The sequence below is a fragment of the Aquarana catesbeiana genome, linkage group LG04 (genome assembly GCF_042186555.1).
Source record: "Aquarana catesbeiana isolate 2022-GZ linkage group LG04, ASM4218655v1, whole genome shotgun sequence".
Taxonomy (NCBI): Eukaryota; Metazoa; Chordata; class Amphibia; order Anura; family Ranidae; genus Aquarana; species Aquarana catesbeiana.
In genome coordinates this window covers 603,069,403-603,191,298 of record NC_133327.1, presented here as the reverse complement: position 1 = coordinate 603,191,298, position 121,896 = coordinate 603,069,403, and the positions used below count along the sequence as shown (strand labels likewise).

Genomic DNA, 121,896 nt, shown 5'->3' with positions numbered 1-121,896 from the left:
ATCTGTAAGGTGAACTTACACAGGACCCCCTCCTCAACCCCTCCGCCAGTCTCGCTGACCTGGATCGCGGCAATCTCCTGCTCTGAGCCCTGGTATGGCTGCATCAGGGGTCTGGGGCTTAGAAATACCTGCAGCTGAATCTCCAAAATGTATCCCATCAGGAGGGAGGTTTCAGAGCATTATAATTCGTCTGCACCATCACATGAGCAGCGCAGACCAATCATAAGCCGCATAGCCTGTCCTGTCAGCTGGGAAGAAAGCCCTGGACCCCTGGTGCGGCTATACTGGGCTCAGAAAGAACGGTGATCGCCACGCTGCAGGTCAGTGGGACCTGGGGGGGGGGGGGGGGGGTTGAGGAGGGGATCCTGTTAAAGTTCACTTTGCAGATCTTTCTGTAAAGGTAAACGTACACTTTAAACGTGATGTATTACTGTATAAAACAATTCTCCAGCCATTTTTCACTTTTCACAAAGCTACATAAAATATGCCACCAACCTTTGCTACTTTTTTGTGACCTCTCCAGCAACACCACATTGGCTTTGAATGGACACATACACTTTATTGTAACAGTTCTTAACGTCACATTTAATCGCAGGGAACATGAGCATGATTTTACAGATGTCATTTCCAACATATGAGTTGGACAGTAAATGCACACCAAAATTCATCTTTTACTCAGGCTAAAGTAGATTTTTAAAATGTGCATGGCAAGTCAGCTTTAGTCTGCATTTTATATTATAGTATCATCAGGCTTATGCAATAAAGCAATGCATAAAGTAATGATAGCATAAAAACAGTTACTGTTTCAAGCAAACTGAAACAATCTCTTAACATGACTTCAGTATAGTGAAAGCTTGCTGTAGGCAACTGTTTAGCATTACTGAATAAGTCTATATTATAATGTCTTTGAAGAAGAACCCTGATATGATTGTCTCTAGAGTTTTGTAATTAGCATACATGATATGCTTGATCCTTAAAGCAGAACTTCCAATGTGACCCAACCTATAGAATACAAATACTTGGCTGTTAAACTTCTCCCTATCTACCATGTAGGGAGTCACTTACCAAAAACATGCATGCAGTCAGTAAAAGAAGATGTCTTGAGCTGTATGTTTAAGGTCAGTGACTCACTAAAGTTTCAAAGCCGTAAAATGGGCACCACAATCATATAAATAGCACCTTCTAAAATGGTAGATCCCATATTTTTTTCATTAGAGATCACATGAAAATTGTTTAAAGTTTAGCCAAATAACTTGTGCATCTCAAAAATATAAAAATATACACACAGGTGCATCTCAAAAAATTAGATCATCATAAAGTTAATTTATTTCAGTAATTCAATTCAAAAAGTGAAACTCATATGTTATATAGATTCATTACACACAGCGATATATTTCAAGCATGTATTTCTTTTCATTTTGATGATTATGGCTTACAGCTAGTGAAAACCCAAAATTCAGTATCTCAGAAAATTAGAATATTGTGAAAAAGTTCAATATTGTAGACTTGTGGTGTCACACTCTAATCAGCTAATTAACTCAAAACACCTGTAAATGTTTCCTGAGCCTAGAAATGGTCTCTCAGTCTGGTTCAGTAGGTTACACAATCTTAGGGAAGACTGCTGACTTGACAGTTGTCCAGAAGACAGTGATCGACAACCTCCAAAAGGAGGACAAGTCACAAAAGGTCATTGCTACAGAAGCTGGCTGTTCACAGACGGCTGTATTCAAGCATATTAATCGAAAGTTAAGTGGAAGAAAAAAGTGTGGTAGAAAAAGGTGCACAAGCAACAGGGATAACCGCAGCCTTGAGAGGATTGTGAAGCAAAGGCCATTCAAGAATTTGGGGGAGATGATTCACAAGGTGCGGACTACGGCTGGTGTCAGTGCTTCAAGAGCAACCACACACACAGATGTATCCAGGACATGGACTACAACTGTTGCATTCCTTGTGTCAAGCCACTCCTGAACCAGAGACAACATCAGAAGCGTCTTACCTGGGTTAAGGAGAAAAAGGTCTGGACTGGTCCAAATTCCTCTTTTCGGATTAAAGTAAATCTTGCATTTCATTTGGAAATCAAGGTCCCAGAGTCTGGATGAAGACAGCAGAGGCTTAGAATCCAAGTTGCATGAGGTCCAATGTGAAGTTTCCACAGTCATTGATGATTTGGGGAGCCATGTCATCTGCTGGTGTTGGTCCACTGTGTTTTATCAAGTCCAAAGTCAGTGCAGCCCTGTACCAGGAAATTCTAGAGCACTTCACGCTTCCCTCTGCTGACCAGCTTTATGGAGATGCTGATTTCATTTTTAAGCAGGGCTTGGCACCTGCCCACATTGCCAAAAGTACCAATACCTAGTTTAATGATCATGGTCTCACTGTGCTTCATTGGCCAGCAAACTCGTCTGACCTAAACCCCATAGAGAATCTGTGGGGGATTGTCAAAAGGAAGATGAGACACACCAGACCCAACAATGCAGACGAGCTGAAGGCCATTATCAAAGCAACCTGGGCTTCCATAACACCTCAGCAGTGCCACAGGCTGATTACCTCCATGCCACGCTTCATTGATGCAGTAATTCATGCAAAAGGAGCCCCAAACCAAGTATTGAGTGCATACTATACTGTACATGGATATAATTTTCAGTAAGCCCACATTTCTGTATTAAAAATCCTTTTTTTATTGTTCTTATGTAATATTCCTATTGATTTTTCACTAGCTGTAAGACATCATCCTTAAAATTAAAAGAAAGAAATGCTTGAAATATATCACTCTGTGTGTAATAATTCTATAGAATATATGAGTTTCACTTTTTGAATTGAATTACTGAAATAAAGTAACTTTTTGATGATATTCAATTTTTTTTAGATGTACCTGTATATATAAATGTATTCAAACAAGCAAATAGGTGAAGTTTGCATCTTTTTAAAGTTTGTTTGCAAATTATTCTCAAGCTTAGACATTAGAAATTAGAATGCAGTTGAGTAGCAGAGTATATTGTATCATATTTAAAAGGTCATGTTGGAGGCCCTGTAGAAAATAAATATATGCCTATTTTCCTTCAACGAGACAACAGTGCGTATAGCGAGATTTTAGATATAAAATCTTAAACAGCCTTTAAACACAACAATAAATTGTAAAGGCACAAAGTAAAAAAATATTACTCATAGTTTCCTCTTGAACATATACTAAATGAAGGCAGATCATTTAAAAAGATGTCACTGTTATGCCCCGTACACACGGTCGGATTTTCCGATGGAAAATGTGTGATAGGACCTTGTTGTCGGAAATTCCGACCGTGTGTAGGCTCCATCACACATTTTCCATAGGAATTTCCGACACACAAAGTTTGAGAGCTTGCTATAAAATTTTCCCACTACAAAATCTGTTGTCGGAAATTCCGATCTTGTGTACACAAATCCAACGCACAAAGTGCCACGCATGCTCAGAATAAATTAAGAGACGAAAGCTATTGGCTACTGCCCCATTTATAGTCCCGACGTACGTGTTTTACATCACCGCGTTCAGAACGATCGGATTTTCCGACAACTTTGTGTGACCGTGTGTATGCAAGACAAGTTTGAGCCAACATCCGTCTGAAAAAATCCATGGATTTTGATGTCGGAATGTCTGATCAATGTCCGACCGTGTGTACAGGGCATTACCCTCACAATTTACTGATAGTCAGGCTCGTAAATGAAATGATCTGAAAGAAGAACAATCTGTGTAGCCCTACAACTACATATTATTACAGCAAAAACTCATGTTTTGTAGTTAAAAAAGAAACTTCTTTGACTGAATTTTTTTGAGGTTGTCTTTTTTAACTCATTCACATAAAACTGTTCTAATTATGTCCACTTAAAATAAGTTTAATAGAACTGGTCATGCAGCATAAATATACATGAGGTACTAGTCCTGCAGCAGTATTACTTTTAACGACACACTGGTGCTAGCCAGTTCCATGTTTCTTGTGTAGACATTCATGGTGCAAAGCCAGTTCCGTGTGTCTTGCCTGGACATTCATGGTGCAAAGCCAGTTCTGTGTGTCTTGCCTGGACATTCATGGTGCAAAGCCAGTTCCGTGTGTCTTGCGTGGACATTCATGGTGCAAAGCCAGTTCCGTGTGTCTTGCGTGGACATTCATAGTGCAAAGCCAGTTCCATGTGTCTTGCGTGGACATAAATGGTGCAAAGCCAGTTCCATGTTTCTTTCGGTCATTCATAGTGCAAGACCAGTTCCACATTTCTTGTAGAATGTCCCAAAGAACACTACACCATGAATCTTACTAATACACACAGAGCTGATCCCGCACCAAGAATGTCAACACATGCATATCTTTTAGATTGTGGGCTCTAACGAGCAGGGTCCTCTGGTTCCTTGTATTGTACTGTAACTGTACTGTTTGCCCCAAAGTTGTAAAGAGCTGTGCAAATTATTGGTGCTATATAAATCCTGAATAATAATAATAATAATAATAATAATAATAATAATATCACCCTGCCCTATAAGCTAAATGAGACACATAGAACTGGTCCCGCTCAGGTTGAAAATATTACCTGATAACTGTTTGTCAATTTGCTAACTTCTTATAGTAAATTTTAAAAGATGTAGACACAAAGATCACAACGTGGGAAAGGGGGTCCTGAGAACAGGTGCCCCATCAGCTTTATAAGCCAGGGCTATACTGGAAAATCCAGCCTTTGGTTGTAGAGAAGAATGATCCCCAAATACATCCCTGGTCATGTTAGCAAACAAAGTGAAGAAGCTGTCGGCCAAGCAGTTCTTCTTTTAGATATTTTCCTTTCTGAGACTTTTTCTAGTACCTAAAATTAAAATAGGTAAAATACTAAAAGAGTGTTTTTTCTAATAGCTACCATTCAGTTATCTTGTATTCACTTTAAGCACACAATCAGGCTAAGGGATATAACAAAAAAACTGATATTCTTTTCAACTGGATTAGCTTTTTAAGGGCTTATTCAGACTGATGATGAAATTGCACATACACATGGATGCATCCCAGTAAATGGTGATGCCCATTTAAGTGTCCTTCAATGGCAACTTTGTTCATGTTGGAATTGAAAATAGGCAGTCAAACATGGACTAATACTAATAAAAATACTAATTTGTCAACTGCACTTCTCTGATATGGTTCACCAGCCATCTGAAAGAGCCCAAAAGACAACAAGTTCACTAATTTGGCAGCCCATTAACAAATCACCCTTAAATGCTCTAAATCTATGCAGCAATTACAATAAACGCACAATATTTTACAAAAATAATACATATTCTACTACACCGCTGTAAACATAACATGATAAACATATTTTCATAAAGAATAATTCAGTCATTTAAAGTATACAGATCGCCAATACAGAGTGGAGTAGGCCATTTTAAATTCACTAGGAACTAATACTGAAACACTGTAGGGAACCCCAACTTACCAGTGATGTCACTGGTGGGTTGATGAACTGAACTGTCCTCACTATTGGCTCCCAGCAACATAACTGTCTCCACTCTGTGCAAGAGACTCCATTTTAAAGTAAACAATAAACCATTGGGAATCCTCTTAGCTCCTGATATGTTATATACACTATTATGTGGCTTTAATAGGCTCATTGTGCTGGTCAGGTTGATTAGCTCATTAAAAAAATGTCCAGCTTAGATGGCTTCAATGGAACATCTCTTTATTGATCCACATCAGGCTTCGGGTCTCATTGGGTTTGCACTCATATTCAATGCTGCTGAAGCTGTTGCCCCACTGGCAATGATCTCTTTTATGGTAGTTGTAGAATTTTACTTGCCATACGGTCTCAAAACTCCCAATGTCTTCAAACTGGAAAGAGAGAAGACAAAAATTAGACTGATTAGTTATAATGTGCTTGCACCATCATCACCGGGGGAACCCAATGCCAAGCCTACCCTTAAGGTGTAATGGTTGCAACCAAGTAGGATATGTGAGTTTGTGGTAGTAAATATTCCTGAACCTTGCTTGCTATTGCTCTCTATGCAGACCAAAAACAGCCCTCTCATTGTTAATTGTTTTGGTCTTGTGACCACCCATAGAGTGCTTTCTCAAATCTCATTTAACAACCTGTTCAACTCTTCAATAAAATCCGGTATTGTTTGTTCTTTTTCAGTAAACCTTCTGGGAGGTACAAATAGCATGTAAAATAAAATACAATTTTAAAAAACAGGCATGAAGAAAGATAAATCCTGCTTAAGCAGTATGTTTCAGTATATATTTTAATTTATTATTGCAATATTTGTCTATTTTTTTTCATTATTTTCACGTTTTTTAGTTTTTGCATTTCCGTGTTTTTGTTATAGAATTACATTTACAGATTTGCAGATTAGACACAGTCACTCAGGTTGCAACTTCTCTGCCTCACTTCTAAACCACTTCAGCCCCGGAACACTTGGCTGCTTAATGACCAGGACATTCTTTGCGATACGGCACTGCGTCGCTTTAACTGACAATTGTGTGGTCGTGCAAAGCTGTACCCAAACTAAATTGACGTCCTTTTTTCCCACAAAGAGAGCTTTATTTTGGTGGTATTTGATCATCTCTGCGGTTTTTATTTTTTGCGCTATTAACAAAAAAAGAGCGAAAATTTTGAAAAAAAACCAAAACAATATTTTGTACTTTTTGCTGTAATAAATATCCCCAATTTGTTTTTAAAAAAGCTATTTTTTTCCCCAGTTTAGGCCAATATGTATTCTTCTACATATTTTTGGTAATAAAAATCACAATAAGCGTATATTGATTGGTTTGTGCAAAAGTTATAGTGTCTACAAAATAGGGGATAGATTTATGGCATTTTTATTATTATTTCTTTTTTTTTTTTTTTATTAGTAATGGCAGTGATCTGCAATTTTTATCGGGACTGTGACATTATGGCGGACACATTTGTGGGACCATTGATAATTATACAGCGATCAGTGCTATAAAAATGCACTGATTTCTGTGTAAATGTCACTGGCAGGGAAGGGGTTAACACTAGGGGGCGCTCAAGGGGTAACTGTGTTCCTTAGTGTGTGTTCTAACTGTGGGGGGAGGGGACTGACTATAGGAGACGACAGATTGCTGTTCCTAGCTAGCAGAAACTCAGGATCTGTCTCTCCTCTCCTCACAGAACAGGGATTTGTATGTTTACATACACACACGTCCCTGTTCTGGCTCTCGTGCCCACGATCGCGCGTGGCCGGTGGTCATGGTGACCATGATGGCCATGCACTTTGGCATCCCCGCAGTGCAGCGGGTGTGTGCGCGCGCCTCCGGTGGCGCGCATGCGTACCTGCTATCCCGCTTAAAGAAGCCGACGTACAGCTACGACGGCACGCGGGATCGTGCCGACCTGCCACAGTACAATGACAGCGGCTGGTCGGCAAGCGGTTAAAGCACAAATGCAATCACATTTTAAAAAAATAAAATGAAGCCCCATCAGGTTCTAAAAGTACAAAAGCAGCTCAAGTTGCAGCACTCAGCTTCAATCCACAGCTAATCCACCAATACCTTTTTTTTTTTTCTTTACATGATGTCCTCAGTCTTCTGGCCTGAATGATGTCCAGCTTGAATGTGTACCAGAACCTAAAGGTGCAGTTAAGCCGAACGTACAGTAGATGGATCAAAATTCAGCCGGTTCAGTGGGAACTGGACAAATTTCGATCCATCTATAGGCAAACTGGTTGAACTGAAGTCGATCTATCAATTGACTTCAGCACAACCGGCCTGTCTGGGGTTTTTTCGTACGATCCCAGCTGTAGCCGCCAGGGGAGATCATTGTTTTCTGATGGTGGGGAAACCTCCCACTGTCAGAATACAATAGATTGTATTCTATTGTAATGTTGAATCAAGCAATTCTCTTTCGACCTGTGGTTGAAGGATAGACCAGGGCTTGACAAATTTGCTTTGAATCTAGCAGCCAGCTAAAAAAGTTAGGAGCCATTTTTTTTAACTAACAAATCTTACGAGTGGAACATGTAAAAATCATTTTAGCCCTGAAGATTACATACCGTATATACTCGAGTATCAGCCGACCCGAATATAAGCCGAGGCACCTAATTTTACCACAAAAAACTGGGAAAACTTATTGACTCAAGTATAAGCCTAGGGTGAGAAATGCAGCAGCTACTGTAAGTGGAAAAGAGGGTCAACAATGCCCATCTGCAGCCCCACTGTGCCATCTGCATGCCCTACTGTGCCATCTGCAGCCTCATGTACCTGATCTCCAGAACACCGGCGCTGTGACATGCAGTCTAGTCGGCAGGCGTGCAGTGTAACAAAGCCCCGCCTCCTCATCCATTAAGGAAAAATTCAGTTTCCCAGCAGTAAGTCAGCGTTCCGCCTGTCACGGACGAGGACGAGGAGAAGGCGGGGCTTTGTTACACTGCACGCCCGCCGACTAGACTGCATGTCACAGCGTCGGGAGATCAGGTGCATGAGGCTGCAGATGGGCACAGTGACTCAAGTATAAGCCGAGGGGGCTTTTTTAGCATTAAAAAAATGTGCTGAAAAACTTGGCTTATACTCGAGTATATACAGTAAAACCTCCAAACATTATATATTTTCTGAAAACAGACACCCTAGAGAATAAAATAGTGGTAGTTCTAATTTTTTATGTCACACAATTTTACCGCAAAGGTATAGGAAACCCAAAATTTCAGTTAAAAAAAAAACACATTAAAAGTTAATTTTAGGGGGCACAAAAGTGCAATAAATTACCCAATTTCTAGTAAATTATAAAAGCTGAGGTTGTACCAAGTAAATAGATACATGTCAAACCTTAAACATGTCAGTACCCTATATTTTCCATAGGCAGCGCTTTAAAAGCACACTGTAAGTCATAATTTTAGTATTACAAATGAGGTCTGGTGCTTGAATTACTGCTCTCATTCCGGCGTGTGCGGTGACATGTAACGAGTATTGCAATCAACGTTTTCAGGTGTAGGTGCCTCGCCATTTGCGTTTACGTTTGTATGTGTGTATATGTGGGGGGCCTCGATTTTTTTTTTTTGGGGGGGGGGGGGTATGTGTGATGATTTTTTTTTTTTTTTGGCGATAGGTTTTCTTTAATGAGACATGCAGGGTCTAAAAGACTTTGCATGTCTCCCCTGTGCTCCACTGAATGTAATGCAATGCACATCACATTGCATTACATTCTTTCCCGGCCTTGACAGCTAGGGAAACTGTCAACTGGGATGTCACTTGAGTCCACAACTAGAATGGGGAGGAGAGCAGACGTGTGCCCACTCTCCTCCCCTTCTAGTTGTGGCCCCGGATGTGATGTGTGACTTCACTCCTAGGTCCCCATCAACAGTTTCCGTGACCATCAAGGCTGGGAAAGAATGTAATGCAGTCTGGGATACATAGCTTGGGGGTGGGTGGGCGCAGGCAGAGTGTGGGAAGTATTCAGGCGGCAGCCCAGGCGCCAGGTCCAAACTTCTGGTGACCCGGCACCTGAGAGTTGTCGAGCCCCGGGATAGACCATTGCATAATCTATGGCCAGCCATTCACTTTAATGTGAAACTGCTGTGCATATGAGCGCCACAAACCAAAAATGCTATTTAATTCATTTTTAATATTCAAAGCAAATTCCCACATCCATCCATGTCTTGATGCTTGATTTTGCTGAAAAATCATTTTGAAAAAACATCCCCTTTGATTTCTGGCTGTAGCCATCTTGAGTAAGGGCAGAAGATTCATGTAGAATTTCCTTCCTGGAATCCATCTATCCTTAGCTCAGTCATGCAGGTAGGAGGATGTGCATAGCTGACAAAACCCCTCCTCCCCTCCTGAAGACTCCTGTGATGTGTGACATCATTTGTCTAGGCCTGGAAACCAGAAAGTAACTGAAGAAATGTAATAACAAAAGGTAAATATAGTATAAATTCCTATATATTTACTAATGCTAGTAGTATGTGGATTAAAAATTGTTAATGTTGATTGATTGATGCTTTGCTTTAAAGTGGATGTAAACCCAATGTCATCCTTTCTACACTACTGCCATAGGGGTTATCTATAAGGAAATACATGCCTCCTGCATGTATCTTTACCTGTCAAATGTCTCCCCTCTGTCTGTTATGAGACCCGAAAAACTGCAGATTCTGTGGGTGGGTCTGTTGTCTGGAGCTCGGTGGGTGGAGTCATGATGTCAGTAGACTCCCCGCCCACCTCTACACTCCCCATGTCAATATGCATTTTCTCCTGTGTATTTATAACACTGAACTTCTGCTATGATCTCTAACATCCAGTGAAAAGACAGGAAAGTAACCACATGACTTCAGCATGCCAAATCATACTGAGGTGTGGAACAGCCAATCCTTGCAGAGCTGCTGAAGAAAGGAGTGGGGGAGGGAATTAAAAAATAATGCATGTCTTAGGCTAATGCACGAGATGTAAATCACTTGTCACTCACAGCAAGGGGGAGGATTTGACAACGTTTTTCTCAGTTTGTCAAGTTTTATCTCACTGAACAATAAAAGAGGATTGCTCAGAGATGGATTAACTCTGTGTGGCAAGACTGGGCTCAAATGATAGGAAATCTTCTACTCTACAGCAGGGATAAGCAATTAGCAGACCTCCAGCTGTTGCAAAACTACAAGTCCCATCATGCCTCTGCCTCTGGGTGTCATGCTTGTGGCTGTCAGAGTCTTGCTATGCCTCATGGGACTTGTAGTTCTGCAACAGCTGGAGGTCCGCTAATTGCATATCACTGCTCTACGGTATAATATATAAAAAAAATAAATACATTTTCGGGTTCACATCCACATTAAGTGGCACTGCAAAGCAGGAAGCAGAGAATGTGTATATAATGAGCGGGGGAAAAAATAAATCTTTTATATTATTACACACCCTATGACCACATGGCTCTGATCAGTTAGTCCAGTGTAAGTACACATACAGCTTATAAACAACATACCTGTCAATGTCAGTGCTGTCATACGTGTCAATGTAAGTACTGGACGTCTTAAGACCTAGATATGCTCAAAACCATTACTACTCTTTTATACGGTATGGTAATAAAAACAATGAAAAATAGCCCCATAATTACAATCTAAACACTGGTCAGGCTTTTGCTTAATGTCCATTAATTTGGGTTCCCTATAAATATAGGCATTAATTCTTGTGTCCTAAAGATAAACTTTGTTGTCCCGTGTTGTTTGCGATCAATCAAATTGCTTAGTATAAAATGTTAACGTTTACATCAACAAAACAACCTAATCTATAAGTTTTATTGTATATAAGTACTACTTGTACTTAATTATAGACCTTGTACAGATTCTGCTTTGTCTTCTTCCTGGTCTAATTTAACATTTGCTGATGTAGTAATTACTAAACATGTGAACGCAAGCAGGAAATTTGGAACTCATTTGGTAAAATAATACACACTTTCGTAGTATAACAAATCAGCGATTGCTCAAAGAAAATGTGTGTGTTGCTTATGAACGACAATGCAATGGGCTTTAAGGTCTGTCTTCCCAGCAGAACACATTCATGTTTCTTTCTCTTGCCTGCCACTAAGGGCCAGTTCACACCACATGCAATCCAGCGCGTTTTTAATCTGCATCAAAAATGCGCAGACAGTAGTGAACATAGGTGTCATTCACACCAGTGCAGTGCGTTCTAGTGCAGTCATTAACCACTTCAGCCCCAGAAGAATTGGCTGCTCAATGACCAGGCCATTTTTTTACGATACAGCACTGCATCAATTTAACTGACAATTGTGTGGTCGTGCGACGCTGTACCCAAACAAAATTTACGTCCTTTTTTCTCCACAAATAGAGCTTTCTTTTGGTGGTATTTGATCATCTCTGCGTTTTTTATTTTTTGCACTATAAACCAAAAAAGAGCCACAATTTTGAAAAAAATTTTAAAAAAACACAATATTTTGTACTTTTTGCTGTAATAAATAGCCCCAATTTGTTTTAAAAAAGCAAATTTTTTTCCTCAGTTTAGGCCGATATGTATTCTTCTAAATATTTTTGGTAATAAAAAAAAAAAAATCGCAAAAAGCGTATATTGATTGGTTTGCGCAAAAGTTATAGCGTCTACAAAATAGGGGATAGATTTATGGCATTTTTATTTATTTATTTTTTTTTACTAGTAATGGTGGTGATCTGCGATTTTTATTGAGACTGCGACATTATGGTGGACACATCGGACACATTTGACACATTTTTGGGACGAATGACAATTATACAGCGATCAGTGCTATAAAAATGCACTGATTACTGTATAAATGTCACTGGCAGGGAAGGGGTTAACACTAGGGGGTGATCAAGGGGTTAACTACGTTCCCTATGTGTGTGTTCTAACTGTTGGGGATGGGACTGACTATAGGAGATGAGAGATCATGGTTCTCAGCTATCAGGAACTAACAATCTCTCTCTGCTCTCCTCACAGAACTGGGATGTGTGTGTTTACACACACACACACACACACACACACACACACACATCCCTGTTCTTTCTCATTGCGACCACCGGTCATGAGCATCGGCACCCCTGCTGTGCGCACTTGCGGCTGCTATCCCACTTAGAGGGACTGGCGTATAGCTATGACAGTTCGGGGGATCGTGCCGACCTGCCACAGTATAATGAAGCTGGCTGGTCGACAAGTGCTTAAAAGTAGAACATGCTGTATTTTTTTATGCAAGGAACTGCACTGGAACATGGCAATATGGAACAAAAATGCAATGGAAGGTGTTTTTGCTGCAATTGCTGTTGCTTGTTAGAAGCTGGCACCCGCCAGCGTCCTAACAACCAGTGGCTAATTTCTGCTGTCAGCAGCAGGGATGAGTCATTGGTTGTTAAGAAGACAGCACCTGCCAGTGTCCTAACAACGAGTGATCTCTTCTCTCAGAGGGGATTCCCCCCGCTGACAGAAGAACGTAAACAAAAAAAACGGCTTTAAAAAAAGAAAAACTGTGCGGGGGCACCTTCAAGCCATACCAAACCCTTTGGGTCTCCGAGTGTCATCATGGGGCAGGGTCACTTAGCGGCAGGGGGAAGCGGTGCTGTCATTCCGTAAGTGTCAAGTGGCGGGAGAGCTCATGTTCGCCATGCTTTTTTTCCCCAAACGGGCCTGCGTTCATCGAGATTGACCATGTATTTACTTTGGGGGACATGGTTATTTATTTTTTAATAAAGGAGTTGTCAAAAACGATGTTTGCATTTTTCTTTACTTTTGACATTTTTGGGGTGAAAGAGTAGAGGCACAATGTACCCCATATTCATTCACATGAGGGGGGGGGCAGGATCTGGGAGCCCCCTTGCACCCACAAGCACCAGGTCAGGGTTGTGGGGAAGAGGCCCTAGGCCCTATGTATTCATCAACATGGGGACATCGGGAGAGCATGTAGACTGGTATGATTCAGAGGGGGGGGGGGGGGGGTATGGAGGTCTGGTATGGATTTGGGGGTGGACACACCATTTTTCTTTTTTTTGTCGGGTTTCCATTAAGATTAACACCAGACACATTAAAGTCCATGTATGGTGAGGCAGCACCAGTGTGAGTGCTGCCACACCAGACATTGACTTTTAGACCCCTTTCACACTGAGGCAGTTTTCAGGCGTTTTAGCGCTAAAAATAACGCCTGTAAAGCGCTTGAAAACTGCCTCTCATGCCTCCCCAGTGTGAAAGCCCAAGTGCTTTCACACTGGGGTGGTGCGCTTGCCGGACGAGAAAAAAAAAGTCCCGCAAGCAGCATCTTTGGGGCGGTGTAGGAGCGCTGTATACAGCGCTCCTACAATGCCCCTGCCAATTGGCCTATTGGAATGAAAAGGCAGCGCTTCGGAAGCGCCGCAACATGGGTGCTTTTAACCCCTCCTTAACCCCTTCTTGGGGGTTAAAAGCGCCCTGCTAGCAGCCGAAACTAAAACTAGTTGCGCTTTACCGCTAACGGACCCGCCGTCCCAGTCTGAAAGTAGCTTTTATGTGTCTGATTTAGACTACCGAATGTGAGTGGATTTTATACCTTTTATTGGAATTAAAAATCTTTTAATAGTGCATTTAGAGGCACCCCTGTATTTTCTCTCTTGCATGCTTTAAGGTAATTTCTATAATCCTCTCTACGAGTGAGCAAAATGACACTGATGTATGAGATGACAATATGTTAGATATCAAACATGCTACAATGTCCAGCAGACGAATGAGCTACATTACATCGCCCAAGGAAAACAGGCATAAGAGTCACAGCATGTTTGGTGTCTGATAAATCATAATTTCATTCCATTCGGCAATACTTTGGTTGTTGGACTGTAAAACCATGCCATCTGGAAATATAGATATAGTTGGAAAGGTGACTCTAAAAGGAGTGCCTGATGAAATATCAAATATTTTAGCACTTGGCACAGGCCAATGACCCTGTCAGAACTATACTTATGCTGCAATGAGTTAGGCTATGCTAGAACCCAAGACCACGTAAACCTGGTTAGGTGCTTTTCACCTTTTAGTCCATTTATTTTACTGTTGCTATTTTCTGTTTTGTAATATCCTTTTCTGTAAAAAAAAATTCTTGAAACGTTTTTTTCTTTTCTTTTATTAAAATGATATTTAAAAATTCTTAGATTCTCTAATGCCTGCTAGTTTAAAGAATGCTACCATATTTTAAAATCCGTTACCTTCTTGTCTGCATGGCAGTGATTATCACTAAGGCTGTGATCACATATATGCGTTTTTAAACTGCATCACCTTCGCATGACATGTGAATGCGACCAGTTCTCTGGGGTGGGCGCGATGCAGTTTCAAAAAGGGTCCTGTGCATTTTTGGGTCCGGCCCCTGGACTGCAAACCGCAGCTGCATGCATGGCTGGTGCTACTACTAGGCAAACTAGGCAGCCGCCTAGGGCGCATTGCTGCCTAGGGCGCCCGGCCACTGGCATTTCTACTCTTCCCTCTGCAGCAAGCAACTAAGTCTCAGCATCAGCAGACAGCAGCCGCTCCGTTCGCACATAGTGTCAGAAGCGCAGTGGCAGCGGAGGTGTCTGTGTCCCGACTCCTGAATGAAAGGAAGCAAGCAAACTTTTATTGATGGGCACTGGTAGGCTGCATTGATGGGCACTGGTGGGCTGCATTTGATGGGCACTGGTGAGGCTGCATTGATGGGCACTGGTGAGGCTGCATTGATGGGCACTGGTGGACTGCATTGATGGGCACTGGTGGACTGCATTGATGGGCACTGGTGGACTGCATTGATGGGCACTGGTGGACTGCATTTGATGGTTGCTGGTGAGGCTGCATTTGATGGGCACTGGTGAGGCTGCATTTGATGGGTGCTGGTGGGCTGCAGTTGATGGGCGCTTCATTAAAAAGATGGGGTATACATGGGCTGGGCAACGGGTGTAGAGTCATTGGTGGAGCCAATGGGCGGGGAATGAGGTTTCGCCTAGGGTGTCAAAAATCCTTGCACCAGCCCTGGCTGCACATATGTGAACCCGGTCTAAGGGCCAGGATTGTTACAGCAGATACATGTGCATGTTTATGTTAAAACATGTGATGGCAACTATTGTTTGTGTGTGTGTAAAGGGTTAACTGTGGAGTTAGCCGACCCTAGAGATAGATGAATCAATTCCTTTTCCACGGGTGGAAGGAAAGAAAAAAAAAAAAAATCGCTTGATGCCTCCTATTGTGTTTTGCCGGTGAGGGGGGGGAATAGGGACGGCATAAACACAATGATTACTGCTATAATCACAGGTAAAAAACGGGTGTTGTGCGTAAGTCGATCGTTGGATCAACTTGGGTAACATCAGCCTGCCTGGCTTTAGATTGTTGTTCTAAGACCCGCTAAATCTCTGTGCAGGGTGAAGCTAGGAGTGACATTTTCATACCTATCATATCTAAGAATTTGGAAGCTGCAACATATTGAAAAAGAACTGCATATGTTAAAAACTATATTTATATATAGGGCACATATAGGTAAGTTAACACTTTCCATAATGGTTATTACCAGGACAGGTTAATCTGTAATATGACACAAAAACATCAAGACCTTGAAAATGGGCAAATATTTTTTTTATAATAGCATGTGTAGCTTGATTGATATTTCACACATGACATATGGAGAACAACCACCCACACCCATTAATAATTAAATCCAGAAAAATATAACAGATGGAGGCACACCACAGAATGCTGAGAAACTGTTCCAAATTTTATTACAGCTAAAGATTATTATAGAATTTCATGATTTCAGTCAAACTACAACCATTTTATTAGTTCACATGTAAAGCATATAAGATAAATAAAATGGTCAATGGAATTGAAAAGCCCATCCAACCAAAAACAAGGTTTTTTAATAGACACCCATCCAGTGAAAATAAATCTCTTGGGGACCCTAATGAAGGGATGTCTCTATTTTTGTACACCATCTAACTGCCATGACCTTTACAAGAGCGTATTGCTCAACCTCTTGCATATTTTATTATGTTTTGCTGCCAAGTTTGCAGCATCAGAACTGACATTTTTGATGAAGCAAGAGGGAGATTTCACCACTGCTGCCCCTGAAATGTATAGCTGCTAGAGGATTCAAAACTTGAGCACCTTATCATAAATCTCTCTGGAGAAATCTTTTTTTTTTCACCGACAAGTCCCTCTCCTCCAGTAGAGGCCATCCTGCTTTTTTTCCTCTGAGTAAAAGAAATCCTCTTCTCTACTCCATGATGACATCACAGGGGTCTCAAAGGTCTCACTCTACTGGCACCCCGCACCTGGAGGAAGCAACGCATGGTGCTCCCTTGGATCCCTCCCCCCAATTTTAACAGAAAGCCAGATACTGCATTGATTGGCAAGGAGAATACACCAATAACCCTCTGGATTATGACCCTGATCAAAAAACTCTGAATCTCTATTTAAGAAAACAGCAAATGAACACATATGTTTACACTCTCCTGGGTCACCCAGGGTTATCTCAACCCTATACGGTGCAATAAACACAAAAGGCACTCTTTCCTCTCTCTCTTACGTGGGGAAATTGAAGTGGGTCCTTGGGAGTCCCGTAGAACTGGAGAATTGGAGCAAGATCTGGTTGAGAGTAGCTAAATGTTCATTCGCTACAGCCATTTTAGAATCCACATACAAAGGTCCTCTTTCAGTGGTACTGGGCCCCCGAGTAGAATAGCCTATGTGAACCCAGCTTCAGCGATAGGTGTTTGAGGGGATGTGGCCAATGTTAACGCTACACACTTGGTGGCCCTGCCCAAAACTGACTGCATTTTGGTCTAGAACTTTTAAACGTCTCCACACTCTGTTTCACCTATTAATCTCTAAAGATGCAAGGATAGGATTCCTTCGCCAATCTATACCAGGCCTCATTCCACCTCAACAGAAACTACTTATTCTTAGCTGTGAAACAGAAGATAGCCAAACCCTGGTAGAAACCTTCTGTGCCTTTTCAGGCTGTCAAAGTCTGCATGAATCCGATGTCCATCAACAAAAAATTGTCTAGTATACTCAATGAGAACAAAAATTCCTCAAAATTTGGGAACCATGGCTCAAAAAATCCTTGCCATCTTCAAATCTTTTCAGACTGACCTATCTATAGCCAATATATTTGATCCATGATCCATGTCTGTCCAGCTCTTTTCCCTTATTTCCTTTTTCCCCTACACCTTCAATCTCCCCATTCGAGTCTACCAGCTCCCGAACTGACTCAATCGATTCAGATGCTAGTTTCTTTTATGCAATTATGAGTGGGCTGACAACCCAGGAGACTGAAAATGTCTACTGTACTTTCTTTTTTCTTCCTGTAAACGTATGTATATTGTGTCAAATGTCTCGGACCATGTTGGTGTACTTGTTATTATTCCTGTTTTAACCAATAAAAAGAACTGAACAAGAAAAAATAATAGAGGTGGCCGTTCAATTGCTGCAAACTTTTACATTCTGTTTTTTTAGTGTCTGACAAAGTTTATGGGTGGGTTGAACTATATAAAGCTAAAATGGGGCAGCCTGGATTCAACCTCAGGTGATTCAGTTGGTGGATTTTGGCTTTGGCTGCATCTAAAACCCCCTAGCATTTATAATTTTGCTAAAAAAAAAAAAAAAAAAAAAGAACATGTTCAAGCATCATTAGGTCTTTACAGGTCTTGGCAGCTTTCTGTATTATTTGAACTTCTAACTTTTATAAATCCCACACAGATCACAGTTAGATGCCTGATCATTTTCTGTGTACATGGTCCCTTGTTTCTGCATTCCTCTTTCTTGGGGTCTTGTCTTCCTGTTTGTTCGGTTGAAAGTTATTGTTAACTACCTTTTTTTTTTTTCCAAAAAATGTATCCTGCTTCCTGGTTTCTGTGGCTTGTCCAAATCCTGTCTCTGGCATCTGACCCTGGCTTGCTCCTGGACTGGAGGTCAGTTACTGTCTCCCTAGGAAACCTGCTGTTCAAAGAAAGTGCTGCTATTTTTATCCTGGAACTGGAGCTTCCTCCAGTCACAACTGGACTACCTTACAATGCTTGAGGCAACATATACACTCACCTCTATAGCAATATCATATTCATGGTAATCCTTTGGCTGGGCTTAAAAACTGCAGTCCACCCAGGCCTCCCGGATACTGTTTCTCTTCTCTTTTTTTATGAACATACTTCTGTGGTAGCCATCCAGGATAGAGGGCAATGGTCTATTGATGTAGATGAGCTTTGGATTGTTCTGACAGCCCGCTTGTATGTTAACAAAATGGTCACTATAGGCAGCTATGCTCTAATCAGAATCACTTCCATCTCTGGTTTTCCAGTGAAAGAATACAGATGTGACAGCCCTTCAAGACAAATTAATAATGACCTTATGAGTTTTTCCCCTTTCCACTTACAATACACGGTCTTAAAGTTAGTACAGTGCCTTTGTAGTACTTTAGTCATAGATTTAGCTCCCATTGAGGTTTCTGCATAGAATTTGTATGTTCTTTATGTGACTGCATGGGTGTCTTCCAGGCACTCCAGTTTCCTTCAGGAATTCATAAGCCAAAATACCAGGTTAGTTAGCTACCACCCGCACAAGTTCTAGCACATGCTTGAATGATTGTGCTTATATTTTAAAGACAGATGAATATATATATAATATACATATAAATGGTTCAATAATCTCTGGAAAGCATTGAAAAATATCTTTTTACAATATAACAGGGCAAAATGGAAGGCAAGGTTGGACACAGTGGGTGGATACTAGAATGTAACCCATTGGAGGTTCTCCATTCTACAATTCTAAAGTTTTGTTTGTAATTAACTGTTAGGTATAGAATCTAACATTCACTTGTCCTGTTAAAAGGAGTTGACTTTCTTCCAGTCATATGAATCCTGAAGCTCCTTTTTGGAACGCAACTCCTTCTGAATTGAAAAGATATGTTTTGGGAAGTGAAGAAAGTGACACATGATATCAATTAAGAAGCTGCTTCCCAAACAAATTAGACAATAGAGATGTTTTTAGTTTAACAACCTAACATGATGCAAAACACAACACAGCTATTGTTCTGGGTCCGAATAAGGTGCCTTTCATTACCCATCTGTGATCAGATGAGTTCTTAAAGGGTTTCAAGGATTATCATTTAAATTAAGCATTTCATGGGAACATAGGGTTGTAAGATCTAGCATTGTGTGGTACTACTAATTTTTGGGAGCTTTCCAAAAAAATATTATTGTTATATTCTTGCCAAGAGCTATAATTACTAACCACTAATTACATACCATTTTCTCATTCATACTTACCTTACTTCAGACAAATAAAGCAATTTATTTGATGCATGTTGAAAAAAGAATTCTGATATAGATTTCCCCAAGTATTACACATCTAAAGATTCAACCAGGCAAATATTTTTTTTCCAAAACTTTAAAACAAGTAAGGTCGCATCTTATAAGCACAGCCTGGTAATGGGGCAAAACAGGATTTTGGCAAATGGTTTCAACTTGCTAAATCCATCTACAGGCATACAACTTGCAGATGAATCTTTGGCAGTACAGAATATTAAAAAAAAAAACAAAAAAAAACATGTTTTTATACTTTTTATGTGTAATGGGCCGCTTTTGACGTGACGTGGGCTAGTCTGTGTCTTGGTTTCTAAACAAGGCCTGACTCACTTCTGCGTTGTCATTTCCAGTTTCTCGACTCGCTTTCATTTCGAGGCTTGACGTGCATACCTCACTTTCAGATTGAGGCTTGACACGCACGTTCCAGCGCCATTTTGCTGACGACCCCGGAAAAGTTGGGATGATTAGAGGCTGCGTGTGATCACCTGTTTTCAGGGGTTACATGACTTTATAAATTTAGGGTGGCAGAGACATCAGGACACCCCAGATGATGTCAGATTGAGACAAAACGCTTCGGGTCTACTGACCTGTCTATGCATCTACAACTTGACTTTCTATGCTTTTGATGTTTTACTGAAATGTGAGTGATTTACCTTTTTTTTAAAAAAAATGTTGTTATCTACAGTTTTACACTATGTCAAGTGTTCTATCTTTTCTCCTTGGATTTATGTCCTAACAAAGTATTGATGAGAGGACTCCACACTCTGAAAGGTCCTATAAGTTTACATACTATTCCATTGGCTACTGTGGCTGTTGGCATTTGGTGATGATTACAGTGAAGATTCCCCATTCAGGTGTTGAGACACCAAAGCCCGTTTGACCCATTTGGTATATGTTAAATAGGGTCCCATTGTTCCGGTAAGCCTCCTTACACTTTATTTGGTGGCAGAAGGTTTTCACACAGCGATGATTTCTTTCCACTTGGGTGATTGATCACTATTATCTGAATCACGAATACATGGACTCACTTTCGAAACCTGAACTGTTTAGGAGTTCTTCTATATATACACATGTATAATTTTTTCACTTTATGATTCATTCATATTTGTATGATCTATGTTTTAGCGCTGCACTGTTTATACCTATGTTTTTATATTCACAAACAACATTGGGGTTTATTTACTAAAAGTTAGAGTGAAAAATCTGGTGCAGCTTGGCATAGAAACCAATCAGCTTCCAGTTTTTTGTCAAAGCTTAATTGAACAAGCTGATGTTAGAAGTTGATTGGCTACAGCTGCACCAGATTTTGCACTCTTCGGTTTTAGTAAATTAACGCCATTGTCTACAGAGAAAATCCAATGTTTGCAAGCAACAAATATAAGGGTAGCAGAAGATATTAAAACAATGCTCCCAGGTACAGGAAATGCTGACGTATATTGTGTACAATTGTTTGATTTTTTGGGGGAATATATATGGGAAATAAAAAGTATTCTGAAATAAAAAAGCACAAACATTATAGCCTTCTGGTTACTCGATATCCGTTGCAAGGATCATTTTACTTTTAAAAAATGTATATAAATCTTAAAGAGTTTTCATTTCTTCTGACTGTTAGGTCTCTAGGGAGCCAACATCAGCCATCCTGACACTATTGTTATTCCAAGCACTCATCAGTTATCGTCTACAACCATTAAAGTGAAAAAGGCATCAGGTGATGTAGATCTTATAAGTCTACTACCCAGGGACATCTCTAAATATTGTTTGAGAATCAAAATGAAGCTTGGGTCATTTCTTAGCTGAACATGAATATCTTAACCACTGGCTAAATGTAATTCTTTGGAGAAGCCTGAACATTGAAGAAGGTCCTAATTCTAAAAGAAACCTTAGCTGAACCATTCTAGAACCTATTCATATAATCATCACTGCAAACCACTGGGTTTCATGCTGGTCAAAAATGACCTTCTTAGATAACTAGTCTATGAAGTCAACAGAAGTTATTTAATGAATTATTAATTGGAAGAGGTTAAAATCAGTTATCATTAACTTGGATGTTTGAACTTTTTTTTTTTTTTTTTTTAAGAGAGTGAAGTTAATGTCATGGTGAACCATTTACATTACTCAGCTCAGTGTCAAAGACCTTACATAAATCATATGTTTTGAGGAACAGCACAAAAAAGTAAGGGTAGTCCAAGACAGCAGTCGCTAACCAGTGATCCGTGGACCACTTATGGTCCACAAGAACAATTTGGTGTTCCCCAGGAGTTCTGCCGCAAATCAACATTGTGGCAGATGTATACCGCCCAATGTTGTTTGCAGTGTTGTTCCCAATGCGTGACGACGGTCAATACTGTCAGCGTGTATTGATACCTGATGCCTCCTTTGTAGTTTTGGCTCCTCAGAGGGAGGCGCCAGGAGTAGCGCAGAGAGCATGAGGTAAAGAGGGAGGGGACTTCCAATGGCAGATTGTGGGAGGGAGCACGGAGCTCAAGCACGTGGCTGGATAAGGAGGTGAGATCCAATGATGAGTCTGTGTAAGGCAGCAATGTGATGCAGAGTGCGGGGGGGGGGGGGGGGGGACAGAGAGCCAGACAATTGTGTGTATAAGGCAGCAGTGGGATCCAGGGGAAGGAGGCAGAGAGCCGGAGCACCGTGTGTATGAGGCAGCAGTGGGATCCAGGGGAAGGAGGCAGAGAGCCGGAGCATTGTGTGTACAAGGCATCAGTGTGATCCAGGGGAGGGGGGCAGAGAGCCGGAGCATTGTGTGTACAAGGCATCAGTGTGATCCAGGGGAGGGGGGCAGAGAGCCGGAGCATCGTGTGTATAAGGCAACAGTATGATCCACGGGGAGGGGGGCAGACAGCCGGAGCATTGTGTCTGTGTATAAGGCATGTAAAATTCATGTTAGTGGTCCAGATGATTCAAAAGTTGTGAGTTTAGTGGTCCTTGAGGTCCGAAAGGTTGGCGACCACTGCTCTAGGGTATTGGAAAAGTTTCCAAACCGAAAGTGAAAACAAAGTTTTACTGCAAAAAAGTTCACATAAGCAATGATATATACACAACAGTATGTTTGGGCATCAGCCAAGAACCACAGCAACTCTGCCACTTGGCCCATTAAATATGCAAAGAGTGTATACAGTATGGTTGAGAGCGTACAGTGCAGCTAGATCCATTTACATTTGTACAAACATTTAGCCCGGGTTCACACTATAACGCGCTGTGGATCGCACAGGAGCGCTGTGCGTCCCTGTTCCCCGTTTCAGGGCTGAATCAGGGCCGATTCTATGCCTGAATTCGGCCCTGAAACGGAGCCAAAGACGCACAGCGTTTTTGTGCAGTGCACTCCGCAGCCGCCCCGGAGATATGTGAACCGGCTCCATAGGGAGCCAGTCACATTCTCCTGCTATGCAAATTAGATGTGCGGAAACGAGAAGAGAAAAAGAGAAGATATATCTTTTCAATAATTTTTAGAAATACAGGCAGTCCCCGAATTACGAACATCCGACTTGCGAATGACTCCTACTTACGAACGGGGCGTCTCTGCCGTTCTGCACATGCGCGGCCACTTTTCGACGGCAGGCACATCGGAAAACGCCGTCTGCGCATGCGTGGCTACTTGACAGAACTTCGGAAAACGACGTCTCTGCCATTCTGCGCATGCGCTTCCGACTTACGAACATATTCGACTTAAGATCAAACTGGCAGTCCCTAACCCATTCGTAACTCGGGAACTGCCTGTATGTGTCAAGAGATCAGTGTGATGCAAACGATGTCATAAATGTGGTCATTTTTTAAATGTTTCTATGTGTTGTGTGCAGTTTTATAGGCTTTACTGCTTGTAATTGTTATTCACTGTTTCACATAACAATACAAAATCGTAAGTCATCTCTGGCTGGCTGGTATTGTATCTCAACAGCTGTTAAGCAGCATGGCTGAGTGAGAAAAAATCCAGAGTTCCCTCTGGTGGTTAATCTAAAAATCTCTATATCTAAAGCAGTTAAAATGGTATTAAACCCAAAACCAAAAATGTAATATATTGCAGCTTACTAATCATTATATGTGGTGACTGCATTTCTTTTCTTTTTTTTAGGCTTTTTCCCCTCTGTTTTCACCTGTTGATCTGGTCAGTAAACACACCTCCTATTTTAGAGCGCCTCCCCACTCTGGATGAAGGAGGACAGGGGGCACCTTTGGACAGCAACATTGTCAGTCTGGGCGGAGGGGAGTGTTAGATGGACTAACTGATTTAGATACACTAACAAATTGAAGCCAAACACCAGCTAATACTCTATAAAGCAGTTACAACAAACAGTTTCTTAACTTTGGGGATAAAGGTGTTACTTAAACAGACTTACTGACTGGATGACCAGGTGAAAATAGAAGAAAACAAGCCTAAAAAAGGAAACTAATGCAGCCATCACAGGCTCCATTCCCACTTGGCATTTTAGGATCGCGGTGGAATCTAAAAATGCACTACAATTGTAAAATGCAGGTTCAGGTGCCACCATTTTCAATGGCACCTAAAACGCAGTGTGCGTTTTTGCCGCGATCATCGCACAATTTATCGCGCAGCAATTTGCATCATCATAAGCTTGTCCCCCAAAAGAAGCTCCTGCTCCTGTTTGAGCGACAAGCTTCACACAATGCAATTTGTCGTGATTTATTGCGTGACAATTGCGGCCAAACTGCACCGCTTTTTAGATGTCATTAAAAATAATGGCACATGAACCTGCATTTTGCGATTGTAGTGCGTTTTGTGATCACAGGCACAATCTCGCCAATTCTGCCGCAATTCCAACACGCCAAGTGTGAATGGAGCCTAAAAATTTCTAAGCTGCAATATAATAAATAGTTGCTTTCAGGTTTAATACCCCCTTAAGTGGGAATTACAGGCCTCCTCCACTAGCATGTGACTGCACAGTAAAAGTAGAAGCAGCAAATGAATGAGCTTATTTCTCGGTCACTCTCCTCTCTCATCCTATTAGCATGCTGATTGTTAGCACATTAACACTGTAGCACTAATGATTGGCTATTTGTGCTACCCCTCTCTCTTTCCCAGTTTGAGCTATACAGTACAGGGGAGTGTGAGAAGCTGATACCAGGTCAAATTTATGAATGAACAGTACTTCCCATGGGGGTACTTGTGCATGCTCGCTCCCGTGCCCTGCTGCTGTGTATATTGACACAGACAGCGGAACTCAGCCCCGCCCACCACCACTGGCTTCGATGTACAGCACTGGAAGCCAATGGCTCCTGCTGCCTCAGCAAAGCCAGCGAGACCTGGAAGTGAGGGAAGAGAAGAGCTGCAGACGTGCACAGCGCTGGGTCGAATGAGGGCTCAGGTAAGTATTAGGGGGTGAGGGAGGATGCTAATGCCTAAACATTTTTTTACCTTAATGCAAAGAATGCATTAAGGAAAAACAATGTTCAGACTTTAGAACCACTTTAAATGAAAAATTATGGATGTATATAGAGCTCCCTTAATTGGTTCCTTTTATATCTGCCTAGAAGCGTCAATATACTCAAAAAAAGGAAATTCTTCCCAATAAGTAGAAAATAGAAGAAAACAGCTGAACGGCTGCACTCCGAATAACACCTTTTATTCGTGGCAAAACAGTGTAGAAGATCCAAAATCTCTTACATCATGGTAATGAAAGGTACAGACATGCTAACACGTTTCACATCAATATAGATGCTTAATCATAGCTGGTGACCATCATCAGACTGAAAATATTTATAGTGAAATAAAACCAATTAGGGTATAGACAACCCCCAGAAACTCCTTCCATATCTAATCAGACTAAAGTGGAAACCAAATGTGCACAGGAAAAATGGCAGCACAAAAAAACAGATCTGTTTTTTCATGCTGCCCATTTAGTCTGATTGCAGGATCCTGGTGCAGTATACTTACCTTGTCCCCAGGATCCTGTGATGTCCCCCCGCTTTGTCCTCCGCCAGATCCTCCGCCCGATGCTCTGTGGGCTCCATTCCCTGCGAGTGTTGCGACACTTGGGGCGGAGCCCGGCGGCAAATTCAAAAAGTACAAAAAACATAACACATACAGTACACTGTAATCTTACAGATTACATTACTGTATCAAATTATTTCACATCCCTTTTGTCCCTAATGGTTTGTCCGGTGCCCTGCATGCAGTTTTAAATTATATATACTTTTCTTTCTGCCTGGAAACTTGAGAATGTCCATAGCAACCAAAAATTGTCCCTTTACGTCAAAAGCGGTTTTAGACCAGCTAGAAAACAGCGATAGTAAATTAGAACACTTGCAGACCTGAGCGATAGCGATTCGTGGGGAAATTAATTTTATTATTATTAGAATTACAGGCCTACAATATAAAACGCCACATTTCTATGTAAAACAATGTATCGCTTTGAGATTAAAAAATCTGACATAATCATACCGCCAGGGAGGCTACGGAAACTGCTGCCAAATATGGATTTCAGTTTGATGACCATTCTCTGGTGCAAAAATAGTGAACTAAAAAACTTTGCTCCAGTGTATGGCCAGCTGAAAGTGGTTCTAAAGGCATAAAAGAGAAGTATGGGAATTGTTTTTTCCAAGAATCATACTATTACCTAGGTGGATACAGCATCGGTCCGATGCTGCATCTGTCCCCCACCGGTTCTAAGACTGAGAACCAAGCGATTAAACATCGCCGATCGCTCGGTTTTCAGAGCTCTGTGAGCAGAGAGCTGGTAACTGTCAGTCAACAGCTCTCTGCTCTGCCCCTCCCGCACTCACTGGAGCGCTGGGCTGTGGAGAGGCAGGAGCAGCTGGCTTGCAGCGACTCGCTGAGAGGCTAACCCGGGTGCCGGTCCAGGCATGTGGGCGGTTCTTGACCATATGGTTGCGATCTTTCCCGAGTAGATCTTTCTCAGGAGTGCAGAGCAAACTACACTCATGTGACCCACAGGAAAAGTACAATCAAATGAGCCTTGCCCAAATGCTGTGCCCAAGAGCAGCTGCTCTGTCTGCTCTCTCTCTTCACAGGACAGAGAGGCAACAGTGGGAGCCATTGGCTCCTGCTGTCAATCAAATCCAAAGATGACAGTCAATCAAATCCAAAGATGAGGGAGCGGGGGCAGGGCCGAACCATGCTGTCTGTGTTGATGGATGCAGGCAGCGCAACTTGGGATCGAGCCTGAACGAGTGCCCCCATAAGAAGCAGCTTTCTATAGGGGAACTCGCGGAAGAGGAGGAGCCAGGAACACCGGCCAGAGAACCCAGAAGAGAAAGTTTGGGGCTGCTCTGTACAAAACCACAGAGCAGGCAAGTATTAAAAAATAATAAGATTTAGAATCACTTTAAGGCTGCATGTTTTGGGAGAAAAAGAAGTGTGACTGAAATGGTTGATAAAACAGATTATGAATGAAACCACTTTGTTTCGGGAATAGAAAGGTTCACTTTAGGTTAAATATTGCACAATTGGGGCATTAACAATTCTGATGGGGCAACACATAGGTGAAAATCCATGAGCTTCAGATGTGTAGAGCCCTCCTCGTCCCATTTTCCCTGCAGGACCATAGAAACCGTTAAACAAAAGGTGGTAAATACTACAACTGCATCTACCATCCTTCCTAAATGAACCATGGCAGTCATTTGTGTACCATGGCAATTATAATCTGCTTTATAGCCCCCCTTTGAAGCCATCTGTTGTGTGCCCCTTCTACACTGTGTGATTTCGTTTCAGATCACAGATTTAGAAATGGAAAATTATTTCACCTATCAGGTTCTTAAAACAGTTCTCACCCTTGTATTTCAAGTAATAAAAAAAACACACAGGAAACAAAATGCTAGCAAGTAACACTTTAGATTTCACATTTCAAGATGCCTATTAAAAAGGTGACAAAAGAACTGAAGTCAGGCTCACAAGCCAGCTGCTTTATAAATGGTGTAACCTGCAAAGCACTGAAACTGCAAAGTTAGGTGGTAAATCTGGTGAGAGATTTACCACTCTCCATGGGCAGAACACAAAGAATGTTCTAAGCTATGTGGTGAAATGAACCCGAAGACGTGGGAAATTCTCCAATTTATGTACAGTGTGTATTACTAGAGCAGCAATCACACAACAGGTTCTATTGTGAAAATTATGTGACCAATTTCAGTACTGTTTATGGTTGAGGAGGTGTTAAAGCCGAAGTTTAGTTAAAAATATTTTTTCTTTATAGCTTTAGTTACATTACTTACCTGTAAAGTATGTCCCAAGATGTTCAGGCTGGATTCTGTGGAAATCTGCATTCCATGGCTGCCCTGTCCTTTAATATGCATATACCATGACTGGTCCATGTCCCTGGAAGCTGGAAATCGTTGAAGCAGACACAGTGATCTCCACTTGCTCTTGGATCCCGGACATCGTTGCTGCTTCTCTCCACCTCATCCAATCAAAGACCACTTTGCAATTATCCAGGAAATGAAAAGTATTCTATGAATAGTGCCTGGGATGAGTGGGCAACCTCCTGTGTTCACAATGCATCAGACTCAACACGGAACCCAGAAACGGAGATCACTGGAGTAGCAGTGTCTACTTCAGTGATTTCCAGCTTCCAGGGCCATCAGCCAGGTATGGTATATACATAGTTATATTAGTTCAAGCAGAACCAATGTAACTATGTAAAATTACCCATACCTGGAATTCATCTTTAAGTATGTGCTGTGGGTAAAGCTGGCCATAGATGGATAATTTTTTTAATGGATTTCCTCAACAATTGTTAGATTGACTTCTCTGTAGTGAAAACGGTCATAAACAGATCTAAATTAGGCCAGTCTATGGCCTGCTGATAGCAGAAAAAAAAAAAAAAAAAAAAAATCGCTCCTGCGCACGAGTGGATAACCAGACAAGTAGTGCAGAGACACAAGCCTTGCTGCCCTCAAGGATGGGGAATCCTAATAGACAACAAGAAGAAAAGAAAAGAGGGTGCACCAGCCACGTGCATTATCTTTTGGATAAAAATTTATTGAAAACAGTAATAGAAAGGAACTACTCACACGCAGTTGTAGAAGATTACACAGATTCACTGCCTGTATGTGCAGGAAATCAGTGACCTTACTGTCTGTGTGTGCAGGATATTCAGGACTTCACTTTCTGTGTGTGTAGGTTAAATCAGTGACTTCACTTCCTGTGGGTGCAGGATATCAGTGACTTCACTTCCTGTGGGTGCAGGATATCAGTGACTTCACTTCCTGTGGGTGCAGGATACTGCATCAGTGACTTCAGTTGCTGTGCATGTAGAAAACTAGAGAATTCAGAAAAAATATACTATGGGTTTTTAATTTGTGCTAATAATCACCAGTTGCAAAATATTGGTATTTACAGTATCTTATTTTAAACTCTGGAACCTTGACAGACAAAAACTACACAGAATCAGAAGCTCTCATTGCTGCTTTGAGCCTCTATAATGTCAGTAAATTAGACCTCGTTCACATGACTATATTTAAGCGTACATCTTTGCAAAGGGCCATGTACAGGTATAGCCTCTGCTCTCAAAAGACACGAATAGGACTGCCTGAATACAGATGTATGAAACACCTGTGCATCCCGTGTGTGAAAACACAGCCCTTCACATGGATGTACACTTGAGTATGTCCAAGTGAACGTGGCCTAAGCCCAGGTTCACAATGCACGCAACTTTAAAGTCGGACCCCAGCGCAACATTCGGCACGACTTGTATTCAACTTCAACAGAAGTCAATGCAAGTCGTACCAAAGTCGGACCAAAAGTAATGCAGGAACCGTAAGTGCCACCTATTAGAATGGTTCCATTGCACTGAATAAAATCAGATTACTGATGCGAGAAGTGCTCCAAAATCAGGGCGATTGTCACATCAGTGTGAACCAGGCCTTATTCAACATGGTTAAAGCAGAGCAAAGCATGTATAACATTTTCTTATCAAGCCAGACATAGGTTTGGAAAATATATGCTGCTTTTTCATATTAGGGTCCTTTCACACTGGGGCGGTTTGCAGGCGCTATTGCACTAATAATAGCGCCTGCAAACCGACCCGAAAGTGCCACTGCTTTAATTCCAGTATGAAAGCCCCGAGGGCTTTCAAACTGGAGCGGTGCGCTAGCAGGACGGGAAAAAAAGTCCTGCTAGCAGCATCTTCGGAGCGGTGAAGGAGCGGAGTATATACCGCTCCTTCACCACTCCTGCCCATTGAAATCAATGAGACGGCGCAGTTATACTGCTGGCAAAGCGCCTCTGCAGAGGCGATTTGCGGTGGTTTTAACCCTTTCTCGGCCGCTAGCAGGGGGGTAAAACCCCCCTGCTAGCGGCTGCATACCAACGGTAAAGCGCCGCTTACAATAGCGGCGCCTTACCTCTGACGCTGCCCCCACCCCAGTGTGAAAGGGCCCTGAATTGCTGCAAGTTAAATAGCCCCTTTGTTTTAAAAAGGACATTTGTAAAAATAATCTATGTATTTTAACCTGCAACCTAATATAAAATAAACACAACTGCTTCCAGTTTATCTAATATTTGAATCCCTGTTATGTCCTTTGCTGTCAGTCAGCATAAGGTAGAAGAGGTGGAAGCAGATGCAAATGCAAAGTACATGATGGTGTTGTATTTGTATTTTAGGTATCTCTGTGGTATCTCCAAAAATTGAAATGGGCGAAAAAAAAACAAAAAAAAAACAGAATGCTCCGGAATGCATCTTGTTAGTCAGAGAATAGCAGCTTCCATCTTCTGAGATAAGTGATCCCTTTTAATGCTTGTGATTTCACGCTTGCGATCTTGACAGTCATAAGAGGATTTTCTGCTCAGCACTAAACTACATTGGTGATTTAATCTCATGTTACTGAGCGATTTAACCCCATGGTGTACAGTGAGCCCCACATATGCAGTACAATGATTTCATGTCAACATGCAGGTAAATTGCCCAGTAGTCGTTTTGCTCTAAGCAGGACCGTTTTTATAGCAGGGCAAAAGGGGAAGCTGCCCTGGGCCCCATCATTGTTGAGGGACCCAAAGCGGCTGCCTCATACTTGCCAACTATCCCAGTTTAAATTCCCTTATCCCTTGAAGTTTTAGTCCCGTGCTGTGTCCCAATATCTCAGTTTAAATTCTGTTGCTTCTGCTCAGCTCTGCCCTTTTGCCATGTACAGATGACTCACCGGCAGATCCTGTAAATAACCTGCATTGACATGAGAAATAGGGGAGGTAAAGGAGCATGCTTGAAAGTCCTGCCTACAACTATAGTCATTAAGCCTAACATCAGCCTGTTCTGCAACCCTTCTTCAAAATAACATGGTGCCACAGCACCCTGAATTTTGGTGCATGTGAATACGCACATCTCAGCCGATGCATGAGGGTGTCATTAACAAATAATGGCACTGCTGTGTATCTGCTAAAGGGAATCATGTTTCTGTGGTGTCGAGAAAGCGATTTTGCATGTATTCTCAACACACATAAATGTGAATGCAGGCTAAATGTCTTAGTTACATTGGTGGTCAGTGTAAATCTTTTCATTACATTGGGGCTTGGTGTACAATCCTTTCATTCACACTAGTGACCAGTGTGAAGGTCCCCCTTACATTAGTGGTCAGCGTAAATCCCTCTTTAGGCTCCATTCACACTAGCGCGTTTTTTGATGCATTTTGCATTTTGCAGAAATGCACGGGAATTTTTTAACATGGGTTCCTATGGAACATGTTCACATCAATGCTTTTTTGTTTCTCTGCATTTTTGGAAAGGGTCGGGGACTTTTTTTCATGCAAAAAGCAGCGTTTTGCATGTAATGGATTTCAATGGACAAGCATCAAAAACGCAAGTGCACCGTTTTTGCAGCGTTTTTGCAGTGTTTTTGATGCGTTTTTGCTTTTTTTTTTTTTTTTTTTTTTAATTTTTTTTAAATTTTTTTTTAGACTGTAAAAAAAAAAAACTGTAAAAAAAAAAAAAAAAAAAAAAAAAAAAAAAAAAAAACGCAAAAAAAAACCGCCGCAAAAACGCTGCTCAAAAACGTGGCAAGCATGAAAAAAAAACCTCCAAAAACGCTCAAAAGCAACATGCATAGGTGTGAATCGAGCCTTACATAGGTGGTTACTGTGAATGCTCCTATTACATTAGTGGTCAGTGTAAATCCCCATTACATTGGTGTGGAAACTCCTCTTTATTTTGGTAATCGTTAAAAAAATCCAATCCAGAAGCCCCCTTTAAATTGGTGGTGAGTGTAAATCTCCCTTACATTGGTGGCCAGTGTAGAAATCCCCCTTTATTGGCTGTTGATGTAAAATCCCCCATTACATTTGTTGTCAGTGTAAATTCTTCATAACATTGGTGATCAGTGTACATTTTCCTTTATATATTGGTGGTAAGAGCAGAATTGCCCTTACATTGGTGGTCAGTGTAAATCCCCCCTAACATTGGTGGTCAATGTAGAAGTGTCACCTTACATTGGTGGTCAGCACAAATCTCCTCAACAATGGTTGTCAGTGCAAATTACCCCTTACATGGAGGTCATTGTATATTCCCCCTTACATTGGTGGTTGGTGTAAATGCTCTAATTATAGGGGTGCACCGAATGGAAATTTTGGTGACGAAACCGAAACCAAAAATGAAGGATGCACTAGACCGAAAACCGAAACCGATATCGAAAATGACAGCTTTTAAAAAATATTTATATTTTTATATACAATTCTATTATATTTGACTTTTTAATTAATATCATCATTTTAAATTAATATGAATTTATTCTTGGCCATTATTGGCACCTTTTAGTGCAAGAAAAGCTCAAGAAAAAATGCAGTCTGCAGTCTCTAACCATCTCTTGTATCATGTCCCCAGTCTCTAACCATCTAATACAGGAGATGGCCAGAGACTGCGGATAGGATACAGGAGATGATCAGAGACTGCGGATAGGATACAGGAGATGATCAGAGACTGCGGATAGGATACAGCAGATGGTCAGAGACTGCGGATAGGATACAGGAGATGATCAGAGACTGCAGACATGGTACAGAAGACCGACAAAGACTGCAGACATGGTAGAGAAGACCTCCTTAAAAGCGGAACTTCATTATCAATCAAACACATGCAAAGAGATTTCCAAGCTTAAACTTGCTAACCTGCCAGCGACCAATCGAATTGACCTAACATAATGCGTTAAGAACAGGGTTTTAAACTGTATACATTTGTAAACACAGTGCCTTGAAAAAGGTATACATACCCCTTGAAATTTTCCACAATTTGTCATGTTACAACTTAAAAGGTAATGCTGTGTACACACGGGCGGACTTTTCGTCCGGACTGGTCCGACGGAACAAATCCGGACAATCCGAACGTGTGTGGGCTTCATCGGACCTTCAGCTGACTTTTTCTGTCGAAAATCAGACGGACTTTAGATTTGGAACATGTTCCAAATCTATCCGACGGACTCGAGTCCGGTCGAAAAATCCATTTGTCTGTATGCTAGTCCGATGGACAAAAAAGGACGCAAGGGCAGCTATTGGCTACTGGCTATGAACTTCCTTATTCTAGTCCCTTCGTATTTCATCACGTTCATACCAACGGACTTTCGAACGGACTTTAGTCTGTTCATGTGTGGGCAAGTCCGGTCATCCGAGAGTCCATCGTAACTCCGTCGAAAGTCCGTTGGAAAGACCGGACGTTTGATGCTGAAAAGTCCGCCCGTGTGTAACTGGCTTAAATGTATTTTATTGTGATTTTATGTGATAGACCAACAACACATAGTGGCACATAACTGTGAAGTGGAAGGAAGATGATAAATGGTTTCAAAAATGTATTTAGTTGTAAAAAAAAATTCAAAAAAGCGTGGTGTGCATTTGTATTCAGCCCCCCTGAGTCAATACTTTGTAGAACCACCTTTCGCTGCAATTACAGCTGCTAATCTTTTGGGGTATGTCTCTACCAGCTTTGCATATCTGGAGAGTGAAATGTTTCCCCATTCTTCTTTGCAAAATAGCCTAAGCTCTGTCAAATTGGATGGAGAGCATCTGTAAACAGCAATTTTCAAGTCTTGCCACAGATCCTCAATTGGATTTAGGTCTGGACTTTGACTGGGCAATTCTAACACATGAATATGCTTTGATCTAAACCATTCCATTGTAGCTCTGGCTGTATGTTTTGGGCATAGGTGTGCGCAGCCTCTTGCATTAGGGTGTGCACCCCAAAGCTCAAATACATATGCATGTGTTTATGTACTGATGGTGTCAGTAGGGCAGTGGACAGTGTCAGTAGTTTTATTTTTATTCTTTTTAAATTATTTTATTTTGTAACATTTTTTTTTTGGATGAAATATCAGTGGTCTAAACAGGGGGGAATATGCACCACACAAGGCGATTAGGGTGTGCCCAGGCACACCTGGCACACCCTGTGCGCACGCCTATGGTTTTGGGATGTTGTCCTGCTGGAAGGTGAACCTCTACCTCAGTCTCAAGTCTTTTGCAGACTCTAACATGTTTTCTTCTAAGATTGCCCTGTATTTGGCTCCATCCATCTTCCCATCAACTCTGACCAGCTTTCCTGTCCCTGCTGAAGAAAAGCATCTCTACAACATGATGCTGCCGCCACCATGTTTCACGGTGGAGAAGGTGTTTTTAGGGTGATGTGCAGTGTTAGTTTTCTGCCACACACAGCGTTTTGCTTTTAGGCCAAAAAGTTCAATTTTGGTCTCATCTGACCAGAGCATTTTCTTCCACACGTTTGATGTGTCCCCCACATGGCTTCTCGCAAACTGCAAACGGGACTTGTTATGGGTTTCTTCTTGCCACTCTTCCATAAAGGCCAGATTTGTGGAGCAGACAGATTCTCCCACCTGAGCTGTGGATCTCTGCAGTTTCTCCAGAGTTACCATGGACCTCGTGGCTGCTTCTCTGATTAATGCACTCCTTGCCCGGCCTGTTAGTTTAGGTGGACAACCATGTCTTGGTAGGTTTGCAGTTGTGCCATACTCTTTCCATTTTCAGGTGATGGATTCAACAGTGCTCCGTGAGATGTTCAAAGCTTGGAATGTTTTTTTATAACCTAACCCTGCTTTAAACTTCTCCACAACTTTATCCCTAACCTATCTGGTGTGTTCCTCAGACTTCATTATGCTGTTTGTTAAGGTTCCCTAACAAACCTCTGAGGGCTTCACAGCTGTATTTATACTGAGATTAAATTACACACAGGTGGACTCTATTTACTAATTAGGTGTTTTCTGAAGGTCATTGGTAACACTAGATTTTAGTTAGGGGTATCAGAGTAAAGGGGCTGAATACAAAGTCACGCCACACTTTTCAGATATTTATTTGTAAAAAAAAATTGAAAACCATTTATCATTTTCCAATTTATGTGCCACTTTGTGTTGATCTATCGCATAAAATACATTTACGTTTTTGGTTGTAACATGTCAAAATGTGGAAAATTTCAAGGCATATGAATACTTTTTCAAGGCACTGTACATGCGTAAGCTACAGGTCCCATCAAGGCAACCGGTTTTCTGTAGTCCCTAACTCTGACTTCTGAGTTTCTTTAATGAGAGCACATGCATTTTAATGGATAGGTGAGGACATGTGGACCTGGAAGAAGCCCACCCCCCTTAAAAAGGTACAGGGGCACACTGAACACCCAGCACATAGCACCATGGCAGCAAAGATATCAGTGCGTTGCCAGACTAATATAATCAAAATACTAACAAGTGGCCACTGCCCCACCTATAACTGGTCTATTGCAGCAAGGGGCTCTGGAAGGGCGATGTATGTCAAACAAATCCAGAGATTTGCAAGCATAAAACTTGCCAACCAACCACGACCAACCGAATTGACCTGTCTAGCAATATTTATTAGGACAGGAGTTTAGTCTGCATGCATTTGCAAATACATGCGTAACCCTACAAGCTCCATCAAGGCCAACCAACATTGGCTATTTTTAATCCTTATGCTGCTAGCATTAGTAAATGGATAGGAAAGTAGATCACATTTGTTTGTCTTAAGCTTTTTTTATTTTTTCATTTCTTCAGTTACTTTCTGGTTTTCAAATCTAGGCAAATGATGTCATACATCCCGGGAGTTTTCAGTATGGGAGAAGGGGCTTTCTCAGCTAAGCACACCTTCTCCTGCTTGCATGTCAGAGCTAAGGGCAGGTGGATTCCAGGAAGTAAATGCTACATGAATCATCTGCTCTAACTCAAGATGGCCATTGCCACAAATGCTAGGGAGTGATTTCTCAAACAAAAATAAAGCATGGAGGCATGGGTGGATGGGGGAGTTTGCTTTGAATATTAAAAATGAATTAAATAGCATTTTTGGTTTGTGTAGTTCCACTTTAGGATATCTCCAGATTTATCACCAGACCACCCACAGTTTCCAGATCTTGTCATTAGGTACAGCAGAAAGTACTCCTTTGCCAGATGGTGAGCTCCTCAGCTCAAAAAATAAAAAGCCATCATTGTGCTTTCCATCATAAAAAAAACGACTTTACTAAAATAATAAAATTATACTCACAAAAATAGTGTACTGTTGGACCGCTGCACAAAAGTAAAATTACTAAAAATAATAAGCATTTTGCCCCCTTAAGAGATGTGGATGGGAATCATCTCACCAAGAGGCCACTTCCAGGTTTCTGTGACGACATCACAGGCTCCGACCCAACGCTATTCGTCACTCTGTCACGTGACTCTCTCAAGGGTAACGGCTAGCTGGATAATGTTACGTTCATGTATGAAACAGTGGTAATTCTAATTTTATAGTTCACCAGTGGGATTATTTATATTTCTTTTTTTTCCATGTGTTTGTGCTGCCCTTTTACAATATATTTAATTTAAATTAAATTTTATTGATTCTGTGGGAACACAAATCAGTGTTGGAAGCAACTGGAGGATATATACATAGTTTTGTTTGGTAATAGATAAAAGGTATTAATTGCTCAGAAAATCATTTGGATAGTATTCCTTTTTGTGAGCTAGATCATTGTAATTTGCAGTTCTTATTATATTGTACACTGAAATGCAATAACAGGTTTCTTGTAGTAGGTGTGCACTCCAAAGACAAAAGGGTGGATTTACTAAGGGCAAACAGCCTGTGCATTTTGCAAGTACAGTTGCTCCAGAGCTTAGTAACGAGGTGAAGCTTCACTTTGCAAAGAATACTGTTCACATGCAGGGGAAATAAAAAACACACAGCAATTTTGCTAACACGTGGTTAGATGATGGAAGTCAGCATAGCTTCCCCTCATTTACTAAGCTCTGGAGAGTGCAACTGCACTTCTAAAGTACACAGACTATTTGCCTTTAGTAAATCCACTCCAAAATGTTGCTCCTTGAAGATAAACTCCACTCAGATCCGCCCACAGTTTCATTTGAGTCCGACATGCTAACAAAATCAGAGTGTGCTGAGATAATGCAACACTGACCTGGGGAGGAATTTGCAAACCAGTTGGTAGTGGTTAATCAACTGGACGTGCTCTGTAAATTTGAAGATGTTTCACTTCTTATAAGTAGCTTTCTTAGCTGTAGGGAAGCAGAAACATACCCCAGCAGATATGGCCAAGCGTGTAGCTCAGTAACTCCAATCCAGTCACCAAGGAATATGTCAAGTCTGATGCAGACTGTGAGAGTTTGTGAAACCACCCTCTCCTACTAGACAATCCAATCCCATGGTGCCCTGAAGTCTGGCAGATGGTAATTGTTGGAATTACATGACTGAAGATGTGAATTGTTGTCCAGTCACCAGGATAGAAATGGTATATGTGGGTGACAGGTAGTGTTGAAGACCTCCACTCCCATTTAGAGATAGTTGTTCCAGTTTGATATACAGGCAGTCCCTGAGTTACGAACACCCGAGTTACGAACGACTCCTACTTACGAACGGCCTCAAATGCCGGCCACTTGTTCTCCACGCGGGTCCTGGATACCTTTCGAGCACTTCCGAACACATCCCACACTGCCGTACTACGCCCCAGATAACATAACAAGCGCCCGGAACATCCCACATCCATGCACAGGCGGCAGTTACACTTACAAATGCAGTGTTGCGACTTACGAACAACTTCGACTTACAAACAAACCTACAGTCCCTATTGTGTTCGTAACTCGGGGACTGCCTGTAGATGGAGTTTTTCATGCCTCTAGCAAACCAGTTGTCCTCCATGTCCAAAATATACTCCCCCAAGTTACCCATGTGGCTATAAATATTGGGGTACCAGACGTTCCTGACACTCATTAAAACTAAGCAACCAGCTTCAATAAGCAGTGGAACATTTTCAACATTATAACTTTATAAGTCCAGTTGAATGTAACCAAATACTACTTGCAGTACCATGACCTGGGTGAATAAGAACCTACACAGACAGACAATCTGCAAGCTAGCGCATTCAATGAAAAAAAAAAAAAATGTAAATAGATTTGAACAAAATACAGTAAAGTTCACCTTTTGCACCAGGTTACATATTTACTCCTAATTAGGGTGTTTTTCTCCTTCACAGCCGCTTTTGATATCAGCTGTATTGTTCATTTACAGAGATCTGTGAATGAACAGAATGCAAGTCCCATCTGCTACTGCAGTAATAAGCACACTCAGTCTATTGGAACTTCCTCTAGCTCTGCACCTGAAAGCTTGTATGGGCAGAGAGTTCAAGGAGGTGTTTTCAAGAGCCTGACATTGACCGTGCAATCCAATGATTGCAGGTGCAATACTTTGCAAGCTTCTGTATAAAAAAAAAAATTATATAATATAATATATATATATATATATATATATATATATATATATATATATATATATATATATATATATATATATATATATATATATATATATAATAAGTTTTTTTTTTCCTGCAAAAATATCTGCATTCAGCCTTTAAACTGCATCCACACCTGTGTGCATATATTAACCACTTAAGGACCGGAAGATTTTCCCCCTTACAGGCCATTTTTTGAGATACGGCACTAGGTCATTTTAACTGACATTTGCACGATCATGCAACGCTGTACCCAAACAAAGTATACGTCCTTTTTTTCCCACAAATAGAGCTTTCTTTTGGTGGTATTTGATCACCTCTGCGTTTTTTATTTTTTGCGCTAAAAACAGCCCTTAAATCGGCCACCGTACAGCTATGGAGATTCGCGCAGGAGAGCCAACCTGTCGCTGTATAACGATGGCGGCTGGTCGGCAACGAGTTAAAGCGGGATTCCAGCCACTATAATTTTTTTTTAAATAAGTACACTTACCTGTCCTGGGTGCCCACGATGTCGGCCGCCCGAGGCCGACCCGTCCCTTGGCTCTTGGGTCCTGGCACCGCCATCCTAAGTAAAGGAAACAGGCAGTGGTGCCTTGCGGCTTCACTGCCAGTTTCCTACTGCGCACGAGCAAGCGGTGATCTTTGAATGGCCCCGTGGTTTTCTGGGAACACACACAGTTCCCAGAAGGCAACGGGGCCGCTCAGCTAGGAGCAGAACATGCCACGGAATAGGAAAAGGCAGATTAGGAAGACTGCCTAGCAACAAGGGTTCAGGTAAGTTTAAATTTTTTTTTTTTTTTTTCAAATTTTTTTTTTTTTTAAAGATTTTTCATGCTATTTTCTATTTTGGGTTGGCCCTCCACTTTAACTCATATTCTGTCATGTTATAATGCGCACTGACGTGTGTTTCACACACGTGTTGTGCGTGTATTTTTTGGTGCACCCATTATTTTCTTATAAACTCCAACACAAATCTAGACACCAAACAACATACATGACCCTCAAGCACTCATAGGAAATGGATGAATGCATGTACTTTAAGAGTGTTGCTGACACAGCAAGCAACATGGGTGCATAGGTGTGAATGGGTCCTAACGGGTCAGTGCGCCAAAAATCTATTTTTTTTTTATTATTTTTTTTTTTTTTACAGATTATGGCAGACAGACACCAGCTACCTCTAAAGGACAGAGGCAAGATCTCCACAACACTCTTACTCCCTGCCTTCAAAATGGCTGTTTATTGGAAAGATAAATCTTTTACCATCAGAGTCTCAGTCAAAAATAAGAAACAGATAATTTAGCACATGACCATCTAGAAAACACTGAAATATCAGGTTTGGGCTGACTTACCCTTTAATTCATTAAATAACAGACTTCTATTCAGTAATATTATTCTTATCAAGTAATAATGGATTAGTACCTGGATGATGACTTGCAGGGGCTGCCTCTCCCCACTCTTGGTGTGGGTCACTCCTTCTGTGTCATAGAAAGCTGTGTAACAGACAACCTGTGGGTCTCTGGATTTCTCCTCCAGCTGAATGATGGTTCCACCTAAGTTTAAAGTCCTGAAATAGATATCATTGTACAGATCAATAAACAGCTACACAGATTAAAATGCCTTAATCGTGAGCAACAGACATTTGATCAATAATGGATCAAGGGCTATGCTGGTGCCCTTGTTTTCTGACCTTTTTACACCAAGAACAAGATATGTGCGTGTTCTGCATTTTGCAAGGAAGTGGATTTTTTTATCTTATCAAATGGCAATTAAAACAGTTTTTTGTTTCAAACATAGAAAAATAGATAAGTGATAAAAAAAAAAAAAAAAAGAAAGAGAGGGTAGTCCATCGAGTCTGCCCGTCTTTTGTTTTTGCTTTTTTTTGCATGTTTTGTATTTTTTTTTTTTTGGTGGGGGATTTTTATTTTTTGCTACCTTTTTTGAGTATAGATCTAAGTATAAGTTTGTCCCAAGCATATTTGAAGCCATTTAATGTTGACTGGCTCACTACCTCTGTTGGAAGTTTATTCCAAACATCAACTACCCTTTCAGTAAAATAATACTTTAGATCCGTTTTTAACTTTCCTCCAGTTAGTTTGAGGTCATCTCCCAGTGTTTTTGAGTTTGGTTTCACATTGAAAAAACTGCCCTCCTGGACCTTATTCACCTCCTTCATGTATTTAACCACTTGTAATTTTTCTTCACAAATTTTGGCCAAAATTTATACGGCTTCATATCTTTGGTTAAAATAACCCAAATCAGTGTAAATTATTTAGTCTTGTGAAAGTTATAGAGTCCACAAGCTATGGTACCAATCATTGAAAACGATCACACCTGATGTACTGACGGCCGATCTCATTTCTTGAGGCCTTGAAATGTCAGGACAGTACAAATTCCCCCCAAATGACCCCTTTTTGGAAAGTACACAGTTCAAGGTATTAAGGCTCCGTTCACATCTAGGCGTTTTTCTGCTCTAAGCCTCAGATCTAAAAACACCCTACAAAACAAATCCCATTAATTTAAATGGCCCCTGTTCACATTCTGTCGCCTAAAGCAAAATGCCCGTCGCTCAAAAAAGTACATGAGCTTCTTTTTTGGCAGATTACAGGTGTTTTATTGCTATTACATGGGTGACCTTTTAACTGCTTGCCAGATATCCCTCCCCCCCCCCCCCCCCCACGTGAAATGACGGAGGGATGGTGCGGCTCTCGTTCTGGGAGGACAGTATATGACGGCGTCCCAGAACAGCCGCTATAATGGGGGCATGCAGTGCGGTGACCGTGGCCGTGCCGTGTTGCTAGGACACGGCGCAACCCCCGACTCTTTAACCATGTTATCGGCTGTGTCCAATCACAGCCGGTTACATGTAAATACGGAAGTGCCATGAATCGGCTCTCCTCGCCTCACACTGACAGAGTGGCGAGGAGTGCCGATCAGCAGCATCTCCTCGCAGAGGAGACCTGGGCAGGTAATCAGGGGACCGATCATCAGTGCCCCTGATTACAGGAAAGCCCCAGCAGTGCCATCAATCCGTGCCACTAATCAGTGCCCATAAGTGATGCCAGTCAGTGCCTGCTCATTAATGCTGCCCATCACTGCCCACCACTGCCCACCAGTGCCATCTATCAGTGCGGCATATTAGTGCCTCATCAGTACCCATAAGTGCAGCTTATCAGTGCCCATCAGTGAATCCTCATCAGCGCACATCAGTGAAGGACAAAAATTACTTACCGTATATACTCGTGTATAAGTCGAATTTTTCAGCCCCTATTTTGGGGCTGAAAGTGCCCCTTCGACTTATACACGAGTCACCGCCGTCTGTCTGCATGATCAGCGTGTCATGCAGGCAGACGGCAGCCAGCGTGTGCTGCATAGACTCGGCAGCGGCTCTCAATGTTCAAAAGCCGCGCCTCCTTGTCTGTGATAGGCTGTACACTGACTGCCTATCACAGACATTCTCTCATCCTCGTCCGTGGTATGCGGATGAGAGAATGTCCGTGATAGGCTGACCGCTGACTGCTGGGAAATGGCGTTTTTTGGACGAGGAGGAGGTGCGACTTTTGAACAGTGAATGGCTGAATACTACACGCTGATCGGTGCAAAGCAGCGCACGGAGGATGCACAGGACACAGGTAGGATGCACACACACACACAGACACATGCACACAGGTACATATACACATACACGGGACACAGGTTCATGACACAGGTACATATACACATGACACATGACACATATGCACATGACACATATGCACAGGACACATATGCACAGGACACATGATACATGCAAAGGACACAGGGAGGTATACAGCTGCAGATGGGCATTGCTGACCCTCTTTTCCACTTGCAGTAGCTGCTGCATTTCTCACCCTCGTCTTATACTCGGGTCAATAAGTTTTTCCCATTTTTTTGTGGTAAATTAGGGCCTCGACTTATACTCGTAACGACTTATACTCAAGTATATATGGTATTTACAAAATATAGTGACAAAAAATAAGAAAATAATTTTTTCAAAATGTTCAGTCTTTACAAAGATGAAGATTTTTTAAAAATTTTTTTCACAAAGTTGTCATAATAACAAGTTATTTCTCACACACAGCATAAGCATACTTGCAACTACACCCTAAAGTACATTCTGATACTCCTCCTGAGTATGACAATACCACATGTGTGAGACTTTTACACAGCCCGGCCACATACAGAGAAGCCCAACATGCAGGGAGCACTGTCAGGCATTCTAGAAGCATAAAATTACACATTTAACATGACAATGGAAATGCCCAAAAAATGACCCCATTTTGGAAAGCAAACACCCCAACGTATAATCTATGAGGCAGAATGAGTCTTTTGAACATAAGTTTTTGGAAAATGTGGAAAGAAAATGAAAAACGCATTTTTTTTTTAACACAAAGTTGTCAATTTATAAGGCATTTCTAAACGCAAAGCAAGTACTTAGCAAAAATTACACCCCAAACTATATTCTGCTTCTCGTCCTGAGTATGGGGATACCACATGTGTGAAAGTTTTCCACAGCCTGACCACATACAGAGGCCCAACATACAGGGAGCACCATCAGGTGTTCTAAGGGCATACATTTCCAATCTAATTTGACTACCTGTTACACTTTTGTGAGGCACTGTAGTGGCACTGATGGGCACTATAGTGGCATGGATGAGAACTGATGTGCCACGGATGAGTACTGATGTGGCACGAATGAGCACTGAAGAGACACAGATGAGGACTTAAGAGGCACAGATGTGGCACGGATGAGCACTGATGAGGCATGGATGAGCAATGATGTGGCATGGACATGGATGTGGCTCAGATGAGCACTGTTGTGGCACAGATGAGCACTGAAGTGGCATGGATGTGGCACAGATGAGCACTGATGTGGCACATTTGTGGCACAGATAAGGCACGGATAAGTACTGTTGTGGCATGGATGTGGCTCGGATGAGCACTGATGTGCTATGGATGTGGCACAGATAAGCACTAATGTGGCACATAAGCACTGTGCACGGATGAGCACTGAAGAGGCACGGATGTGGCACGCATGAGCACTCATGAGGCACGGATGAGCACTGATGTGGCATGGATGTGGCACGGATGTGGCCCGGATGAGCACTGATGTGGCATGGATGTGGCATGGATGTGGCTCAGATGAACGCTGATGTGGCATGGATGTGGCTCAGATAAGCGCTGATGTGGCATGGATGTGGCTCATATGAGCGCTGATGTGGCTCGGATGAGCGCTGATGGAGGCATGGATGTGGCTCGGATGAGCGCTGATGGAGGCATGGATGTGGCTCGGATGAGCACTGATGGAGGCATGGATGTGGCTCGGATGAGCACTGATGGAGGCATGGATGTGGCTCGGATGAGCACTGATGGAGGCATGGATGTGGCTCGGATGAGCACTGATGGAGGCATGGATGTGGCTCGGATGAGCACTGATGGAGGCATGGATGTGGCTCGGATGAGCACTGATGGAGGCATGGATGTGGCTCGGATGAGCACTGATGGAGGCATGGATGTGGCTCGGATGAGCACTGATGGAGGCATGGATGTGGCTCGGATGAGCACTGATGGAGGCATGGATGTGGCTCGGATGAGCACTGATGGAGGCATGGATGTGGCTCGGATGAGCAATGATGGAGGCATGGATGTGGCTCGGATGAGCACTGATGGAGGCATGGATGTGGCTCGGATGAGCACTGATGTGGCTCGGATGAGCACTGATGTGGCACGGATGAGCACTGATGTGGCACGGATGAGCACTGATGTGGCACGGATGAGCACTGATGTGGCACGGATGAGCATGAATGAGCCATGGATGGGGGTGGATGAGCCATGGATGGGCACAGATCAGCGCTGTGGGAACTTCAGATCTAGCCCACAGCGCTGCTGCACCGCCTCCCTCACCTCCACTGTCATTGGCCCTTTACCCCGATCCGCGACACGCCGGGTCTGGAAGACCTGACGGTCATGGACATTCCCGGGTTTGCGGCCGGGCGTGAGTCTGGGAGGACGTTATATGACGGCCTCCCAGAGTTATCCACCTGCGCTGTAGCAGTCATTCGGCTATGGCCCGGTCGGCAACTGGTTAAAGGTTTCAATTATGTCTTCCCTTTCCCTTCTTTCCTCCAGACTGCACATATTAAGTTCATGAAGTCTTATATTATACGTGATTTATATAGCGCCAACAGTTTACGCAGCGCTTTACAATGTATAGGAGGACAACACAATTACAGTGCAGTTCAATACAAAAGGTACAGGAGGGCCCTGCTCGTAGAGCTTACAATCTAAAGGGAGGGGGCGGTGGTACAAAAGGTAATAGCTGCAGAGAATGATTTGATGGGGTGGCTCGGGGACAGTTGTTAGGTGGGTGTGGGATAGGCTTCCCTGAATAAATGAGTTTTCAGGGATCTCCTAAAGGTGGACAGGGTAGGGGCTGATCGGACATACTGGAGCAGGGAGTTCCAGAGGATGGGAGAGGCTCTGGAGAAGTCCTGAAGGCGAGCATGGAAGGAGGTAACAAGGGAGCTAGAGAGCAGGAGGTCCTGGGAGGAGCGGAGGGGACGATTTGGGCGATATCTGCAGATGAGGTTGGTGATGTAGATGGGGGCGATGTTGTGAATGGCCTTGTATGGTATGGTTAGCATTTTGAATTTTACACGGTGGGGTAGGGGAAGCCAGTGAAGAGATTGGCAACGAGGGGCGGAACAGATATAGCTTATAGCTTATATAGCTTATAGCTTATAAAGCTTATAGCTGAACAGATAAAGTTACCAGGATTTTGATCCCCTTTTAAATGGTGAATAGGTAAAAATTTTATAGGAATGCTTTCCCTACTAAGTAATCTGATAATCCTTCTGTCATGGAGTGGTTTTCTAACTATTAGCTCCTGATTCGGTGAATGGTCTCAGCTGGGAGTATCAGTAACCCTGAATGACTGGTCTCCTACTTCACCCTTTTAGTCCTGTATAGTCAGGATCTAGATCAGCGTTTCTCAACCGGGGTTCCACCAGAGGTTGCTAGGGGTTCCTTGAGCAATGAGAAATCTCATTCTTTCAGATAAGTTCCCACTGACACCATGGATCCATTTAGCCATCTGTAAGGGGGGAGTTTGGTCAAATGACCACGAGTGTAAGGAGCATTCTTCCCACTGACCGTCAAACTAATGTATGGTTATGTATGAGTAGTTATAGTCTTTCTTGGCACCCCCCTTCCCCAGTAAGAGCCTGAACCAAGGTAAAACTTAAACATTTTTCTTTAATGACACACATATTTAGGTGTTGCTACCAAGAGCATTGCCTTTCTCTAAATTGGGGAGCAGTGGGGGCATGTGGACAAAGTTTCTATGACCAGCACAGCTATCTTCTGACCGAAGGGTACTGAGTTTGTTTGCAATCCCATATTTTAGCATGCCACCATCTGGACCTTCAGAAATAACACCTAACTGAATTTGAGATAAGAAGTCTAATGCTGGTAATTACTGGCACATTTGTTCAGTAATTAGAGTGTAACTGTACTGTTTTTGAGGAATATATGATGTGAACAGATAGATTTGGAAGGTTTTCTTTAAAAAAGCCCAGAACCCCCAATCACATCCTAATCTGGCTTCTATGATTTGTATTAAAGTTAACAAGGCATAAAATCCTCATTTGCAGTGTGTTGAACGTGGACTAAGACGAGGTGTGACGGCTCTCTATTGGGATGAACAATAACAGCAATGATTAACTATTAAAACCAACAAATATTTCTAGTGTCTGCAAATGGCTATAACTATAGACATGACAAATTTTTCTGAGAGCTTGATTGTCTCAGGAAGGAGAAGATACCCAGGTAATGGGAGAATAGCAGCAATTGTGACTTGACCCAGTTAACTTGCAGATGGAGAATGTGTTTTATTAATGCAGCTTTTTTTTTTCCTCAGGAAAAAGATAAATGACTGTTTAACTGACTATTTGTTAACATCTCATGCCAAAAATGTCACTTGCCTAGCAGTTATGTGGATCAACTTGCTTCAATACTTTGACCAAGGACAAGTATGCAGATAAGGACATCTGACTCTTTTCTTTCCCGATCTACACACTTATTCTGGGTTGGTGACTAAAGTAGGCTACTCATGGGCAGGGGCGTTGCTAGGTCTACAAAAGATCTGGGGCTAGAGCCCATAGCAGCGTGGTAAAGAAAGTAATACGCTTGGGTGGGCATACACATGTATATACAGTAATATACGTGTGTGTGTATATATATCCCCAGAGAGCCCCCCACTTACATCAGGGTCCCTAGGGAGCCCCCCTTACATCAGGGTCCCCACAGAGCACCCCCTTACATCAGGGTTCCCAGAGAGCCTCCTCCTTACATCAGAGTCTCCAGAGAGCCTCCCCCTTGCTTCAGGGTCCCCAGAGAGCCCCCCTCTTAGATTAGGGTTTCCAGAGAGCCCCCCTTACATTAGGGTCCCCAGAGAGCCTCCCCCTTAAAATCAGGGTTTCCAGAGAGCCTCCCCCTTAAAATCAGGGTTCCCAGAGAGCTCCCCCCTTAAAATCAGGGTCCCCAGAGAGCCTCCCCCTTGAATCAGGGTCCCCAGAGAGCCCCCCACTTAGTTCAGGGTCCTTCCTCTCCCTTTGGGGTCCCCTGCAGAGACTCAGGGTTATGGGCCCCAAATTCGGGGCTATAGCCCCAAAAGCCACCCCCTAGTGACGCCACTGCTCATGGGTCAAATTCCAAAATAATTTTCTTATAAAAATCATAACCAAGAATTTTTCTTTCAAATTTTGCACTATTAGTGGGCTGCAGCAAAGGATGACTTTCATGCAGCCATCGAATTTGAGTGATCGGGCATGTTGGAAATGTTTAGAAAAACAAAAATTTCCAATCAATGATAGAAGAATTGTGTGAGAAATAGAATAGAAAAAGAAATGCGCATGAGCTGTGACCTGGAAAGAAAAGAGGATTCCTAGTCACGAAAATTATTTTCTGTGGCAACAAGAGGTGAAATTGAAGGCATGGTTGGTCGAATTTCGAAATCAATGGTGGCAGCATCGGATCACAAAATGCACAAAATTTCTGATCTTCGGAAAAAAATGTGTTCAAAATTCGACCCATGTATGGCCTGCATTAGAATGTACTGAAGCCAAATGGTCAATATAATAACCAGGCACCTAGCAAAATTAGGTCAACAATGGTAATCTCCATTTTTCTCTCAGTGCAGGTTTGTTTTTAAGGATGTACTTTTTAAACTGGTATCTATTTATTACCCCTCTAGCATTCCCCCAAATTCTACACTGCCCATGCTTCTCAAACCAGTAGATGGCCTTTTTGTAGAAATAAGTGGGGATTGTGTTGCCCATGTGTAGTCCTCGTAGGAGGTGGCTGTGGGGCTTTCAGCAGATGTCCCAGTGGAGATCTACAAGGAACAGGGACAACATAGTGTAGGATTTGGGTAGAATGCTGGGGGGGGGGGGGGGGGGGGGGTGTTAAACAATAACTGTACTAAGGGCTCATTCACACCAGAATGCAGTATGGGAAACCCATGTTCTGTCTGCGTTTCCCACACTGCGTTCAAAACACACTGGGTGTGCAATCTGCTGCAAGTGTCAATGTATTCCGAACGACAACCCAAATTAAGATTGCAATTGCAGTGCCTTTGCCTGAACCAGATCTCATGGTACTGCAATACCATCCAATGCAGTTGCTGTGCATTTTTTAAAAGTAGTGTGTACACTACTTTTGATCCGATCCAGTGTGATTTCAGCTGATTCAAATAAATGGGCTGAAACTTGCACTGCACTGAATCGCACAGGAACGGGGATTGAAATCCTATGCATTTCAGGTGTGAACCAAACCTCTGTTACCAAGAGAAAAGGCCTTGGACACCCAACAATTCATTGTCTGGATGAAAGGAAACCTGTCAGAGAAAGATAGAGACTGTCGGTTGACTGTATGTCATGCTGACCCTCTGCCTTCATAGCAATTTTACTTACTTACTTTTCTCACTAGTTAAAGCCGAGCTTCAATAAAATGTAAAAGGTACCACTCATCCACCTCCCTACCACCCTACATTACACATCCCAGGAGGCTGCAGGACCAGTCTCACTGTGCCAAATGATCTCACAAATGCGCAGTAGGGAGCTGGCTGTTAATCATCAGGAAGTCACAGCCGGCTCCTAAATCCATGATGGGGGTACCCGGGACCCGCAACATTGGGAACAATCAGCTGCAGGAAGACAGCGCTGGACTCCACGGATTGGTACCGGATTTTTAAAAATCAGCAGCTACTGACTTTTAATTCTTTTTTTTTTTTTTTTTTTTTTGTTTAATAGTATGAACTTCTTTAAAAGAAATCCCTAACCTATTATACAGTACAGTACACAGTACAATATCAGTATCTTTATACCAGATTGTGGAAGTCAGTTTATTTTTACAGCCATGTTGCCTTTTGCCAGTTAATCATCAAGGGAAAAATCAGTGTAATGTCTAACACCATGCAAAACCTTTTGCTTTGTTTTGGTCAAAGCAGGAAAGTGATAAAACCTCCGCCAAGTTATTATTTGCAGTCTGCATAGTCATTGGGCAGATAACAGGTTGTATGATGTTACCCTCCTCACATAATTTTTTAGAACTCATGGTATGTCTTTGCAGCTGCTGTGTCCCAATAGACATCAGTGGGATTGCTTGCAAACCTGTGCATCCCTGTGAGGGTAATAGAGCCCTGCATGGGTGTACAGCATTTTACGCCCAGTGTGAATGAAGCCTTAAGCCTCGTACACAAGATTGGATTTTCCGCAGACAAAACCTCAGACTTTTGTCCGAAGGGCGTTGGCCAGGAACTTGTCTTCCATACAAACGGCAAGGAATTGTCGGCCAACAAACACGAACATAGTGACGTACTAGACGTACTACGAGCCGATAACGAGGAAGTTCAATTTTCATGTGCCACCCTTTGGGCACCTTCTGCTAATTTCGTGTTAGTAGAAGTTTGGTGAGTAGAAGTTTCAGTTTGTTTCCGAACGGTCGTTTGTCAACCAGACATGTTGCAGAATCCAAGGAGATAACGTGTTATTTATTATTGGCCTTGGAGTTAATGTTTTGACCCAAGTCCAGTCCAGGAACAGGAGGAGGAGGATTTCTTGGACCAAAAATCTGTTGCTTTATTAATCGTGACCAATTATGTCATATGCCTTTGCTGAGGGAGCTCCAGGAGAATAATCCAGATGATTCTCTGAATTATCTCCGGATGACGGACCCCTGCTTTTACCAACTCTTGCCATTGTTGACCCCCTATATTAAGAAGCAGGACACATGCATGAGGCTTTTATTTTATTTTTTTGGTTGAATAATAATGATTTGATTTGGTATATCTTCTATATTTTGGATGCATAGAATGCACTTTTTGGTTAAGTTCTATTGGCAGATAGCATGTCTAATTTTATTTGTTTTCTTTTTTTAACGCACAATAAAAAATTTGTGTAGAATAATTCTTGGCTATGTGTTTTACTTCAAATGACAGTTTGGGAGTAGGCAGTTACATTTAAAAAATACAATGTAAAAGTAATTAGGTACACCAACATAGTTGTATATTTGACCTTCAAAACTACGGGATATTGGTGTTGTGGTAACTTGAAACAAAAAAATAAAAATATTCTTGATATCACTATAAAAAAAAAAGGCCTTTTTAAATACATTTGGCAGAACTCCGTTAGTATCACCAGCAAAGCAGCTTCATTATCATCCCATTTATAAAGAAGAAGAGAATTGTGCGCTGCATTTGGAGATTTCATAATTTGCTGCGTCACAAATGTTAATTCTCCATTACGAACGCTAGTTTTACAAGACTGACCTCTTCTGGCTCGTCTTGCTTCCGAACCTGCGTGTTTGTACTTTGGACTTTTGTCCGACGGACTTGTGTACACACGATCGGAAAATCCGACAACAGACATTTGTCCGTGGAAAATTTTAAAGTCTGCCATCCAACATTTGTCCGTGGAAAAACCGACAACAATTGTCCGATGGAGCGCACAAACGGTCGGATTTTTTGTCAACAGCCTGTCATCACACAATTCCTGTCGGAAAATCCCATCGTGTGTACGAGGCTTAAGGCTCCATTCACACTTTGTGATTTGAAATTGTCAGGCAATGTGCATTTGCATGCCATTATCCTTCAATGGTACCCCAAACATGATACGTTCCTGCCGTGATTGTTGCACGGCAAGTCACGCTTATAAAATTCGTGTGAAGCGTTTTGCCTAAAAAAGGAGCAGGAGCTTCTTTTTAGACAACAAGACAACCATAGGGGTGCCCCAAGTGAATGGGCTGGTCCTATACGGCGCAAACATCATGCTTTGAAAATCACATAACTGGAACGCTCATGTGGACAGAGCCTAAAGCCCCATACAGATGGACAGAATGTCGGGAGACAATTTGAAAAAAAAAATTTGAGGGTAATAGAGGAATCCTCCCTGCTGTGCTAGGGACTTCTCCACTGTCAAAATACATTGATCAGCGCCGACTAGCTGCAGCTCTGGTTGGAGAAAAATTTTCCAGAAATCACATTCAAGAGAAGCCGATCATTAGATCGATATCTCTTGAGCATGAACAGCCATAGATACAGCATGAACAGCCATAGATACAGCATGAACAGCCATAGATACAGCATGAACAGCATAGATAGAAATTTTCAATCCATCGATCCATCTGTGACCAGCTATAGTTAAGCTGAGGCTCCAACAATTCAACCATGGTATGGGATGAGGGAGGGGGCCACGGTCATCCAATCAATGACTTTACCCGAGCACTAGGGTGACCACATTTCCAAATTCAGGGACATTCCCCTTCCCAAAAAAAGATTATTTTTGATACCTTTTTTTTGTGACCACATAGATTTCAGAGGTTGATGCTGGGACTTGTACTTCTTCACTAGCGGGGCCGTTTTACATCTTCAGCTCTGAGGGGTTCTTGTTGGGACCTGTAGTCCTTCACTTTTGGGTGGCTGTGTCAGTTTCATTCTGGGGATGAAGGTGCCCGGGACCTGGGACAGACCTGTAAGTTGCGGGACTGTCCCGGGGATCGGGGACACATGGTCACCCTACTGAGCACACATCTTGTGTGCTCACCATATCCATGGACCCTTCAATAGTGGCTCCATTCTAAGACCTGCTGCTAGACTAGGTGAAGGCAAACACATGAAAACCTAACAGCATTTTTACAGCTGAAGTGATATGACATCATGAGTGATATCACAGCAATTCCTCTTAGCATGGAGACTGCACAACTTGTGCATCTCTGTCCAGTGTCTCCATGCAACAACAGATCACTGCTATGTGTATGTGTGTTTTTTTTCCCTTTTAACTGCTTCACCCCCCGGAAGATTTTACCCCCTTCCTGACCAGAGTGTTTTTTGCGATTCGGCACTGCGTCGCTTTAACTGACAATTGCGCGGTCGTGCGACGTGTCTCCCAAACAAAATTGACGTCCTTTTTTCCCCACAAATAGAGATTACTTTTGGTGGCATTTGATCGGCTCTTGTGATTTTTATTTTTTGCGCTATAAACAAAATAAGAGCGACACTTTTGAAAAAAACAAAAACGCATTATTAATTACATTTTGCTATAATAAATATCCCCCCCCAAAAAAAAAAAAAAAAAAAAAAAAAAAAATCGCAATAAGCGTTCATTGATTGGTTTGCGCAAAAGTTATAGCGTTTACAAAATAGGGGATAGTTTTATGGCATTTTTATTAATAATTTTTTTTTTTTACTAGTAATGGCGGCGATCAGCGATTTTTATTGTGACTGCGACGTTATGGTGGACATGTCGGACATTTTTGACACATTTTTGGGACCACTGTCATTTATACAGCGATCAGTGTGATTAAAAATGCACTGATTACTGTGTAAATGACACTGGCAGTGAAGGGGTTAACCACTAGGGGGCGAAGAGGGTAAGTGTGTCCTAGGGGAGTGATTACTAACTGTAGGGGGATGGGCTAGCTGTGTCAATACTCTGATCACTGCTCCCGATGACAGGGAGCTGTGATCAGTTACACTTGTCACTAGGCAGAACGGGGAGATGCTGTTTACATCAGCATCTCCCCGTTCGTCCTCTCCGTGAGGTGATTGCGGGTATCCCCGTGGCGATCGAGTCCGCGGGACCCGCGACCCGACTCACGGAGCTCCCGGCGGGCGGCGCGCATGCACGCAATGGTACGGCGGGCAATTCAAATGGACGTACCTGTAAGTCCATTTGCCCAGTCGTGCCATTCTGCCGATGTACATCGGCGTGCGCCGGTCGGGAAGGGGTTAAAGTTTAAAGTGGTTGTAAAGGCTAAAGGTTTTTACCTGAATGCATTCTCTGCATTAGGGAAAAAGTTTGAGTGCAGCTGCCCCCCCCATACTAACCTGAGGCCAATTCCAATCCAGTGATGCGCATGAGAGCAGCCGCTCCCCTCATAGGCTCGAAGACATCAGAGCCAGTGAGGAGGGAGCAGGGGGCGGGGCCAAGCCACACTCTGTGTGTCTATTAAGAAAACACAAAGCTGGCTAATGAGCGAGTCCACATGAGTGCCCCCATAGCAAGTGGATTGCTATTGTGGGCACTTGGCATGGGGAGGGGGAAGCCAGGAGCGCCCGCGGGGGAGCCAAGAAGAGTAGGATTGGGGCTGCTCTGTGCAAGGCCATTGAGCAGGTAAATATAACATGTTTGTTATCTAATTAAAAAAAATAAGGGGGGGGATACAATCACATTAATCCTCAGGTCCCAACAATGACATTGGATAAGCTTGTGCTGATAAACAAGAAGAAAATACTAACTCTTCTGACCTTTCAAACTCTTCCACAAGTCAGATAAATGCCCCATCTCACTTATCTAATTTTCCACTTAAAAACCCACCTAAAGAGGAGCTTCATATAAGGACACTTACCTGTCCAGGGATCCAGCGATGTCCTCACTGGAGCCAATTCTTTAATCGGCTTCGGGTGAAGGTGCTGGAATCTCAAGTAAGGGAAACAGGAAGTGAAGCTTTGAGGCTTCACATCCCATTTCCTACTGTACACGTGTGAGCCACGCAGAGCCTTGTAAATGGTCCCGTAGTCTTTTGGGTAGTGGCGGCCCATCCATAGAGGGCACTTGGGGTGCCGCCTCCCCTATCCATGCGTCAGGTCCCCTGATCTACATATCAGTGACGCCGGACTATGGGTTCCAATGCAGGGTGGGTGTATTTTTAAAACACCTGATTAGAGCCAGAAGCTCTAATAGGCTTCAAAAAAAGGGTGGCCTCGGAGCACAGAGCATTGCGCTCTGATGCCACCCAGTTGTGTGACCATAGCAAATTAATTTTCGTTATCACACTAAAGTTCCTTCCCGCCAATCAGGAGGCAGATCTGTGAGACCCGTTTCCAAATTGCCCAAAGTGTCAAGCGATCCTTTTGGATGCCTAGCGCTTTGGCGGAAGAGGAAACACATGGCGGAGGAAGCTGGAGGAGCGGACACCGGAGCCGCCGTGGCTGCTGCTCGCACTCCAGTAGAGGATACCACAGCCCCACCACACGAGCGGGTAAGTGCTGGACCACCCGCGAGGGGGGGGTACCGTTTTAGTGCTGTGCCACTACATCGGGGGGTGTTGTTTGTTTTCTCCCCCCCCCCCCCCCCCAAAAGAAGAACCCACCAGCTGCCACTGCTTCGGGGATGTGTCACAGAAGACTGTAGGGGAAGGAGGGAGGGAGGCTGAACTTCTGTCTCAGATTCTGGCTTCCGGTGCATCTGACTGGCAGTGGGAGCGGGTACCTGTCAAAACCAAGTACCCCCCCCCCCAAAAAAAAGCCAAATGTGGCAGTGGAGAGGGGGGATGCAAACAAGTGGAACTTCCCCTTTTTGGTGAAGTTCTGCTTTAATACACAAACTGAAAAAATGTGCAAGGCACATATGCACACACTTTGCATGACAATGTAAGACGTGCAAATTCCTTTTATGCTTTTGGACCCATTGCCTTATAGTATATGTAAACCCTCTAATGTGTAAAAAACTATAACGCAAATGTGATCTGCGCTAAAATGGAACAACACATACAATCTGTGTATTAAATACCAAGCTGCAGTTACTAACTGAAAATATATGTAGGAAATGTGTATGTAACCGTGCTATACCATCATAATACCGTTTCTTGTAAACAGATTAAACCCAAGAAGAAATCACACAACCTCCGCTTTAAAAGTGCATGAAAAATGTCTTTCTTGTGAAAAAAATGGAATTAATAAAAGTACCAAAACTTCAAATCTATAACATCATAAATGGCTGCAGGTGCACAAAATATTGTATAATGTACCAAGTTCTTGAATAAGTAAGTCCATGTAAAGTGCAAAACTAGTATTTGTAGAACTTCAAAAAAAGTGCATAAATAATAAAAGTCACATCGAGTGCAAAATGTTCAACTTGTGCAAATTATTAACTTATTGTTGGCTCCCACGTGTTATGCTGAAAATAATGCAATTGTAAATTAGTATGAGGGAGAAAAAAAGGAAAGTGAAAAATAAAGTCAAAATGTGTCACTTCTTGCCTCATAAGCCCCATACGCACAATCGGATTTTCCGACAACAAAACCCTGGATTTTTGTCCGAAGGATGTTGGCTCAAACTTGTCTTGCATACACACAATCACACAAATGTTGGCCAAAAATTTGCGGTGACGTTAAACACGTACGACAAGCCGAGAAAAATAAAGTTTAACAGCCAGTGCGGCTCTTCTGCTTGATTCCGAGCATGCGTGAACTTTTGTGCGACGGACTTGTGTACACACAATCGGACTTTCCGACAACAAGTTTTGTTGGCAGAAAATTTGAGAACCTGCTATCAAACATCTCTTGGCGGAAATTCCGACAGAAAATGTTCGATGGAGCATACACACAGTCAGACTTTCCGACAACAAGCTCACATCCAACATTTCCTGTTTCCCGACCGTGTGTACGCGGCATTAGGCCCCTTCACACACCTGTTTGGCGGACTCCGCCCCCCTGATCCCCGCTGAGCAGGCGGATGACACCACATACTCCCTGAGCTGCAGACACCCAAGCTTAAAGAGGAACTGCAGTCTGCTCACATAAATTTGCCATTCTGAAGCTTCCCTCTAACCACTTTGCATATTATTTTATATCTACTGTGATTCTTTACTTGCCAAATATGCTACAGAAATCTCCCTCCACCAAGTCTGGCTGCAGGGGCGTAACTACCACCATAGCGACCCATGCGGGCGCTATGGGGCCCGCAGCCAAGTGGGGCCCAGTGAGGATGAGAGCACCGCCGGCACAGTCTCCCAGCCAGGGGAAGAGAGAGGAGAGGAAGAGGCAAGCTGTGACCTGTGCCCAATGCAGCGTGACCTGTGCCCAATACAGCGTTGCCTGTGCCCAATACAGCCTGGTCTGCCTGTGCCCCATACAGCCTCACCTGTGCAGAGTTGTATGGGGCACAGGTCACGCTGTATGGGGCACAGGTCACGCTACATGGGGCACGGGTCACGCTGCATGGGGCACGGGTCACGCTGCATGGGGCACGGGTCACGCTGCATGGGGCACGGGTCACGCTGCATGGGGCACGGGTCACGCTGCATGGGGCACGGGTCACGCTGCATGGGGCACGGGTCACGCTGCATTGGGCACAGGTCACGCTGTATGGGGCACAGGTCACGCTGTATGGGGCACAGGTCACGCTGTATGGGGCACAGGTCACGCTGCATTGTGCACAGGTCACGCTATATGTGGCACAGGTCACGCTGCATTGATACTAGGGCAGCTGTGGGGGGGGGGCTGTTTGCATGGGGACCCCATACAACATTTTGCTATGGGGCCCTACTATTTTTAGTTACGCCCCTGTCTGGCTGCATCCATTTTAAAGGAACACTAAAGGAAATTTTTATTTTTTTTAAAATAACAAACATGTTATACTTACCTCCACTGTGCAGCTTGTTTTGCACAGAGTGGCCCCAAACCTGGTCTTCTGGGGTCCCTCGATGGCTGTCTCGGTTCCCCCTGCAAAGACTCAACACCTTCATGCCCTCGCATGGTGTTGAGTGCTTGCGGGCGTGCTCCCGCGATACAGTCGGCAGCCATAGCTGCTCACTGTATCACTCGGCCCCGCCCCCCTCATCGCCGCGTCATTGGATGTGGTTGACAGCAGCGCGAACCAATGGCTGCGCTGCTTTCAATCCATCCACTGTAACCAATCAGCGGCCAGGCTGAGTGGCGAAGAGGATGTCGGGAGCGAGCGCGGGACTTTCGAGGGGTCAGGCAAGTAAAATGGGGGGCTGGGGGCGGCGGTATTGTCAGATGTTTTTTCACCTTAATGCATAGAATGCATTAAGGTGAAAAAACTTTTACCTTTACAACCCCTTTAACTGTGGGAAGCTGAAGCTGCTGTCTGTTCACTTCCTGGATTTGCACAGACACACAGAGGCACAACTCCAGCTCTGCAGCTCTCATTGGCCCTCTTATGACTCATCCCCCCTCCCTTCTTGGCAAACTCTCACGAGAGTGAGAGAGAGCTGGGCATGATGTCATAAGCCTAAGCTTTTTACCAGACAAGAAACAGGAAGTGGGCTGTATAAAGAATTTACTGGAAGAAAAAAAAAGGTTTACTATCCAAGGTTAAAACAACAACGGCAGAAGATTTAATAGATGAAAAAATGAAAATATGACTGAAGGTCCGCTTTAAAATCAATCCATGTGATACAGAGTCTCAGTGCCGGTTCACACTACATCGACTTGGGATCCGACTTGTAAGTCCTCAAGTCTCCCTAAGTTGCTGGACATAAGAAATGCCATAGAAGTAAATGAGAGCCGTCTTAATGTACACTACTGAAGTTGCTCCAACTTCCGAAAAGGTTCCTGTACTACTTCAAGGTGACTTCTAGGCGACTTGTACCCATAGATTTCAATGGAAGTTGCCTCCAAGTCAGATCTCCATCTATATTGAAGCGACTTTACAGGAAAAAGAAAATAATTTACCCAGGCAACCCCCTCCCTCCCACAGAGCTGATTATTCTGTGATTGGCCACAACCAAAGTCGCCTGTCCTGGAGGCAACTTTAAGTCGCACTGAAGTCACGCTGAAGTCGCCTCCAAATCGCCGTGCAAAGTCGCACTGTAAGTCGGGTAGCTCCTGTGTAAACCAGCACTTAGGGTGAGCATTTATCCTTAGTGTCAGGTGGACACACACCAAATGTAAGTGGAATACTTTGTATCAAATTGAATAAACATTGAGACGTTTTTGCCCTACGATTGCCTCTCTTTCCCCCCCACACATAATTGGAAACATTTCATCAACATATACAAGTAAGGACTCTTCCACACATACAGACTTGTCAGTTTTTCAGGCAGACATAAACAGACCCTCTATGGAGCGACGCACGTCAGCGGTGACATGTCCGGTGGCATCTGATCCGCTAAATGCAGAGGGAAGGAAACCCTATTTTCTATCCGTCTAGCGCAGGGGTCTCCAAACTATGGCCCACCAGTTGTTCAGGAACTACAATTCCCATCATGCCTAGTCATGTCTGTGAATGTCAGAGTTCTACAATGCCTCATGGGATGTGTAGTTCCACAACAGCTGAAGGGCCGTAGTTTGGAGATCCCTGGTCTAGCGGATCGGATGAAAACAGACAAGCGGTCCATTTTCATCCAATCCCACATAGAGGAGAGCGGGGCTCTGACAGGTCCATCCCTGCACAGTGAGCCCACTGGTGATTACATACCACCAAAAGAAAGCTCTATTTGTGGGGAAAAATTATAATTATTTCATATGGGTACAGTGTTGCGCAATTGTCATTCAAAGTGTGACAGCGCCGAAAGCTGAAAACTGGCCTGAACAGGAATGAGGTGAAAGTGCCCTGTAGGCAAGTGGTTAATTAGCTCCATTTTCATAAGAGCCCTTTCACACTGGGGCGGTTTGCAGGCGCTATTGTGCTAATAATAGCGCCTGCAAACCGACCCGAAAGTGCCGCTACTTTCATTCCAGTGTGAAAGCCCCGAGGGCTTTCACACTGGAGCGATGCGCTGGCAGGACGGTAAAAAAAGTCCTGCCAGCAGCATCTTCGGAGCGGTGAAGGAGCGGAGTGTATACCGCTCCTTTACCGCTCCTGCCCATTGAAATCAATGGGACGGCGCGGCTATACCGCCGGCAAAGCGCCTCTGCAGAGGCGCTTTGCGGTGGTATTTAACTCTTTCTCGGCTGCTAGCGGGGGGTAAAACCGCCCCGCTAGAGGCCGCATACCGCCGGTAAAATGCCGCTAATAATAGGGGCGGTTTTACCCCCCTATGCGTTTTACCGCCGACGCCGCCCCCGCCTCAGTGTGAAAGGGCTCTAAGATACGGAGGGGGGGGGGGATTCACTTTTCTGACAGTGACTCGTCCACCATATTCAGGTAGTTCAAAAATGCATCACTTTTACACTGTGTCGCATTGAATACAAATGTAATAGTGGAGCTAATTAGGGTCAACTCTCTTTTGGCCTACAGAGAAAAACTGTCTCAAGACACGTTTACACTGGAATGCAGTGCGGGAAAACCACATACCCACGTGGCTTCCCGCACGCATTCTGATCTGCTGCAGGGGTCAGTTCAAGTTAACAACACCCCAAACGCATTGCGTTTGCCCAAACCTGCCTGGATCGTATGGTACAAAAGTACCGTGCAATGCGGTTGCCGCATGTTTCAAAAAGTAGTGGATGCACTACTTTTGGTGCAGTGCGTTTTCAGACCATTCAAAATGAATGGGGCTGAAATCGCATCTGCACAGACTTGCATGTGAAGCGCACAGGAACTGCACAGCGTTCCTGTTCAATTCACCTACAGTTCTAGTGTGAATGTGTCTCTTGTGCATTCTAAAAGTGGTGCAGGATAAGCCAAATTCAAGTACAAGTTCCAGAATTGTGTGAATTTGGCGCATTCTTCATTTTAGAATGCATGAGAGACAATTTCGCAAAATCTGCCTGCGCCAGTTTTTATGAATTCCGGGGACAGGATTTTATTTCGAATTTGGAGCATTCAGTGCATCTCAATGTAAAAGCAATTTACAACTACCTTAATTTGGCACACAAGTCGCTATCAGAACCAAAAGTGTTGCAGATGCTTTATGAATTTGGCGCAATGCGTTAACATGAGGGATTAACTCCAGAAAAGGGGCACAGCAGCTTTGCTGAATTCCCCCCAGTGACTTTTAAAGTGAAAGTCCAAGATTTTTAAATTTAACCACTTAAGGACCAGAAGATTTCCCCCCTTAATGACCAGGCCATTTTTTGCGATACGGCACTGCGTTGCTTTCTGGCAATTGCGCGGTCATGCGATGCTGTACCCAAACTAAATTCCCATCCTTTTTTTCCCACAAATAGAGCTTTTTTTTGGTGGTATTTGATCACCTCTGCGTTTTTTGTTATTTTTTGTGCTATAAACAAAAAAAGAGCGACAATTTTTTTTTTTTAAAACACACAATATTTTTTACTTTTTGCAATAATAATAATAATAATATATATATATATATCTAGATATATTAGTAAAAAAACGAATTTCTTCATCAGTTTAGGCCAATATGTATTCTTCTACATATTTTTTGGTAACAAAAATAAAATAAAATTGCAATAAGCATATATTGATTGGTTTGCGCAAAAGTTATAGTGTCTACAAAATAGACGATAGATTTATGGCATTTTTTTTTTTTTACTAGTAGTGGCAGTGATCAGTGATTTTTAGCGGGACTGCGACATTGCGGCGGACAGATTGAACACCTAACTGACATTTCTGACACTTTTTGGGGGAACCAGTGACATTATTACAGTAATCAGTGCTAAAAATATGTACTGTTATTGTACTAATGACACTGGCAGGGCAGGGGTTAACATCAGGGGCGATCAAGGGGTTAAATGTGTTCTCTGGGAGTGTTTACTAACTGTGTGGGGGGACTGTGTGATTGGAGAAACACACTGATCTGTCTTCCTGCATAGCAGAAAGAAGGGATCTGTATGATCTCCCCTGTCAGAGCGGAGATCTGCCTTGTTTACACAGGCAGATCCCTGTTCTGTCACTGCGGGGAACAATCGCGGGTGGCCGGCGGACATCGAGTCCACCCCACCCTGCTGGTCAGTGGGTGCACGCCGTGTATAAGCCGGTGTAAAATGACGCGATTCACGGGATCGAGTCACATTACCGCAGTACAAGTACAACTGCGGCGGCTGGTCCTTAAGCAGTTAAGAGTACCCCCCCCCCCATTAAAAAAAAAAAAAAAAAAAAAGAGAGAATCTTCTTTTAAAGGGATAGTTTACCTCTATCAAAAAAATGCCAATTTAGGTAAGGGGCACCTGTAGATAAAAACAAACTGTGCAAAATAGACCAAAGTTAAAAAAGGCCTTTGCTGTAGGTGTGGGCTATTAACTACTTCCTGAAGCCTGACTGAAAAACTCCAAGAAATGGCATCATCCCTGTCTTGTTGCTAAGTCACTGCCAGCTGATTCAAACCCCCACACTCTGAGCAACGGAGGAGATAGTGGACCACCCATGGGCCGGGGTTTGAGAGCTCAATCCTGTGATGGTGGGGGTGAGCTCTAATGGCTGGGAGTGTCCGACCTGTCTGCCGCAATGTCGCAGTCCTGCCTAAAAAAAAAAAAAAAAAAAAATCACCGATCGCCGCCATTACTAGTAAACAAATAAATAAATAAATAATAAAAATGCCATTACTCTATCCCCTATTTTGTAGACGCTATAACTTTTGCACAGACCAATCAATATACGCTTATTGCAATTTTTTTCACCAAAAATATATAGAAGAATACATATTGGCCTAAACTGATGAAGACATTTTTTTTTTTGGATATTTATTATAGCTAAAAGTACAAAATATTGTGTTTTTTTTTCAAAATTGTCGCACTTTTTTTGTTTATAGTGCAAAAAATAAATACCACAGAGGTGATCAAATACCTCCAAAAGAAAGATCTATTTGTGGAAAAAAGAAAGTACATAAATTTTGTTTGGGTACAACGTCACATGACCGCGCAATTGTCAGTTAAAGCGACGCAGTGCCGTATTGCAAAAAAAAAATGGCCTGGTCAGGAAGGGGGTAAATTCTTCAGGGGCTGAAGTGGTTAAAGAGGAACTGCAATCTGCTCACATAATTTGTAATAAAACCATCTTTGCCATTCTGAAGCTTCCCTCCAACCACTCTGCATATTATTTTATATATACTGTGATTCTGTACTTGCCAAATATGCTGCAGAAATCTCCCTCCACTGAGTCTGGCTGCATCCATTTCAAATTGTGGGCAGCTGAAGCTGCTGCCTGTTCACTTCCTGGATTTACACAGAGGCACACCTCCAGCTCTGCGGCTCTCATTGGCCCTCCTATGACTCACCCTTCCCTTTCTGATAAACTCTCACGAGAGTGAAAGAGAGAGCTGTGCATGATGTCATAAGCCTAAGCTAATGACTAAACAAGAAACAGGAAGTGGGCTGTATAAGGTATTTACTGGCAGAAAAAAAAATGTTTTACTATCTAAAGTTAAAACAACAAGGGCAGAAGATTTAATAGATGGAAAGATGAAAATGACTGAAGGTCCACTTTAAGGGCCAGTTCACACCATAGAAAGCAGTCCGGATGCGTTCCAGGTCCTTTTCTGCATGCGCGTTTTTAAATGCATTCCAGTGCATTTTTGATGCGTTTTTGGTGAGTTTTTCATGCGGTCTAGTGCTTTCCCCCCCCCTCTTTTTTCTTAACCTTAAATAAGGACAAGTGTGTGCAGTGCATTTTTGGTGCATTTAGGTGCGTTCCGGTGCCTTTTTTATGCATTTTACAGCATTCCAGTACAGTCCAGTGCAGAAAAAAATACAGTACATTCTACTTTTTTTTCTGGAACTGGAACGCACTGGAACCACTAAGCCATTGAAAACCATATAACCTACTTTCCATGCGTTTTTGATGCAGAAAAAAAACGCACTGGACTGCATGTGGTGTGAACTGGCCCTAAGTGAATGGGACCATGCTGCAAACGGCCTGAAACCACATATGATGCACGTGGTTGTGTGGTGGTGGCTCTGCATTTAGAGGATAATACAGGCGGTGAGGAGGCGACATATCACCTACTCACCGCCTGTCAAACGCCCCTGAAAAGTGATCTACCTCAGAGGGGCAGCAAAGACTGTCGCAAAAGTACATGAAGCATTAAACTTGGTATACAGACGCACAGATTATTTTGTGGGCTGAACCAACAGATTTCTCCTTCCATGCTATACAGCACACATGGAGAGATCTCCATCAGCCAGCATCTGGTTGAATACTGAAACAGCGGCTGCATCTGATTGGCTGCAGCTGCTGTTTGAGGCTCAGTACACACTGCTGTGATGGCAAAAGTCGTACGATTTTGCCTGCGACTTCCTTCCAACTCGATCCGACTTGGATGCCATTTAGGAGCCTGTAGGGCTGACATCGCACCCAAGTTGGACCAAAGTAGTACAGGAACCTCTTCTAAAGTCAGATAGACTTGTGTATATCAGATAAGACGGCTCTCATAGGGAAACATTGGATACATATGTCATCCCAGTCGGGGTCTCACAAGTCGGATCCTATGTTGCAGCGATGTGATTATTGTCTGCACACTCCTTCTATTACTCAAAGATGTTGGGCGGGGAGGTTGCCGACAGGGCCGCCCCTTGTAACGAGTTTTGTCTGATTGTTCAGCTGAAATTCATATCATGTGCATTGCAATCTAAGCTGGATAAATATAATCTAAAAATATAAATTTTCTTTAGATTTACCAAAACCATATAATAGGAGGTCAAACCTAAACACTTTCAATTTGAATGCAATCAGGCAGGCCCTTGTACTACATAGTTGAAGGTAAATCTAAAAGAAATTGAACAATAAAAGTTGTATAGTGTGTAGGGTTCATTTACACTTGCTTTGCTGTTTGAAGTCTGATCCGTGTTCAGATCGCTCTTCAGACAGCAATAGACAGGCAGTGAGATGGCGTTAGATTGCCTCCTCATTGCTTCTTTTACCCCCTATACCGGACAACTGCACCAAGGGGTATATTTTCTGATGCAAAGTAAAGCATGTGTACCTGTGTAGAGTCAATGAAGGATGGCCGCACTCCTATACATAATGGGATGAGGTTTATTTTCCAAAATGTAAAAACAGCACTAGAATGGTACAAACAAGGAAAAGGAGGTAGCGTGTTTCACATGACTAGCGCGTGTACATCCCCAGGTGTAAGGCGGGAGTGGTTGAGGGGTGGTAAAAACGTAGCTCAGCTGTGGAGTTTTACCGCCCCTCAATTGAAAGTGTAAATAAGGCCTCATTTGAATGGGCTGCAAATTGCAGCGGCATGCAGTAAACGTAGTACTGTGGTACCGTGCGATTTGGTGTCTGCAAATACACAGCGTTTGCGATCTGCATTTGGGGTGCTGTTGGCACCTGCAGAAGATTGTAAAGGCAGGGCATTTGCTCTGTGTTCTGATATGAACTGGCTCTTAGGGTTAAAACAACAAAACATATCTAAAAGGTAGGCAGGTGACATGATTGGAGTTCTGAATAGAAGGATGAAGATGACATACACTTTGTACTATTGTATGACACTTCTATAGAATACAATATAGTGTGTTATCCTCCCCCTGGTCACATGATCATCCTCCATTGAATGTACAGGATCCTCCATGATGGAATCCACTCCCATCCTATGAATGCAAATCTGAAAATCCTGCAACATCTGTGCGCCCCGCTGTCAGCTGATCCTGGAATCCTCCTCCTCCTCCAGTCCTCCCAGTAGATATATCCATCTCATACATTGTATGGATTGGAAATGCCCCCACAGTGCACCTTATAAGACATTGGACTGCCCTATACTATGGATTTTCTGCTAGATCATGTCTGCAGATCTCCTCCTGATGCCCTATAGGCCCTGATGATGTGTACAGTGCTGTGTATTGTCAGCCTTCTATCTCTATGACAGCTCAGCACAGTCACCCCCCTTCATATATCCCTAGGGCTGTTCTAGGCAATGCCAGGGGGTAAGAAGATGCCAGCTGCTGCAGCAGCGACCAATCAGATGGTGGCATTCAGCTATATCCAGAAGGAAGAGTAGTCAGAGCTGACTGCTGATTGGCCGCTGCAGCTGCCCGGTCTTACCTTGCAGTGATTGCTCTCAGCATCCCCACAATGGCAGCACACGGCTCCGGTACTTACGTTGCTTTCAGCGCTCCGGGCTTCAGTACCACCTCGATCCTGTACTTGGCCCCGGTCAGTAATTTGATGGTCCGGTTCTGGCCGAACCTCTGTCCGTCCACCTTAAAATACACCGGGCCGTCATTGGGCTGAATCTTCAGGGAGACCGCGATCTTCACCAGGTTCGGGATCTCCCCCATGTCTGCCCTGACAGCTGGGCGGAGGAAGGAGGAGGAGGGATCGGCGCTCCCTATGGGACCCGTACACAGGGATGGAGGAGGAAGGACGGCGGACGGGCAATCCGCTGATTTCTGGGCAATCTAATCCTCTGTGATTGCAGCATTCTAATCCCATCTATGGGGAGGAGGAGGAGGAGGAGGAGGAGGGGAGAGATCTCCTCCCTGGACACACATCCCACCATACACCCATCTACAGGGGGTGTATAGACAATCAGTATATTGTATATGATCACTATATATGATCAGTATATTGTATATGATCAGTATATATGATCAGTACATTAATATATGATCAATATATATGATCAGTATATTGTATATGATCAGTAAATTGTATATAATCAGTATATATGATCGGTATATTGTATATGATCAGTATACAGTATATATGATCAGTATATTATATATTATCAGTATACAGTATATATGATCAGTATATTGTATATGATCAGTACACAGTATATATGATCAGTATATTGTATATGATCAGTAAATTGTATATATTCAGTATATATGATCGGTATATTGTATATGATCAGTATACAGTATATATGATCAGTATATTATATATGATCAGTATACAGTATATATGATCAGTATATTGTATATGATCAGTATACAGTATATATGATCAGTATATTGTATATGATCAGTATATATGATCAGTATATTGTATATGATCAGTATACAGTATATATGAGCACTATATTATATATGATCAGTATACAACACATATGATCAGTATACAACACATATGATCAGTATACAGTATATATGAGCAGTATACAGTATATATGAGCAGTATATATGATCAGTATACAGTATATATGAGCAGTATATATGATCAGTATACAGTATATATGATCAGTATGCAGCTTATATATGAGCAGTACACGGTATATATACAATTAATTTGCCTGGTTTACACCCAGATGGTCAGAGACCACAGACGTACTACAAGAGATGGTCAGAGACTGCAGATATACAGTGCCTTGAAAAGTATTCATACTCTGAAATTTTCCACATTGTGTCATGTTACAACCTACAACCAAAAATGTAAATGTATTCTATTGGGATTTTATGTGATAGACCAACACAAAGTGGCACATAATTGTGAAGTGGAAGGAAAATGATAAATGGTTTTCAAAATTTTTTTTACAAATAAATATCTGAAAAGTATGACGTGCATTTGTATTCAGCCCCCTTTACTCTGATGCCCCTAACTAAAATCTAGTGGAACCAATTGCCTTCAGAAGTCACCTAATTAGTAAATAGAGTCCACCTCAGACAAGAACGCACTGAAAAACAGCTATGAACTGACTACACGCACTGAAAACCAGATGCAAACCCACAAGCACAAACTGAAGAGCAGTAACGGAATGAAAAGCACGAGGCTGAAAAGTGCGAATCGTCTCTCACCAAACTTCTACTAACACGAGATTAGCAGAAGGAGCCCAAAGGGCGGCGCACTGGGTATTGAACTTCCATTTTATAGTCCAGTCATACGTGTTGTACGTCACCGCGTTCTTGACGGTCGGAATTTGGTGTGACCGTGTGTATGCAAGACAAGCTTGAGCAGAATTCCGTCTGAAAAACCATCCAAGCCTTTTCCGACGAGAATTCTGATCGTGTGTACGTGGCATAACAGGTTCTCTTCTAAGATTGCCCTGTATTTGGCTCCATTCATCTTCCCATCAACTCTGACCAGCTTCCCTGCCCCTGCTGAAAAAAAGCATCCCCACAACATGATGCTGTCACCACCATGTTTCACAGTGAGGATGGTGTGTTCAGGGTGATGTGCAGTGTTAGTTATCTGCCACACATAGCATTTTGCTTTTAGGCCAAAAAGTTCAATTTTTGCTCTTTTCTGATTTTCAGCTCGCTCTTCACAGGCCTTTCTGTTCTTCAGTGCGTTCTGTTAGTTCGTTCTGACCAGCTGACCGTTTTGAAGCCATGTTGCGGTTACGTACTCATCGTAGAGTTCGTACTGTGCGGGGGCTTGGTGTTGGGGTTCTTACTTTGACCCAAGCCCAGTCCATGAACAGGGTGGGGAGGAGTTTATGGACCAAGAATTGGTTACTCCAGCGTGACCAATTGTCTCATATGCCTTTGCTGTGTGAGATCCAGGAGAATAATTCTGATGATTTCAGGAATTTTCTCCGGGTGACGGACCCCATTTTTCACCGTCTGTTGGCTTTGCTGTCCCCTTATATTACGAAGCAAGACACCTGCATGTGGCAAGCAATCACTTCCGGAGCAGAGGCTAGTCACCACGTTACGGTATTGCCAACGGGGAGAAGTCTGCAGGACCTCAAGTTCTCTACAGGTATCTCCCCCCAGGCTCTGGGGATCATTATTTCAGAGACCTGTTCTGCCATCATACAGGTCTATAAGGAATATATTAGGGTAAGTTTTCTCCTTTAACATCACATTCTATGTATTTAATGTATGCTAATGTTTTGTATTTCTTTCATCATTCCCTAATTACCATGATTGTAATATGCTGTGAATGTCCTCTTTGTCCTCATGCATGCTGTAAGCTTTTTAATGCTCCTTTTTTGTCTGTATATTTGCCTTCACTAACCTCCCCAGCATGCTATCCTGGGCCCATACACACCTAACCTAGTCACTTAACAATGTATTTTGTCAGCTCCATTGTAGTGCTTTACCCTAAACAACCCCTAAAATGTGTCCAAATGTTATTGTTGTCCTTAAATTCAGGCAGAGTGCCAGAGGCTTTTTTTTGGGGTCCAAAACTCATTTATAACCCCCCCCCCCTAAAATCTTTCCAATGGGCCATCAGAGGGGGTGAGGAATCGGATAAGTGGACCTTATATTTTTGTCTTTAAATACTCCTTAAAATAAATGTTATACTGATGTTGGCCAAGAATGTTTGTGTCTAATCTGCTTGCAATGTTATGTGCAAAAGTACTAATATATTTTTTTGTTTTTTGACTCCACAGTTTCCTTCAACGCCACAGGAATGGCAGACTGTGGCTTCCCAATTTGCTCTGCGTTGGGACTTTCCTAACTGAGGAGGGGCAATCGATGGGAAACATGTCCACATCGTCCCACCACCCCACTCATGGTCATACTATTTTAATTATAAGGGTTTCAATAGTATTGTGTTGATGGCGGTGGTGTCATCGACATACAAGTTTCTCTATGTGGATGTGGGGAAGAATGGCCGGATGTCGGATGGTGGAGTCTTTGCCCAGACCGAGTTCTACTGACGTCTCCAGAGTGGTGGCTTGGGATTGCCACCTGCGGAAGAGAACATTGAAGGACTCCCATTTGTTTTTATCGCTGATGAAGCATTTGGTCTGGGTGATCACCTGAGGACCCCCACCCCAGAGAAAAGGGTTTTTAATTACCGGCTGGCCAGAGCCAGAAGAGTTGTGGAGAATGCCTTTGGGATAATGGCCAGCCGGTTCCGCCTATGTCTTACGGCAATAAATATGGCGGCGTACAAACTGAACCACATAGTTCTAGCATGCTGCATACTTCACAACTTTTTAAAGAGAAATGCTCCGAATTATGTTGCCTCAGTTGAGCCTGAGGCTGGACTTCCAGAAAATATAATGACAGCCCTGGAAACTGGCCATCCTGGCTTGCCCCCCCAAAGCGCCCATGAAGTGCGTCAAAAATATGTAGATTATTTTACGGGTAGGGGGCCATTACTATGCCAGCAAATTTGTAAATATTTTCAATATTAAAAAAAAAATATCTGATAAAATCTTGATTTTGATTTACTGCTTGTGTTTCTTTTAGTTGTCTCCTAGGTTCTCCTAGTGCACTTGTAGTGCTAAGTGATTTTTCCATTATTAAAAAACACCCATTGTCACTGTAAACACCAACTTAATACAAAAACTGGTATTGAGCATTGAAAGAAGCCACACATTGTTGAGTATAAAATCTTTTACTCCGTGCACATTCACATGTGCGTTGTAATTTTTTTTTATATAAAAAAAATCTTGTTTTTGTAAAGTTTTACCTTAAAAATATTTTTTTAGTACATAAACAGGCATGTTTCAAAACATAACATACATAACTCAGGAACTTACAATGTTCAACACTGAAAATCTGAAGGCAATATCAGACATTATAGTGTCAAAAATGTGTTGATACTACCTTCATCAGATGGGGTGATGTCACCCCTGTAAAAGCCAAATTTTGAAGATGCACACAAATTGGGAGTCAAACTGAGGATTTCCCACCTGATCCCATGACTAATGTCAACATGTGCTATCTCCCATCATGGGGGATCAATGGACGTGTTTTGGGGGTGCAACCACTTCCTCTCAACTACTTCAGTTACGAGGAAAGGGTTGCACCCACAAAACATGTACATTGATATCCCCTGATGGCAGATAGCACATGCTGACACACTGGGGGTCATTTACTATAGAGCTGCGGCGCTAATTAGCGCAAATTTGCGCTAATTAGCACTAATTAGCGCGAAAACGGTATTCACTTTAGCACTGGTGAGAAAATACTCCCAAAATCGAATTTACTATAGTTCCCTGAAACCAAATAGCACCCAAACCCTTACTCTGCTAAAACCTGGAGTAGTGCACATGGAAATAATGTTTAGAGCATGATATCATTGCCTAAATGGTACTGAAATATGCGGTATATTATTTAAAGATAATCTGCTTTTAAACTGTGTGAAAAAGTGATTTCTACACTGAAATATCCTTAAAAGTCTGAGAAGTGAAAAATTCCCCGTTTTAGACAACTAGGTGCCAACACAACTGAGCATGCTCAGACCTGAAAATAACTCTCATTTTAACTCAAGTGTCTTTTTTAGCCGGCGCTATAGTAAATACCAAAATGAGAGCTAATTAGAGAGCACTTTTTTGAAGTGAAAATCTGCTCTATTGTAGTCCAAATGACTTTTCAGCCATTGATTCTAATGGAACAATTCTAACTTTCACAAAAAAAAAACTTTTAATGTTGAGATGAAATGTATCTTTCTGTGAAATAAATTTTCCTTTGCAACATTGTTGCTTCTACTTAAAATATTTTGATTTTAAGAAAACTAGAATGTGGAATGTTTTGATGTTTTGGTAAAATATATTATTGTCTGTCACTTTCATTTGTTAGGCCCCTTTCACACGATCGGACCGTTAGCCTATGGAGCGACGGATGTCAGCGGAGACATGTCTCACACAGGTGTCTTTACAATCCACAAACAATACCATTGCTGATGCAAATTTAAAATTAATCACAATTTTTTGTGCTTTTTATTATTTCCAAATATTCATAATTTGAGCCCAAAAAATGTGATATGTGTACCAATATCAGAAAGCAAAATGTAATTCCCAAAAATTTGAGGGTAATATTCTACTCTCACCCACAAAAAAACACCAAATATCACAGAATAAATCAAGAAGAATAACTCTTGAGTAATGTAATTCCATCACTTGTATGTCCAAAGAAATGCAGTATTAATGTGTTTTTATGTGTAGTTATGAGTAGGAGGTTCTCACATGTGGCAGCTCTGTGGCTTAGAGGTTAGAACTTCTGCTTAGTATCCCTGAGGGTTTGGGTTCAAATCCCAACCATGTTGCTTCATGTAGAGAAGTTGTCTCATCTCCCAGGTCCTATAACTATGTCTAAATGTAGTATTTATGTGTAGGGGGGTTCTACCACCATTGTAACTCTTTTCCAGATACAATATTTAGCCAAAAGTATTGGGACGCCTGCCTTTACACACACATGAACTTTAATGGCAGCCCAGTCTTAGTCCTTGGGTTAAAATTTGATTTGGCCCACCCTTTACAGCTAGAACAGCTTCTGGGAAGGCTGTCCACAAGGTTTAGTGTGCCTATGGGAATGTTTGATCATTCTTCCAGAAGTGCATTTGTGAGGCCAGGCACTGATGTTGGATGAGAAGGCCTGGCTCGCAGTCTCTACTCTAATTCAGCCAAAGGGCGTTCTATCGGGTTGAGGCCAGGACTCTGTGCAGGCCAGTCAAGTTTCTCCACCCCAAACTTGCTCATCCATGTCTTTATGGACCTTGCTTTGTGCACTGGTGCGCAGTCATGCTGGAACAGGAAGGGGCCATCCCCAAACCGTTCCCACAAAGTTGGGAGTATGAAATTGTCCAAAATGTCTTGGTATGCTGACGCATTAAGAGTTCCCTTAACTGGAACAAGCCCAACCCCTGAAAAACAACCCCACATCATACACCCCCCTCCACCAAATCATTTGGACCAGTGCACAAAGCAAGGTCCATAAAGACAACACAACACAACAGAACACCTTGGGGATGAATTAGAGAGGAGACTGTAGGTCAGGCCTTCTCGTCCAACATCAGTGCCTGACCTCACAAATGAACTTGGAAGAATGGTCAAACATTCCCATAGACACACCCCTAAATCTTGTGGACAAGAAGAGTTGAAGCTGTTATAGCTGCAAAGGGTGGGCCAAATGAGTTTTGAACCCAATACTAATACTGGGATGCCATTACAGTTCATGTGCGTTTAAAGACAGGCGTCCCAATACTTAGGCCAATATATTGTATATTGCTTGTGACACTGAGCATGGCTATGGACTTAGGGCTGGTTCACACCACAGAGATGCAGAGAACATGTGTGAGGCTGCCTAAGGCTCGATTCACACCTATGCATGTTGCTTTTGAGCGTTTTTGGAGGTTTTTTTTTCATGCTTGCCACGTTTTTGAGCGGCGTTTTTGCCGCGTTTTTGCCGCGATTTGCGTTTTGCAGGGTTTTTTTTTGGTTTTTTTTTTTACAGTTTTTTTTTTACAGTCTAAAAAAAAAATTTTAAAAAATTTAAAAAAAAAAAAAAAAACGGCAAAAACGCATCAAAAACGCTGCAAAAACGCTGCAAAAACGGTGCACTTGCGTTTTTGATGCTTGTCCATTGAATTCTATTACATGCAAAACGCTGCATTTTGCATGAAAAAAAGTCCCTGACCCTGTCCAAAAATGCAGAGAAACAAAAAGGCATTGATGTGAACATTTTCCATAGGAACCCATGTTAAAAAATTCCCGTGCATTTCTGCAAAATGCAAAATGCATCAAAAAACGCGCTAGTGTGAATGGAGCCTAAGTGGGTAGCAGTTCTGTCTAGCAGCACCTGGGATGTTGCTTCAATTCCCCAACATGCTTTTGTTGAAGTTTATATGTTCTCCCTGTGTGGGTTTCTCACCACAATCCAAAGACATGCTGGCATTTTATTTGTCTCCTGTCGAAATAGGTTCTAATGTAAGAAAGTAAATTTTGGACTTAAGATTGGAAGCTCATTGCAGCCAGGGACTGATGTTAATGTTTATTAGCACTAATCATGCCCAGGGACTTGGACATTTCAAATTTTAGGGTTTACACTGCACGGGTACATATGCTTAGAAAACTATTGCTTTGTTTACGTGGATGCAAATTGTCTTTGATCTTTGTCTTGTAGTTGGAGATTTGATGCACATAGCCAAGGGCTAACACAGTTGCGAATACTATTATGTGTTCCTGCTCATCAGGTGCAATCACTTTAGACATACATGAAGAGACAGATTGAAAGATACTGGTGGGCGTGTACTTCTATTGGGTGTGTCAGTGTGCTAACAATACAACCTCTCTTATATAAAGGCCTGCACGTTTGGCCTGAGAAGGTCAGGTTTTTTTGGGTGTGATTTGTGGGGGGAGAAGGAATGATATTGGGAGATTTGATGAAATTCTTGTGCATTTTTTCAATCAAAAGTGGGTTTATGTGGCCATGCTGTCAATGTTGTGCATGTATTGTTCCTGTCTGATCATGCAAACATCTTTTGGAAGCATCTGCTGACCTACTCTTTTTGATCTCATTTAATCGTGTACACCGAAATGCAGCTTCCAGCAGAACATGGTCACCAATGTATGTATGTGTGGATTGTGGGCTGGTGGTGGGTGTTTTGAATAAGTCTTTTGTAATATTATGTTGGAATGCTTTGTAAGAATGACTGTTAAGTATGTTTCTATAATCTTGCTGATAAAAATGTGATGTGTTGCCCTTTATACACTGAAATTAAAGCTTTGTCCACTCTAAGGTTTTGTCTAATTTTAGATTGTAAGCTCCTATGAGCAGGGCCCTTAAAATCCCATTGCTAAATGTTACACCATATATCCTGTCCACATTTTTTTTGAAGCTAGTAAATGAATGTAAATTTTATTTTTTTTTTTCTGCTGGTAAAATAAAAGTACATTATTGAGCTTTGTTGTGGTGGGTTTTTTTTTTTTCTACTTTTCTTTCTCTTTAGTTTTTGTGGGTGGTGGTTTTGGGAAAGTGCAATATCTTATATTTTATTTCAATATGTATTTGTGCACCAAAAAACTAATCTCTTTGCCCTGGTTCACATTGATGATTTCAAAGTTGCAAGGTCAGCGTGATTTCAGGTGCGACTTGATAGACATCCGTGTGGCTTCATACACTAATGTCTATTGAAGTCGGACCTGAAATCGGCAAAAGTAGTGCAGGAACTACTTTAGCAAATTGGTGCGGTGCCACAAAAAAATGTTGCATCGATTGGAACAGTGCCATTGCTGCCAATAGTTATGCGATTTGATCTCTCAAATCGAATGACAAATCGCTCCAATGTAAATCTAGGCTTCTGCACACCTGCAAGTTAATGATAAAGGTGGAATCTTTATATATAACAGCTGTGGAGAATTGCAGGTAATGAATCCAGCTGGTGGATAGGCAGTGTTGTATGTGTCAGCTTTAGTTCACATTGGTGTGATTTGACATGTCAAAGCGGTGACAATTGCACTGTTTTAATTGGTGCAATTTGTATTGATATCAGTGCAGAAACCTGCACAGATGTCTGAAATTCCCCCTGCAGTTGGGACTGACATGCAGGAATGAAAGTGTGTGATTTCAGCTGAACGATTTCCTCCCTTTGTCAGTGTGAACCAGGGCTCAAACTGGGCCTTTTGTTTTTGTCATTCACCTGCTGCTAACCCAGGGACACCATTTCTTATCGAACGCCTTTAAATATCATAAGTAGAAATACAAATTTGCATATCTGCAAATAAACAAAAATAATAAAATTCTAATAGTGGTTGCGATCAAATATTCGCAGCAGTGATCAAAAGAGTGTGGTTTCGCCTTCTGACCCAGAAATAAGTCATTGTAATCACCCAGAAGTTCCTGTGCTGGTCAGGATCTCCATCTAGGTGGACATGGCAAGGTCCCTCTTTAGCAAAGAGGAGGTGCTGCTCATTTTCCGGATAAGGGTATGATATGTACTTGTGCTTAATCAATTTGGGGTGGATGTGGTAGTTAGATTTGGTGTGGGTGGGGTTCATTGATTTGTTTGGCATCCCCACACATTTGCTTCTGGCCCATGTGCACACATCACTTCCTGCATTTGTTCTGCTGATGTAAATGCAAGTATAAATGAGAGCTCCTTTCTCTTAAAATATATATGAATTGTTTCACTGTTGGGCGACTTTGGACCTCCGAGTTGCTTGACAAGTTGTACCCCATGATTCTCAATGATAACTAGGGATGGGCCGAACATCCCCCCTGTTCGGTTCACAGCAGAACATGCGAACAGACAAAAAATTTGTGCGAACACCGTTAAAGTCTATGGGACACGAACATGAATAATCAAAAGTGCTAATTTGAAAGGCTTATATGCATGGTATTGTCATAAAAAGTGTTTGGGGACCTGGGTCCTGTCCCAGGGGACATGTATCAATGCAAAAAAGTTTTAAAAATGGCTGTATTTTCGGGAGCAGTGGTTTTAATAATGCTTAAAGTGAAACAATAAAAGTGTAATATTCCTTTAAATTTCCTACCTGGGGGGGGGTGTCTATAGTATGCCTGTAAAGGGGCACATGTTTCCCGTGTTTAGAACAGTCTGACAGCAAAATGACATTTCAAAGGAAAAAAGTCATTTAAAACTACTCGCGGCTATTAATGAATTGCCGGTCCGACAATACACATAAAAGTTCATTGATAAAAACGGCATGGGAATTCCCCACAGGGGAACCCCAAACCAAAGTTTAAAAAAAATGGTGTTGGGGTCCCCCTAAATTCCATACCAGGCCCTTCAGGTCTGGTATGGATATTAAGGGGAACCCCGGCCAAAATTTTTTTTAAAAATGGCGTGGGGTCCCCCTCAAAATCTATACCAGGCCCTTCAGGTCTGGTATGGATTTTAAGGGGAACCCCGTGCCAAAATTTTAAAAAAATGGCGTGGGGTCCCCCCAAAAATCCATACCAGACTCTTATCCGAGCACGCAACCTGGCAGCCCGCAGGAAAAGAGGGGGGGATGAGAGAGCGCCCCCCCTCCTGAACCGTACCAGGCCACATGCCCTCAACATTGGGAGGGTGCTTTGGGGTAGCCCCCCAAAACACCTTGTCCCCATGTTGATGGGGACAAGGGCCTCATCCCCACAACCCTTTCCCGGTGGTTGTGGGGGTCTGCGGGCGGGGGGCTTTTCGGAATCTGGAATCCCCCTTTAACAAGCGGACCCCAGATCCCGGCCCTCCCCCCTGTGTGAAATGGTAAGTGGGTACCCCTACCATTTCACAAAAAAAGTGTCAAAAATGTTAAAAATGACAAGAGACAGTTTTTAACAATTCCTTTATTTATTTAAATGCTTCTTCTTTCTTCTATCTTCTATCTTCTTTCTTCTATCTTCTATCTTCCTTCGGTTTCTTCCTCCATCTTCTTGTTCTTCTGGTTATTCTTCCGGTGTTCTCGTCCGGCATCTTCCTCTGCAGCGCCGGCGTCTTCTTCCCTTCGTCTTCTCTGGCTGCTCCGCATCCAGCATGGTGGGAGGCTCCCGCTGTGTGACGCTTCTCCTCTTCTGACGGTTCTTAAATAACGGAGGGCGGGGCCACCCGGTGACCCCCCCTGACATCACAGGGAATGCCACAGGGAAGTCCCCGTGCGTCAGGGTCACCGGGTGGCCCCGTCCTCCATTATTTAAGAACCGTCAGAAGCCGAGAAGCGTCACACAGTGGGAGCCTCCCACCATGCCATCATGGATGCGGAGCGGCCCGAGGAGAAGAAGGGAAGAAGACGCCGCGGGGGAAGATGCCGGACGAGAACACCGGAGGAAGAACCAGAAGAACCAGAAGAAGAAGATGGAGGAAGAAACCGAAGGAAGATAGAAGATAGAAGAAAGAAGAAAAAATAGGCATTTAAATAAAGGAATTGTCAAAAACTGTCTCTTGTCATTTTTAATATTTTTGACACTTTTTTTGTGAAATGGTAGGGGTACTTTTGTACCCCCTTACCATTTCACACAGGGGGAAGGGCCGGGATCTGGGGGTCCCCTTGTTAAATGGGGCTTCCAGATTCCGATAAGCCCCCCGCCCGCAGACCCCCACAACCACCGGGCAAGGGTTGTGGGGATGAGGCCCTTGTCCCCATCAACATGGGGACAAAGTGTTTTGCGGGGCTACCCCAAAGCTCCCTCCCAATATTGAGGGCATGTGGCTTGGTAGGAATTTAGGGGGACCCCCCCGCGCCATTTTTTTAAAAATTTTGGTTCGGGGTTCCCCTGTGGGGAATTCCCATGCCGTTTTTATCAATGAACTTTTATGTGTATTGTCGGACCGGCAATTCATTAATAGCCGCGAGTAGTTTTAAATGACTTTTTTTCCTTTGAAATGTCATTTTGCTGTCATCTGTTCTAAACACAGGAAACATGCTCCCCTTTACAGGCATACTATAGACACCCCCCAGGTACGGAATTTAAAGGAATATTACATTTTTATTGTTTCACTCAAAGCATTATTAAAATCACTGCTCCCAAAAAACAGCCTTTTTTAAAAAATGTTTGGCATTGATACATGTCCCCTGGGGCAGGACCCGGGTCTCCAAACACTTTTTATGGCAAAGAACTTGCATATAAGCCTTCAGTGAGAACTTTGGATTTTGCAGGTTCGAGCCCCATTGACTTTCACTATTCCAGCATATGTGATCTGACAGGCATTATTGCCGCAATAGCGCTGCTTTCCATTTGCATTAGCACTGACTTTCTGAGAGTTGAAGTCTTTCTGGCCTTTTTTGAGAGATATCTTTTGGTACTGCAGGAGAATTTTTTGGCGCTATAGTAAATGACCCCCACTCTGTGCATCTTCAAAATTTGGCTTTTAAAATGCGTCAAAAATTTAAAAAATTGGTCACCAAAAATATAAAATGGTGTCATTCTTCAGTTTTTGTTTAACCTCAGTTTTTTTTTTGCTTGATGATGTCTAAATCCCGACTACAAAACATTATGTCCTGGATTAGCCTTTGTGCACTGTCACTGGTGAAATGAGGAGATTCTTCTTCCACAACATGCACACCACCTAAAATAAAAAATACACACCATGTATTATAAATATGCAGGCATACATCTATTACCTGAATCTGTGGTCTCAGACACTCACCTGTTGTGGTGACAATTTCAACCACCTCTCCTTCCTCCACATCCTCTGGTTGTGGTGTCCTTTGTTCCCCTTCTTCAGGAGGTGGGGGTTTCCTGGTGTCCTCAGACATCCGGAGTCTTTTCTCATCTGTGAGAATGAAACAAAAGGTATACTTATCACACCGATATTTGAGGTCAGAAATAGGAATATGAAGCATTGCTTGGAAGTGGGGTACAATTGTCTGTTTTGTCAGAGTTCCAAGCTGAACATATGATTTTTTCCCTTACCAAAGCTGGAATACTTACCTTTTTTGGACAAGTTTCACACATGGAGACACCCCAAGTATCCACTGGAGTACCTGTGTGGGACACCCTAAAAAGTTTGTTCTTGTGTCCCACACTAGTGCTCCTGAGTCCAGATGTGTAAACAGCTGCTGAGTGTTCTCTCCTTACATTCCAGTGAATCAAGTTTGCAATTCTTTCAAACACATCTAGACAACAATGTCCTAAACTTCTTTTAATACAAATTAGCATGACCAAATGTAGTTAACCCTGTATCTGCCAAAAACTTCAATGTTTACTGTGACCGATTACTGTGCCCACGAACATGAAAGTAGCCATTTTAAAATGTACAACAGTAAAGAAAAGCACATGGAGCAGCATGCAAGTAATAATAATAATAGGAACACATGACAACTACTTACTTTTTAGAAGCACTTTCTTGATCCTTCTGTACTGACTCTCTCAATTTCAGGTCTGACCAGCGTTTCCTCTTTTGCTCCTTGGATCGTCGTACCCCAAAATTCCTGTGCAGACTCTTCACAACTTTAGACATGATCTTGGCCTTTCTCACATTTGGGTTTAGGGAAAGTCCATACTTCCCGTCATAGTCAGCCCTCTTCAACATGTCCACCATCTCTACAAAGGCCATATTTGATGCCTTAAATCTCCTGCAGGATTGTGACGTTTCTGACTCCGGGCTTTCCTCCTCGTTACTGCTATTACGCACCTGCTGTGTCCCCGCCATGTTCCTCTCCCACTGCGACAAAAGAGAAGGGGGCGGGGAGTATTCTAGTAAGAACGCCAGAGCGGGCGAGGGTTTCACGCATGCATAGTGTATATAAAGCTAACACGCCTGTGTTGTATGTACAATCTGTGAGTGGAGGAAGTGCCGATTGTGAGAACGAAGGTAACATTTTAACTTGGGACATCAGTGGCCTATACTGATTTGAGATTGAGGCCTATATTGGGATAAGATTAGGAGAGTTTAGCCTGATATTAGTGTTTTTGTCTTGTGTTTTGTCTTGCAGCAAATATGAAACAATTCAAAGACCCAGAATTCATAGGCCAGTTCATAGCCAGATACATGGATATGAGAAATTTGCAGGAGGTTAAAAACCCCTTATATCAAAATAAACCAGTTAGGAAGGAGAAACTGCTGCAATTTGTGAAGACGCAGGTCCCCGATGCAGACATCGAGTTTGAGGAGAAGAAAATTGGTAGCTTGACAAGCACGTATAGGAAGGAGCTTAATAAGGTCCAGACTTCCATTAAATCAGGAGCAGCAGCAAAGGATGTGTATGTTCCCAGTCTGTGGTACTACAACAGGATGCGGTTTCTGAAAGGCCAGATTGAAGCCAGGGAATCACTTTCTACACTTCCTGCAGCCCTTCCCTCAACCCCAGCTGAGGCTTCCGAGGACCAACCTGGAAGGAGTTGAGGAACTCAGCTGGAGCCAGGTATAGTATTTTTTAACATATTTATTGTCCGAAAATTAGTGTTGTTACCTAGATGTTATCATTGATAACAAAATGAACAAAAAGTGTTTGACATATCAATAGACAGTAGGGGCCAGAAATGATTGGGACAAGAATGAAAAATGCTAGGCCCAGAATGCTAGTCTTTTCTATTTATTAACATTCAATTTTCATCAGTCATGAGCTGAAAATTGTGTGTGATTGATGAACCAAAAACTAAAACTATGTCCTTTTTTCATACACAGGAAGACCTCAGCCAGGACAAGGCTCTGGAATGTGGCAGACAGGAGGAGGCGAGGGTAAGTGTCAGCCAGGAGGTGGCCACGCCCAGTAGCCTCACCCAATCCCAGGTGCCTCCCCTCCGCCTTACAACAAAAAGGGCCAGGAAGGGGAGTAATGTGGAGGAGGCAGCACTGGGCCTCATTAGGACGCTAATGGGGCCCTGAAAACACCCCCCGAGGCTGAAGAGACCTATAGCTGCTATGTCGCTGCAAAATTGCAGCAAATGGAGCAGGGCCAACGCCTCATGTGTGAGATTATTATTTTTCAGGCCCTTCAGAAGGGGTTGAGGGGCCAAATTAGTGATAACATGCACTTATGTGCGCTTGCCCATGCTCCTCCTCCTCCTGCCACAAGTCCACCTCCAGAGCCACAGCCTCCAAGGAAGGTTGCAGGGAAGGCTGCAGGGAAGCGTGAAAAGAAGGCTGCAAGGAAGACATGAAAATGATGGCCTGGGCTCAGTCTGGTCTGACAGAAGACGCAGCCTGGGGACATATATGTCATCTGCTGCTGTTCATGATCTCGGGGAGTCCAAGACCAGATTGTGCCCCCTATAATATGGACTTCTCAGGCTACCAATTTTTATTTACAAAGAGTTGATGTGTGCCCTGGGGTACAAAGGCTTCGCAAATTCAAGTAGTTTCTCCAGCGTTGCCTTCCTCTTTATTTTGTTAGGAGCCAGAATAAATGGAGATTTTTTTATATGAAAATACTTGCCTGTGTGTTTTTATTTAAAAAGGACAGTTTGTTTGTGAGTAGGCAGGTACATTTCAAAAATACAACGTCAAATTAACAAGGGACAACAACCAACCTCCTTGAGCTTTAAAAATACAAGATAATAATGTTGTTGTGGAAACTTGACACACACAAAAAAAAATAATGGAGATCACTAGAAAAAAGTATAAAGATAATCAAAAAAAACAGGAGATCTTGATAAAAAAAAAAAGATGACTATAAAAAATAATTCTAAACATTATTATGGAGATCTGGATTTAAAAACAAAAAAGATTATTCAGGTGATCACGAGAAATAATAAAGAAATACGTTTGTCAGAACTCTGTGTGAATATCAGCAGCAAAACAAATTCATTCTTCTAGCATTATAAAGAACAAAAGAATGGGCTGCATTAAAAGATCCACAAATTTCCAGCGTGACAAATGTGCTATCTCCATTACAAACACTAGTTTTACCAGACCGAGCGCTTCCGTCTCGTACTTGATTCTGAGCATGCGTGATTTTTGCGTGTCCGAATTGCATACAGATGAACGCATTTTCGGATAGGAACTTTTTATGACCGAAAAATAGAGAACCTGCTCTCAATCTTTTCCTGGCTGGAATTCCGCCACCAAAAGTCCGATGGAGCATACACATCGCATTTTCTGACCAAAAGCTCTCATCTGACTTTTGCTGGCGGAATTTCCGCTTATGTGTACGAGGAATTAGGGTCTGCAAAAGACTTGAGACTGGGGTAAAGGTTCACCTTCCAGCAGGGCAAAGACCCTAAACATACAGCCAGAACTACAATGGAATAGTTTAGATCAAAGCATATTCATGTGTTAGGCCCAGTTAATGGCCAGACCTAAATCCAGTTGAGAATCTGTGGCAGACTTGAAAATTGCTGTTCACAGATGCTCTCCATCCAATCTGATAGAGCTTGAGCTATTTTGAAAAGAAGAATGGGCAAAATTTTCACTCTCTAGATGTGCAAAGCTGGTAGAGACATACCCAAAAAGACTTGTAGCTGTAATTGCAGCGAAAGGTGGCTCTACAAAGTACTGACTCAGGGGGGCTAAATATAAATGTACGCCATACATTTTTAGGTATCTATAAAAAAATTTGAAAAACATTTATGTCACATAAAATCCCAATAAAATACATTTACGTTTTTGGTTGTAGGTTGTAACATGACAAAATGTGGAAAATTTCAAGGAGTATGAGTACTTTTTCAAGGCACTGTACTACAGGAGATGGTCAGAGACTGCAGGCATACTACAGGAGACGGTCAGAGACTGCAGACATACTACAGGAGATGGTCAGAGACTGTGGAGATAATACAGGAGATGGTCAGAGACTGTGGACATACTACAAGAGACAGTCAGAGACTGCAGACATACTACAGGAGATGGTCAGAGATTGCAGACATACTACAGGAGGTAGTCATAGACTGCAGACATACATACCATAGTAGATAGCCAGAATGCAATATTAGTTCCAAGGTAATCTATTTTAAATGGGAAGAGAACAATTGACTTTAATTGCACTAAATGCACTTTGTTATTACAAATACAACTAGTAAATCTAGAAAATTGCATTTTATTATTTACAAGAATCATGTAAAACACAAAACAAAAACTCTTTAAAAACAAAAGCTATAGAAATGATTCTTGTCACCTAGATTAGATATCACATGAATCACAAACAGTGCACAATACAGATCACAAAGCATCTAAATGAGTCAAAACTCATACATTGTTCATAGTAATGGGCAACTTAATAGAGACGTGAACACCAATCTCTAATGTGCATTATATACAGAGTGCAGGGTTCAGGAGTGCGGTATGGCCAGAGTGCAGGGTTGAGAAGAGCGCTAGGTCTAGAGTGCATAGTTCAGGAGTGTGCTAGTGGTGCTACTCTGTACTGCACTCTGTACATAGTGCACTTTTAAAATCTGCACCCTCTACATGCAGAGTTTGGGAATGTTACATGTACAAACTGCAGATTTCACTGGCCTCTCCCCAAATAAAGTGCTCAAATCCCCCTCCTTGACAGTACCAGAATTTATGGACAGTTGGAAATCCTGTTATTATGAAAAATAATAAAAATTGCCCTAAAACAAATTAATAATAAATAATGTCCATATGTGAAATCAAATTAATGATTCATATGTATGAAAAGTCCACATATAATGTGCCAAAGTGAATAATTCCATGACAGTGTCCATCATCCACCACCAAGAAATCCCAGTGAATCCACCACCAGCTGTAGAAATGCTTACCAGCTCCAGTGGACCCCTTGTTACGTTTCATCACAAATGATGTCGTCCTGTGGTACGTCAAAATGCCCCAGGACGACGTCATTTGTGACGAAACGCATGGGAAGTAGCGACGTGCTGACATCACATCTCTCTTCTCGTGTCCCGATGGATGGGTTTGTTTGGATGTGTGCTGGCCGACACACCAAACTTAAGGTGTTTTACAGTTTTTTTTGCTGTGAGTGAGACATTTATTAACCCAATAAATCTAAGGATTTTATACTATGTGGAGCCTTTGGTTTTCTTTTTGGTGGCTAACTACTATCAATATCCATTGATAGTAGTTAGCCTATCATTTTTTTTTATATATAATTTTTATTGTTATCACAGGGACTGTAAATATCCCCTATGATAGCAATATGTAGTGACAGGTACTCTTTTTTGAAAAATTTGGGGTCTATCAGACTCTAGATCTCTCCTCAGCCCCTAAAGCATCTGACCACACCAAGATCAATGTGATAAGATGATTTCCCAATTTCCCAATGGCGCTGTTTATATCTGGCGAAAACAAAGTCATGAAATGCTCGTAGCTTCTGGTTTCTTAGGCCATAGAGATGATTTGAGCTGTTCTGGTCTCTGATCAGCTCTATGGGCAGCTGACCAAACCACTGGCTGCATTCTTGGGTTTCTAGCAGAGCCAGAGAAAACCATGGAAGATGGCGGGAAGGGGCACGTTCCCTCCCACTGCTTGTAAAAGCAATCTAGCAGCTAATCAGCCACTAGGATTGCAAAACGATACCAAGATGATACCTAAACCTGCAGGCATCATTCTGGTATAACCACTCAAAGTACAGCAACATACCAGTACAGCACTGGTCCTTGCTGGGCATATATTGTAATGTTCTTTTTTATTCATGCAGCCTGTGGGTTAAATGAAAAAGGAGAACTGAACAGATTCCTCCATTCACATTGATCGGTGGTATGCCCACCATTAGAATACCGGCCTGCATCTACCCACTTCTAATGATGATAATGTCCACCCCTGCCCCTATGCTTCGGCATATATGCTCTTTTTTTTAACTGTGGTGGTGAAATCACCTCCTACAGCGCTGGAGTCGCTGATCTACATGTCGTGAGAGCAAACCCTGTTGCTGTCAAAATAATTAAATCAGTGCTGCAGCTGAATGGCGTACCTGCAAAGCAAACTATGGTTAACAATAAAACATAGTAACAGTACAGTATAACAGTAGAATGATATACCTGCAAAGCAAACACGATGTATGTCCCCTTTACGAATAAATGAAAAGGTCATTGGTGCTGGTGATGGCTTATGTGAGAGACAGAAAGTGTTCATTGCTTAACCGATTGCCGCCCACCCTATAGCAGTTTTACGCTGGATCACATATATATCTATATAGATATATCTATGTATATATAAATATATATATAGATAGATAGATAGATAGATAGATAGATAGATAGATAGATAGATAGATAGATAGATAGATAGATAGCGATGGCCCCGTGGGGTCACTGCGTGTTTCAACATCCACACATTTCACCCTGCTGGTCAGACATCCATTTTGGCACACTTTCCCAGACAATGAATAGTCTTTTGCTTGTTTTTGTTGTTTTTATTAGGGGATTAAATTTGGATGGGAAAAGGGGACATGGGATGCCCAGGTAATGAATACTTCTTAGTAGAATAAAAGTAGTTGCGTCTATAATTCTTAGTAGAATAAAAGTAATTGAGTCTAGATCTGACAGACTCTTCCTCTGCACATCTCCTCCAGCACACTACTTGAGATCACTTGCTTCACTTCAATGTCCAAATCTAGATTCCTGTCACAATAGCACATGGCTAGGCCTCACTCTGAATAAGTCCTAAAGTTTTCCTGATAGCCCATTACAGGCAGGGGTTTCGGTCCCCTTTGTGATAGCAACCATTTTAGATGAGAAGAATAAATGTGCTAACTGACACTTGGTAGACTACTGATACCAGCACGTCCGATGCAAATCCTGCCTGCCCTCCTGGCTGCAATGACTTGACTTCACAACAACCCCAGAGTCTCTCCCTCTGGCTCCACATCCAACTACTGGCATGTCTCTTCCAGAGCTTTCCACTGTGCTTTTCACTCACCGACCCCAGCATGGATCCCTCCTGAATGACTTGCCTGGACATGCTCCCAACTGTCCTCTTTCCTGCTCCTGTCCAGGACACCTCTCAATGACCGTGTAATGAGAGGCTCCCTCCCAGCTCCCGAGCTCCCGACCTAAGGTACACCCCCCCCCCCCCAGAAAGGGGGTTTCCTCAGACCACAACAGTCTAACACTCCATCATTAAGTTCATCCACCCGACAACTCCTCCCACAGCAGCCTGACCATATAGGAGGCCCGCCCCCTGCCATTCGTAGTTGGAGATTAGTCAGGGCTCCCACATGCACCCCGTGTCACTCCAGCTTTCTGCCCTGCCCCTTTTCCAGAACCTTCTCCCTGGAAACAAGAGGCACCCAAGAGCTGAGGCACATGTCAGTCTCCTGCTGCTACACTAAACCACTCCCCTGCCACCAGATCAAAACAAACAGGCCTAGCTCACAAAAGGGGCCTGCCTAAATTTACCTGTGCTGACAGTAAAAAAACAAACCCACTACTCCAGCACCTACCTAAAGGTAGAGGGTGCTACACTTATACATATATATAAATATACAGTTGTGCTCATAAGTTTACATACCCTGGCAGAATTTATGATTTCTTGCCCATTTTTCGGATAATATGAATGATAACACTAAAACTTTTCTTTCACTCATGTTTAGTGTTTGGCTGAAGCCGTTTATTATCAATCAACTGTGTTTCCTCTTTTTAAATCATAATGGCAAGAGAAACTACCCTAGACTAGGGATGAGCTTCGAGTTCAAGTCGAACATCGGCAGTTCGACCGTACGCCAAATTGCGAACATTATGGGCCGTTCGCGCCAAATTCGAGTGGCGCGTCACGGCCCATAATTCACTGCGGCATCGCAGTGCATTGCTGGCTGATGATTGGCCAAGCATGCTTTGGCCAATCACAGAGCGGTAGGAACGGAGAGCCATAATTGGCCAAAGGCAAGGTGGCTTTGGCCAATTATGCCTCATGGGATTTAGTACACGCCCCACACTATATATATCGACCTGTGACCTCAGCCTGTCAGGGAAGACCAGCCAGTACTCAAGATGGCCAACGGAGAAGTCGACCTGTGACCTCAGCCTCTGCCAGAACACCTTCGGTGCACCTGTGTGCACATTACCAAGAGGCTATTTAAACTTGGTCTGTGCTTGCATCCAGTGCTGTCCGTTCTACAGCGTTCCTGTGTGTTCCTGCCTGCTTTACCTGTGATACCTGTACCTGTTTACCAACCCGGCTTGCCTCTGACTCTGCTACCTGCTGCCTGCATCTGACCCGGCTTGTTCTGACTCCGCATCTGCCTGCTCCTTCTACTACCACGCTGCCAGCCCGTTGCTGACCCTGCCTGCATCCAGACTACGGTCCTGCCTCCGCTTCTGCTCCTGACGTTCCCACCAGTGTTTGACCCGGCCTGCCTGACCGGCATCTTCTGCTCATTGGAGAACCCTGCTCCAGCACCGTGCCACCCGCCGCTGTTCTACATTACAGTGAAGACGAACTGTTTGGCACTTGTGCGACTCTGCACTTCTGCTCCTCCTGTCTACCCTATCAGGGGGCCAGAATCAGAGGAGCAAGAGAGGCCATTCCCTGCATATCAGGCTCTACCGTCAGGTACGTGACAGTAACGGACAGCCATGTCTGAGCCTGCGCAGGGACACTCTCCTATGGATGAACTTTGCCAGCACCTGGCCGGCTTGGCACAAGCCGTCAAAGACCTACAGCAGGGCTACACTCAGCTAGAGGGACGCCTACAGACCCTGACGGGCGCTGCAACTCCGCAGGGTTCACCTTTAGCATCAGCCTCCTCTCAGGGATCTTCTCCTGCTCCTGCTGTGGTCATGCTCCCACTTGAGCCCAGGGTACCTACCCCAGACCGGTTCCTGGGTGAACGCAGCAAGTTTAGAGCATTTCGGAACGCATGTGAACTGTATTTTGCCCTTCAACCCCGCACATTCTCCTTAGAAGCTACCAAGGTCGGCTTTGTAATCTCCCTGCTACAAGGGGAGCCACAGTCCTGGGCCCACCACCTTCTGGAACAGAAGGCCGAATGCTTATTCGACTTAACCTCTTTCTTCAGTGCCATGGCCCAGCTGTACGAAGTTCCTCAGCAGACAGCTTCAGCCGAAGAGGCCCTTCATCCACTTCAACAGGGTCGTAGGGCGGTGGAAGACTACGTCTCTGAATTTCGACGATGGGCATTTGACACGAACTGGAACGATGCCGCCCTACGATACCAATTTCGTATGGGCCTCTCCGAACCACTCAAAGATGAGTTAGCGCGGGTAGGGGTACCCCCTACCTTAGAAACTCTGATTGATCTATCCATCCAGATTGATCGCCGGCTGAGAGAACGAAGACTAGAGAGAGCGTCTGCTCCATCCCGTCCAGTGTGGATGTTACCTCGGGTACCCAGCTCATCCTATCCCGCTCCACCTGCTCCAGCCACTCCGGCTCCTGACGCCCCCGGAACCTATGCAACTCGGCCTGCTGCGGCCCTCTCTTACTGTTGAAGAACGACAACGCCGCCGCCAACAGAACTTATGCCTATACTGCGGGGGATCCCAGTGAAACCTCGTAAGTCTCTCTTCACTACTTCTGCCTCGCTAACCCCAAGCTTGCTTAACAACTCCGCTCACTTTACCATTCCCATTTCTCTACAGCTGCCAGGAAGGACTCTTCAGACTACCACCATAATTGATTCCGGAGCCTGCAGCTGCTTTGTGGACTTGTCCTTTGCTGCCGAACATCATATCCCCCTGCAGCCTAAAGCACAAAAACTCTCGGTTCACTTGGCTGATGGTTCCACCATTAAGTCCGGAGCAGTCACTCACGAAACCATTCCTCTGCTGACCATCATGTCCCAGGACCACCGAGGACTGCTACGACTAGACGCCATCGCTTCCCTTCTGTTCCCAGTTATCCTCGGTATACCTTGGTTGAAGGCCCACGATCCCCATATCGACTGGTCTAAAGGAAGCATTAACTTCGTCTCCTCTTACTGCACCCAGCACTGCCTACAGACCTCCTGTGATGTTCCCGCTCTGCTGTGTCTAGATACGGACTCTGAAACCAGTCAGCTTGTGCCTACAGCCTACCACAGCTTTCTAGACGTGTTTAGTAAGAAGAGGGCAGAGATCCTCCCACCTCATCAGCCCTATGACTGCCCTATAGAGCTACTCCCCGGAGCCGAAGTTCCCTTTGGGAGGATTTTCCCTTTGTCTGAAAGCGAGCTGGTGGCACCGAAGGACTATATCAATGACAATCTCAGGAAAGGCTTCATCCGCCCTTCCTCGTCTCCAGCTGGGGTGGGGATTTTCTTCGGCCAGAAGAAGGATCAGTCGTTAAGGCCCTGTGTGGACTACCGTGAACTTAACAAGGTGACGGTGAAGAACCGTTACCCACTTCCATTAGTTCCTGAACTTTTTCAAAGACTTGGTTCTGCTACCATATTTACCAAATTGGATCTTCAGGGCGCCTATAATTTGGTGCGTATTCGGGAGGGAGACGAGTGGAAGACTGCTTTCCGCACACGATTTGGGCATTACGAGTATCTCGTGATGCTCTTCGGGCTCTGCAACTCTCCGGCTACCTTCCAGCATTTCATTAATGATGTTCTCAGAGACTTCCTGGACTTATTTGTCATTGTATACCTTGATGATATGCTAATTTTTTCTTCCTCCCTAGAACACCACCGCAGACACGTGAGAAGTGTATTAACCCGCCTTTGACAACACGGATTATATGCCAAACCCGAGAAGTGCGAGTTTGAACGCCAGAGTATCCAAATTCTGGGGCTGATCATTTCCACCGAAGGTATCCGGATGGATCCCCAGAAGATAACGGCTATCCTGGACTGGCCTACTCCATGTGACAAGAAAGGTATTCAACGTTTCATAGGCTTTGCAAACTTTTATCGAAAATTTATTCGGGGGTTCCCAGCAATCATTGCCCCCATTACACAGCTTACCAAACAGGGGTCCCGATTCCGCTGGTCTCCAGAGGCTCAGTCGGCCTTTGAAACGCTGAAGAGGTTTTTCACATACGCACCCGTCTTGAAGCACCCAGACTCAGCCTTACCGTATGTTTTAGAAGTGGACGCCTTGGAAACTGCAGTGGGAGCTATCTTGTCCCAAAGACAGGGCCCCAAGGCCCTGTTGCACCCAGTCGCGTTCTTCTTGCGTAAACTGTCTAGCACGGAGAAGAATTACGACGTTGGGGATCGCAAACTTTTAGCAATTAAGGCAGCATTAGAAGAATGGAGATACCTTCTCGAGGGAGCAGCACATCCAATTTTAATCTATACAGATCACAAGAATCTCGAATATCTAAGAACAGCAAAGAGATTGAGACCTCGCCAGGCCAGGTGGGCACTTTTCTTTTTGAGATTTACCTTCCATCTGACATACAGACCTGGATCCAAGAACATAAAGCCGGATGTGCTATCACACATGTTTAGCAAATCCCAAGACATCTCTCCCCCGGATACGATCCTGTCCTCGGGAAATTTCCTTCTCCTACAAGGGGCCTTAATGACGCAGATTAAACAAGCCTCTGTGAGGAGTTCTACACCATCTGGGATCACTTTACGGACACAGGAAGGGCTATACTGGTATGAGGATAAGGTCTTCGTGCCGGAGGCTCTACGAACTACCACGTTGAGCATGTGCCACGACCACGTGCTGGCAGGACACTTTGGGGTCAGCAAACTTTCTGGTTGCCGGGGGTGGCAAGAGACTGTAGGAGATATGTGGAATCGTGCACCACCTGCATCCGTAATAAGAACAGCAAATCCAGGGCCTGGGGTCTGTTGAAGCCATTACCTGTCCCGAACAGACCATGGAGAATGATTTCAGTTGACTTCATTGTGGAACTGCCCCCATCCGAGGGATACAGTACTATCTTTGTAATCGTTGATCGATTGTCCAAGATGGCCCACTTCATCCCTATGAAGGGCACCCCTTCTGCACAAGAGATGGCACGGATCTTCATCAGAGAGGTTATAAGACTCCATGGGGTTCCGGCAAACATCGTCTCAGACAGAGGGGTCCAGTTCACCTCCAGATTCTGGAGATCCTTGTGTGAATCCTTGGGTATTGAACTTTCATTCTCTTCAGCCTATCATTCGCAGACTAATGGTCAGACAGAAAGGACCAACCAGACACTGGAACAATATCTGCGCTCCTCCTTTTCACAAGACGATTGAGTGTCCTTACTTCCCTTAGCCGAGTTTGCCTACAATAATTCTTGTCATTCAGCCGCGAAACAATCTCCCTTCTTGGCAAACTACGGTTTTCACCATCCTTTCTGTTTAATAACATTCCGGAATGCCCGGTACCCGCTGTACTTGAAACATTGGATTTCTTTACATCCAACAACAAGCTGCTACAAGAGACGATGGCCAAGACTCAAGCTTATAACAAACAGATCTTCGATAAGAAGAGAAGAGGGGACCTGATCCTGAACCCGGGGGACCAAGTCTGGTTAGCCACAACAAATCTGAAACTAACCTGTCCCTCAAGGAAATTAGGCCCCAGATTCGTGGGACTGTTTCCTGTAAAGAGACTAATTAACGATGTTGCCTATGAGCTGGAGTTACCGGAGACCTTCAGGGTCCACCCTGTGTTTCATATAACCTTACTGAAGCCCGCCATCCCCAACTCTTTTCCGGATCGGAATACAGGGCCACCCGAACCTGTGGTGGTAGATGGCGAAGAGGAATTTGAAATAGAGGCGATTTTAGATTGCAGGAGAAGGAGAGGTCAAGTTCAATACCTTATTAAGTGGAGGGGTTACGGTCCTGAAGACAACTCGTGGGAACCTGAAACCAACATTCATGCCCAAGAACTGATCCAAAACTTTAAGAGGACCTATCCTGACAAAGTAGCCAGATTGGGCATCCAGAGGCTGCCCGTTAGGGGGGGTAATGTCAGGGAAGACCAGCCAGTACTCAAGATGGCCGAAGGAAAAGTCAACCTGTGACCTCAGCCTGTCAGGGAAGACCAGCCAGTACTCAAGATGGCCGACGGAGAAGTCGACCTGTGACCTCAGCCTCTGCCAGAACACCTTCGGTGCACCTGTGTGCACATTACCAAGAGGCTATTTAAACTTGGTCTGTGCTTGCATCCAGTGCTGTCCGTTCTACAGCGTTCCTGTGTGTTCCTGCCTGCTTTACCTGTGATACCTGCACCTGTTTACCGACCCGGCTTGCCTCTGACTCTGCTACCTGCTGCCTGCATCTGACCTGGCTTGTTCTGACTCCGCATCTGCCTGCTCCTTCTACTACCATGCTGCCAGCCCGTTGCCGACCCTGCCTGCATCCAAACTACGCTCCTGCCTCCGCTTCTGCTCCTGACGTTCCCGCCAGTGTTTGACCCGGCCTGCCTGACCTGCATCTTCCGCTCATTGGAGAACCCTGCTCCAGCACCGTGCCACCCGCCGCTGTTTTGCATTACAGTGAAGATGAACTGTTTGGCACTTGTGCAACTCTGCACTTCTGCTCCTCCTGTCTACTCTATCAGGGGACCAGAATCAGAGGAGCAAGAGAGGCCATTCCCTGCATATCAGACTCTACAGTCAGGTATGTGACAGTGTCATTTAATTTGAGTTAGAGTAGGCAGGCGAGTCAGTTAGCTGCAGTCAGTGTATTGTGTATATATATGCATCCCAGGTGTTGTGTGTGTGTGTGTGTATATATATATATATATATATATATATATATATATATATATATATATACACACACACTGTATTCAGTTTAGCTAGATCCGTTCCTGTTATTCTCTTCCTAATATACTTACAGGCAGGCAGCTGCAGTATTTTCAGTCAGTGTATTGTGTATATATATGCATCCCAGGTGTTGTGTATATATATATATATATATATATATATACACACACACAGACACTGTATTCAGTTTAGCTAGATCCGTTCCTGTTATTCTCTTCCTAATATACTTACAGGCAGGCAGCTGCAGTATTTTTAGTCAGTGTACTGTATCCTGTGCAGTGTGCAACTAAAGCTAACTGCAGACAATTGCTGGTGTTCTCTTCCTAATAATACCTCAGGCAGGCAGTTGATTCAGCTAGCTGCAGTATATTAGTGTACTGTATACTGGGCACAGTGTGCAACTAAAGGCCAAGGAGAAGCAGACAATAAAAGAGGGCAAGCAGGTTCTGTGTCTAGAGGCAACAGTGCTGGTCGTGGACATGGTGCGTCCTCATCAGCACGTTGCCGTGGGGCATGCTTGTCCTTTTTCTCGGCAGCTGGCCGTGTTGAGCCACAACATGCCGAAGAGTTGGTAGAGTGGATGACAAAGCCATCCTCATCCTCCTCATCCTCTGTCACCCAGGCTACCTTGGTTGCCAATGAAGGTGCCAAAGCGGCCTATTCCTTGGACTCGAGGTCATCATCAGTTACTCCTTCTCTAGCCCCACCGGAGGAGTCTGCCGAACTGTTCGACCACAGTGTCGGGTACATGCTGCAGGACGATGCGCAGCGTTTTGAAGGCTCCTATGATGGTACCCAGCTTGAGGAAAGCAGTAACGTGAGCCCAGAGAGAGGGATTGCCCAAGAAGGACAACAAACTGGCAGTCATGTTCCCCCATCTGCAGTATACTGCTGGGTTTGCTCCAGTGACGAGGAGGGAGGGGATGATGAGCTAACTGACTCTACGTGGGTGCCTGATAGGAGAGAGGAGGCGGAGGAGGCACATCTCCAACGAAGCAGGATGCCCTCCAGGGGCCAGCTTAAGGGCAGCAGAGCTCTGCAAGTGCAGGGCGCTGGTGACTCCGCGCGTTATTCCAAAAGTTCTTCGGTGTGGGCCTTTTTTGAGACGTGTGCAGCAGATCGCACTGTTGCTATTTGCAACATATGTCTGAAGCGTATCAAGCGTGGACTAGACAGCAAGCGCTTGGGCACCACATGCTTAATCAGACATATGTCGAACTCCCATGCAGCCCGTTAGCAACATTACCTAAAAGACCCACACCAAAGAACAAGGCAGACCTCTCCTTGCTCCTCCTCATCAGCTGGGATCTCCAACCCCACTATACCTTCAGTCCTCAGAAACCTGCACTAAGAGGAATGAAGGTGTAGAATTAGGTGTGCCACTGCCAAGTACTTGTGGGAAATCTGCTATCGGTACACCGACGTCTGATACTAGCAGGCAGATTTCCCTACCCCAGTTGCTCCAATGGCGAAAGAAGTTCGCTCCCTGCCATCCACATGCCCAGTGGTTGAATGCTAGCTTGGCTAAATTGCTAGCACTTCAATTGCTGCCTTTTCAGTTGGTAGACTTTGCCCCCTTCCGTGAGTTTGTGGAATGTGCTGTACCTCAGTGGCAGGTTCCCAAACGCCACTTTTTATCACGGAAGGCGATTCCAGCTCTCTACTGGCATGTGAAAGGCAATGTCCATGCCTCGCTGGACAGGGCGGTCAGCGGTAAGGTGCATATTACCGCTGACTCATGGTTCAGCAGGCATGGACAGGGACGTTACCTATCTTTCACCGCGCACTGGGTGACTCTCTAGGCAGCTGAGAAGGATACAGGACAGGGTGCAGTAGTGTTGGAGGTTGTTCCGCCACCATGCCTCCAAAATTCTACTGGTGGTGATTCTGCCACACCTCTCTCCTCCACCCCCTCCTCTTCTTCCTCCATGGCCTCTTTCTTTGCTGATTTGTCCTCGGAACCAGCGGTGCTCCATAGGCGTTCAAGGGGATACGCAAGCACGCAGGCAAAAAGATGCCATGCGGTGTTTGAGCTGGTGTGCTTGGGGGACAGGAGCCACACTGGAGCAGAGATTCTGTCAGCTCTGCAGGGGCAGGTTCAGAGGTGGTTGACGCCATGCCAGCTTAAGCCAGGAATGGTGGATTGCGACAATGGCACCAACCTCCTCTCCGCCCTCCGACAGGGACAACTGACCCATGTGCCCTGTTTGGCTCATGTCCTTAACTTGGTGGTGCAGCGGTTCTTGGGCAGGTACCCGGGCTTACAGGATGTCTTGAGGCAGGCCAGGAAAGTCTGTGTGCATTTCCTCCAGTCATATAATGCCAGTGCTCGGCTGGCTGACCTCCAAAAGGAATTTAACCTGCCCAAGAACCACCTCATCTGTGACATGCCCACCAGGTGGAACTCAACGTTGGCCATGCTGCAGAGGCTGTACACGCAGCAGAGGGCATCAATGAGTACATATGCGACTATTGCACCAGGACAGGGTCAGGGGAGCTTGTTTTTTTTCCCCACGCCAGTGGGCCACGATCAGGGATGCATGCACTGTCCTGTCACCATTTAAGGAGGCCACGAGGATGGTGAGTAGTGACAGTGCATGCATCAGTGACACTGTCCCTCTTGTCTACCTGTTGGAGCACACACTGCATGGAATAATGGACAGGGCACTTGAGGCAGAACAGAGGCAGGAAGAGAAGGACTTCCTTACCTCTCAAGGCCCCCTTTATTTAGACAGTGTTCCTGCATGCCTGCCGAAAGGAAGAGGACGAGGAGGAGGAAGAGGATTGTGTCAGCATGGAGGTGGGGCCTAGCACTCAGAATCAGCAGCAGTCTTCAAGGGATCATTTACAGTCCAAAGAAACCCATGGACTTGTACATGGCTGGGAAGAGGTGGCTGCGGATCATGTCGTCCTTAGTGACCCAGAGGACTCTGGACCGAATGCCTCAGCAAACCTACGCTGCATGGCCTCCCTGATCCTGCAAAGCCTGCAGAAGGATCCTCATATTCGTGGTATCAAGGAGAGGGATCATTACTGGCTGGCAACCCTCCTTGATCCACATTACAAGGGTAAGGTTGCAGACCTTATCTTGCCGTCGCAGAGGGAGCAAAGGATGAAACATCTTCGGGAGGCCTTGCAAAAAGTTTTGTGCAAAGCGTTTCCAGAGCCTGAGAGGTTACAATTTCCTGGTCCTCCTGGACAACGTGTTGCTGAGGCTTCGGTCAGTCACAGAAGGAGCAGTGGAGAAGGTGGCCGTCTGACCGATGTGTTCAGACAATTTTTTAGTCCGCAGCCCCAAGGTATGATCGGTTCCAGCAACCATCGCCAGCGTCTGAGTCACATGGTGCAGGAATACCTAGGGGCAACATCAGACTTGGACACCTTTCCCACTGAAAATCCTCTGGGTTACTGGGTCTTGAGGATGCATCACTGGCCAGAGCTTGCACAGTATGCAATTGAGCTACTGGCCTATCCTGCATCCAGCTTTCTTTCATGCAAATTCAGTGCTGCTGGAGGTTTTGTAACCGATCATAGGGTGCGCCTGTCCACCGAATTGGTTGAACGGCCGACCTTCATAAAAATGAATCAGTCTTGGATCACCAGCTACCAAACACCTGATGCTGATGTAACCGAATAATTTTTTTTTTAATGTGAGATACCAAGACTGCTTATGCTGATGCTGAGTGACTATCCTGTTATGCTGAGTGACAATCCTCTTTCTCCTCAATGTTCTTGCTGATAGCTTGTAAGAACATTTTTGGTTCTGGGCACTGCCACCAGTGGCTAAGGCCCAATTTTTCTGCCCCTGTTTAACAGGGGCATGTAATTACAATTTTTGGTGCAAAAATTTGCAGCAGGGCTCATTCCTGCGCTCCAACTAGAGTATCTGTGAGGGGTTGCAGTGTTGTGGCACCAGCACCAGTGCCCAAGGCCCAATTTTTCTGCCCCTGTTTAACAGGGGCATGTAATTACAATTTTTGATGCAATACTTTGCAGCAGGGCTTATTCCTGAGCTCCAGCTAGAGTATCTGTGAGGGGTTGCAGTGATGTGGCACCAGTGCCCAAGGCCTAATTTCTCTGCCCCTGTTTAACAGGGGCGTGTAATTACAATTTTTGATGCAATACTTTGCAGCAGGGCTTATTCCTGCACTTCAACTAGAGTATCTGTGAGGGGTTGCAGTGTTGTGGCACCAGCACCAGTGCCTTAGGCCCAATTTTTAAGGGGCATATAATTACAATTCTTGATTTAATATTTCACAGCAGGGCCCGTTCCTGCGCCCACCAAGAGTAACTGTGAGGCCTTACAGTGTTGTGGCAACACCACCACACTGTCCGCCACCAAAGGCCCAATTTTTCTGACCCTGTTCAACAGGGGCATGTGTAGCTCTGACAACTTTTGTTGTTAGTCATATGTGTGTTGTAAAAGAATATAAGTTGATCTAGTGCCATCTAGTGGACACTTGAAAAGGTACAACACTTTTATGTTTCATGATTAAGAGAAGTGACATGGAAGTGATTGTTTACTTCTGAACATTAACTATGACCTACCCACAATGCTTCTGGACAAGAGAAGAACTGAACTGCATTGTGGAAGAGTATAAAAGGTTTGGGAGCGACCATCTTAGATCTCTTGTTCCTGGGACGCGTGGCCTGCCAGCAGGACTCTGTGGGTGTGTGTGTCCCACAGGGTTACGGCCTACCTTGTGAAGGAGTGGAGCAGCAGCAAGGATCCTGCCATCGTATCACAGTGTGCTGAAGCAGCAGAAGTGATTGTTCCGGAGACTCGTGGGGGAGGTAACCGAGGACTCCCGGTCGTTAGTAAATGGAACAGTGTGATAGCGTGGTGGTGGCTCCATACGGACTGAGAACTGCTGAAACGGAGACATTCATCTGTCCGGATCCCGTGTGGTGAGAGGGTTAACACCCGGAACTTTGTTTAATACTACACACACTTAGCACAGTTACAGAGCATTGCTGGGACTGATAGTCCCACGGAACAAGTTAAGCTGGAGAACATTACATTTGCATAGATTTCAGTATTCATGAACTGATACTAGATGTTTGTCTTCTTCGTATAAGAACACTTAATCAATCTTCTGGATTATAATTGTCTTAGTGTATTACCTTACACTGCGCAACACCCAAGAAGAACCCTCTGTGGATTACAATTACAAATTTGTAGCTAGCGAAAATTAAAGACATCAAGACTATCTCTTTTATTGCAGGGCCCTGCATCTAGTTACAAAGAGTAGTGACTTTACGGTTTAGAGCAGGGGGAGCTCCCTGGTATTAATATATACTTAGATATATTCTGTGTATGTTATCAATATTGTTATAACCATTTACTATACTGCTACACTACGTTGGTGTGATAGTGTAGTCACTGTAATAATTCTTTATATAAATATATCATTCATCCAAACAAAGAAGTCATTTGGGTTATTACAGAAGTTTATGTGCTGTGTTGTTATTTCTCCTGCAGGTGGAGCTACAAGCACCCAGGTAGAGGTAAATATAACTATAAGTGTATATTGTGGGTTAAAGTTGGTATTGATATCATTACAACACTGCACTGCAGCTGTGTCAAGGGGATTGAACAACTTAAGAGGGGTGAAGAGAATAGGGGACAGGCCCAATAATAAACCAGCAGCTCCACCGAGAGTTATTGCTACACATGTAATTACAATTCTTGATCTAATATTTCACAGCAGGGCCCGTTCCTGCGCCCACCAAGAGTAATGCCCCGTACACACGGTCGGACATTGATCGGACATTCCGACAACAAAATCCTAGGATTTTTTCCAACGGATGTTGGCTCAAACTTGTCTTGCATACACACGGTCACACAAAGTTGTCGGAAAATCCGATCGTTCTGAACGCGGTGACGTAAAACACGTATGTCGGGACTCTAAACGGGGCAGTAGCCAATAGCTTTCATCTCTTTATTTATTCTGAGCATGCATGGCACTTTGTGCGTCAGATTTGTGTACACACGATCAGAAATTCCGACAACGGATTTTGTTGTCGGAAAATTTTATAGCCTGCTCTCAAACTTTATGTGTCGGAAAATCCGATGGAAAATGTGTGATGGAGCCTACATACGGTCGGAATTTCCGACAACAAGGTCCTATCACACATTTTCCGTCAGAAAATCCGACCGTGTGTACGGGGCATTACTGTGAGGCCTTACAGTATTGTGGCAACACCACCACCACAACGTCCACCACCAAAGGCCCAATTTTTCTGACCCTGTTCAACAGGGGCATGTAATTACAATTCTTGATCTAATATTTCACAGCAGGGCCCGTTCCTGCGCCCACCAAGAGTAACTGTGAGGGCTTACAGTGTTATGGTAACGCCAACACCTAAGGCCCAAATTTCTGCAGAGTATATAGGGCAGGCCCCTACTTTCAAACATCCAACTTACAAACGACTCCTACTTGCAAACGGGAGACAACAGGATGTGAGAGGAAATCTACCCCTAGGAAGGGAAATTATCTCCTGTAAGAGTTCCTTGTTTCACTAAAAACCCCACATTTTCAAAATCCAATTGTCATTGGGACAGAAAGTGAGGTGAAATCTTCTGAACAGGTGCACAGACAGCAAAACAAATGTTACAGGGGTGATAATCCTTCCCTATGTTTTCCAAAAAGCTTAAAAATAGATTTTTTGGCTGGAGCTACACGTAAAGAATGTACCAGTTCAAAATTACAAACAGAATCTACTTAAGAACAAACCTAAAGTCCCTGTCTTGTTTGCACCACCTGTATACTGCTGTTCAGAGTATATAGGGCCTGGGGGCCCAACGCCTTTCCTTTTTTTATCTGGGTGCGAGGTTCCCCTTAATATCCATACAAGACCCAAAGGGGCTGGTAATGGGCTAGGGGGGGGGGGTTCTCAATGATTTTCATCCATATTGCCGGGACCAGACATGACATTAAAGCCGCAAGCAGTTTTAAATGACTTTTTTTCCTTTAGAAATGTCATTTTGAGCAGGAACTGTTCTAAACACGGGAAACACGCGCCACTTTACAGGCATACTATAGACACCCCCCAGGCACGATATTTAAAGGAGTATTTCACTTTTATTTTTTCACTTTAAGCATCATAAAAATCACTGCTCCCGAAAATACGGCCGTTTTTAAAACTTTTTTTTGCATTGATACATGTCCCCTGGGGCAGGACCCGGGTCCCCAAACCCTTTTTAGGACAATAACTTCCATATTGGCCTTTAAAATTCACACTTTTGATTTCTCACGTTCGAGTCCCATAGACTTTAACGGGGTTAGAAAATTCACGCAAACTTTCGGTCCGTTTGAATGTTCTGATGCGAACCATACCGGGGGGGGTTAGGCTCATCCCTACCCTAGACTTATGAGCACAACTGTATATATATATATATATATGGGCGTCGCGAGGGGGTGGCTATTGGGGCTACAGCCCAGAGTCTGGGGCCCATAGTCCAGAATGCAGGGGACAGGGGCAGACTGACCCTAGCGCTGGCTCCGGCTCCAGCTCTGCGCCTGCCTCCACCTGACTCTACTCTTGGTCACTGGTTGCTAGAGCCACCTAGCATCTAGCAACCAGTGACATCACGGCTGCAACTTCCTTCCTGCCCACTGTGCCCACACTGCCCAGCATTCAAAGCGGAGGAGGATTGCACTTTCTCCTCCATCGCCGCTAGTGCTCGTGGGGCCTGGCCTGTGACTCCTGGACTGGAGCGTCCCGCCACTGGTCCGGTTGGCGGCATGGAGTGCAGAGCAGCAGGATCACACAGGGAAGAGCCCAGAAGGGAGAGAAAGAGAGAAGCCACCGCCACCCTGAGCAGAATCCCCGGCGCCTCCCAGAGCCTGCACTCATCCAACCTCAGTCCTCTGCCAGCTCGCTGTGACTGGAACAGGAACAAGGCTCCAGAAGGCGGGAATTACAATGAGACCGCCGTGCCACATCGATCCCTGCTTGGCGCTCGGGTGGGCGGCTCTCCTCTTCTCTGGCTGCCTCGCACACCAGCACCATGGCTGAGCTGCTGCTGCAGGACCTGGACACATGAAGTCTGTCTCCTCCTGGTCAGGTAGGTTAGTCAGTGTGTGTATGTCAGGTAGGTCAGTGTATGTATGTCAGGTAGGTAGGTAGGTCAGTGTATGTATGTCAGGTAGGTCAGTGTATGTCAGGTAGGTCAGTGTGTGTCAGGTAGGTCAGTGTCTGTCAGGTAGGTCAGTGTATGTCAGGTAGGTCAGTGTAGGTCAGTGTGTGTCAGGTAGGTCAGTGTGTGTCAGGTAGGTCACTGTATGTCAGGTAGGTCAGTGTATGTAGGTGAGTGTGTGTCAGGTAGGTCAGTGTATATCAGGTAGGTCAGTGTGTGTCAGGTAGGTCAGTGTATGTAGGCCAGTTTGTGTCAGGTAGGTCAGTGTGTGTCAGGTAGGTCAGTGTGGGTCAGGTAGGTCAGTGTATGTATGTCAGGTAGGTCAGTGTATGTATGTCAGGTAGGTCAGTGTATGACATTTAGGTCAGTGTGTGTCAGGTAGGTCAGTGTAGGTCAGTGTGTGTCAGGTAGGTCAGTGTATGTAGGTCAGCGTGTGTCAGGTAGGTCAGTGTATGTAGGTCAGTGTGTGCCAGGTAGGTCAGTGTATGTAGGTCAGGTAAGTCAGTGTAGGTCAGTGTGTGTCAGGTAGGTCAGTTTGTGTCAGGTAGGTCAGTGTATGTACAGTCAGGTCCATAAATATTGGGACAATTCTAATCTTTTTAGCTCTATACACCACCACAATGTATTTGAAATGAAATGATGTGCTTTAACTGCAGACTTTCAGCTTTAATTTTAAGGTATTTACATCCAAATCAGGTGAACGGTGTAGGAATTACAACAGTTTGTATATGTGCCTCACACTTTTTAAGGGACCAAAAGTAATGGGAAAGATTAACAATCAAACTTTCACTTTTTAGTACTTGGTTGCAAATCCTTTGCAGCCAATTACAGCCTGAAGTCTGGAAGGCATAGACATCACCAGACGCTGGGTTTCATCCCTGGTGATGCTCTGCCAGGCTTCTACTGCGACTGTCTTCAGTTCCGGCTTGTTCTTGGGGCATTTTCCCTTCAGTTTTGTCTTCAGCAAGTGAAATGCATGCTCAATCAGAGTCAGGTGATTGACTTGGCCATTGCATAACATTCCACTTCTTTCCCTTTAAAAACCCTTTGGTTGCTTTCACAGTATGCTTCGGGTCATTGTCCATCTGCACTGTGAAGCGCCGTCCAATGAGTTCTGAAGCATTTTGCTGAATATGAGCAGATAATATTGCCCGAAACACTTCAGAATTCATCCTGCTGCTTTTGTCAGCAGTCACATCATCAATAAATACAAGAGAACCAGTTCCATTGGCAGCCATAAATGCCCACGCCATGACACTACCACCACCATGCTTCACTGATGACGTGGTATGCTTTGGATCATGAGCCTTTCCATCTCCATACTCTTCTCTTCCCATCACTCTGGTACAAGTTGATCTTGGTCTCATCTGTCCATAGGATGTTGTTCCAGAACTGTGAAGGCTTTTTTAGATGTTGTTTGGCAAACTCTAATCTGGCCTTCCTGATTTTGATGCTCACCGATGGTTTACATCAGGGATCCTCAAACTAGGGCCCTTCAGTTGTTGCGGAACTACACATCCCATGCGGCATTGTAAAACTCTAATGCCGCATACACACAAGCGGACTTTCCGGCAGACTTGGTCCGGCGGACCGGACTTCGGTGGACAATTCAATCGTGTGTGGGCTCCAGCGGACTTTTTTTCCCCAAAAGTACAACGGACCTAGAAATAAAACATGTTTCAAATCTTTCCAACGGAGTCCGGTCGAAAAATCCGCTTGTCTATATGCTAGTCCGACGGACTAAAACCGACGCTAGGGCAGCTATTGGCTACTGGCTATCAACTTCCTCATTTTAGTCTGGTCAGACGTCATCACGTACGAATCCGTCGGACTTTGGGGTGATCGTGTGTGTCCAAGTCGTTTGAAAGTCCGGCGGACCTACACTGCATAGTCCGTCGGAAAGACTGTCGGACCTAGTCCGTCGAAAAGTCAGTTCGTGTGTACGAGGCATAACATTCACAGACATGACTAAGCATGATGGGAATTGTAGTTCCTGAACAACTGGAGGGCTGTAGTTTGAAGACCCCTGGTTTACATCTTGTGGTGAACCCTCTGTATTCACTCTGGTGAAGTCTTCTCTTGATTGTTGACTTTGACACACATACACCTACCTCCTGGAGAGTGTTCTTGATCTGGCCAACTGTTGTGAAGGGTGTTTTCTTCACCAGGGAAAGAATTCTTCGGTCATCCACCACAGTTGTTTTCAATGGTCTTCTGGGTCTTTTGGTGTTGCTAAGCTCACCAATGCATTCTTTCTTTTTAAGGATGTTCCAAACAGTTGATTTTGCTACACCTAATGTTTTTGCTATCTCTCTGATGGGTTTGTTTTGTTTTTTCAGCCCAATGATGGCTTGCTTCACTGAAAGTGACAGCTCTTTGGATCTCATATTGAGAGTTGACAGCAACAGATTCCAAATGCAAATAGCACACTTGAAATGAACTCTGGACATTTATCTGCTCCTTGTAAATGGGATAATGAGGGAATAACACACACCTGGCCATGGAACAACTGAGCAGCCAATTGTCCCATTACTTTCGGTTCCTTAAAAAGTGGGAGGCACATATACAAACTGTTGCAATTCCTACACTGTTCACCTGATTTGGACGTAAATACCCTCAAATTAAAGCTGAAATGATGCAGTTCAAGCACATCTTGTTCGTTTCATTTCAAATCCATTGTGGTGGTGTATAGAGCCAAAAAGATTATAATTGTGTCGATGTCCCAATATTTATGGACCTGACTGTATGTCAAGTAGGTCAGTGTATGTCAGGTAGGTCAGTGTATGTAGGTCAGTGTAGGTCAGTGTGTGTCAGGTAGGTCAGTGTATGTCAGGTAGGTCAGTGTATGTAGGTCAGTGTAGGTCAGTGTGTGTCAGGTAGGTCAGTGTGGGTCAGGTAGGTCAGTGTGTGTCAGGTAGGTTAGTGTGGGTCAGGTAGGTCAGTGTATGTCAGGTAGGTCAGTGTGTGTCAGGGAGTTCAGTGTAGGTCAGTGTGTGCCAGGTAGGTCAGTGTATGTCAGGTTGGTCAGTGTATGTAGGTCAGTGTGTATCAGGTAGGTCAGTGTGGGTCAGGTAGGTCAGTGTATGTATGTCAGGTAGGTCAGTGTATGTCAGGTAGGTCAGTGTGTGTCAGGTAGGTCAGTGTAGGTCAGTGTGTGTCAGGTAGGTCAGTGTATGTCAGGTAGGTCAGTGTGTGTCAGGTAGGTCAGTGTAGGTCAGTGTGTGTCAGGTAGGTCAGTGTGTGTCAGGTAGGTCAGTGTAGGTCAGTGTGTGTCAGGTAGGTCAGTGTGTGTCAGGTAGGTCAGTGTATGTAGGTCAGTGTGTGTGTCAGGTAGGTCAGGTAGGTCAGTGTACGTTCGGTAGGTCAGTGTATGTAGGTCAGTGTGTGTCAGGTAGGTCAGTGTGGGTCAGGTAGGTCAGTGTGGGTCAGGTAGGTCAGTGTGTGTATGTCAGGTAGGTCAGTGTAGGTCAATTTCTGTCAGGTAGGTCAGTGTATGTCAGGTAGTTCAGTGTGTGTTAGGTAGGTCAGTGTGTGTCAGGTAGGTCAGTGTATGTCAGGTAGGTCAGTGTATGTAGGTCAGTGTAGGTCAGTGTGTGTCAAGTAGGTCAGTGTGGGTCAGGTAGGTCCGTGTATGTCAGGTAGGTCAGTGTGTGTCAGGTAGATCAGTGTAGGTCAGGTAGGTCGGTGTATGTATTACAGGTAGGTAGGTCAGTGTATGTATGTCAGGGTAGGTCAGTGTATGCATGTCAGGTAGTTCAGTGTATGTCAGGTAGGTCAGTGTATGTAGGTCAGGTAGGTAGGTCACTGTATGTAGGTCAGTGTAGGTCAGCATGTGTCAGGTAGGTCAATGTGTGTCAGTGTATGTATGTCAGGTAGGTCAGTGTAGGTCAGTGTGTGTCAGGTATGTCAGTGTATGCATGTCAGGTGGGTCAGTGTATGTCAGTGTATGTCAGGTAGGTAGGTCAGTGTGTGTATGTCAGGTAGGTAGGTCAGTGTGTGTATGTCAGGTAGGTAGGCAGTTTAGTGGTCAGCATTGATGGGCACTGGTAAGCCAGGCAGCAATCAGCAAGTGAGCTTACCCTCCCGCCACACAACCCCACCGCCCAGCCAAAAAACCCCACGCCACTAGAATCAACCGACACCCCCCCCCCCCGTGCCGGCCTTGGACTTCGGGCTGAAGCCCCTGGTCTTTTTGCCACCTAGCAACTGCTATATATATATATATATATATATATATATATATATAATATTATATGTGATCCCACACTTCTGGGTAGGGTGTCCGCTGAAGCGCGGGTGCCGGGTAGGTGGGAAGGGATGGAGTTTGTGTCTCTGCAAAGCAGGGATTAAATTCCATATCTTCCACTAGTAAAAGCTCCTCACACAGTATAGTAAAACACTGGTTAGGCACACAGTAAACGCTTTGATCGGCCCCTGATGTTAACCCCTTCCCAGCCAGTGTCTTTAGTACAGAATAGTGCAATAGTATTACTGCTACTGGTTCCCAAAAAGTGTCAGTTAGTGTCAGAATGGCCGCCGCAATATCGCAGTCCCGCTATTGCGATAAGTTGCTGACCGCCACCATTACTATTAAAAAAAAAAAATATTCCATCAAGTAGGTTTGTAGACATTTTGCACAAACCAATCAATATACGCTTATTGGGCCTTTTTTTATACCAAAAATATGTAGCAGAATACACATTGGCCTAAATTTATGAAGTGATTTGACGTTTTTCAATTTTTTATTGGATGTGTTTTACAGCAGAAAGTAAAAGATATTGTTTTTTTTTTTTTTCAAAATTGTCAATCTTTTTTGTTTATAGTACAAAAAATATATTGAAGAGGTGATCAAATACCCCTAAAAGAAAGCTATGTAGGTAAACTTTTATTTGGGTACAGTTTCGCACAACCATGCAATTGACATTTAAAGTAACTCAGTGCCATGTCACAAAAAATGGTCTGGTCATGAACGGGGGTAAATCTTCTGGAGGTCAGGTGGTTCTAAAGTCTAATGCCCTATACACACGGTCGGACATTGACATTGAAAAAATCCATGGATTTTTTCCGACGGATGTTGGCTCAAACTTGTCTTGCATACACACGGTCACACAAAGTTGTCAGAAAATCTGATCGTTCTGAACGCGGTGACGTAAAACACGTACGTCGGGGCTATAAACGGGGCAGTAGCCAATAACTTTCGTCTCTTAATTTATTCTGAGCATGCGTGGCACTTTGTGCGTCGGATTTGTGTACACACGATCGGAATTTCCGACAACGGATTTTGTTGTCGGAAAATTTTATAGCAACCTCTCAAACTTTGTGTGTCGGAAATTCCGATGGAAAATGTGTGATGGAGCCTACACACAGTCGGAATTTCCGACAACAAGGTCCTATCACACATTTTCCATCAGAAAATCCGATCGTGTGTACGGGGCATAACAGTTTTTTACGTTAATGCATTCCCAGCAGTAAGGTGAAAAACTCACCATTAACCACTTGAGGTCCGGGCCATAGCCGAATGACGGCTACAGCGCGGACCTCAATCTCCGGGAGGACGTCATATGACGTCCTCCCCTATGCACGCGCACCGCACGCACCCTGTAGGGCGCGCGGTGTGCGCGCTGTGATCACCGAGTCACGGAGACTCGGATGATCACAGATCCGAGTAAGGGGCCGTTCCCGGACCCTTACCATGTGATCAGCTGTCAGCCAATGACAGCTGGTCACATGATGTAAACAAAAGCTCGGTGATCGGTTTCGTTTTCTCCTCACGCTGACAGCGTGAGGAGGAAAAAAAAAGCCGATCACCGGCTTATGTCAAAGGGACATCGGTCCCGAAGAGGAAGGAGGCACAGATGCCTCATCTGTGCCTCCAAGTGCCATCTGCCAGTGCCCACAGTGCCCACAAGTGCCACCTATTAAAGCCCACAAGTGCCACCTATCAATGCCCACAAGTGCCACCTATCAATGCCCACAAGTGCCACCTATTAGTGCCACCTAGCAGTGCTGCCATCAATCAGTGCCCAATCAGTGCCCAACACTGCCACCCATCAGTGCCCATAACCGCCACCCATCAGTGCCCATCACTGCCACCTATCGGTGCCCATCAGTGCCGCCTCATCAGCGTACATCAACGAAGGAGAAAAATTAACTGTTTGCAAAAATTGATAACAAAATATTAAAAAAATATAATTTCTTTTTTTAAATTCTGACTTTTTCAATTTTTTTAACAAAAAATAAAAACCGTAGAGGTGATCAAATACCATCAAAAGAAAGCTCTATTTGTGGGAAAAAAATGATAAAAATTTCATTTGGGTACCGTGTTGTATGACCGCGCAATTGTCATTCAAAGTGCGACAGCGCTAAAAGCTGAAAATTGGTCTGGACAGGAGGGGGGTTTAAGTGCCCAGTAAGCAAGTGGTTAAAGAGGTGTTCCAGACGAAATTATACTTTTTAAATAAAAATACCCCTATAATACACAAGCTTAATGTATTCTAGGAAAGTTAGTCTGTAAACTAAGGTCTGTTTTGTTAGTTTATAGCAGTAGTTTGTTATTTTATAAACTTACAGCAGGCCGTGGCCATCTTAAGTGTGGGCATCTGAAGCCAGACTGTATTTCTTCCTGGATCTCATCCTTGCAGATCTTGCACATGCTCAGTGCAGCACAAGCTGTTTAATAGGTTTCAGGTCAGGTTTCCATAGCAACGGCAGTGTCAGAGGAAGTTGCCGCCCCTTCCCAGAAGGCACTGCAAACAGGAAATGATGCGATGGGCCACGGCCAGGGAGGAGGAAGTGAAAAATGAATACAGCAGATTTACAGTAGGTACTGAGAAAAAAATTTTTTAAATATCCAATTCATTTACAGTGCACAGTTTACTGAGGGATGCTGAAGAGTTGTAAAAGTGGGTGGAACTCCACTTTAACTCTCCCCCCACCTCACTGTTAGTGATCCAGCGCTGTTTTTTTGCGTGCAAACTCTCGTCCGGTGAAAATCTTCTCAGCAAAAGCAATGTCTTTGCAAGGTATCTCAATAGGCTTAAATGGAGGAGGGGGCAGAGACTGCATATGTAACTGCTCCCATGGACGCATATAAATAAACATTATTACACACCTAAAAACTAGGCTGTTTACCAAAATCAACGGATATCATCCATATCATGCAAATTTCCTTTATATTGTTTATCTACAAAAAATTGAAAAGACAACTTTTTAGGTGCGGTAACCCACAGTAACCAATTATACAGTGCCTTGAAAAAGTATTCATACCCTGGAAATTTTCCACATTTTGCTCTTACAACCAAAAAGCGTAAATGTATTTTATTGGGATTTTATGTGAGAGACCAACACAAAGTTATTATTATTTTTTGTGTGGCACATAATTGTGAAGTGGAAGGAAGGAAAATGATAAATGGTTTTAATTTTTTTTTACAAATAAATATCTGAAAAGTGTGACATGCATTTGTATTCAGCCCCCTTTACTCTGATATCCCTAACTAAAATCATATCAATATACAGTATAAATAGTGGAACCAATTTCCATCAGAAGTCAAGTAATTAGTAAATAGAGTCCACCTGTGTGTAATTTAATCTCAGTATAAATACAGCTGTTCTGTGAAGCCTTCAGAGGTTTGTTAGAGAACCTTAGTGAACAAACAGCATCATGAAGGCCAAGGAACACACCAGACAGGTCAGGGATATTGTTGTGCAGAAGTTTAAGTTTATACATACAAATAGGGATGGAGGCAGTTGGTTTTTAGATTGTCAGTGTTCCTCTGCCATCTAGGTGTAGGATTGGTGACACATTATGTACCACATCGACAGTTCTGGCGGTATAGGTATGGGTGCCTTGTCATCTGGGCTGTTTCTTGTCTGTCACCCGGGAGCTGCGATATGCTCTGTGCGCCCGCCCTTTTCCTTCCGCCCTGGCTGGGGCAGGGGGTTGTGCATGGGGGGATCGGGCGGCTGCCCTCAGTGTCACGTACCGTGCTCCCTGCGTGACGCCCAATTGGGCGTCATGGTGGGAGCGCGAGTTTTCCATTTCTGGCTGACTCAGCTGGGGATGCTGACGTGAGGACAGGGTGGCGTTCGCCATCTGGGCTGGGCCTCCCGTGCGTGTGGGGTGTATATAAGGCACTTCCCTGAGCACAGTTCCTTTGGCTGCACACGTGTAGACGCTGCACTCTTTGCTGTACTTTGCCTACATGCACACACCTAAGGTAAGTAGCCAGCGATCCCATATATTGTTGCTTAGTATACCACCTTTTTCTTGGTCTCTACACAATCCTCTTGATCTCTAATGGATATCTTATTTATCCATTGTAGACCCCACTGGCTGCTATCACTCCTGCTCACCACTTCTATACAACATGGAGATTGGCAAACTGTGCTTTGGGGGTGCTGCCTGTGCACCCGGCTGTTACGGGGCTTCAGAACACCTCAGCTCCCCAGACAGACACCCCTGGGCCCTGGCCCCACACTTACCATATGCCGCTGTAGTCTGCTGTATGTAAGTACCCAGGACTGACAATTCTGTTCTCTCCTGTTGTGCCCATCCAATATTAGACTTAACTATATTTCATTTTTTGCAGATACTATGTAGCATCCGCCCCTGAGGAAGTGTTTTTACACGACACGCGTCGGACCTTCAGGATGTAACATTATGCCCTAACAGCAATTATCTAGAACCACCACCTTTTCATTTCTACTAACACAATCTACACTCAGTTTATCCAATATTGCCATTTGTTGCCAATAAGATATGTGTTTACGCATGCATTTTTACAGTATTGGAGTCTGCATTATCGTGTGCTGTTATATGTATATATTAATGCATATTCATGCTGTCCATGTCATTCATGCATGGTTTTTCATATGACATTACCCCTTTATATGACATGTACCCAGGGCTTTTTTTCAGGGGGAACTTGGTGGAACTCAGTTCCACCACCTCTGGCTCAGACCCTTTGGTGCCTGCTCACCACAATCACTTGTAAACACAAAAGTCTGGTTCCAGCTCTGCACTCTGTGTGTAACCCCCATGAACTCTGCACTCTGTATGTAATGCAATCCTGATATTTAATGCCCCTTTAAGACCCTTCTACTGTTTGTGAAATATGACCACACCCACTATTTGATGTGATTTGGAGGGTGTGTGTGGGGTGAGGGGGTTGTGGTTGAGTTCCAGCACCTATTGTTTGAGAAAAAAAGCCCTGCATGTACCACTGTAACGTATTTACATTTATATGTTAATAAACATGTTCACATATCTTTTAAACCATAACCATACAAGAACATATTTGGGGGGCACATCATACAATGCATTTAAATTCAAGATGGTGCTGCTGTAAGACCTATAAACAGTACAAAATATTTTACAGCGCACACATACAAGAATAACATTTCCTGCAGGGCTAGTTAAAAACACCTGAACATATTCTTGTATGTGTGCGCTGTAAAATATTTTGTACTGTTTATAGGTCTTACAGCAGCACCATCTTGAATTTAAATGCATTGTAGGGTGTGCCCCCCAAATATGTTCTTGTATGTTGTAATAGGCCCTGACCAGGTTTTTGGGCTGGAGCACCCCTCCCCCTCCTCATTACCTCCTATTTAGTGGCCACCAGTGATTAGGATGTATCCCTTTCAGTTCTCCCACATAGAGGAGTTCAGCTCCCATGGTTGAGACAAAGGATCTTCCATTCTATTACTAGTGTAGGACCCACTAATTCGGGGTACTTTGTCGCAGTAAGTGGGCTTAGCACTATATGACCATATAGTGTGACCAAACCCCTGTATTTTTTGAATATGTTCAGGTGTTCAGGTGTTTTTAACTAGCCCTGCAGGAAATGTCATTCTTGTATGTGTGCGCTGTAAAATATTTTGTACTTTTTAAACCATAACCAGCCATTAGCCTCATTCAAAGTCCCAATTCCCCCTTTTTGCGCCCTCTTTTCATGTAACAACACTGAAGAAATTACACTTTGTTACAAGGTAAAGTAGTGAGTGTACAGCTTGTATAACAGTGTAAATTTGCTGTCCCCTCAAAATAACTCAACACACAGCCATTAATGTCTTAACTGCTGGCAACAAATATGAGTACACCCCTAAGTAAAAATGTCCAAAATGGGCCCAAAGTGTCAATATTTTGTGTGGCTACCATTATTTTCCAGCACTGCCTTAACCCTCTTGGGCATGGAGTTCACCAGAGCTTCACAGGTTGCCACTGGAGTCCTCTTCCACTCCTCCATGACGACATCACGGAGCTGGTGGATTTTAAAGAACTTTCGCTCCTCCACTTTCCATTTCAGGATGCTCAACAGATGCTCAATAGGGTTTAGGTCTGGAAACATGCTTGGCCAGTCCATCACATTTACCCTCAGCTTCTTTAGCGAGGCAGTGGTCATCTTGGAGGTGTGTTTGGGGTCGTTATCATGTTGGAATACTGGCCTGCGGGCCAGTCTCTGATGGGAGGGGATCATGCTCTGCTTCAGTGTGTCAAAGTACATGTTGGTATTCATGAACTGTAGCTCCCCAGTGTCAGCAGCCCCAGACCAGGACACTCCCACCACCATGCTTGATTGTAGGCAAGACACACTTGTCTTTGTACTCCTCACCTGGTTGCCGCCACACACGCTTGACACCATCTGAACCAAATAAGCTTATCTTGGTCTCATCAGACCACAGGATATGGTTCCAGTAATCCATGTTCTTAGTCTGCTTGATTTCAGCAAACTTTTTGCAGGCTTTCTTGAGCATCATCTTTAAAATAGGCTTCTTTCTGGGACGACAGCCATGCAGACCAATTTGATGCAGTGTGCAGTGTATGGTCTGAGCACTGACAGGCTGACCCCCCACCCCTTCAACCTCTGCAGCAATGCCGGCAGCACTCATATGTCTATTTCCCAAAGAAAACCTATGGATATCACGCTGAGCATGTGCACTCAACTTCTTTTTGGTCGACCTTGGCAAGGAGTGGAACCTGTCCTGTTAAGCCACTTTATGGTCTTGGCCACCGTGCTGCAACTCAGTTCCAGGCTCTTGCCAATCTTCTTATAGCCTAGGCCATCTTTATGTAGAGCAACAATTCCTTTTTCAGATCCTCAGAGAGTTCTTTGCCATGAGGTGCCATGTTGAACTTCCAGTGACCAGTATAAGAGAGTGAGAGTGATAACTGCTCCCCATTTACACCTGAGACCTTGTAACACTAACAAGTTACATGACACCGAGGAGGGAAAATGTCTAATTGGGCCCAATTTGGACATTGTCACTTAGAGGTGTACTCACTTTTGTTGCCAGCGGTTTAGACATTAATAGCTGTGTGTTGAGTTCTTTTGCGGGGACAGCAAATTTACACTGTTATACAAGCTGTACACTCATTACTTTACATTGTAACAAAGTGTAATTTCTTCAGTGTTGTCACATGAAAAGATATAATAAAATGTTTACAAAAATGTGAGGGGTGTACTCACTTTTGTGAGATACTGTATGTGGAAGAAGCTGCTCTGGTCAGATGAGACAAAAATGTAACTTTTTGGCCCAAAAGCAAAACGCTATGTGTGGCAGAAAACTAACACTGCACATCACCCTGAACACACCACCCCCACTGTGAAACATGGTGGTGACAGCATCATGTTGTGGGGATGCTTTTCTTTAGCAGGGACAGGGAAGCTGGTCAGAGTTGATGGGAAGATGAATGGAGCCAAATACAGGCCAATCTTAAAACCTATTAGAGTCTGCAAAAGACATGAGACTGGGACAGAGGTTCACCTTCCAGCAGGACAACGACACTACACAAACAGCCAGAGCTACAATGGAAGGGTTTAGATCAAAGCATATTCATGTGTTAGAATGACCCTGTCAAAGTCCAGACCTAAATCCATTTGACAATCTGTGGCAAGACTTGAAAATTTCTCCATGCAATCTGACAGAGCTTAAGTTATTTTGCAAAGAAGAATGGGCAAAAATTTCACTCTCTAGCCACTTGACGACCAGCTCCTGTACATATACATCGGCAGTTTAAAGATGGATATCTCGGCAACGGCAGCAGCTGCCGCCACAACCGAGGTATTCATCTTTAGAGCCGGCAGTCCTGTTTACGTTAATGGTGGTCTCTACAGCGGATTCGCCGTGAGATCACCATTATCGGCGGCAGGAGAGGGGCCACCCCCCTCCCGCTGCTCTCCCGTGCCCTCTGCCGCTTACCGGAGCCGTCGGCAGCGGCGGAGGCAATTGGGACCTGTCCGTGGCTGGGTATGGAGACGAGTGAGGGGAAGATGGCCCCCACCCATCTCCATATTATAGCAGGGCGGAAGCGACGTCAAAACGTCACTTCCGCCCATACGTCTTAAAGTGCCATTTTTCTGTTATGGAGATCTTTATGGGTAAAATTTTGATGCCATTCCACGAGCGGGCGCAATTTTGAAGCGTGACATGTTGGGTATCAATTTACTCGGCGTAACATTATCTTTCACAATATAAAAAAAAATTGGGCTAACTTTTCTGGTTTCTTATTTTTTTATTCAAAAAAGTAATTTTTTTCCAAAAAAAGTGCGCTTGTAAGACCGCTGTGCAAATACGAAGTGACAAAAAGTATTGCAATGACCGCCATTTTATTCTCTAGGGTGTTAGAAAAAAAAATGTATAATGTTTTGGGGTTCTAAGTAATTTTCTAGCAAAAAAAACTTGTTTTTAACTTGTAAACACCGAGTCTGAAAAAGAGGCCCGGTCTTTAAGTTGCTAGTTGTGCAAAGCTGGTAGAGACATCCCCAAAAAAGACTTGCAGCTGTAAATGCAGAGAAAGGTGGTTCTACAAAGTATTGACTGAATACAAATGTACGCCACACTTTTCACATATTTATTTGTAAAAAAAAATGATTTATCATTTTACTTCCACTTCACAATTATGTGCCACTTTGTGTTGGTCTATCACATAAAATCCCAATAAAATACATTTATATTTTTGGTTAATTTGGAAAATTTCAAGAGGTATGAATACTTTTTCAAGGCACTGTAATTCATAGTGTACGGATATGATCTCTGACCATGTGAATTCTGATTGGGTGCTATAGGTTACTGCAAAACAATTACCATACAAAAATGGGAACTCCTTTAAGAATAAGGCTAATTATGTGTTTTGAATTGTTGGTGCAAACTAGATTAGAGCACCTGGAAGAAATCCAAGCAAAGAGAGAATATACAAATCCCATGCAGATCATGTCCCCTAATGAAATTCAAGCACATGATCCAGAGATGCAAAGCAAGTTTGTGATCTTTTTACTTGCAGCTATGTTCCCAAGGACAGATTATATTCATCAGACTTGCATACACTATAATTTGAGCTCTCTTTGATAACACTGAAGCCTGGATTAAAGAGGCTCAATTCTCTTTACATCAATAAAAACCAGCAAAGCAATGTCAGTGTGGGAGACAAGGTCGTCATGGAAACCTGGGTCCACCTGCCAAGGTGTCATCTATTAATTGGGCAGGTATACTGCTGTGCTGACCCCAATCTGTCCCTGGCCTTATGAAAAGATATACTGTATGTAGAATTTGTAATAACAAGATAAAGGCAGCGAGACATTACACTAGTTTTTCCTATTGCCTTCTATTATCATTATCATGTCATGCTTTGTCCTTTTTTCCAAAGACAACCCTTTAACTTCACAATGGTGTCTTTTGTACAGGTAATAATAGGAAAGTTCTGTGGTGTGTTATAATTCATGAATACCACTGAGCCATTGGGATACTTCAATATCATTTGATTTTAGTTTGCTAGTCTACAGTATCTATTCAGAAAGCAGTCGAGCAGTGAAGAAGAAAGGTTGGAAATTCTATTTTTATGGACATTTGATCAGCAAAGCTTTAACAGTACAATGCGATTCTAAAGGCTCAAGGTGTTTTACCTTCATGCAGTAAAAAACCTTCTGTGTGCAAACCCCCCCCCCCCCCAGCCCCCTAATACTTACCTGAGCCCCATCTCAATCTAGTGGCTCGCCGGGCTCTCTGCCTCCTCATTGGCTGAGGCAGGAACCCTTGACTCCCGCTACTGTCAATCACAGCCCGTGAGCCAATGAGGAGAGATTGGGAGCGGGCCTGAGCCACACTCTGTGCCACACTCTAAATAGACAGACTGAGCAATGAGTCGGGAGTGAGCCTGCCCAGGTGCCCCATAGCAAGCCGCTTGCTGTGGGGGCACTCGGCAGGAGGGAGGGGCCAGGAGCACTGACGGGGGACCAGAGAAGAGGTGTATTGGGGCTGCTCTGTGCAAAACCACTGCACAGAGCTGGTTAGTATAACATGTTTGTTATTAACCACCTCAATACTGGGAGCTTTCACCCCCTTCCTGCCCAGGCCAATTTGAAGCTTTCAGTGCTGTTGTAATTTGAATGACAATTACTCAGTCATGCAATTCTGTACCCAAGTGAAATTTTTGTAATCTTTTTCACACAAATAGAACTTTCTTTTGGTGGTATTTAATCACAACTGGGTTTTTTTGTTGTGCTACAAATACAAAAAAACTGAAAATTTTGGGGAAAAAAAAGCGTTTTCTTAGTTTCTGTTAAAAAAATGTGTAAATAAGTATTTTTTCTTTATACATTTTGACCAAAACTTATACTGCTACATTTCTTTGGTAAAAATAACCCAAATCAGTGTATATTGTGAAAGTTATAGAGTCTACAAGCTATGGTACAAATCATTGAAAATTGATCACACCTGATGTACTGATGGTCTAATTTTGTGCCAAGACAGCACAAATATTCCCCAAATTATTTTGGGAAAGTAGACAGGCCAAGGTATTTAGTAGGAAGTATGGCAAATTTTTTTTAAGTTGTCATTTTTTTCCCACAATTCTTTGGAAAATTAAGATTTTTTTTTTTTTTTATTATTACAAAAATGCCATATTAACAAGTTATTTCTCACACATGACATATGCATACTTGCAACTACACCCCAAAACACATTCTGCTACTCCTCCTGAGTATGGTGATACCATATGTGTGAGACTGTTTCACATTTCACAGCCTGGTCACATAGAGAGGCCCAACATCCAAGGAGCACCTTCAGTAATTATCTAGCCAGACCTTAGTCTGACACTTTTTGTTTACAAGTAAAAATCTGTATTTTTGCTAGAAAATTACTTAAACCCCTCCCCCCCAAACATTATATATTTTTGTAGCAGAGGCTCTAGAGAATAAAATGGTGGGTTTTGCAAATTTTTATGTCACACTGTATTTGCGCAGCAGTTTGTGGAATACAATTTTACACACTATCGCATAAATACATTTTAATGAATTTCAATGCACACAGAGACAATATAATACCCACATTTCTGGTAAAATATAAAATATGGTGTTGTGCCGCATAAATAGATACCAAACATATCATGCTTTAAAATTGCGCATGCTTGTGAAATGGCGCCAAACTTCGGTATTTAACGACTTCAATACCAGGCACTTTCACCCCTTCCTGCCCAGGACAAGTTTCAGCTTTCAGTGCTGTTGCACTTTGAATGACAATTGCACGGTCATGCAACACTGTACCCCACCGAAATGTTTTATCATTTTCTTCCCACAAATAGAGCTTTCTTTTAGTGGTATTTGATCACCTCTGGGGTTTTTATTTTTTGCTAAACAAATAAAAAAAGACCAACATTTTTGAGAAAAAAAAGTTTTTCTTAGTTTCATAAAATTTTTTTTTTCCTTCACTGACGAATGCTGATGAGGCGGCACTGATGGGCACTGATAAGGTGGCACTTATGGGCACTGATATGTAGAATTGATGGGCACTGATATGCAGCACTGATGGGCACCGATAGGCGGCACTGATGTGCAGCACTGATGGACACTAAAAGGCGGCACTGATAGGTGGCACTGGTGGGCAATAACAGGCATCACTGGTGGGCACTGACCGGCGGCACTGATGGACACTGATAGGTGGTACTGATTGGCACTGACAGATGGCACTGATGGACACTAATAGATGGCACTGATGGGCAGCACTGATGATGAGGTACTGACAGGTGTTATTGCTGGGCACTGATTGGCACTGTGATGGGCACTGATTGCCACCGTGGTGGGCTCTGATTGGCACTGTGGTGGGCACTGAGAAACTTTATTGAGGGGGCACTGACTGGCCGCTGATGGGCACATCTGATGGGGCTGTGCTGATAATCAATGTGCTGATTATCAGCACAGACCCCCCTCTGACAGGGAGAGCCGCTGATCGGCTCTCCCTGTCAGCGTGAACCGAGGAATGGCGTTTGCCAGCACTTCCTGGTTCACACGATGATCAGCTGTGATTGGTCACAGCTGATCACGTGGTAAGAAGCCTCTGTCAGAGGCTCCTTACCACGATCGGAGATGCAGCGTGTCAGACTGACACGCCGCACACGTGATCAAGTGGAATTATTGCTCTCGCTCTGATGTTTGCGGCGATACCACACATGTGTGGTGCAATTGGCGTTTAGGAATGCACACAGGACCAACGTGTGCGTTCGCCTTTGCATGCAAGCATGGCGGGCGGGGGCACTTACATTTTTTTATTTATTTATTGGTGGGACACTGGTACACTGACATGTTTTTGTGAACTTGTACACTATGACCGATGTTGATCGTCCACTGGCGGACACTGACAGATGTTGATGTCACAATGGAACACTATTGCACTATTGCAGATGTTTTGTGCACTGGTACAGATGTGATGGGTCTCTGGTAGAGATGTTTTGTGCACCGGTACAGATATTCATGGGGTCACTGTGGAACCAGGGACAGTGGTGCTTGGTGTACTGTGCGTGGGGATGTCTGTAGTCTGTGTGATCTGTGACAGTTCTGTGTGTAAAATTATCACTTACACACAGAGCTGTCCGCACAGGCTGCAGCTTCCCCCGCTCGCCCCCCCCCCCCCCGCTCAGCTGGGAGACTTGTCACAGAAGAGACACGTGTCACTGTTTGTGCTGTGAAAGCTGCGACTGGACACAGCCATCATCCCGATCTGTGCTTGGCTGTGTCCTGTAATCACAGCCATCAAAGGATCACACCACTGTGCTGCCTCTCGTTCAGTACGTCGGCTCAGAATGGCAAAGCTCCCACTCCGATGTTTATGTACAGTGAGCGGGGTGTACGCGGTTAAATAAAAAATAAATTAATTAAAAAATCAGCCTATAATATCACTTTTAAGCAGTATTAAACCCTAAACCAAAAATGTAATAGATACCAGTCATTAGATGAGGTGACTGCATTCGTTTTCTTTTTTTAAGCTTTCTACCCTCTGTTTTCACCTGGTGATTTTATCAGTATTACAGCTCCTGTGTTAGACTGACCAGACTCTGGATGAAGGAGCACAGGGGGCACCTTTGGACTGCACCATTGTCAGTCGGGGGGGGGGGGGGTAGTATAAGTATGTACTAGCAGATTTAGATACATTAACACATTAACAAACTCAACCCAAACTCCAGCTAATCCCCTTTGGGGATAAAGGTTTTGCATCAATAAATAAAATCTGATTGTTGTATACACATGGTTTATCTCATCCCTGTAACTGATAGATCTTGAAACAGAGCTTGTTCTTTTGCAAAACAACAGATTTACCAGAAAGATCACCAGATTAAAATAGAAGAAAGAAAGTCTAAAAAAAACCCAAAAAACAAATGCAGCCGTCACACCTAAGAATTGGTAAGTTTCAATTTAATAAATGTTTGCTTTTAATACTTCTTTAAGGCTACACTCACATTGGTGACTAGCATTGGTGCGAATAACAGCAACCAAGATCTGCTAATTCCTGCAGCTGTTTCTGCCACCTGTGAGCGGCTAGCCCTGTACACTCAATGATAGACTGGTGGTGGCCGCAGATATCCGTGGCTGTTTGCCCAGCCCGTGATTACACACCTAGGTAGGTGCAGTACAGATGAGTCTGTGCTTGCCGTTTTGCTTTCTGGTATATCTGATGTACTCTGTGTTCACCTGCAGTGATTCCCAGCATCAGCCATGGACTCTTCACTGCCTCCTGGTGGCCAGTCCTCTCGCAGCAGGTAGGATTTGAAAGTATTTCTCTTTACTTGCCTGCTGGGGGGAAGAGAGCAGAGTGTAGGGCATTATTCTGACTTTGTGCCTTTCTCTTTCTCTATTCCTGTCTTCCTTCTTTCCTTAGCCCTTCTAGGTCTGACCAAAGACAAAGTAGTTCCCGCAGAAGGAGCGGGTCGTCTAAATCACACCACCGGCATTCCTCCTCTGGCTCTAGACACCATGGTTCATCCTCTAAGTCTAAAGACCACAGTAGAGGCTCTCCTCACCCCCCCCCTCATCTCATAGTAGGGGACCGGAAAAAATATGTTGGGGATGCAGGGCCCCAGTTCCTGCCAGCAAGTCTCTCTGTGACCGCTGTTTCTCTAAAGCAGCTAATGAGAGGGAGGGTGCAGACCAACACCTGGAAACGCTAATCAAGCGAGTCGTGAAAGAATCGCTGCAGGAAAGAGACGCTGCAAAGCCTTGTGATTCCCCTCCAGATCCACTGATTCCCCTGTCAGGAGAGGGTCCAGTCCAGGAGACGTGGGAGTCTTTTCAACCTAGTCACCAGTCAGCTACCCCTTCAGATAGTGGGTCAGAAGCAGATGAATCTGGGATTAGCTTTGAATATGCCCTGGTTCCTTCTCTGGTGAAAGCTGTTAAGGACGCTTTGAATTGGGAAGACCCAGTTATTTCTCCTGCTAAACAGAGAAAGTTATTCAAACAACTCAGCAAGGAGCGTCATTATTTTCCTTTCCTCACGGAAGTAGGAGCTATAATATTTGAAGAATGGGGCAAGATGGATAGAAAAAGCTCTATGAAGTCTAAAGTCTCAAAACTATACCCTTTCAAGGAAGAAGAGGTTAAACACCTTGAGTCAGCTCCCTTGGTAGATGCTGCATTAGGCTCCATTCACACTAGCGCGTTTTTTGATGCATTTTGCATTTTGCAGAAATGCACGGGAATTTTTTAACATGGGTTCCTATGGAACATGTTCACATCAATGCCTTTTTGTTTCTCTGCATTTTTGGAAAGGGTCGGGGACTTTTTTTCATGCAAAATGCAGCGTTTTGCATGTAATAGAATTCAATGGACAAGCATCAAAAACGCAAGTGCACCGTTTTTGCAGCGTTTTTGCAGCGTTTTTGATGCGTTTTTGCCGTTTTTTTTTTTTTTTTTTAAATTTTTTTTAAATTTTTTTTTAGACTGTAAAAAAAACTGTAAAAAAAAAAAAAAAACGCAAAACGCAAATCGCGGCAAAAACGCCTCAAAAACGCTGCTCAAAAACGTGGCAAGCATGAAAAAAAAAACATCCAAAAACGCTCAAAAGCAACATGCATAGGTGTGAATCGAGCCTTAATGAGGCTTGTGAGGTATGTGACTCTGCCTCTTGAAGATACAGTCTCATTTAAAGATCCGCTGGAGAGACGGATCGATGCCAACCTAAAAAGGATTTATCTGACAGCAGGCACGGTGTGCAAACCCACTCTGGCCTTAGCAGCAGTCTCTAAAACTTTAGAGGCATGGTCAGACAATGTGAATGATTCTCTTAGAGGTATCTCTGAAGAAGCGGCTAAGAGCTCCCCTATTCAGGAAATCAGGCTTGCCTCCGCCTTTCTGGGGGAGGTCTCTATTGACATTATTCGCCTAGTGGCTCAGGTGATGTTGTCATCGGTCACCGCCCGTCGGGCCTTGTGGCTGCGACCCTGGTTGGCGGATCCAGCCTCTAAGCAGGCTTGGTGCCGTATTCCATTTGAGGGTTCATCCCTCTTCGGCAACAAGCTTGATAGCGCCATTACCCGGGCTACGGGTGGTAAATCGGGGTTCCTCCCTCAAGACAGGCGTTTACAGAACCAAAAACGCACCTTTTCAAGATTGCAGAACACCGACCGTGCAAGGGAAGCACGCAGTTATAGGCCTGGTCGGGAATTTTCTAGATCCTGGAGATCCAGGCAGTCCTCTTTTAGAAAGCCCACAAAAGGGGCTTCTACTAATAACCAGGACTCCACTAAGTCCTTTTGAAATTGGGCCCGCTCAAACATGTCAGGTGGGGGCTCGTCTGCTCCACTTCAGACATGTTTGGGCGGCCTCAATTCGGGATTTCTGGACGGTCAAAACAGTGTCCTCAGGCCACACCTGGGTCTTCAACAGCACTCCCAGACTAAGATTCATACCAACAAATCTTCCAAGTTCAGGGGAGAAGAGACAAGTTCTTTTAGCTTACATAAGCTCTTTATTAGCTCAAAACGCAGCCATTCCTGTTCCAGATGGCGAATGAGGAGAAGGCATGTATTCCCCTCTGTTTCTGGTGCAGAAGAAGAATGGCACATGGAGGCCTGTTATAGACCTGACTCATCTCAACCGGTTTATCCGAAAGGAAAAATTCAAGATGGAGTCACTATTAACGATTCAACAATCGGTTCATCTAGGAGACTGGTTGGTGTCAATAGACTTGAAAGACGCCTACTTTCATGTTGCAGTGGCAGCAGACTTCCAAAAGTTCCTTCGCTTTGCTGTAGGCGATCAACACTTACAGTTTACCTGCCTTCCATTTGGTCTCACGACATCACCTCGGGTGTTTTCCAAGGTTCTACTGGCTGTTGTTGCTCTGCTCCGAGTCAAAGGAGTTCGTCTTCACCACTATCTAGACGACCTCCTCCTTCTAGCCCAGGACAGGGGTCAGCTTCTAGAGCACAGGAGTCTAGTAATTGCCACTCTCCAAGAGTTTGGGTGGCTCCTGAATTTGGAGAAAAGTCACCTGATTCCATCTCAGTCTCTCATATTTCTAGGTGCCCATTTCAACACACTAGAAGGCACCATCTCGCTACCCGAGGAGAAGATTGTGGTGATCTGGGACAGGATCCGTTCAACACTTGCTTCATCTCACCTATCCGCTCTTCAATGTCTGAAGGTGATTGGCACAATGGCAGCCACCATTCCCATGGTGAAGTGGGCTCAATGGCACACTCGCCCATTCCAGAAAGGGTTTCTCCAACAGTGGGATTCTCCCAGCAAGAATCAGCGCATCCTCCTCACTCCATCCATGAGAGAGTCTCTCCTTTGGTGGCTCCAAGGGAAGAATCTCCGCAATTGCCATTCGATTCTCCCCATCACATGGGTCACAGTGACCTCAGATGCCAGCAATCGGGGCTGGGGTGCTCATTGCCTGTCAGAAATGGCTCAGGGCAGATGGAACTCGCCATCTCAGAAGACTGTATCCAACATTCTGGAACTTTGAGTGGCCTTTCAGGTGCTCAGATCCTTCTACCATCTGATAAAGAACTCCTCAGTGATGCTCCGGTTGGACAATACAACCGCTGTGGCCTATATAAGGAAACAAGGTGGGACTTGCAGCTGGTCCCTCCTACGGGAGGTGGAGCCAATCATGAACTGGGCTCAGAAGAATCTGTCCAACATTTCGGCAGTCTACATTCCGGGGGTCCAGAATGTTCAGGCGGACTATCTGTCCCGTGTTCAAATGGACAACAACGAGTGGTCCCTGCACAAAGAGGTGTTCAAGTGGCTCCTGACACTGGGAGTGTTTCCAGAAGTGGATCTGTTTGCATCCCCATGGAATTACAAACTCACCAAGTATTACTCGAGGTTCCGGGATCCCCAAGCATATGGGATAGATGCCCTCACGGATCGGTGGAGGTTCAACAAGGGGTATGCCTTCCCTCCGGTACCTGTGATACTCCAGTTTCTCCGCAGGCTCAGAACAGAGGAAGTGGAAGTCATGGCAGTAATACCGTTTTGGCCCAACAGGCCATGGTTTCCCCTCTTAACTCTCCTCAGTTATCGGGAGTCGATCCCTCTGCCTCTCAGGGCGGATCTTCTGTCCCAAGGCTCTATCCTGCATCCATGCCCTGCTCATCTACATCTCAGGGTTTGGTTTTTGAGAGGGGAAGGCTTGAAGCCTTAGGTTGTCCAGAAGAAGCCATCCCGACGCACGAATGCCAGACGGAAGAGCACTAATAGAGTTTATGAACGTATCTGGTCCATGTTCACAGAGCACATGGCCTCTAGACCTAATCCTTGTGGTTCTCCAAAAGTCCAGTATATCCTCAGCTTTCTGCAGACAGGGTTGGATTTGCCTCTAGCAGTAAGTTCCCTTTGTGTGCAAATATCAGCCATCTCGGTGTTTACAGGAATTTCATGGGCTAACCAGGCCCTGGTTCGCCAATTCTTCAAGGGTGCTATCAGGCTAAGACCTCAAAGGAAACCGAGATTCCCTAAATGGGATCTTCCCCTTGTTCTAGATTTTCTTTCCACGCTTGGAACAGATCCTGAAAATCCTATATCAGTTAAAGACCTCACACTCAAGACCGTCTTCCTGGTGGCAGTAACTTCAGCCAAAAGAGTGTCTGAAATCAGGAACTTAGGTTCCAAAGAGCCTTTCCTGACCTTTTTTCCGGATAGAGCAGTATTAATTCCCATGTTGGGCTCAAACCCTAAAGTGACATTGATTTTTCACGAAAATCAGGAAATTGTGTTGCCTACCTTTAGCACAACAGAAGGTCAAGATGTCCATCCCCTTGATGTGGGACATACTTTGAGTCAATACTTGGAAGCTACGGAATCGTTTAGACAGACGGATTTACTTTTCATTCTTCTACAGGGAAAAAAATAGAGGGAAATGGGCCTCAA

General features: G+C 43.8%; 1 protein-coding gene across 1 annotated transcript; it reads right to left on the bottom strand.

Moving 5' to 3' along the window:
* Positions 1-397: 397 nt before the first annotated feature.
* Positions 398-65,008, bottom strand: CNRIP1 (cannabinoid receptor interacting protein 1). The gene is made up of 3 exons (XM_073628224.1): positions 64,630-65,008; positions 39,843-39,987; positions 398-5,831 (listed from the first exon to the last, which is right to left on the bottom strand). Exons 1-3 carry the CDS (start codon positions 64,806-64,808, stop codon positions 5,667-5,669), a joined length of 489 nt encoding a protein of 162 aa, XP_073484325.1. The 5' UTR covers positions 64,809-65,008; the 3' UTR covers positions 398-5,666.
* Positions 65,009-121,896: the final 56,888 nt, after the last annotated feature.

Coding starts and splice junctions, on each gene's coding strand:
- CNRIP1 (XM_073628224.1), bottom strand. CDS start 64,808: ATGGGGGAGATCCCGAACCTGGTGAAGATCGCGGTCTCCCTGAAGATT. Junction 39,988..64,629: donor CCCGGAGCGCTGAAAGCAAC/GTAAGTACCGGA, acceptor TATCTATTTCAG/GACTTTAAACTTAGGTGGAA. Junction 5,832..39,842: donor CCCTGCAAGTCATCATCCAG/GTACTAATCCAT, acceptor CTCTCTTTCCAG/TTTGAAGACATTGGGAGTTT.